General features: G+C 45.4%; 1 protein-coding gene across 1 annotated transcript; it reads left to right on the forward strand.

Moving 5' to 3' along the window:
• Positions 1 to 51,489: 51,489 nt before the first annotated feature.
• Positions 51,490 to 103,794, forward strand: KIF5B (kinesin family member 5B; the record flags this gene model as incomplete). Its single annotated transcript, XM_080717191.1, has 28 exons — positions 51,490 to 51,615; positions 62,245 to 62,332; positions 74,385 to 74,458; positions 75,447 to 75,551; positions 76,020 to 76,068; positions 78,631 to 78,686; positions 78,975 to 79,062; positions 79,232 to 79,356; positions 81,494 to 81,598; positions 82,276 to 82,421; positions 82,978 to 83,126; positions 83,937 to 84,130; positions 84,836 to 84,904; positions 86,855 to 87,061; positions 89,691 to 89,834; positions 91,999 to 92,187; positions 92,747 to 92,864; positions 93,210 to 93,271; positions 93,361 to 93,470; positions 95,340 to 95,441; positions 96,975 to 97,035; positions 97,137 to 97,208; positions 97,980 to 98,084; positions 99,379 to 99,595; positions 100,035 to 100,164; positions 101,998 to 102,056; positions 102,298 to 102,465; positions 103,562 to 103,794. The coding sequence occupies 28 exons, from the start codon at positions 51,490 to 51,492 to the stop codon at positions 103,792 to 103,794; spliced, it is 3,351 nt and encodes a 1,116-aa protein (XP_080573317.1).
• Positions 103,795 to 140,327: the final 36,533 nt, after the last annotated feature.

Here is a 140,327-nt window from a genome sequence, read left to right on the forward strand (position 1 = left end):
ATAGGACTGGGGGTGTAGCTCAAAGGTAGAATGCCCCTGGGTTCCATCCCCAGCCCCACAAAATAAATAAATAAATAAATAAAAGAAATCTTTTCTCTCTGCATCGCCCACTACAGTAGCTGCTCGCCACCAAGCATATATGACTATGGAACACTTGAAATGAGGCCTTCAGAAACTGGTGTTTTAGTTTTATTTAATTGAGGTGTTAATAAGCCGGACATGCTAAGGGGCTACCTAATTGGACAGCACAGCTCTGGGGGTCAACGTCAGGAGGTACTGGGGATGGAACCCAGGGGCATTCTACCTCCGAGCTACACCCCCGGCCCTTTTTTTTTTTTTTTTCCCTTATTTTGAAACAGGGTCTCACTAAATTGCAAAGGGCCTCACCAAGTAGCTGAGGCTGGCCATGAACCGAGACCCTCCTGTCTCAGCCTCCCGAATGCTGGGATGACAAGCGTGTGCCACGCCTGGCTGAGCATCAGGATTCAGATTCTTGTTAGATGCTGTTGGTCAGGTTTTCATCGCTCTGACCAAGATACCTGACAGGAACAACTTAGATGGCTCACAGAGCTGGGAAGTGGGATGGGGGGGAGAGGAGAGGAGAGGAGAGGAGAGGAGAGGAGAGGAGAGGAGAGGAGAGGAGAGGAGAGGAGAGGAGAGGAGAGGGATGGGGAGAAGGTAAATCCTTCCAGGGCACACCCCCAGTATCCTGCTTCCCCCAACTAGGTCCGACCTCCCAGGAGTTTCTCGGCCATCAAGGGATGAATCTACTTGTGAGGCCAGAGCCCTCGTGATCAATTCCTTCCCCAAGTCTGAACACGTGAGACTTAGCAGAGTCATAGTCAAAACTATGTTCAAGATGACCTATGTTTTTGATAACAATGAGGATTGAGAGGGGGGAAAAAAAGGTGTGTATAACTCAGACCATCTACACACCCAGAAAATACAGTCAATGTATGTGTGCTGATATCTGTAAATGTCAGTAAAATAACCTTCCTATTTGCAGATAAACTTTCTGGAAGAGCTGTCTGACTGAATTCCTTCTCTCACCTCTGGACTCGGGCTTAGAGCCACTGTTAATGGGCTGCATGTCAGTAAAGAAAAGATAAAAAGGAAGTGTTTAGTGAACATTAATTCTATAATGTCTAGGGATCATCATTTCTGCCTTTCAGGTGTTTACTTTGCCTTTGGGCTTGCCCTTGAGAGCCCTACAGTCATAGAAAAAGGCATTCTCAACTTAAAAAAACAGAAGTTGAATGAACTCAAATAAGATAAAAGGTCTTTATTATACTGCATTGAGAAATAGTAATATAAGAACTTGGAATGGTTACCACATAGCAGGTTTTCTCTGGTTGAAAATTATACCCACTTGAACCTAGGGGAATTCTACCTCTGAGCTATACTCCCAGCCCTTTTTATTTTTTTAATAGTATCTCACTAAGTCACCGGGGCTAGAACCTGCAGTCCTCCTGCCTCAGCCTCCCAAGTACTGGGATTATAAGCGTGGGCAGCCTCGCCCGGCTCAAGTCTTTAGCTTTCTGGCGAGATGTTCCACATAACCTCTGGTCTCCGCCAGTGCTTTCTTGAATGTGGGGGACATGTCAGGCATCCTGGCTGAATGGTGAGGAGCCTTCCACCCGTATCAGTGACAGATAACTCACACCAATCCAGAATGCAGAGCGGGACTCCAAAGGATCACTGGTGTTTTGAGAACTGCTAGGGAGAAGTCAGCCCGGTTTTCCACTACATCTCACTGAGAAATGTCAATGCTTTACTTTTTTTAACTGAGGACGGAACTCAGGGGTACTCTCCCACTGAGCCACACTCCCAGCCCCCCTCTTTTTAATATTTTGAAACAGGGTCTGAATAAATTGCTGCCGCTGGCCTTGAGCCTGTGTTGTTCCTTCCGTCTGAATCTTCCAAGTACTGGGATTACGGGAGTGGCCACCACGCTGCCCAATGCCCTATTTGCTTTTGACGTTAAAGGTAAGAGTGAATTTTAATCGTTTTCAAGTTACTGTACTCCTCTGTTGAGTGACTGCATTTTTTTTCAATGCCTCATTTTTAGCTCAGGAAGGTTTACAATCCTAGTAGACAACCACTTATACATAGTTACCAAGTAAAGGGCTACGAGGTTAGGTATGAGAACCCTGTACTGCAGTGAAGAATATTTAAATGAATTAACTCTGCAGTGAAGAATTCTAACTGAATCAATTCAATGGCCATCGGGGTTTTAATGCTTACTTTTTATTTCATAATAGTAGAAGGCACTTTTATATCACCATTGCTTTTATTAAGAGTACCACAGGAATAAGATATATTGAGAAACGATCCAATATACACCACCTGGGCCGTGCTCTAAGATGTGTGTGTTGAAAGGAACAATTTGATTTTCGTTCAAGGACAAAACTGAGTTTCCCACATAGAGAAGAGTAAGGAGGAGCTTTGGGGGAAAGGAAGGCTTCGGCCCGGCTGGTCATACACAGCACCCTTCAGACTTGCATCTATGCCTTGTAGCCCGGCACAGTGACGCACACCTACAACCCCCAGCTACTTGGGAGGCTGAGGCAGGAGGATCACAAGTTTGAGGCCTGTCGGAGCAACTTCGCAGGATGCTGTTCCAAATTTTTTTAAAAGTGGGGGGGTGGGCTGGGAGGCTGGGATGGAGCTCGGCGGTAGAGCTCTCCCGGTTTAAATCTCCGAAACTACAGGGGGGAAAGCAGTTTATCTTTGCACTGTGACTTCTATTTTTTTTTTTTTTTTTTTTTTTTTTGGTACTGGGGATGGATCTCAGGGGCATTCTGCCACCGAGCTACACCCCCAGCCCTATTTTTTTATTCTTTATTTTGAAATAGGGTCTCACTAAGTAGCTGAGGCTGACCGAGAACCTGCAATCCTCCTGTCTCAGCCTCCCAAGTACTGGGATTACAAGCGTGCGCCACCCCTGGGCGTGGTGGCGCACGCTTGTAATCTCCGCGCTTGGGAGGCAGAGACAGGAGGATCATGCAGGTTCGAAGCCAGTCGTGCGCGCTGGCTTAGGAGACCCTGTTTCCAAAAATAAAAAATAGGTCTGGGAGTGTAGCCCGGAGGTAGAAGGGCTTCCAGGAACCCCAGTACCACCAAAAAAACAAACAAGTGTGTGCCACCACGCCATGCTGTGAGTTTGATTCATAGTAAAACATATTCACAGGAGATTGTTTTTAAGGTTTAAGGAGAAAGCAGCAAATAAAAGCTGATAAATAGCCTTGGAGTGTTGGGAAACATAAAAACTGAGGAAGAGAAAAATAAGAGCATGAACTTGATAGAGAATGAAGTCTGACGGAATAAACAAGAGAAAAACATTATGATAATTTAAGAATTTGTAGAATTTCTCTGCTATAAATGAGTGGGCTCAAACTAAAAATGACAGATGTTAAAATATATAACAGCAAGCTGGGCATGATGGCACACGCTTGGAATCCCAGATTTGGGAGGCCGAGACAGGAGGATCCAGGTTCATGGACAACCTCAGCCTCTTAGTGAGGAGGCCCTTTGCGACTCAGTGAGACCCTGTTTCAAAAAAAGAAATAAAAATTAGGGCTGGGGGTATAGCTCAGAGGTAGAATGCCCCTGGGTTCCATCCCCAGTACCGCAAAATAAATTAAATAAATAAATAAATATAGTACAACAGCAAAAATATAAAGACATAAAAACACCAAACACACGGGCCCTTACATTCTTCGAATCCAAGGACCGAGGGACACCAATCAGGTTGTCCACACGGCAACACCGACTTGAAATGCGGAAAATTCACACAAACAATTGCTCTCTTTATTGACACCAAAGTCGAGATCGCTGCGTTTCCCAGGAGATCGGTGAATGGCCCTTTGTCTCGAGCGTCTGTCACACACAGCCTCTGTGGAGAACTTGTGGAGTGGGGGGAAGGAGTGTGCGCCACGCACAGCGCCTTTGGCGGCGGCCAGGACGGTCCCCTCCTACCTGAGGGCCAGAGAGCAGGCCTGCCTGCACGGGGGGCCCAGGCCACGGCCTGCCCGCCCCAGACGCGGCTGGGTGATAATTTCAGAGAGCTTTGTAAGTCTCTACCCAGCTGAATCTATTTAAGATGTGATCAGAGAGGAAAAGAAGAAATAAAAAGGCGACACCACGAATTAGGTTTAATCGTTGACTAAGGAAAGAAGACACTGATGCTACCGGATGGCTCCGGGTTCTTTTGGCGGGAATGATAGATCCCCAACTTAAACAGCTAAAGCAAACAGAGGCCATTCGTCAAGGAGACTGGTGTACGTTAAGGAGCCCAAGGCTTTGTGAACGAGTCTGGATCCCAGAAGGGATCCTCGGGGCCTCCAGCCCAATACAGGTATAACCAACATTTTTTTTTATAAACTGGGGATTGAACCAAGAGCAAGAGCGTTCTACCTCTGAACTACACCCCAGCCCTTTTTATTTATTTTGAAACAGGGTTTTCATTAAGTTGCGAAGGGGGGTTTGCTATATTGCTGAGGCCGGCCTCGAACCCGCAACCCTCCTATATCAGCCTCCCAAGTACTGGGATTACAGGCATGCACCACCACACCAGGCAGTGGAATCACTCTTGATTTCCCCCCAAATCCTTGGGCTAGGAGGAAGCGTTTTAAGTACTGACTCTCAATTCCCTACTACACTCCTGGGTGGCTACCCCTCCCTCTCCTCCTGGAATCCCTGGAAATTGCAAGGCAGAGTCCTCCAGAAACCTCTGTGCTCCTTCCTGTGCCCGTGAAAATCCTCTTGGCCTTTCAGGGAAACCTGCGGCACCTTGCCCAAGTCTTCTATCCTCAACGAGGCCCCTCTTCCTTTGTGTGCCGTACACTTGGTCTACGCCGCCAGGAATATTGATGTCTTAGACTCCTCCCCTCGGCGCTCCAACAGTGTGCTCCGGCACCTAGTAGGGGCTTAAAGCTCGCAAACCAAAGGGAACCAAGCCACTGGCCTGGCAGCCCCACCCCACTAAGAGGGGCCTCGCACAAATTATCTTAACATCAGCCAATCATTAGGCTAAATCAGCAGCAAGCTGGCTGTTGCCATGTGCAAATCCCTCCCTCTTGCTAGAAGCAGACTTAGCGTAATGACTCGGGCACTCGAAAAGAGGCGCGGAGCCCCACTCCTTTAATTTACGCTCAGCATCTAAGGCCAGGTTTTGTGCTTCAAAGTCCTGCACTGGCTCCCAGCCTGAGGACTTCAAGGAAACGGTCCCTCTTTGTTGACGAACTTCAAAGAATAGGAGGTAGGGGGAAATAAGCATCGTTTTGTTTGGTGTTTGCCAAAGGTCTCCCTCTGGAATTGGTTTTTCTGTGATGTCTGAGAGTTCCTGGTGAGAAGCAATAAACTAAAATAAGGCAACGCAGCGGTTCCGCTGGCCGTCCAGATCCCACCCCTTTCCCGTGGCTTTTGCACCAATCCAGACAGTGCCGTGTCCTGTTCTAGGCGCTCCCACCCCACACCTGTGGATTTCAAAGAAATCACAGATCGTCACTGTCTCCCCTGGTCAGACGGGGCACGGCTCCCTGCGGGGACGCCCGGGGGGTGCGCCCCCTTCCCCCTGAGCTGGGTCACTGGTGTTTCCTGCCGTGTCCCCACGCCCCAGCAGTGCAGGCAGTGGCCTTGGGACAGTCCGGCATTTTCAGGGGCCCCTGGCCTCTCCTCCTAGGAGGTGGTACCTCTGCACTGGGAGCAAAAGTCACCTCCTCGCTCCTGACAACCTTTGCCCAGGGTGTTCTGAAACGTCTCTGTGTTCCCAACTTCAGGTAAATTGCTTTTTGTCCCCAGAGCAGCGTTTTCAAAATTAAGGCACTGGTTGTTTTTGTTTTGTTTTGTTTTGTTTTGTTTTGTTTTGGGGGCACTGGGGATTGAACTCAGGGACAGTCTATCTCTAAGCTATCCCCAGCCCTTTTCATTTGGAAACAAGGTCTTGCTAAGTTGCTGAGGTTGGGCTCAAACCTGCAATCCTCCTATCTCAGCCTCCCGAGTACTGGGCTCACAGGTGTAACCCACTATGCCCGGCTTTGGTGGGTATTAAGTAAAAGCAAAGTATAAGTGGCATTGCAAAACAGGACCAGCTACGCATCTGTGTTGAATCCGGTGGAGTTCTGTTTTGGTTTTTTATTGTTTCAGTCTTATCTAATTGAATCACAATCCTTAGCTATTTAGTAAAGAACAAAAACAAGAGCCGCTTCCTGCTCCGCTTGGTAACAAATTCTGGGCTTCCACTCCTCCCTCGGTGCTGCGACCACGTCCAAGAGCTGAAAAAGTAGGTTTAAACAGAAAACACTAACAAAAGACTTAGCAAGATGCTAGTTTTATATTTTATTTATTTTGCAGTACTGGGGATGGAACTCAGGAGCATTCTACCTCTGGGTTATACCCCTAACCCTATTTTTATACTTTATTTTGAAACAGAGTCTCACTAAGTTACAGAGGGCCTCACTAAGTAGCTGAGGCTGGCCTCGAACCCAGATCCCGCTGTCTCCTCCCAAGTACTGGGATTACAAGCTTGAGCCACCGCTACAAGACTCTATTTTTAAAACCTGAAGTCTGAAAGCTCAACTTGAAAGCAATCCCATGTTTAAAGTTGCTTCACGAAGCTTGTCAGCTTTTCACTCCTTGTTTTGTTTGTTGAGGATGAACGTGAGCGCTGACGCCACAATTAGCTGGACTGTGTGTTCTCTTTCCCCTATCAGTGAGCAATTTTGTTTTCTCTATAGTTATAACTTATTTCTATACTGACGGCATTCCATGGAGACAGAACTGTACTTACCAACCAGAACTCAAGAGTATGCTAAACACCAGGCCATGGGGGCATGCACCTGTGACCCCTATACTTGGGAGGCTGAGGCAGGAGGATCGCAGGTTAGAGATCAGCCTCGGCAATTTGGTGAGGTCCCTCAACAACTTAGCGAGATCCTGTTTCAAAAAACAAAAAAATAAAATAGGGCTGAGGGTAGAGCTCAGAGGCAGAATGTCCCCAGGGTTCCATACCCAATCAAAAAGAAGGAGGAGGAGGAGGAGGAGAGGGGGGAGGAGGAGGAGGAGGAGGAGGAGGAGGAGGGAGGAGGAGGAGGAGGGAGTAGGAAGAGGAGGAGTAGGAGTAGGAGGAGGAGGAGGACGGAGGAGGAGGAGGAGGGAGGAGGAGGAGGAGGAGGGAGGAGGAGGAGGAGGAGGACGGAGGAGGAGGAGGAGGGAGGAGGAGGAGGAGGAGGAGGAGGAGGAGGACGGAGGAGGAGGAGGAGGGAGGAGGAAGAGGAGGAGGAAGAGGAGGGAGGAGGAGGAGGAGGGAGGAGGAGGAGGGAGGAGGAGGAGGAGGAGGGAGGAGGATGAGGAGGAGGGAGTAGGAGGAGGAGGGAGGAGGAGGAGGAGGGAGGAGGAGGAAGAGGGAGGAGGAGGATGAGGAGGAGGGAGGAGGAGGAGGAGGGAGGAGGAGGAGGAAGGAGAAAGAAAAAAGAAAAGTACTGAGAGGTGTGGCATCTTCTTATCTTCTTTCTGAGACCTGCCTACTGAACCGTAGCAGTGGTTATGTGGAAGACTTCAAGGTTATTAATACGGCTCGTTACTTTAATGATGTAAGAAAGGAGAACAATCTTTTCTATCAAAGTTACAGGATCACATGGAAACTGGCAGGCTTCCATTTTGTAACCACAGCACAAGTCTCCATTTTGTAACCTTTGTTTCTACGTAACACTCCGCATGTACTGGTTTCCTGTTTCTCCTTTTGTAAAAATCTGCCCAGTAAAAACTACCCTGGGGGATTGGATAGTGCGGTCTTCCTCCAGCCAATGGGAAGGCACGGTGGCCTTCGCGTTGGGGGATAAAAGGCTGAGCAGACTGCCCACCAGCCTGCCTGCCCCTCTGTGCATATCTACGGCATCCCAAGTCCTCTTGCAATGATGAGAAAGAAGACCACCAAGGGCGCAGTGAAGGCGAGACACAGGGCTTTCTAGTGAGTGGTCATTCCACAGTTTCATGTCAAAATTAGGTATTTCGAAGGGAATTATAGTTCATTCTTTCATTTGCTTGTTTGTTTTGGTGGTGGAGCTGCGGATGGAATCCAGGGCCTGGTACATGCTAAGACCATACTCTACCATTAAGTCTACCCTCGGCTCCAAGAAATTATAGTTTGTTTGATGGTTGGTACTGGGGCTTGAACCAAGGGGAATTCTGCCTCCCACCTACAACCCTAGCCCTTCCTTTTCATTTTTTTTATTTTGAAACAGGTTCTTGATAAGTTGCTGAGAATGGCCTTCAATTTACGGTCCTCCTGCCTCAGCCTCCCAAATACTGGGATTACAGTTGTGCGCCACCACATTTAGCTGAAATTATAGCTTAAAAGAGAAGCCAGGCCAGACACTGTAGTGCACGCTTGTAATCCCAGCATTTGGGAGGCTGAGACAGGAGGATTGCTGTTTGAGTCCAGCCTCAACTACTTAGTGAGCCCTTTGCAACTGAGTGAGACCCTGTTTCAAAATAAAGAATAAAAATTAGGGCTTGGAGGTAGAATGCCATTGGGTTCCATCCCCAGGACTGCAAAAGAGAGAGAGAGAGAGAGACAGACAGACAGACAGACAGACAGAGCCAGCCAGCCAGCCATGGTAATACACATATGTAATCCCAGTACTTGGGAGGCTGAGACAGGAGGGCCACAGGTTTGCAGCCAGCCTAAGCAGTAGAGCCAACTCCCAGCAACCTAGTGAGACCCTGCTTCTAAGCAAACAAAAAAAGGGGGGCTGGGGACATAGCTCAGAGGTAGAATGCCCCTGGGTTCCATTCCCAGTGCCCTCAAACACACACACACACACACACACACACACACACACACACACACACACGATCAGACAATGGACAGTGGGTCACCGATCTGGTCTATAAATGACAGATGGAGTCATTTGTCTGTCCTTGACCCAACAACATCCACTGTGAAATTCCTTAATATCCTTTTTTTTTCCACGGTACTAGGATTGAGACCAGGGGCATTCTATCTCTGAGCTGGACCCCCAACCCTATTTTATTTTTTAATTTGGAAACAGGGTCTCACTAAGTTGCTGAGATGGGATTCCAGGTGTGTACCACCGCCCTAGACTCTAAATATAAATAGCCCACTTAAGTGCTCTTTTTTTGGTGGTGGTACTGGGGTTCCTGGAAGCCCTTTTTACCTCTGGGCTACACTCCCAGACCTATTTTATACTTTTTTTATTTTTGAAAACAGGGTCCCTTAAAATAGCACGGCTGGCTTCGAACCTGCGTGATCCTCCTGTCTCCGCCTCCCAAGCGTGGGGATTACAAGCGTGCTCTCTTCTGCTGTGACCTTCCTAAAGCCCCTTCACCTTCAGCCAACCCTACACACATAAGCAGCTGTGATCTTCCCAGCACAACGCCTCTGTAAACTATGCCTCTTGATCTATCTTAAGTCCTTTTGTACAGTCTTGTATTCGATTTATCACTGAGACAGCATGTCTGAGTTAATAAACTTAAAAAGAGAATGTTGATTTTTTTTTTTTTTTTTTTTTGGTGGTGGTACTGGGGATGGAACCCGGGGGCATTCTACTTCTGAGCTACACCCCAGCCCTATATTTTATTCTTTATTTTGTACAGGGTCTTACTGAGTTGCAAATGGCCTCGCTAAGTAGCTGAGGCTGGCTATGAACCGCGATCCTCCTGTCTCAGCCTCCCACGTGCTGGGATTACAAGTGTGACCCCCACACCCAGAAATGTGGATTTTGGCACAGGACTTCAAAGGCCTCTCACCCCCATTGCGTCGGTCCTGTGGTGGAGGAATATGGCGGAGGAGACCTGTTTGCTTCGTGGAAGCTGGGAAAGAAAAGAGAGGGAGAAGGGAAGAGGCCAGAGTCCCAGCATCTCTTCAGGACATGCTCCAGTGACCTAGCCTGCTCCCATTGCGTCCCACCTCCCGATAGGGACCAAGGACTCTGGGGAGATTAAAGCTCTAAACCAGTCACAGATCCCAGGTAGACCGTCTGCCCTGTGAGGGCAGCCCGCGTCTTACTCTTCTGTTCTGCGCCATCCACGGTTGCTTCCAGTGTGGCGGGCACATCAAAAACGCAATGAAATACTCACCAAATGTAACCCATTTGTTTTTGTTTCTGTTTTTGGTGCTAGGGATTGAACCCAGAGGCAGTCTACTCCAAGCTACACCCGCAGCCTGATTTCATTTCGTATTTGCAAATAGGGTCTCACTAGGTTGCTGAGAGCCTTGCTAAATTGCCAAGGCTGGCTTTGAACCTGCCGTCCTCCTGTCTCAGCCTCCCAAGTACTGGGATTACAAGCGTGTGTCATCACGCCCGGCTAAAATATTTGAATGTCTCCCTAAAATTCCATTAAAGTCATAGCCGACTTCAGCAGTTACTGTTTCCTCTTTAGAATTATTGAGAAAAGGAGAAAGGTTTAGGAGAGACATGATAACACTCATGACATTTACCTTCCGTGTTTGTGTCCCAGTCACTCAACACACACACACAGACACACACACACAGACATACACATACACACACACACACACACACACACACACACACACACACACACGGATTCTACCCAAGGGCATTCTCCCGCTGAGCTACACTCCTAGTTCTATATTATTATTATTATTATTATTATTATTATTATTATTATCATCATTATTATTATTGTTAGAAATGGGGCCTTGCTACATTGCTGAGGGCCTCACTATGTTACACTCCTGGTCCTGTTTTATTTTATCTTATTTTATTTTTTGGTATTGGTGATAGAACCCGGGGGCATTCTACCATTGAGATACACCCCCAGCCCTTTTTTTAAATTTTATTTTGGTACTAGAGATGGAACCTAGGGGCATTCTATCTCTGAGCCAAACCCCAAGTCCTATTTTTTAGTCTTTTTTATTTGAAACAGGGCCTCACTGAGTAGCTGAGGCTGTTGGTGAACCATGATCCTCTTATCTCCACCTTCCAAATGTTGAGATTACTGGATTACTGTTTTATTTTTTAGTTTAAAATACAGTCTTGTTAAGTTCTGTGCCTGGCCATCAATCCATTTATTATAAGTACTTTCCCCTACATGGCTGGCTCTGCTGTGGAACCCCCACCGTGATGCCTCACTGGGCCTGCCCTGGGCCAATCAGAGCTTGTGACTTTGTGCTCATCTATTATTTATTTCAATTTTATTTTATACTTTTTATTATATAGTAAATATGTGCTCACTTAGGAAAAAGTTGGAAATGAAGATAAGTAAAATAATTCTCTATAAGCCTCTTTTCAAGGCAGTATAGGATGGCACATCCTTCTTGTCTATAAGTACCCTGAGTCTTGTTTGCTTGATTTCTGGAATGAGGGTGTCAGATAACTTCTGTAGAGAGAGACAAACACTCGCCCTGGCACACATCTTTGTCCTCTGTCACGTCAGTGTTCTCTTAGACTTGCACCAGTAACAGATAAGACCTTTGGATCCTGACTTCAGAGTTGAAGTGGATTTCACAAAGCTGACCTTCCCTCTCCAACCTGTCCGCCTTTTTTTTGTGGTATTCCTTTGTGTGTGTGTGTGTGTGTGTGTGTGTGTGTGTGTGTGTGTGTGTGTGGTATTAGGGATTGAAGTCAGGTGTGACGGGCCCCGCCCATCAGCCAGTAAGTCCGAGAGCTAAGATGGCGCTGAGCGGAAATCTTCCCCAGAGCACTTAGGTGGTAAACAGCTTTCAGGAAGTGACGACAAGAGCATGAGATACACGGGAACACCGCATGCCATAGGGCAACAGCCAATGGACTGGCTGTTGCCATGAGTTGTGCACGTGAACAGTCTGCTGATTGGCTGTTGGGCTCTATATAAGGGGAAGATTTCTGGGGGGGGGAGAGAAGAGAAGATTTACGGGAAGAAGATTTGCGGGAACTGTACAAGAACCTGGGGTAATAAAACTGCTTGAGGAAGATCGTGTAAGAGTCGTCACTGCGCGCGACAAGTGGTTGGCCCGTACGGGGACCTTCGCTTTGATCAGAACCTCGGCAGTCCAGGGCAGCCGGCTGGTAAGTACTCCTTGACTCCGGAAAGGGAGGAGGAGGCTCCGTTTACGGAGGGTTATTTTCCCCGATCAAAGGGGGCTCCATTAAGGAGGATATTTAGTAAATAAGGCTCGCGGATAAGCGAGGCTCGCGGAAAAGCGAGGAACAGCGCTGTATTTTCCCCGATCAAAGGGGGCTCCATTAAGGAGGATATTTTTTAGTGTAAGTAAGTTAGAGAATCGGGCTGGTCCTGATTCGACAAGATGGGAAATAGTCCATCTCACCCATTGCATAAAGCATTGAAAGCTTTGTTGAAAAGTAGAGGCCTAAAGCTTAGGGACAAGACAATACAAGATTTTCTCGAACAAATAGATAGGGTAGCGCCATGGTTTACAGTATCAGGGAATCTTTCTTTAGCAAGCTGGGATAAATTGGGAAGAGACGTAGAACGCGCCGAAGAACAAGGTATTGTCACAGGAGGGACTCGGCCGCTTTGTCGGCTGATTCGTGCCTGTTTGGAAGAAAGGCGCTTTAGAAAATTTGTGCAGGAGGGCCAGGCAGCTTTAGACGGTGTAAAAGAGGAACGTTCAACTTCCTCTAAAGTGGCCAGTGAGGAGGATTCAGAGTCAGAGGGGGAGGATGAATCTGAGGAGGAATTAGAGGCCATTTGTAAACAAGTGAAAGCTTTTGAACTGATTAAAGAGGAAATTTCGCCTCCTCCGTATAACCCTTCTGCGCCCAGAGCAGGAGAAGGTGTCTCTTTTAGTAGTCAGATGTGGAGAGATGCGGGAATTTTTTTAGCAAATCAAGCTTTCCCAGTTTTCCAGCTGCAGGAGGGGGGAAATCGTTATCATGAGCCTTTGGACTTTAAAATAGTTAAGCATCTCGCAGAGTCAGTTCGCACATATGGGTCGTCAGCTGCTTTCACTATAGCAATAATAGAGAGTTTACATCGCTATGCCATGACCCCAGGAGACTGGCAAAATTTGGTTAGGGCCACCTTAAATCCTGGCCAATATTTGGATTGGAAAGCTTATTATATAGAATATGCCACTGAACAAGCTGCACGTAATCGAGCAGCAGGAAATTCAGCCTGGGATATAGACATGCTGATGGGCCAAGGACGATTTGCTAATCAACAGCTTGGGTATCCACAACAGGTGTATGAACAAATCAACAGACTCGCTACCCAGGCCTGGAAGGTCCTCCCTAACAAAGGAGAGGTATCTGGTAACCTTACAAAGATTACTCAAGGATTGACTGAACCCTTTTCAGACTTCGTTGCCCGTCTAGTAGAGGCTGCGGGAAGAATTTTTGGGGATTCTGACGCGGCCATGCCGCTCATTAAACAATTGGTCTATGAGCAATGCACTAAAGAATGCAGACAGGCCATCACTCCTTACAAACATAAAGGCCTAGAGGTGTGGATGAAGGTGTGCAGGGAACTCGGAGGACCCTTAACCAATTCAGGACTTGCTGCAGCCATTATACAGGCCTCCGGACAACAAAGTAAGAATAGTACCAAAAATGGCAATTGTTTTTCCTGTGGAGCGACAGGACACTTAAAACGAGATTGTCCTAAGTGTAGGGCGTCCCAATCTTATCCTTCTCCTCCTGAGTATTGTCGTCGATGTAGAAAAGGAAGGCATCCTACTTTTGAGTGCCGTTCGGTTAAAGATATCGATGGCAACCCCTTGCCCTATACTGGAAAGCAATCATCAAATACTCAGACAAAAAACGGGAGGGCGGGCCCTCGTTCCCAGGGCCCACAAAAATATGGGAACCCTCAGGTGTATGGGGCCATGGAGACACAGCCACCTCAGTGGCCCAATTTACAGCCTCCGGAACAGTCCGGCGAGCCACTCCAGGTTCGGCAGGATTGGACCTCTGTGCCACCTCCAGGCTGGTATTAACGCCACAAATGGGGGTTCAAATTATTGAAACAGATTTTCAAGGTCCTCTGCCACCTAATTCTGTTGGCTTACTTTTTGGAAGGTCTTCCTCTACCATGAAAGGACTTGTAGTCCATCCGGGGGTTATAGATGAGGATTATACCGGTATTATTAAAGTGATGGTTTCAGCGCCCCGGGGTATCGTTGCCATTTCCCCTGGGGATAGAGTGGCACAGTTACTTTTGCTTCCCAGTCTACATGGTATGTTTCCTTCAGCAGAGGGACGACGCGGTATTGGTGGGTTCGGTTCTTCAGGAAATGAGTTAATATCTCTTGCCTTTGATATGGGAACTCGTCCCTTGATAACCTTGGACGTGGAAGGCAAGCAAATCCTAGGACTTTTAGATACTGGGGCAGATAAAAGTGTCATCGCCTGTAAAGATTGGTCATCTTCATGGCCCACTCAAAAGGCTACCGGAGAACTTAGAGGTTTGGGTTATGCTAAAACCCCTGACCTCAGTGCTAGGGCTTTACATTGGAAAGATCAGGAGGGACATAAGGGGCAGTTTGAACCCTATGTGCTGGAGCTGCCAATTTCCCTCTGGGGAAGAGATTTATTAGTGGACATGGGATATTCCTTACAAAATACATCTTATTTCCCCCAAGCCCATAATATTCTCCTTCGCCAGGGCTACCACCCTTCCTACGGGCTGGGAAAACACCTCCAGGGACGTAAAAGCCCAATTCCTACTAAAGAAAAGAGTGGTCGCGAGGAACTGGGTTTTGTGCAGTAGCCACTGAGGAGGCAATTCCCATTACCTGGAAGACGGGAGATCCAGTATGGGTTCCTCAGTGGCCTCTCTCCCGTGAAAAGCTTGAAGTAACAAGGAAATTAGTACAAGAGCAATTACAGTTAGGCCATATCCGGCCATCCACCTCTCCTTGGAATACCCCGATTTTTGTGATAAAGAAAAAATCTGGAAAATGGAGGTTATTACACGACCTCCGAGCCATAAATAGCCAAATGCAGATTATGGGGCCAGTCCAACGAGGGCTTCCACTCCTCTCTGCTATTCCGAAGGAGTGGCCACTTATCAGCATAGATATAAAAGATTGTTTTTTCTCCATCCCTTTAAATCCTGCGGATACTCCTCGTTTTGCTTTTACTGTTCCCTCTATTAATCAAGAGGAAATTGACAGTAGATATGAATGGGTGGTCCTCCCACAAGGAATGGCCAATAGCCCTACCCTCTGTCAATTATATGTAAATAGTGCTCTTGAGCCCGTAAAAACCAAATTTCCAGAAATTCGGTGTATTCATTACATGGATGACATTTTGTTAACCACAAAAAATCCCTCCATACTTGAGGAGGCTTATTGTCACCTTGTAAAGATTTTGGAAACTCATCAATTATTCATCGCCTCAGAAAAGGTACAAAGAGGAGAAAATATACACTTTCTTGGCAACATTGTTCTCCCCCATGCAGTCCTGCCTCAAAAATTAATCATCCGCACTGATCAATTAAAAACCCTCAATGATTTCCAAAAACTGTTGGGAGACATTAATTGGGTTCGACCCTTTTTACAAATTCCTAACCATGCCTTGAAACCTTTATATAATCTGCTCGTAGGCAATCCTCAATTAGATTCTCCTCGCGTCCTTACCGATGAGGCCCGCCATGCGTTACAATTAGTAGAACAAGCACTTACGAAAGCGTCTCTCCGTCGAGTGACCCCTGGACAGCCATTATGGGCTTGTATCCTGGCCACTGAAAAACAGCCTACTAGTGTTCTTTGGCAACAAGGACCCCTTCTTTGGATTCACCCCAAAGTCTCCCCTCAAAAGGTAGTTGAATATTATCCCACCAGTGTAGCAAGCCTTGCCCTTAAAGCCATTCAGCAGTGCATCCAACACTTTGGCAGAACGCCCGATAAGCTGGTGGTACCGTACACTGCTCTGCAAGTACAAACGCTGGTAGCCACTATTGATGATTGGGCTATACTTATGTGCTCTTTCAGTGGTGAAATAGACAATCATCTTCCCAAAGATCCATTGTTACATTTTGTTCTGGAACATCCTCTCATTTTCCCATTGGTCACTAAAAACAAACCTGTAGCTAATGCAATTAACATTTTTACTGATGGATCCAAAACTGGTGTGGGGGCCTACCTAATAGAGGGAAGCGATCCTGTTATCATCCAATATTCACATACCTCTCCACAACTGGTTGAATTAAATATTGTTTTAGAAATTTTTAAGAGAGTTTCTTCTCCTTTCAATTTATTATCAGATTCACAATATGTGGTTAATCTGGTTAGATCGCTTGAATGCGCGGGTCAACTCTCTTTACATACTCCTATTCATTCTATGGCTAGCCAAATCCAGATTTATATACATTTAAGAAAGACACCATTCTTTATCCAGCACGTTAGGGCACATACTGGATTACCTGGCCCTATTACATATGGAAATGATCTAGTAGATAAACTCACCAAGATACATATGATTTTTTCTCTTACTCAAATGCAACAGGCACAGGCATTTCACCGTCAATATCATGTAAATTCTAAAACATTACAACAGCGATTTAAAATCCCTCGACATCAGGCTCGGGAAATTGTAAAAACCTGTAATGCCTGTGCCCCTTTTTTACACCCCTCACATGTGGGCATTTGCCCACGAGGCTTGCTCCCTCTACATCTCTGGCAAATGGATGTAACTCACATATCTGAATTTGGAAAATTGAAATATATCCATGTTTCCATAGATACTGTCTCTGGAATTATTCATGCATCTGCTCATGCCGGGGAAAAGGCACATGACGTCGTCAATCATTGCCTTGAGGCCTGGGCAGCATGGAATATGCCTAAAGAAATAAAAACTGATAATGGCCCGGCTTATACTTCCCAAAAATTCACATCCTTTTGTTCACAGATGGGAATAACTCTAAAGCATGGCCTTCCGTACAACCCTCAGGGACAGGGTATTGTGGAACGCGCCCATCGTACTCTTAAAGAATGCTTGATAAAACAAAAAGAGGGAATTGGAACCAATATGAAACCGAAGCAGCGCCTATCCTTAGCCCTTTTTACTTTGAATTTTTTGCAATTAGATGTCAATGGCAAGACTGCTGCCGATCGTCATTTTGCCCCCTCGAGTATGAGCCAGGGTTTCGTGCGTTGGAAGGATGCCCTCACAGGGCAATGGAGGGGACCTGACCCAGTGCTCACATGGGCCAGAGGCTCTGTTTGTGTGTTTCCACAGAACGGCGCCGATCCTGTCTGGGTTCCAGAGCGGCTGACTCGTCTGGTGAAACAAAAGGATGATGAGCCATCGACTGATTCTTTTGGGGACCATGATACTGTGGAATTCCAAGGATAGGAAGTGATCCACAATGGGGGCTTTTGACTGCTTTTTCTTTTCTATTGCCTTTGAGTCATTCTGCTCAAGTTCTTCCCCGCTTAATCCTTTTACCTTTTCCCCTTAAAATTGGCACAGGAGCAAATTCTACTTTTGCAGGTTATAATTTTACTTATTAGAGCCTGACCATGGCCTTTCATTCTAACCTATTTGATCTGTGGCTTCTTTGTGGGATAAATGGCAGTTGCACGGATTTAGCTCCCCTTGTCATGATTAATGATAATGCGTTTATTGCCGCTAATCTTTCTTGCGAGCTTTCTGCATATCCTACAGATAACCGGTCATCGAAATTTGACAATTTGACAAGACGGTTGCGGTTGGAGATCATCAAAACCAATACTACTCAAGTTGACCCGGTGATGGCCCGCACCTTGATGTCCTGGATCCAACAAGCAGCTCGTCATTTAAAAGAGTGGGCTGGACTGGGTGCTCTTGGTCTTTGTCTGGTCTTACTGTGTATCTTATGTCTCTACTGTCTTAGAAAACTAATCCGTCAGCGCGCTACAGATCAAGTGCTCATAGCTCAGGCATTTGCAGCCATGGAGTTGGGACAATCCCCTCAAATATGGCTTGCGGCGATGGGAAAGTCTTAATGACAGGATGCCAGCTAGGACTGCACTCGGGACCCCGGGAGGGTGCATCCCGAGGAGGGCATGCTCAACTGCATACGGGTTGCCACTGATTCTTGTCCCGTCCCTGGCAAAAGGTGGTGGGCCTAGAAGCCCCTTCCAAACATACAGGGGTTGAGTCCTCTGTCCTCTCCTGTCTGAAAAAACAAAAAAGGGGGAACTGTGACGGGCCCCGCCCATCAGCCAGTAAGTCCGAGAGCTAAGATGGCGCTGAGCGGAAATCTTCCCCAGAGCACTTAGGTGGTAAACAGCTTTCAGGAAGTGACGACAAGAGCATGAGATACACGGGAACACCGCATGCCATAGGGCAACAGCCAATGGACTGGCTGTTGCCATGAGTTGTGCACGTGAACAGTCTGCTGATTGGCTGTTGGGCTCTATATAAGGGGAAGATTTCTGGGGGGGGGAGAGAAGAGAAGATTTACGGGAAGAAGATTTGCGGGAACTGTACAAGAACCTGGGGTAATAAAACTGCTTGAGGAAGATCGTGTAAGAGTCGTCACTGCGCGCGACAGTCAGGGTCTTTCTACCACTGAGCTATACCCCAGCCCTATTTTATTCTTTATTTTGAAACAGGGTCTCATCTCACTAAGTTGCAGAGTCTCACTAAGTAGCTAAGGCTCTTTGGAGAAAATCCAGACCTTTCTCACCTCTGCACCAAGGGCGTGTGCTGGAAAGCAATAGCTGAGTACAAGGGTCTTCATTAAGAGTTGTCATAACAAGCCGGGCGTGGTGGCGCACACTTGTAATCCCAGCATTCGGGGTTCGGGGTCGCAGCTGAGACCCGGGGATCACGGTTCGCGGACAGCCTCAGCTACTTAGTGAGGCCCTCCACAACTTAGTGAGACCCTGTTTCAAAGTAAAGAATAAAAAAAAGGCAGGGGGTGTAGCTCAGAGGTAGAATGCCCCTGGGTTCCATCTCCAGACCCAGAAAAAAAAAAGAGTTCTTATAACAGACATGGTAGTACACGTTTGTAATCTCAGTAATTGGGAGGCTGAGACAGAAGGATCACAGATTCAAAGCCTGCTTCAGCAACTCAGCAAGAACCTTTGCAACTTAGTGAGACCCTATTCCAAAGTAAAAAGGCCGGAATGTACCTCAGATGTAGCTTGCCCCTTAGGTCAATCCCCAATACCAAAAAAAAAAAAAAAAAAAAAAAAAAAAATGTTGTTAGCATCCAATGTGGGGTAAATCTGAGGCTTAGTTGGAGATATAAACCAGTGGCGTCAACCCAACAATGATAGAAAACCATTTTTATACCTAGCTGTGGTAGGCCAGGCTTCAGCAGGGCCACTGTGGGCATGGAAGAAGCAATATGGCAGGGGACAGAGTGGGGAGAAAGACTAGAATCCTTCTTCCCTGTCTCCTAGCATGGGAGCGTGTGTGTGTGTGTGTGTGTGTGTGTGTGTGTGTGTGTGTGTGTGTGTGTGGTGGAGGAGGTTTGGTACCTAATAAATCAGAGGATTGGACACTGGGAGGTGGAAGAGTCCTGAAGAGGATGGGTCTGTAGGTAAGGGGTTAAAGCAATCAGCTACCAAATGAGACAAGATTGTATTTGTGCTCCAATGTGGAAAAGCAAGTTATACCATGTGTGGTTGAGCCTGTGTAGGTATGTGTAATTTTTATTGAGGGCAGCACATTAATTGGTGTTAATTGCTTCAGTTCAGGAGACTTTGAAAGAGCAAAGGAAAGATTTTTCTTGGTGAAATGGTCTTTCTTCTCTCTCTCTCTCTCTCTCTCTCTCTCTCTCTCTCTCTCTCTTTCAGTACTAAGGATAGAACCTGGTAGTACTCACCCCACCCAACCATTTTTACATTTTATTTTGAAACAGTTTCTCACTAAATCGCAGAGGGCCTTGCTAAATTCTTAAGGCTATCTTCGAACCTGTGATCCTCTTGTCTCAGCCTCTCATGTAGTGGGATTACAGGTATACACCAGGGCCTGTCTCTGAAAGCATTCCTGACCCTCAAGAGAGAGATAGTTGACAAGTCAGGTCCCTCCCCCTTCTCGCAGAGGCGGAACCCTAGAGAAGGAGGAGGAGACTCTGCTAGGCAATATCGCAGGCGGCGTTCCCACACATAGTCCCACCCCCAAGACGTATGCCTTAAAAGAGAGTGACTTTCCCTCCAGCCTCGGAGGGGCTCGCAGGTCTCCGGGAGGTCCAGCCCCCATCCCCGAGAGGACCACGTTAAAACTTACTGTGCTCCTGGTCTCTCTCGTCTCTTTACCGTGCACACCTAACAATAGTGAAAAAAAAAAAAAACCACTTAATTTTGAAGACTTAGAAAATAAGTATTTTTCTAGCCAGACGTGGGGGCGCATACTTGTAATCCCAGTACTTGGGAGGCTGAGACAGGAGGATCGCAGGTTCCTAGCCAGCCTCAGCTACTTAGTGAGGCCCTCTGCAACTTAGCGAGGACTCTGTCTCCAAATAAAGAATACAAAAATAGGGTTGAGAGTGTAGCTCAGAGGTAGAATGAATACCCCTGGGTTCTGTCTCTAGTTCCGCCAAAAAAAAAAAAAAAAAAAAAAAGAATTTTTCTGACATTCTAAATGAGCATTTGTGTTTTAATTATATAACCAATGGCATAGGAGCTAAGTATGCAGGCACATGTCATATAAAGGAACTCTAATGCTGGTTATTTTTACCTCCCTCTATTATAAAATCAACCCAAGACCTCATCGGAGGTCAAGTTTTTGCAAAGATAACAACTGAGCTGGAGTTGGCAGGAACACATGTGGCAGAATTTTGAAATGCTTGTATTCGATGAGTCAGTGCTTCTGGAATGTTAGAGAAGAAGACGGGCAGCAGTCAGTCCAGGGGGGCCAAAGGCACGCTCTCGGCGAGCTGCCCCGGGTCTACTTTAGCAAGAGCACTTGTCTCCGAGTAAAAGATCCTCTCCCAATGGCCGCGGGCATCTGGACCACACAGGGCTGGGTGTTCTCAAAAGCATTCACTTTCAGCCAGACTCTCAAGAATCTTCAAAAGAAAAAGATAACTTTCCAAATTTAGAAAGGAGTAAGGAAAAGACCCACTGGGACTGTAGGTTATCACGATAACTATTATCACGATCAGTCATTAATGTCATCAAATGAACCCAATGGTTGTTTCATTAAACCCATGGGCTCTTATACCCAAGAAGCAGAAGATAGCATATGGTCCTGGGATCACGAGAGTGCGCAGTCACGCCCGGCTGCGTAGGGACTGATTTTGAAGTCAGTGAGAGACTTTGTCTTGCTTGGCGACTTCTTAGAAGGACTCACAAAGGTCAGGGGCAGGGTTAGACTCACGGCTCAGATTTCTTACAGCAAAAGGTGCAGAATACAAGCAGCAGGAAGCGGGTGCGTATCGACAGGACCCCAGAGGGCCACCGGGGTTCTGATGGGTTTCCCTCTGGAAGATGCAGCTACGTGTGCTATTTGTGGAATGTCTCTGCCAAGGAAGTGTGGTAGAGTCTTCCACTGCGAGGCCTTAGCGGAGGGTGGGTCTCATAGGTGCATGTTGCTGTGCTGGGGGCTGAAACAGGAGGATTGCCGGTTCGAGGCCAGCCTCAGCAACATGGGAGACCCTTCGCAACTTAGCAAGGTCCTGTTTCAAAAGAAAAGCCATGGCAACCCCAACTCAAGACCCCAGTAAGGAACCCAGGCCCACAGCATCTCGCTTGACACTTGGGCCAAGCCCCTGGCGCGCCGGCACAGCACAGACCATCGCTCCAAGTGCGTCTACTGAAATGGTCGGTCGCCGACACAAGAAGGCTTCGCAGGCCACATTTCTGTGTGTTGCCAAGGACCAAACATGGTTCCCTTGGAGACACATAAGGAGCAAATATGCAGACCTGCTGAGTTAACTCTTTCATGACCTGTATTCTAGAAAATACCTAGGGGAGCAAGTTCTCAAGACGGTCCCTTGTCTGCCTTACTGCTCTGTCTGTCACCCACAAAGTCTCCCTCAAGCAAGACTGCCCTCCTTCCTCCCCTACACTCGTTTCCCAGCCCCATCTGCCCTTCAAGCTTCAGCTTCAAGCTCGTTGGCTTATTACCCAGGGACCCTCGTGAACACGCCGGTAGCCGTCATTTGTGCCGTCAGGACTGGCGACATCGTTTGTAGGGACTGTAGTAAAATGAAAATAGTAGGCCCCATACTAAAAAAAAATTAAGAGAGCTGGGTGTGGTGATACATACCTGTAATCTTGGGACTTGGGAGGCTGAGGCAGGAGGATTGTGGGTTCAAGGCCAGCCTCAGCAACTTGGGACATCCTCTGCAACTTTGCAAGGTCCTGTTTCCAAATGGAAGGGCTGGGAGTACAGCACAGAGTTAGAATACCATTGGGTTCAATCCCTAATACAAAAAAGTGTATATATACATATGTGTGTGTATGTATGTATACATATACAAATATACATACTTACACATGACATATACATATATGTATACATATGAGGGATTTCAGACAGTGACAAGAAAACAATAGACCAGAAGCAAAACCCTTCCTAGCCCTAGACCTGGGACAGCCACGCAGGCTGCGACCCCTGAGGCCAACCCCTCTGTTATTATTTTGCCCCTCCCAAGAGATCAAATTATTGGTCAAAAGATGACGTGGTGGCCTAGAATTAGATGAAAGCAATGAGGTGCTTTTGAGAAGCTATCTGAAAGTGTATTACAGAAAGAGACCTAGAAGCTGCCTGTGCCCTACTGGCTTACCGTGGTGAGTTTTCTGCTGGTGTATATTGGGCTGCTATGGGACGGCAGAAAGCACACTTATCTTCAAGTTGATCACGCTCAGCCAGGCGCCGTGGCACACACCCGTAATCCCAGTAATTGGGAGGCTGAGACGGGAAGATTGCAGGTTGAGACCAGCCTCAGCAACTTAGCGAGGCTCTCGGCTGCTACTGAGACCCTGTCTCAAAATAAAGAATAAAAAGGGCTGTGGGTACACCGGGCGTGGTGGCGCACGCTTGTAATCCCTGCTCTTGGGAGGCTGAGACAGGAGGATCACACAGGTTCGAAGCCAGCCTCAGCTACTTAGTGAGACCCTGTTTCCAAATAAAATATAAAATGGATCTGGGAGTATATTCTGGAGGTAGAAAGCCTCTGGGTTCCACCCCCAGTACCACCAAAAAATAAAAAATAAAATAAAATAAAAGGGCTGTGGTTATAGCTTGGAGGTAGGATGCCTCTGGGTTCAATTACTAGTACAAAAAAAAAAGAAAGAAAGAGGGAGGGAGGAAGGAAGAGAGGAAAAGAAAGGAAGAGAGGGAGGGAGGGAGGGAGAAAAATAAAGGAAGGAAGGAAGGAAGGAAGGAAAGATCAGTCTTAGTTTCTCTCTCCCCTGACGGTCAAAGTGGACTTAGACAGCCACTCAACCTCTTGGACTCCCTTTCTTCCACAATAAAACAGAAATGGTACTGGTACCAAGTTTATGGGTAATTGTGAATGCTTAAAGCACTTTGTAAACTCACATCCTTTGCAAAGGCCATTAGCCTCTCTCTCGGGCGATATCTCCGTCTAGATAACAAACACTGCCCTATTATTTGCTTTCCCCTGGACAGTGCTGGAGACCGAGAGGCAGATGCTTTTCTCCTCCCACTTTCTCCCCAGATAGTAATGCTTCTGCTATGGGATTATAGCACTACATAATCTAATACTATGTTTCCCTAATCACCGGCTCTGGTGCAGCCACAGTTGACAGGACAGGGGACGCTCACCCATCTTGTTTAGATCGGGTAATGGACGGCTTGTCTTGCATACTTCATGTTTGGTTCCAATTAACTTTAATTTCACCGAGTGTTATTTTCAAAACTTGTACCTAAGTTGTGAGTCTGTCACACTATGTAATAACTGCAGTTGTCTGTCAACTGTCTACAGAATACGTTCCGATCATTTTCTTAACTAATGGTAAGTATAAAGGTCTTTATAACATATGTGCTAAGTCAATGAATTAGTGAATGAATAAATTAAAAAAGAGAGGGTGATAGTTTGGAGACATCAATGGATTAACTGAGGTGGGTGTGTTGGCACGTGCCTGTAATCCCAGTACTTGGGAAGCTGAGACAGGAGAATCCGCAGGTTCAAGGCCGGCCTCAGTAATTTAGCGAGACCCTGTTTCAGAATAAAAAATAAAAAGGCCCGTGGGTATAGCTCAGAGGTAGAATGTCCTTAGGTTCAATCTCCAGTACCACAAAAAATGATTAACTGCTACAACTGGTTTATGATCATTTCTTTACTGTCAGAAATAATAGTTCTTAGACCCAGATATGGTGGTTCATGACTGTAATTTAGGAGACTGAGACAGGAAAATCACAGGTTGAAGGTCAGCCTCAGTAACTTAGGGCCTCAGCAACTTAGTGTGATCCTGTTTCAAAAACAATAAATAGGGAGCACGCCAGCCCTCTGGAGAAACCGGGGCCTGGTCGCAAGGCCCTGGGCCCCAGGTGGGGGTCAGGTGGGGCACACTGGACCCCGGAAGAGCCGGGGCCCGGGTCACAGGACTCTGGGCCCCAGGCGGAGTCGTGCAGAGCACGCTGGACCCCCGGGGAAACCGGGCCGGGTCACAGTGCTACTGAGTGCCTGATCCCACAACCTCCTCAAACCACACATACTGTCTTCTCTTATTTAAAAAAAAAAAAAAGGAAAAGAAAAAGAAAAAAGAAAAATATCAGAAAGGGGTCAAGAAGGCCGAGGCGGATGCCAGGATACTGGAAATGCAGAAAAAACTTATCCAAATGAACTGGAACTTTTGGAAAAATTCCCCGCAAAGGAGGACTGTTTCTTCTTTACATTCTTAAGAATCTTGGACATCACCTGTAAGGAGAGAGTTTAGTGGAGACCTAGGAGGAAGGCAGTGTTGGAAGCGGTCTCCTCAATGGCGGTGGAGACTTGTATTCAGGAGAGGCAGAAATCTGATCCTACCAACCTTATTTTTTGGAGAAATTACACCAAATGTCGAATGCTAGCATCACGCATGCTTAGGAACACTGGACAACATTCAGAGTGGAAAAAGAGCTTGGGAAAGATTTGAAATGGTGGAGGCAATGGCAATGTCAGTGGCCAGTACTCAGGGGAGGCAGAGATCTGATGCATTACATGTGGAACTTTTGAAGTAATAACCCCAGAGGCAGAATGCTACCACCACTCACCCTCAAGAACGTGGGACAAATGGCTGGGCGAAGATGGTGCTCGGATTGGAGCCTGCTGAGGGGTGAGGCCGGCGACGGAGAAAGCAAAGCTGGGATTGGAGCCTGCTGTGAGGCAAGGCCGGTGCTGGAGCCTCCAAGGCCGGGATCAGAGCCTGCTGAGGGGTTAGGCCGGTGCCGGGGCCAGAGGCCACTACTGAGGCCTCTGAGGCCGGGATCAGAGCCTGCCGAGGAGTTAGGCCGGTGCTGGGGCCAGCAAGGCTGGGATTGGAGCCTGTCATGAGGCAAGGCTGATGTTGAGGCCTCCAAGGCCGGGATTGGAGCCTGCTGAGGGGTTAGGCCGATGCTGGGGCCAGTGGCCAGCATCGGAGCCTGCCGTGAGGCAAGGCCGCTACTGAGGCCTCCGAGGCCTGAATCAGAGCCTGCCTGAGGGGTTAGGCCAGTGCCCGGGCTAGCGAGGCCGGGATTGGAGCCTGCCATGAGGCAAGGCTGGTGCTTGGGCCTCTGAGGTCGTGATTGGAGCCTGCCGAGGGGTGAGGCCGGTGCCAGGGCCAGAGTCCGGCATCAGAGCCTACCATGAGGCAAGGCCATTACTGAGGCCTCTGAGGCCAGATCGGAGCCTGCCGATGGGTTAGGCCAGTTCCAAGGCCAGCGAGGCAGGGATCAGAGTCTGCTGAGAGGCAAGGCCAGTGCTAGGGCCCTCAAGGCCTGGATTGGAGCCTGTGAGGGGGTAAGGCTGGTGCTGGGGCCAGCAAGGCCGGGATCAGAGCCTACCCTGAGGCACGGCCACTACGTAGGCCTCAGAGGCCGGGATCGGAGCCTGCTGAGAGGGTAGGCCGGTGCTGGGGCCAGCGAGGCCAGGATCGGAGCCAGCCGAGGGGTTAGGCCAGTGCCGGGGCCAGCGAGTCTGGGAGCGGAGCCTACCATGAGGCAAGGCTGGTGCTGGGGCCTCTGAGGCCGGGATTGGAGCCTGCCGAGGGGTAGGCCAGTGCCGGGGTCAGCAAGGTCGGAATCGGAGCCTGCCATGAGGCAAGGCCGATGCTGGGGCCTCTGAGGCTATGATCGGAGCCTGCCAAGGGGTTAGGCCAGTGCCCGGGCCAGCGGCCGGCAACGGAGCCTGTCTAGAGGCAAGGCTGGTGCTGGGGCCTCCGAGGCAGGGATCAGAGCCTGCTGAAGGGTTAGGCCGGTGCTGGGGTCAGCAAGGTCAGAATTGGAACCTGCCATGAGACAAGGCCGGTGCTGGGGCCTCCGAGGCCGTGATCGAAGCCCGCCGAGGGGTTAGGCCTGTTCCTGGGCCAGCATCTGGCATCGGAGCCTTCCGTGAGGCAAGGCCACTACTGAGGCCTCCGAGGCCAAGATCGGAGCCTGTCTAGAGGCAAGGCCGGTGCTGGGGCCTCCAAGGACGGTATTGGAGCCTGCTGAGGGGTAGGCTGGTGACAGGGCCAGCAGCCGGCATCAGAGCCTGCCTTGAGGCAAGGCCGCTACTGAAGCCTCCGAGGCCGGGATCGGAGCCTGCCAAAGGGTTAGGCCGGTACCGGGGCCAGCGAGGCTGGGATCGGAACCTGCCCTGAGGCACAGCCAGTGTGGGGGCCTCCGAGGCCATGATAGGAGTCTGTCGAGGGGTTAGGCCGGTGCCAGGGTCAGCGAGGCTGGGACGGAGCCTGCCTTGAGGCTAAGCCGGTGCTGGGGCCACCGAGGCCGGGATCGGAGCCAGCCGAGGGCTTAGGCCGGTGGGGGGGCCAGCGAGGCCAGAATCGGTGCCTCCCATGAGGCAAGGCCGCTGCTTGAGCCAGCGGGGCCTGGATCAGTCCACCAGGTAGCTAGGCCACTACTGGGGCTGTCAAGAGTGGGATTGGGCCGGGCATGGTGGCGCACACTTGTAATCCCTGCTCTTGGGAGGCGGAGACAGGAGGATCGTGCTGGTTCGGAGCCAGCCTTGCTGGCTTAAGAGACCCTGTTTCCACATAAAAAGGTAAAAAAAATAGGTCTGGGAGTGTAGCCTGTGGGAGTGTATCCCGGAGGTAGATAGAAGGGCTCCCAGGAACCCGAGTACCACCACCCCAAAAAAAAAGAGTGGGATTGGTACTTGCAACTCAGCATGCACAGAGAAATATCGCAAAAAATAAAAACCAGATGCTTCCCCTAATCAGCAATAACTAGGAGGAAAGGGGCAACAGGAAGAGGTCGAGCTATAGAAAGGGCCCTATAGCGAAGCAATTAAGGTGACCAATCAGAGGGTATGGAATAGGGGAGGATGGAGCCTCTTTAAAACGCAGGAGGTACACAAACAAATGTATCAAAGTTAATCACCAAACAAGCATGGGATCCAGGGAGGGGGAGGGAATGGGATGGGGGCTGGATGAGGGCTAATTGGATGATGTGTGCTTGTATATCCTCTCAAGTCTTGTATTCCAATGTGATATATGATTACAATGCACCAATAAAAATAAATTAAAAAATAAAATAAAATACACTAAGTTGGAGAGTAAAATAAATAAAAATAAAAATAAAAAATAAAATAAGACTGGGAAGGCAGGGGTAGCCCAGAGGTAGGTAGAGCATCCCTGGGTTCAATTCCCCAGTATCAAAATAAATAGTAGCCAGGGGTGGTGGTGCATGCTTGTAATCCCAGTACTTGGGAGGCTGAGACAGAAAGATCACAGGTTCAAGAACAGAGGACAGTCTCAGCAAGCAGTGAGACCCTCAACAGTCTAGCGAGACCCTGTGTCCAAATGAAAATAAAATAGTGCTGGGGTGTATCTAAGAAATAGAATGCCCCTGGGTTCAATCCCCAGTGCTACAAATAACAAAAACAATGGCTGAGGGTATAGCTTGGATATAGAATGCCCTGGGTTCAATTTCTATGACTAAGAAGGAGAAAGAGAAAGAGGAGGAGGAGAAGGAGAAGAAGGAAAAGGAGGAGGAAGAAGAAGAAGAAGGAGGAAGAGGAGGAGAAGGAGAAGGTGAGAGAAGAAGGAAAAGGAGGAGGAGGAGGAAGGATAAGGAGGAGAAGAATAAGAATAAGAATAAGAATAAGAATAAGAATAAGAATAAGAAGAAGAAGAAGAAGAAGAAGGAGGAGGAGGAGGAGGAGGAGGAGGAGGAGGAGGGAGGAAGGAGGAGGACGAAGGGAAGAAGAGAGAAGAAAAAGAAAAGGAAAATGAGAAGGAGGAGGGAGAAGAAGGAGAAGGGGAAAGGGAAGAAGGAGAAGAGAGAAGAGGAAGAAAAGGAGAAGGAGAAGGAGAAGGAGGAGGAGGAGCTCTTTTGGTTGCTATAGGTACCCCAGATAGTTGCGCACTCATTCCAGTCGGTGGGGAGAGAGAGGGAGATCAAGCGCAGGCGTCTGCTGGGCTAATGGGGAAGAGAACAGAGGAGCCACTGAGCAGCCCACGTCCATCCTAATCCCTAGATGGGATAGTGCTGCAGTATGGGGTCATGAGCCTGTTTCAGTGTGGTTGAAGAACCATCGCGAGATCAGGCGGATCACCAGGAGAGCAGTGTGAGGTTCTGTGGTCCTTATACTTCCTGACTCTCCCCTTTACATCCCCCCCCCTGTTTCCTCTACTGTGTAACACACCCACACAGCCAGGACCACCGTCAGCCCATCCCGGACCACGCTCACATGGGCAGTCCCCCCTGCCACTGACTCCACTCCCATGGGGACCCGGGGAACTGGGCTGGCCCTCTGGCATCATTGCTTCTTCTGCTGGCTGGGCCAGCTTTCCAAGGTGACCTAGAGGAAGGAAACAAGCGTTCCTTCACACACTCCTGTTATATTCTGCACATAGTCAATATCTATTCCGGCCAAGGTGCATCAGAAAGATTCCAGAAACATGTGTTGGCAAGCCGTGTAGAGCTCGCTCTGGTCAACTCACAGAATTGAAGAGCTCACAAGTTCAGAATGTGATTTTGATTCCCCCAGATAAAGTCCCTTGGCCTGCGTGGTTGGAGACTACCCAAGAAATTCCAATAAAAGTGGATTGCCTGCTCTATAAATGGAAGCGTTCCATTTTTAATGTGATGAGAGAAACAAGCAAACAAGTCGGAACATGCAGCCTTTGGGGCGGCTAAGTACCCCAGATGATTAGGACATTCAATGAGAGTGGAGAGGGCTCTGTCTAACCTCTGGTGAATTCAGTTTCCTTGCGTGGGCCCCAGGGTCTCGACCCCGGGGTACAGTGCACCCCTGCTTGTGTGTTCAGAACGCTCCAGTTCTGTCCTGGTTTAATGTGTAGAATAACAAGCGTGTCGTTCTAGAGAAGCTGACATTTCTTGGCAGCGGTTGTAGTGCATGAACTGAAAAGACACAGCAACTTGCTGGAGGGTCTTCCGCGGGGAGATGGATCCGCAGCAAACTGCAAATGTGACTGTCCATAGAGTGAATTAGAAGGAGTTGGATCTATGAAAGGTCATGAGTTGATGGTGCCCAGCAAAGGAATATTAACATAAATTATATAAAAGAGAATGTAGTACAGAGAAAAGGGACCATAGAGGATAGGTTTTATTTGTATTGAGTTCAATAAAGAGAGATTGTATTTTTTCTTTCTTTCATTCAGTTTGTGTCCAAGCACTTGGGAGGCTGAGACAGGAGGGTCGCAAGTTCAAGGTCAGACTCAGCAAGTAGTGAGACTCCATCAACCTCGTGAGACTCTGTTTCCAAATAAAAGTAAAAATAAAAAATAGGGCTGGGGGTGTAGATCGGAGGTACCAAGTTTCAGTTACATTGGCAGTTCGTTGCCGCTCTGTCTCCCAGCAGAAGACCCTCAAGCAGGTCGCTCTGACCTTTCAGTTCTGCTTCTGGCATCCAGAAAGACATCCCTGCCCTGGGTGAGACGTGATGTTTCAAATCCAACATGAGTTTTCTTGCCCCAAGAGGTGTACCCGAGTCAGGTATCCCGGGAACTCTACTTTTGTGTGTCTCTTAGTGTTGCAGATTGAAACCCAAACCTCTTTCATCCCTGAGCATGTGTCCTGCTACCGAGCTAGATCCCTAGCCCCTTCTCCCTTTTACTATTAGTATTAAGAGTCAGAGGAGTAGTACCAGAGGGTGGACCCAGGAGCATTCTACCTCTTACCTGTACGTCTAACCCTTTTGAGGGGCATGGTGCTGGGGATTGAGCCCAGGGACGTTCTACTCTGAGCTACACCCTGAGTTCTATTTCATTTTTCATTTTGAAACAGGATCTCACTAAGTAGCTGAGGCTGGCCTCAAATCTGCGATCTTCCTGTTTCAACTTTCCAAGTACTGGGATTATAGACATGTGCATGAAAGGAAAGCATTAAAGATCGGAAGAGAGCCAGGCATTTGGCACATGCTTGTAATCTCAGTACTCGGGAGGCTGACACAGGAGGATCGCAGGTCCACAGCCAGCCTCAGCTACTAAGTGAGGCCCTCCGCAAAATAAAATATAATGACTCTACTATCTTGTACCCCATTAAGATGCATGACTATAATACACCAATAAAAATAATATAGAAAGAGAAAAAGGAAGAAAAAAAGAAAGAAAAACACAAAAAAAGAAAATAGAGCTGAGAATGTATCTCAGAAGTAGAATGCCCCTGGATTCAATCCCTTATACCACAAAAGAAAAAGAAAAAAAGATTGGCAGAGACAAGGAACAGTAACTGATATGCAAGACAAAGGGTGGAGGGCTGGGGTGTAGCTCAGAGGTAGACTGTCCCTGGGTTCAATCCTTAGTAATATAAAAACATAAAATAAAATAACAAAAATGGCTAAGAGTGTAGCTTGGAGGCAGGATGCCCCTGGGTTGAAGCCCTGGTACCAAATAAACATATGAATAAATAAAAGAAAAATAAAGGCTAATAAAGGTCAAATTTTATAAGTTGAAAATCATTTTTTAAAGCAGGGTACAAGGGATGGACTTAGAGACATTTGGTCTCTGAACTACACCCCCAGCCCCATCTTATTTTTATTTTTTTAATTGTATTTATTTTTGTAGTACTAGGGATTGAACCTAGGGGCATTCTACTTCTGAGTTACACTCCCAACCCTTTTTACTTTTTTACTTTTTATTTTATTATTATTATTATTATTATTATTATTATTATTGTTAGTGTGTGTGTGTGTGTGTGTGTGTGTGTGTGTGTGTGTGGTACTGGGGTTCCTGGAAGCCCTTCTACCTCCGGGCTACACTCCCAGACCTATTTTTATATTTTTTTTGTTTGGAAACAGGGTCTCTTAAGCCAGCGAGGCTGGCTTCGAACCTGCGCTATCCTCCTATCTCTGCCTCCCAAGTGCGGGGATTACAAGCGTGCCCACCATGCCTGGCTACTTTTTTTTAATTTTAAAACAGGGTATCACTAAGTTACTGAGAGTCTTATTACTACTGAGACTGGTCTTAAACCTGTGATCCTCCTGTCTCAACCTCCCAAGTACTGGGATTACAGGCATGTGCTATCATTGCCTGGCTTTAGTTTTTATTCTGAAGCAGTCTCGCTAAGTTGCCAAGGGCTTCTCTAAGTTGCTGAGGCTGGCCTCTAGCCCTCGCTCCTCCTGTCTTAGCCTTCCAGGTACTAGAATTGCAGGTGTGTGCCATCACACCAGGTGTGAAATCATTTTTGACAACAAGTCAAGTTAGATAACTACATTGCAATTAGCCTTAACAGCTGATTCTGCTTGTACTGACCATTAAATATATATGATTCTATTACATCTCTTACCCATAAAGCTCTGATACATTTTCTGAAAATTAAGTCCCATTGCCTCTATGGAGTTTTGACTTGAGCTGAGCCTTCTTTTTTATTTTTATTTATTTTTATTTATTTTTATTTTTTGGTACTAAAGACTAAACCCAGGGGCATTCTACCACCAACCTATACCCTCAGCCTTATTTTTTTATTATTTTATTTTGAAACAGGGCCTCACTAAATTGAGGATTGAAGGTTTGAGGCCAGCCTCAGCAATTTTAGTGAGACCCTGTTTCAAAATAAAAAATAATTTTAAAAGGACTGGAGAGAGCCGGGCATGGTGGCACATGCTTATAATTCCAATACTTGGGACCCTGTGATAGGAGGTTCACAGGTTCAAAGCCAGCCTTGGCAACTCAGCCAGGCTCTCAGTGTAGGGAGAGCTGTTTCCAAATAAATAAAATTGGGCTGGGGGTGTAGCTCAAAGGTAGAATGTCTGTGGGTTCAGTCCTCAGCACCAAAAAAAAAAAAAGCCTGGAGGGAGGTACAGCTCAGAGGTAGCCCATCTCTGGGTTCAATCCCCAGTACCTCCTCACCCAAGTGAGTAAAATAAAATAAAATTGGTTCTTCAGAGGGTCTAGGAGGCGCGGGCAGGACATATCAGAGGTTAACCAGGACCTGGAGATCTGTAAAACCGGCCAAGCCAAGAGATGGATCCTTGCTTCCCATGACTGGCGCCTGAGACCTGATGGCAGCATGGAACCTTAAGGATTCTGAGACCAAGGGCCTGAGGCCGGCGCCCCGCTCTCTCCCACGGTAGGATTCCAAGCCAAGACTTAGCGCGGGCGAAGGCGGTCAGCTGGGTGGATCGATCCTCTTTTTGCTGATGCCACACTTGGAGAAACTTCCAGCTTTGATGTTCAGCCCTTGAGGACGTCTGTGTTCCTCTTTATAGCTGTAATCCTCCTCCTCTGTTGTACCTTGCGATTTTGCCTCTCTTTTATTGCTAAATTCAACTCTGGGACAAGGAGGTTTGGGGACGCCTCCCTTTATTGACAAAGCCGCCGTTTGCTGAAAGCTGAAGGTACACAAAGTAAAACGGACGCCAGAGGCCCAGCCCTACCAGGCCTTGTCTTCTAGGTGGAGGCGCCCTCTACCCAGTGCCGGCCAGGCCTCCCGCTCCTGCGCCTCCACATCCAGCTTCTTTGGTCTTTTTTATTTTTTTTGGTAGTGAGGATGGAACCCAGGGACATTACACCTCCAAGCTACACCCCTAGTCCTATTTTTTATTCTTTTTTATTTTTTGAAACAGGGTCTCACTGAGTTGCGAAGGGTCTTGCCAAGTAGCTGAGGCTGTCCGCTTTAAAATATACTTTTGCAGGGCGTGGTGGCTTGTGATCCCAGCATTCGGGAGGCTGAGACAGGAGGATCTCAGGTTCAAGAACTCAGCTACTTAGTGAGACTCTCATCAATCTAGTGAGACCCTGTTTCAAAATAAAAATAGTAAAATAGAACTGGAGTGTACCTCAGAGGTAGAATGCCCATGGGTTCAATCCCAGTATCACAAAAATAAGTAAATAAATAAAACAGTGCATTAAGTAGTATTTATCTGATAACCATGTAAAAGGTTAGGGATAAATGTTGAAAAGATGGATCAGGAATCTGGGACTGGGGACAGAGGTGGAGTGAAAGATAAGACCATCAGGTAGGTAGTGTTTGGGGCTAAATTGCATACACTCACACTAATATGCTGAAGCCCTAACTTCCAGTACCCCAGAATGTGATTGGATTGGGAGATAAAGTCTTCACAGAGACAACCAAGTTAAATTAAAATGATTTATTTAGCGGGGCATGGTGGCGCACGCTTGTAATCCCAGCATTCAGGAAGCTGAGACTGGAGGATCAGCTACTTAGTGAGGCCCTCTGCAACTCAGTGAGACCTGGTTTCACAATAAAGAATAAAAAATAGGGCAGGGGCTGTAGCTCAGAGGTCGAATGCCCCTGGGTTCCATCCCCAGACCCGCAAAAAAAAAAAAAAAAAAAAAAAATTATCTAGATTAAAATGAGGCTTTAACCCAATCTGGCTGGTATCCCTACAACGGGAATTTTGAACGGCTGTATGCACAGAGGAGAGACTGCGGACAGGAGAGAAGCCTCAGGAGAGACCAACCCTGCCAACACCTTGGCTTGGGCTTGCAGACTCCAGAACCTTAAGGTCAGTCTTCCTTGTTTAAGCCACCAGGTCTGTGGTATTTTGTTACAGTAGCTCTTAGCAAAGAATAAAGGTTAGAAGGGCTATTGGAGGGCTTTGTAGACCACAGTTAAAAGTGAAAATGTATCTGAAAACAAAAAGGGTTGGAAGAAGCTTGGCGTGTTGGCCCATGCTTATAATCCCAGTACCTGGGAGGCTGAGACAGGAGGATCACAGGTTCAGAGCCAGCCTTAGCTACTTAGTGAGGTCCTCTGCAACTTAGTGAGACCCTGCTTCCAAATAAAGAACAATAAATGAGGCTCAGAGGTAGAATGCCCCTGGGTTCAATCCCCAGTACTGCAAGATAATAAATAAATAAATAAATAAATAAATAAATAAATAAGGTTGGAATAACTATCAAGGTCATCAAAAACAAGGGAAGGGAGAAATTTTCAGAGCTAAGAATAGTCTCACTGTAATGGATCCCGAATGGGATCCTGGAACAGAAAAAGGACATTGAGGAAAAATATAAAAATCTGAATAAAGTGTGGATGTTAGTTAATAATGATTCATTGATATAAACTTACTAACTGTGACAAACATATCATATTGATGCACGATATTAACAGTGTGGTAGAAAAGTTACTAAAATTGAAGGCTATGGATCTAGGCAACTGGCTGAAGAAAAGAACATAAGTCATGTCGGTTTTAAGTCACACAAGTCGGAGCTTGCGCAGGAAATCCTGCAGTCACTAACTGCCACATTTCAACTACTGTAAGCCTGCCTGCCTGTTGCCACTCTTTGTTCTATAAAATAAGGGCTCGTGTGGAGCTTGGGGCCAGAGTTTTTCAGGAGCTATCCTAACTTCACCCCATTGCTATAATCCACTTCCAATCTAATTTGCGTTGGGTCAATTATTCCAGAGAATTTTTGCAGCAACAGGGGAAACTGGGTATGGGGGTCTACCAAAAATCCTGGTATTAGTATTAAGGATAGGAAAAACCAAATATGGTAGCACAGGCCTGTAATCCCAGGACTTGGGTGGCTGAGACGAGAGGCTCTCAGGTTCAAGGCCAGCCTCAGCAACTTAGTGAGACCCTATTTCCAAATAAAAAGGCCTGAGATACAGCTCAGAGGTAGAATGCTCCTGGGTTCAATCTATAGTATTGCAAAAACAAAAACAAAAATAGAATAAAAAAAAAGATCTAAAAAAAAACTAAAGTGTTTTTCCTGCTGTTTCTCATTAGGCAACACCACCTCTGACACCAGATGTGTAAGAGATTTCTCACACGAGCAGCCCTGCGGCAGAGGCCAGCTGGTGTACTCTACTTCAATTCTAATCAGACACTCTCCATAAACAGTCTCTGACCCCACGAGACTGTCCTCAGTGCGGATGCTACCTGCAGGTAATAAGTGCTACCTACACTTCTGCCTAGCCTGCCGTAACTGGGGTTCTCAGGACCCCCTCTTCAGGTTCCGCTAATTTTCTGGAGCAGCTCACAGAACTCAGTAAAGCACTGATATTTAACCACTTATTATAGAGGATATTACAGGCCAGGCTGGTGGTGCACACCTGTAATCCTAGTACTTGGGAGGCTGCGACGGGAAGACCACAGGTTCGAGACTCGCCTCAGTAACTTAGCAAGACCCTTAGCAATGGAGCAAGGTCTTGTTTCAAAAAAAAAATAGGCTAGGGTGTAGCTCAGAGGTAGAAGGCCCCCAGGTTCAACCCCCAACCACAAATTAATTAATTAATTAAAAATAAAAGGAGTTCAGCTGAGCATGGTGGCACATGCTTGTAATCCCAGCATTCATGAGGCTGAGACTGGAGGATCCGTTTACGGACAGCCTCAGCTATTTAGTGAGGCCCTTTGCAACTTAGTGAGACCCTATTTCAAAATAAAAAAATAGGGCTGGGGGTATAGCTCAGTGGTAGAATGCCCCTGGGTTCAATCCCTAGTACTGCAAAAATTAACAAATAAATAAATATTTAACTTTTATGGAGGGCTTAGTGTGTGCCAGGTACTTTGATCTTAGTTTAAACAAGAGCATGAGGAATGCATGTATGCATTTGCAAGGGTAATTAATAACTTCCAAGGCAGGGAAGCCATGTTCATGAAGGTAACAGTATCCCAAAGGAATCCTAATCATCGGGGATATAACTTCCACAATGAAAACAAGTGTTTGAGATGCCATTCAGTACATGTCTTTCTGGGTCTCTTCATTATAATAGAGCATCTTTCTGGAATCCTTCTCTGCCAACAGGAAGCTGAGCCTGATGTTTTAAGGATCCCAGGATCCACAAATCGGAGGAGAGCCCCAGGTTTGAGAGGAATATAAGCTACATTTACCCAAGTGAGGCTTTGCAGCCCCAGATTTAATCATTTTTTTAAAATTCTCTCTCTCTCCCTCTCTCCCTCCCTCCCTCCCTTCCCCCTCCCCCCCTCTCTGGATTGAATTCAGAGCATTCAATCTCTGAACTACACCCCCAGCCCTATTTTTTTAAACAATTTTTTATTGAACATAAATAGTATACATTTAAACTATATTTGGTGCCCTCTCCCCCCGCCCCCATTTTCCCTTCCCCCCTCCCACCAATGGTTGTCCAGGTTAACCATGTCATATTCATAGTTTTACACATGTTCAGGTGTAGACCCTCATTAATCAAGATCAGCCTTCCTCCTCTCCTATCTTTCCATTCAAACTTTGCTGGTATTTCCCCTCCATTATCAGGAGTCCCACTGGTATCCTCTGTGTTCCCTAGTTTGGGCATATTAGAGGAAACATATGTACCTTCTCCTTCTGTGCTTGGCTGATCTCACTTAACATGATGCTCTCCAGGGCTTTCCATCTTCTTGCAAATGATATAATTTTGTTCTTCTTTATGGCTGAATAGAATTCCATTGTGTGTATTTCCCACAGTTTTGCTATCCATTCATCTGTTGGTGGTGATCTGGGTTGGTTCCATATTTTGGCTATTACAAATTGTGCTGCTGTGAACATAGGTATACATATGTTGCTGTATTTCTCTGAATTCAACCCCTTTGGAAAGATACCCAGGAGTGGTAGAGCTGGATGGTATGGTGGATTATTCCTAGCTTTCTTAGGAATCTCCACACAGATCTCCATAGTGGCTGAACTAGTTTGCACTCCCACCAACAGTGTAAAAGAGTTCCTCTTTCCCCACATCCTCGCCAGCATTTGTTGTTATTTGATTTCTTTATGCTTGCCACTCTGACTGGGGTTAGATGGAATCTCAGTGTAGTTTTGATTTGCATCTCCCTGATGGCCAGTGATGAAGAACATCTTTTCATGTATCTATTGGCCCTTTGTATCTCTTCTTTTGTGAAGTGTCTATTTAGTTCATTTGCCCATTTCTTGATTGGGTTGTTTGTTTTGCTAGTGCAGAGTCTTTTGAGCTCTTTGTATATTCTGGATATTAGCCCCCCATCAGAATGGTGGTTGGTAAAGATCTTTTCCCATTCTGTAGGCTTCCTCTTTAGGTTATTGATAGTTTCCTTTGATGAGAAGAAACTTTTTAGTTTTTAAATTTGAACTAGGTCTCACTGAATTGCTAAGGGACTGGCTAAATTGCTGAGACTGGTCTGGAACCTGCAGTCCTCCTGTCTCAGCCTCCCGTGTACTAGGATCACATAGGTGTGCACACCCGGTTCATTTTTCATATTCTTTTTTTTCTTTTTAGTTTATATGTAATGTGCTTTCTCTTTTCCAGGATTCCATGCATGATATCTTAGACTTTTTTCTTTTTTTCTGGTACTGGCGATGGAACCCAGAGGCGTTCTACCTCTGAGCATCTCCGCCAGCTCTATTTTTTTTTTTTTGTTGGTGGTGGTGGTACTGGGGGTGGAACTCAGGAACTTTTCTACCTCCAGGCTATACTCCCAGACATATTTTATACTTTATTTGGAAACAGGGTCTCACTAAGTTGCCGAGAGCCTCACTAAGTAGCTGAGGCTGGCTTCAAACCTGTGCGATCCCCCTGCCTCAGCCTCCCAAGCGCTGGGTTTACAAACATGCACCACCACGCCTGGCTCCTATTTTTTTTTTAATTCTTTATTTTGAAACAGGGTCTCACTGAGTTGCAAAGGGCCTCACTAAGTAGCTGAAGCTGGCTGCAAACAGTGATCCTCCTGTCTCAGCCTCCCGAGTACTGGAATTTCAAGCCTACGCCACCACACCTGGCTAATTTTCATATTCTTAATAGAAAATTAAATATCAAATTTTCTGAGATACATAATTGAAAAATCAGCTTTAGTAACAGTGAAGCCATAAACTTGCTATCAAATTATAATTATTTTAAACACTCAGTGTTGTATGTGTAAAGAAAAGTGTATTAAAACCTGAAGTGTGGTGGCGCATGCTTGTAATCCCAGTAACTTGAGAGGCTGAGACAGGGGTTCCAACACACATCGCAGGTTCCAAGTCAGCCTTGACAATTTAGTGAGGCCTTCCACAACTTAGTAAAACCCTGTTTTCAAAAAGGAAATAAAATCAGACTGGGGGTTTAGCTCAGGTAGAAATCCTCTGGGTTCAATCCCCAGTGTCAAAAACAAATAAACAAACCATGAAGATTGATTTGAAATGCACCAGAAAGGTAGACCCCTGGGTGGATAGGGTGATGGCCAGCTGGCTAAATACATGAGAAAAAAAGGACGGAGACATGCTGGTTGTTGAATCTAGGTGGTAGGTAGGGGATTATGATAAAATTAGCTTGACTTTGCTGTAAGTTTTAAAGTTTACAAGGTCAAAGAATGTACAAACAGAGCAATAGAATCCTAGTATTTCTCATCTTTGTGTGTATGTGTGTTTGTTATATGTGTGTGTGTTGTGTGTGTGTTTCTGTGTGTGTGTGTGTGTGTGGTACTGGGGATTGAATCCAGGGGTATTTTACCTCTGAGCTACACCCCCAGACCTGTTTTATTATTTTGAAACAGGGTCTCAGTAAGTCTCTGAGGGCTATGCTAAGAGTTTTCTCACCTTATTGAGTCTCTAAGCATACCCAAGAATAAGCCGGGCCTGCGTGGTGGTGCCGCCAGCCTCAGCTACTTAGTGAAGCCTCCGCAACTTAGTGAGACCCGGTTTCAAAATAAAAGAATAAAATAATAGGGCTGGGGGTAGAATGCCCTTGAGTTCAATCCATAGTACCAAATAAATAAATAAATAAATAAATAAATAAATAAATAAATGGCTATTTTAAGAAATAAGAGCCACAACTAGCCTCCCGGCCTGAACCCTCCGGCTGAGCTGAGGGCCGTGAGGACACCGGCTAGGTCTAGCTCCGTCCCCCTGTAGCTCCGGGGCCTGGTGCTTAGAGGCGGTCAATCCCTACCCTGACCGTAGGGCGTGGGAAGGAGGACTTCAGCCCTGGGAGATGCTTGTGGGCTGGAGATTCCTGTGACCTGTGCCGTTGGCAGGAGCTGGGGGGAAAGGCCAGGCCGCCAAGCCCTGAGTGCACCCCTTCCCTGTTCCCGTGGGCTGAACTAAAGCAGATGTCCCGCCGGCTGGATTGCAGGCAGGCAGACTCCAGGAGCGCTGGGGTCCCTGGGCCTTGGCCCCGTGCTGCAGAGCTGTCAGCTGTGGCCTTAGACTTAGAGGGGCAAAGTTCACAACTGTTTAGACTTCCCAAGGCTGTGACAAAGGAGATAGGGAAAGAGGATTTGGGGAGGGGGAAATTATGATGTAGAAATTAATGATTGATCCCGTTACAAATGTACTTCCATTTATTTCTATCATCTAACATATGTATTATAGACCAATATAAATAAGGTACATGCATACACATACATTTGTAGAGATACCAAAGAGCCGGGTAGGCATTTGCCTGAAATCCCAGTATTCAGAAGGCTGAGATAGGAGGATCATAGGTTTGAGGACAGCCTCGGCAATTTAGCGAGACCGTCAGCAACATAGCAACACCCGGTTTTAAGACAAAAAATTTTTGGAAGCTAGGTGTGGTGGCACATGCTTGTAATCCCAGTGCTTGGGAGGCTAAGACAGGAGGATCACAGGTTCAAGACCAGCCTCAGCAATTTAGTGAGGCCCTCCACAACTTAGTAAGAAAAGAATAAAATGGATCTGGGATATAGCTCAGAGGTAGAATGCCCCTGGATTCAGTTCCCAGTGCCACCAAAACAAAACAAAAATTTTAACTGGCCATGGTGGCACAATGCTTATAATCTCAGTACTTAGGAGGCGGAGACGGGAGGATTGCAGGTTCGCCAGCCTCAGCAACTTAGTGAGGCTCTCAGCAACTTAGTGAGACTTTGTTTTCAAATAAGAAATAAAATAGGGCTACGGGTGTAGACCAGAGGTAGAAGGCCCCTGGATTCCATCCCCAGTACCACAAAAAAGAAAAACAAACAAACAAAAATAAATAAAATTGGGTTGGGGTATAGTTTGGAGGTAGAATGCCCCTGGGTTCAGTTCCCAGTAGCCCCCCCCCCCCACACACACACATAATTCTAGAATAAACTTAGCCAGATCTTCTGCTCATTTTCTTTGGAGAGCAAGTTAGGTCAAATTTGGCAGGAGTTACTTTGGACTCCTTTCACATATTGATTTGAAGATTCGTCCTCGGAACACACAGTGTGCTTTGGTTCCGATAAATCCTGTGCTTATTCTCAGTATACCAGTGAGGAAATGGAAACTCTGCGTTTGAATTCTAGACACCACACTGGACAGCCCACTGTAGCTCCTCACAGCAATCAGTGTTTCTGATCCATTTTACCATAAATATTGGAGTTTACATTTTATTTATTTTATTTTATTTTTGTGGTACTGGTAATTGAGCCAGGGGCATTCTACCTCCTAGCTACACCCTAGCCCTATCTTTTTGCTTTTATTTTGAAAAGGGGTCTCACTAGTTTAATGAAAGTCTCACTACGTGCTGAGGCTGTCCTCAAATCTGGATTCTCCTGTGTCAGCCTCCCAGGTACCAGGATACACCAGCACTGGACTGAGTTTTAGCCGCAGTGTGCAGTTTCAGCTACCCTGGCTCCGCTGCCATCCAAAATGGTATATGGAAAATTCCAGTAATCAACAATTCGCACGTTTTTCATCGCAGGCCTTGGGGAGTCAAGGTGAAGTCTCGCGGGGCTCCACTCTGTCTCGCCCTGACTGTGACTCATGGCTGGTCCTCCCCGTGCTGTGTGTATGTCTAGGAAGAACCCGGCGTGTGTTGGGCTCAGCGCAGGAATCCGCTAGGAGTCCTGGAACGCATTCCCCTCAGGTAAGGGGATCGCGGTACAGCTTTGCCACAGGAAATAAGGTCATGGTGCCTAGGTATTAAAGGGACTTCCAGCCAGGAGTGAGGCTGCAGTGTCCCGATTAAGGGGGACACTCCTGCCGAAGGCTTAGCTGGAGGAGACGAGTTACAACAGGACCCCGACTGGGAGGAGAGAAACCCCGCCTTCTTTACTTAGAGAGTCTTCTGTTTTGATCCAGTCTATAATTAAGATGCGGATGATAAAATATCAGACTGTGCTTCTATATCACACTTCGGGGCCTCCACAACAAGAGACGACATCTTGTCTCCCCCCCCCCCCCCCGAAAGGCTCAGCTCTGGCCCCTAATCCCTGGCAGGGACAGCCATACACAGAACTGAAGGGGGTGGGCAGGTGGGCAGTGGCAACCAGTCAAGGTCCAAGGTTCCTAAATTTCTTGGACATTAAAAAACACTTTTACTTATTTATTTTCCTTTCTGTGGGACTGGGAACCTCCAGCCCTATTTTTTTTATTCTTTATTTTCAAACAGGATACTTGGGAGGCTGAGACACGAGGATCACAGGTTCACAGCCAGCCTCAGCTACTTAGTGAGGCCCTTTGCAACTTAGTGAGACCCTGTTTCAAAATAAAGAACAAAAGCCAGGTGTGGTGGTACATGCTGTAAACCCTGTGTTTGAGCGGCTGGGACTGAAGAATCACAGGTTCAAGGCCAGCCTCAGCAAGTAGTGAGAGTTGCATCAACCTAGCAAGACCCTGCTTCCAGAAGGAAATAAACTTGGGCTGAGAATGTAGCACAGTGGTAGAATGCCTCTGGGTTCAATCCCCAGTTCTGCAATCAATCAATCAATCAATCAATCAATCAATAAACAGGGCTGGGGGCATAGCACTGAGGTAAAATGTCCCTGGGTTCAATACCACAAAAAAAATGAAAGAAAAAAAGGCCATCCAGAGAACAAAACTATGCATGCATACACACCCCTATATCCACACCCAAACACAAACACACACTAGGGTAGTGGGCCTTAGGATTAGCTCATCCAAGAAAATTTATTCTCTCAATATCTACTTTTTTTTTTTTTCCCCCGATACTGGAGCTTGAACCCAGGAGCATTCTACCTCCGAGCTACACCTCCAGCCCTATTTTTTATTGTTTATTTTGAAACAGGGTCTCACTGAGTTGCAAAGGGCCTCACTAAGTAACTGAGGCTGTCCTTGAACTGCAGTCCTCCTGTCTCAACCTCCCGAATGCTGGGATTACAAGCGTGTGCCACCACCTCCAGCTCGACAAAGATTTTAAGTGGCTTTGGAAGAAAAATATAGACCACACACTAAAAGGACTAGGGCTCAACAGGAATCTGATGTCTTGACAGGAGCTAAAAGACAATGGAGAAATAGCTTCAAACCATCAAAGGTGGCCATAGGCTTCTGGTAGATATCTGCGGTGTATTAGGAGTAAACAGCTGGGGGAAAATTGAGGCAATTTTTTTCCAGAACTCTCCACTGACTTTTTTTTTTAATTGGGGCATTATATTCATACATCATATTGAGGTTAAAAAACTTGTGTGTACATACATGTATACATCACTGATTTAACCCCTACCCAATTCCCACCCCATTCCCTCCCTGTCCCTCCTTCCCTTGCTTGGCTTAGTGGTTGACTTCGATATGTTTAAGTACATTGTGTGTTTTAGAGATTTCCCTTCTTCCTTCCTCCCATCCCCTCCTTTAGGTTGTCTTGTTTGCTGCTCTATAGGATTTCCTTTTTCATCTAGAGTTCCTCCTATGACCCATTTCTCCTTAGCTCTCACATATTAGGGAAAGCATCTGATTTCTTATTTTTTGTGACTGACTAATCTCACTTAGAAGTGATGCAATTTTTAACTCAAGAAAAAAAGTTGTCCCAAGATGGGCAGTGTAATCATAATGCACCATACAGCTAAGCTGGGAATAACAACTACTTAGAATGTCTCACTATGATGTGTAGCTATCAGGCACCAATAAAAGGATCAAAATAATAATTACTTCGCCAGGCAGGCATGGTGGCGCACGCTTGTCATCCAGCATTCGGGAGGCTGAGGCAGGAGGATCGCAGGTTCACGGCCAGCCTCAGCTACTTAGTGAAGCCCTTTGCAACTCAGTGAGGCCCTGTTTCAAAATAAAGAATAAAAAATAGGGCTTGGGGTGTACCTTAGAGGTAGAATGCCCCTGGGTTCCATCCCCAGTACCACACACACAAATAATAATAATAATTACTTGGAGTGCAAACAGCATATATTAATTTTATTAATGATGCTGATGGAAGTACACAGGAAAGATGAGAAGAAATTGAGTGTGTCGGCCCAAAGGGGGAGCAGCATGAAAGAGCTATAGCTTTATTTAATCATAATAAATAATTAATCAAGAAAAACAGTGAAAGATTATTTATAAACAGAGATAAAAACCAGGAGAAACTGCTATGACATGTAAAGCGGCTGCCCCGGAGCACTGGAACGGGAGAGGTGGGGAACAAGGACTTTTCATTGTTGCAGTGGAATTTTACTTTTTAAGCTGTGATCATTTGTTAACTTTCATGAATTTTTTTTTTTTTTTTTTTTTTTTTTTGGTGGTACTGGGGTTCCTGGAAGCCCTTCTGCCTCCGGGCTACACTCCCAGACCTTTTTTTTTTTTTAATTATTTGGAAACAGGGTCTCTTAAGCCAGCGAGGCTGACTACGAACCTGCGTGATCCTCCTGTCTCCGCCTCCCAAGCGCGGGGATTACAAGCGTGCGCCACCACGCCCAGCTTCATGAATGTTTTAAAAAATGTTCTAGAGTCAGGCGTGGTGGCGCACACTTGTAATCCCCGCGCTTGGGAGGCTGAAACCGGAGGATCACGTAGGCTTGAAGCCAGCCTCAGCTACTTAGTGAGGCTCTCAGCAACTTAGTGAAAACCTGTTTCTAAACAAAATATTTTAAAAAATAGGTCTGGGAGTATAGCCCGGAGGTAGAAAGCTCCTAGGTTCCATCCCTGGTACCACCAAAAAGAAAGAAAAAAGAAAAAAATAGATTGTAAAACCTATGTTCTAGCTGGGCATGGTGGCACACACCTGTAATCCCAGTAGCTGGGAGGCTGAGACTGGAGGATCACAGGTTTGACGTCAGCCTCAGCAACTTTGCAAGACCCTGTTTCCAAATAAAAAAAATAAAAAGGGCTCTGGGAGTAGCTCAGAGGTACAATGCCCCTGAGTTTCGTCCCAGTATAAAAACAAAAACAAATAACAAAACAAAAAAAACTTCAAAACTATGTTCTAAAGAATTTAATTATGACATTCAATAGTGTAAGGGTAAGCCGGGCGTGGTGGAACACGCTTGTCATCCCAGAATTCAGGAGGATGAGACAAGAGGATCGAGGTTCGTGAATAGCCTCAGCTACTCAGTGAGACCCGGTTTCAAAATAATTAGCCAGGCATAGCGTGCTGGCACATCCCCGTGCTTGGGAGGCAGAGACAGGAGGATCGCGCAGGTTCGAAGCCAGCCTCGCTGGCTTAAGAGACCCTGTTTCCAAATAAAATATAAAAAAGGTCTGGGAGTATAGCCCGGAGGTAGAAAGCCTCTGGGTTCCACCCCCAGTACCACCAAAAAAAAAAAAGTTTATAGAAAAAAATTAATAAATTAAATAAAATAAAGAATTAAAAGTAGGGTTGGGGGTATAAATTGGAGTTAGAATGCCCCTGGATTCCATCCCTAGCACTGCAAAATAAATTAAGTAAGTAAATAAATAAATAAATAAATAGTGTAGGAGTTTTCTGAGAAATAATTTCAGGCTGAAAAAAAACAGTTGCAGGCCAAGCGTGGTGGTGCACACTTGTAATCCCAGCATTCGGGAGGCAGAGACGGGAGGATCACAGTTGGTGAACAGCCTCAGCTACTTAGCGAGGCCCTTCGCAACTCAATGAAACCCTATTTAAAAAAATAAAAAGACTAAAAAGTAGGACCAGGGGTGTTGCTTGGAGGTAGAATAGCCCTGGGTTCCATCTCCAGCACCACACACACACACACACACACACACACACAAAAGCACTTGCAGAAGATGGGATTAGCATAAAGAGGGATCGATTTGGATGGATAGATTTGCATGGCTTTGAAATGAGCAAATCATAAAGTGGAGAGTGAGCTGGAGTGGGAAGCCTGCTGAAGGAGGGGGAGCCAGGCAGTCATCGAAGGTCACTGGACACCACCGAGCCGATCCCACGTGTTTGCAGCAGAGAAAAGGGAGCTATGGGTCCTGAGCAATAAAGTAATGTAATAAAAGCCGTGTTTTAGGAAAGTTAACTTGAACACTGCATGCAAAGCGTGGATGTGGGAGGAATTGCTTAGTCTTCTACACTGTATCCCTGATACCTATCCCAGTACCTGGGCTGGTGTAGGAATTCCGTTCATTTTTGTGGAATGAGTTAGTGGGAAGGAGGCCACTGTTGTAATTGAGGCAGGAAGTTGTGAAGCTTTGGGGTGGTTAGGGGATGTGGAAATGGAAAGGAACAGATGTGTCTTATACACCTTTGAAAAGAGATGCTAGCCCAGTGTGGTAGTGCACACTTGTAATTCTAGTACTTGGTAGGCTGAGACAGGAGGATCCCAGGTTCGCGGCCAGCCTCAGCATCCTGGTAGGTAGGGAAGGCTGGGATTGGCTGGGACAAACGCCTGGAGGGCCTCCATGTGACTTTTCCAACCTGGCGCTCTCAGGGTAGTTGGTCTTAGAGGTCAGTCAGAGCTTCCAGAAAGAGTATTCCGGGAGAGAGGCGGTGCAGAGGTGTGAATCCAGAGAGGCAGGTTCATTGGAGGACCACCAGGGGAGGAGGACCTAGGGTTTCTCACATAGCATCTTCTCCTTCCTGGTTCTGTGGAGCAGCCAGCCTCTCGGTGCCCTCTTGCCCGGGAGAATTACATGTGGAAGGTCAGAGAACAGAAGGCCCTCACAGGACGCCCACTTCCCCCATTCTGGCTTGTGTTTTCGTAAAGTCTGAGGTTTCAGAATCTGTAGGCAGGAAGAAGGAAGGGCAGGGGTTGGAAGGCGACAGGGTGGGCCATCCCTTGTCCAGCGGAGGCTCGCAGACCTTCTCTCAAGCCCTTCCATAAGCCTCCCTTCCTGCCCCATCTCGAAGTCTCCTGAGCCACCTCTGGAACCTCTGTTACCGCCAAGTGGAATATGGAGATCACTGCTCCAGAGTAATGGCTCCTCAGACCTTCTGAGCTGGGGGACAGAGGGAAAGCATGGGTTGGGAGGAGAGGAACTCCAGATAATCACTACCATGTTTCTCTTTTGCAAGTACAGTGGATTGGGGAAACAGTAGAGTGGTTGTGACTTCTTAGCCTGGAAGAAAATTGATGCCAGTCATCCAGATGAGAGAGCTGAGTGGTTGAATGAATTATTGGCAGTGAGCGGAAGGATAATAATCGATCCCATTTCTGGAATGCTAACTCTGAAGTTACGAGAAAGCAAACATAGCATGATAACATGCCCAGGAGCAGCTGGAGGAAGGAATGTTGCACAGATTAAAAGCGGAAGATAAGAGAGTCCAGCCACCCTTGAAGAACAGAGGTCAGAGTTCATAGAGCTAAGGGCTGAAGATGCAGCCTTCCTAACATCCTGCTGTGGAGACTGAAGCCTGGTGGCCTGAGTCCCATCCAGCCTACCAGGCATTTATTAAATTATTAGCTACCTGTGGTGGTGCACACCTGCAATCCCAGTACTTGGGAGCCTGAGATAGGAGGATAGCAGGTTTGAAGCCAACCTCAGCCACTTAGAAAGACCATGTTTCAAATACAAAGTAAGCGGACATGGGGGTACATGCTTGTGAGCCCAGTACTTGGGGAGCTGAGATAAGAGGATCACAGATTCGAGGACAGCCTCGACAATGTAGGGAGACAATGTAGGGAGATTCTCAGCAGCCAAGTTAGATTCTCAGCAAGCTAGGGAGACCCCTTTTCAAACTAAAAATGAAATAGGGCTGGGGGTATGGCTTACAGGTAGAATGCCCCTGGATTCAATTCTCAGTACAAAAATAAACAAGTCAGGCGTGGTGGCACATGCTTGTAATCCCAGTACTTGGGAGGTTGAGACAGGAAGATTGCAGGTTCAAAGCCAACCTCAGCTACTTAGTGAGGCACTCTGCAACCTAATGAGACCCTGTATCAAAGTAAAGAATAAAAAATAGGGCTCGGCAACGAGGCCAGGATAGGAGCTTGCCTTAAGGCAAGGCCTGTGCTTGGGGCCTCCGAGGCCAGGATGGAGCCTGCCATGAGGCAAGGCCAGTACTGGAGCCAGTGAGGCCAGGATTAGAGTCTGCTGGGTGGCCAGGCTGTTGCCGGGGCCTTCAAGAGTGGGATCAGAACTTGCAATGCGACATACACAGAGAAATATCACAGAAAACGAACAAACAAAAAAAAGCAGATGCTTTCTCTAATATGCAAAAACTAGGAAGAAATGGGTAATAGGAGGAAATCTGATTGAAGAAGGGGCCCTATGGAGGAGCAGTTAAGGTGACCAATCAGAGAGGATGGGATGGGGAAGATGGGATCTCTTTACAACACATGATGTATGTAAACAAATATATCAAAGTCAATCACTAAATCAAGTGTGGGATCGAGGGAGGGAGTGGGATGGGGATTGGATAAGGGCCAATTGGATGATGTGTGCTTGGAAATCCTCACAAGTCTTGTATTCTATTGTGATGTTTGACTACAGTGCACCAATAAAAATATATTAAAAAAATAACACCATTAAAAAATAGGGCTCGGGGTGTAACTTGGAGGTAGAATGTCCCTGGGTTCAACCTGGTATTGCCAAAAAAAACTAATAAAATTAATTAATTAATAAATTTTTTAAAATCTCCTGGGCTCAACCCCCAGTACCCAAACAAACACCCAGTTACCTCCATACAAGCCAAAGTTGGGCTCAGCTCACTCTGAACTCTCCTTTTTTTTGTAATAGCACATGACCGACTGACTCCTGTACTCAGCACTTTCCCTGGGTCTGTCTCTATTTATATTTGACAGAGGACAAATAGTCAACAGATGCTAGTGAAGTGTTAGGTCTTGTTGTTTAAAGACTGGGGAGACGAGACAGATTTGTTTCCTGTTTTCCCTTCATTGCTGATTAGATGAATATTGGGAGAATCCAGGTATTGGCGTTGAAGGAATTCAGGACACAAGTGAAAATTTAGTTTTCAGGAGGAGAGGGCTGTGACGGTGCCATCATCTTTTCGTGTTTGGTGAGCTGCTCCATCATTTTCTGGCATAAATTCGCCCTCATTGCTGCATGTCGGTCAAACTGAATCTACAGAGCTGTGGATTCCTTTCTGGAGGTGTTAGGATGCATAGGTGAACCCAGGGGTCACTGGAGGTTTCCCAGTTCAAGCATTCATTTTACAGCCAAAAGCTGGGAGCCCGTACTTGGGAGGATGAGACAAGAGGATCGTGGTTTTCAGACCAGCCTCAGCAACTCAATGAGATTCCCAATAACATAGAGACCCTTTTACCAAACAAAAAAACAACATTAAGGGGGGCTTGGGTATGACTTGGAATTAGAATGCCTGGGTTCATTCCTTAGTGCCACAAAACAAAAAAATTGGGGACCAGATAAAGGGTTTCTAATTGACATTGCAGTTCTCTTTCCTAGCACCCCAGATCCAGTTCCCATTAAGAACTTTTATGGTGTCCATCTTCTAAAAATAGATTTTGTTTCCTAGGTGCTGGAGACTGAACTCGGGCCTTGAAAATTCTAGTTAAGTCAAGTGTTGTACCACTGAGCTATACTTTCAGCCCCTGGAGTCGTTTTTTAGACATGAAATCCACAAACTTATTTAGGTCTTTTTTTTCCTTTTTTTTGTGGTACTTAAGATTGAACCCAGGGGCATATTACCTCTGAGCTACATCCCCAGCCCAATTTTATTCTTTATTTATTTTATTTAATTTATTCATTTTTGGTGGTATTGGGGATGGAACCCAGGGGCCTTCTACCTCCGGACTACACTACCAGACTTATATTTTTTATTTGGAAACAGGGTCTCTTAAGCCAGTGGAGGCTGGCTTTGAAACTGCACGATCGTCCTGTCTCAGCTTCCCAAGCACGGGGATTACAAGCGTGCCCCACCACACCCAGTTTATCCTTTATTTTGAAACAGGGTCTCACTAAGCTGCAGAGGGCCTCACTAAGTAGTTGAGGCTGGCCATGAACCTAGAAACTGTCTCAGCCTCCCAAGTACTGGAATTACAAGCATGCACCACCACGCCTGGCTATTTAGGTCTATTTAAAAATAATTTTATTGAGTCAGGCGTGGTCGCACATGCTTTTAATCCCAGTACTTAGACAGGAGGATTGCAGATTCACAGCCAGCCTTGGCATATTAGTGTGGCCCTCTGCAACTTTGTGAGACCCTGTTTCAAAATGAAAAGAACAAATAGCTCAGAGGTAGAATGCCCCTGGGTTCCATCCCCAGTACCACACACACAATAATAATTTTATTGGTGCATTGTAATTCTACATCATAGTAAGATTCGAGGCTATACATTCATGTATCCACACATCACTTGGCAGGTTCCCCTCAGAATCCCAGCCTGCTTCTTTTCTCTCTGCACACGCTAGTGAGATTGGTACCGATCCCCTCATATATGAACATTAGTTACTGATTCATCCTCCAGTTCTCCGAGTCGGGTGCACGCTTGTGATTCCAGCATTTGAAAGACTGAGACGGGAGGTTCTGGGTTCTCGGGCAGCCTCGGCCACTGCTTAGCAAGGCCCTTGCAACTCAGTGAGACCCTGTTTCAAAATAAAGAATAAAAAATTGGGCTGGGGGTGTAGCTCGGAGGTAGAATGCCCCTGGGTTCCATCCCCGGTACTGAAAAATAAATAAATAATAAATAAATAGGGTTGGGGGCGTAGCTCGGAGATCGAATGCCCCGGGTTCTATCCCTAGTATCTCAAAAATAAATATTGCACCTCTCTTCCCACTCCCGTCCCCATCTCCTTCCACTACTCAGAAAGTCAGTCTCTCTCTCTCTCTCTCTCTCTCTCTCTCTCTCTCTCTCTCTCTCTCTCTCATTTATCTGAAGTCTTTTTTGTTTCCTAGCTCCTCTCTAACTTCTACATATAAAACTATAGGACCCTTGACTTCCTGAGGCAGGCTGATCGCAGCATAATATTCACTAGAACCCATCCATTTTCCTGCAAACGGCATCATTTTGTTCTTTATGGCCAAATAAAACGCTATCTAGGCCTATTCGGTGCGCTCCTGCTGCAGGCCAGTCATTCTGATCCAGACGCGTTCCCTAAGTTTTCTGCCCGGGAGCAGCAGCTCGGTTCTGCGTGGCCGCAGCAGTGCCGGCTTGGGAGGCGGTGGCAGCCCTGGGCAGCTGAGGGGAAGCCGGCGGGCCGGGGTGAGGAGAGGCTCTCCGCCTCGGCCCTGCAGTTCCACGCTCCTCCGCAGAACTTTCCTTTGGCCTCCTCGCTGGTCTCCGCCACCCAAAGGCGGCGCCCGCGCCACGCCCCACCCTTCATTCAAATCTCTCTTTTTGGCAGCGCGTTCTGAAAAACTGGGCCGGGACTCATCTCCCCGCCCCTCCCAGGCCAAAATGACAGCAAACGCTTCCTTATAGGGACCTGGTATCGCATTTGAACGTTAAAGAGTTGGGAAACTCTCTCTCCCCCGAAGGAAAGTGAGCTGGCGAGTCCGGGGACTCCGCGGCGGCCCCGCCGATCCGCGTCCCGAGGCACTTCAGCGCCGGAACCTCGAAGACGCGGAGCCCGCGCCCCGCCCGGAGCGGCGGCGGTGCCGGGGCGCGGCGCGCGCGCTGATTGGTCGGCGGGCCCGGGGGGCGGGGCGCGCCTGCGCAGTGCTCGCTCCGCGCCGCCCAGTCGCCGGTCTGCGGCCTCGGAGGGATCAGGCGGCTGCCGGCGCTGTGGCCGGCGAGCGGGCGGCCCTCGGGGCGACAGGCGGGGCGGCCGGTGCTCTCGGGAAGGCAGGGAGGAAGGCGCGCTTTGCAGGCCCCGGTGTCCCCGACCCGGAGCCTGCCGGCCGGCGAGCCCAAATCAAAAGAGCCGCCGCCGCTGCCCCGCCGCCACCGCGGCTGCCATGATGGATCGGAAGTGAGCCTCGGGCCAGGGCCAGGGCGCCGCGTTCGAGGCCCCGCTCGGGCGCCCCTGCCGGGGGAGCGCGGCGCGTGTCGGCGGACGGCGGACTCTCGCGGCCCTCGCCGCCCCAGGCCCTCAGCTCCGGCCGCTGCCTCCCAGACCCCGCGGCGGGGAGTGGCTCCCGGCCTCCGGCCCGGGCTGCGGGAAAGATGGCGGACCCGGCCGAGTGCAACATCAAAGTGATGTGCCGCTTCAGGCCTCTGAACGAGTCGGAGGTGAACCGCGGCGACAAGTACGTCGCCAAGTTTCAGGGAGAGGACACGGTCATGATCGCGGTGAGTGACCCCGGCCCCACCCACCACCCCACTTCTTCGGGCCGGCAGGGCGGGGACGTGGCGGGGTGCAGAACCCGAGGGAGCAGCGGCGTCCTCAGCCCTTCTCGGCTGGTTTTGCAGGCTCAGAGAACACAGGGAGGGAGGCTGCCCCGAGAACCCGGGGGCGTCGTCGCTCGGTCGCCCCATCCCGGCCTCGGCCTGGACACTCCCCACCTGGGGTGCTGGAGCCGTCCCGGGAGCAAGTTGAGGGCATATTTGCCTGTGTTGATGTGTGTATGCGGTTACTGTTGCTGGTGCTGTTAATGTTTTGGACTCCTCCCAAGTTTACCATTCATTAAGTATAAAGATTAATTCAGTTCAGCCAGAACAGTAAGCTTTGAGAACAGCTCTTCTGCACCACGAGAGAACTTAGTTTTGTAGAAACACTTATCTAGGTGTTGAACTATATTGTTTCCCTCAGGAAAGAGGAAACGCTAACAGACTACAAATATACCTGAACCTCAAGTGTCCACTCGCCCGCCTTTGAAAGATGACTGACATCAGCCGGGCGTGGTGGCGGCACACTCTTGTGATCCCAGCATTTGGGAGGCTGTGACAGGAGGATCGCAGGTTCACGGCTCTTTGCAACTCAGTGAGACCCTGCTTCAAAATAAATAAAAAATAGGGCTTGTAGATTGGAGGTAAAAACGCCCCTGGGTTCCAACCCTAGTACAAAAAAAAAAAAAAAAAGATTACTGACTTCATATTTTAACAGTTACAAATAGCAAATAGGGGACTGTGAAAAGAAATAACATTCTTCAAAATCAGAGTGATAGCTTTAGTTTAATTTTATGATAGAAACAGAATCAGACTGGGTCAGATAAGCGTCAGAAAGATCCAGAATCTCACATTTACTGGGTTTTATGGAGTAACAGCCTAGGAAAAAGTGTTAACACTGTAAATGCTAATAAAAACACTGAAAATACTAATAAAAACAAGCTTACTAAAAAGGTAAAAATTGATCATTATTAGGTTCCTACATACATACTTACGGTCTGCCTTGAAGAAAATTTATTTTGGTAATCCCAGGAATAGTGAACTTAGTTTGTTGTGTAAAGCATAACTGTAGAGTTGCCTGGAAATTATTAGGAAGTGAGAAAGTGAGGATTTTTGGAGATCTGAATCTAGCATTGAAAAGCTTCTGAAAATAGTGTTTTTGATTCAGAGAGATTAAGAATGAATGGTAAACCCAGGGTGGTGGCGTGGGTTTGTAATCCCAGTAGTTGGGTTTGCTGAGACAGGAGGATTGCAGGTTTGTGGCCAACCTCAGCTACTTAGTAAGGCCCTCTGCTACTTTGTGAGACCTTGTTTCAAAATAAAGAATAAAAAATAAAGCTGGGAATGTAGTCAGAGGTAGAATGCCTGTGGATTCCATCCCAGTAAGGAAGGGGGAGGATGTAAGATACTTCATACAGAAAGTGAACAGGGGCTAAATTAAATTTACCTTTCATGGTAATGCCGTGTGGCAGAACTTTTTGTCTGCCTTGTTATCAGGGCATACATCTAATATGTAAATTTTTCTCTAATTCTGTATTTTGTATTGTTTAGGTTATTTAATTTGGAAATAGGGTAGAGACTTCAGAGGAGGTGGGGCATCCATGACTGAAAGCCATGATGGTGAAAAGACAGAACTAATGTTCTTAAGGATTTTTTTAGAGGGCTTCCAGAGGTCAGGTATAGAAAATGAATGTGTTAGTTCCACATCCTCTTCGTAGGCTTTTGGCAGGAGAAATCATGAGGTCATTGACAGCTGCGAAGTACTGTGGTGTGAAGACGGTCAGGCCGGCTCCTTGTTAACAAATCCTCAAGGACTCTTGCTGTAAATGACATCATGGCAAGGCGGAGAAGTACGCTCCGCGAGCCTCTTCCTCTAGCACTCGCCTGGAATTGTGGACGCCTGCGACTCCTGGATTAGTTGTCCCACTCGAGGCTACCAGTTTTCTTAAGAGTTTTTGTGATTACTCAGCTTCAGCAGGGCATTATACAACAAAGTGATTTTTTTTTTCTACTTGTATTAAGATTGTCTTCTCCAGGTTTTTGTGCCATTAAGCAGATCTATAAATATCACTAAAATTTTTGTTGGAATGCTGAGATGTGGGATTCATAAAACTTATTAAGGTTAAGTTAGAAAATAAACTTTTAGACAGGAGGATCACGTATGTTTGAAGCCAGCCTCAGCAACTTAGTGAGATGTTGTTTCCAAATAAAATATAAAATAGGTCTGGGAGTTATAGTCCAGAGGTAGAAAGCCCCGGGTTCCATCCCCAGTACGCCCCCCCCCCCAAACAAACAAAAAAAAGAAACTTCTGGTTTGGCCCAAATATGACATGAAATATGAGGAAAAAAGCCAGGTATGGTGGCACACGCTTGTAATCCCAGCACTTGGGAGGCTGAGACAGGAGGATCCCAGGTTTGTGGCCAGCCTCAACTACTTAGTGAGACTCTCTACAACCTAGTGGGACCCTTTTTCAAAATTAAAGAAAAAATAGGGCTAGGGGTATAGCTCAGAGGTAGAATGCCCCTGGTTCTACCCCAAGTACTGCAAAAAAATACATATACATATACATATACATATATATGTAATATATGAGGAAAAGACCAAAGGACAATTACAGGAAATGTACATTTGTTCTAGGTTGTTTCCTTTGGGAGAAGTTACTAATAAGTTTTGTTTCAAAATTTCTTTGGTAATGCAAATAAATTTAAGCGATAATATTAGAAACAAACAGGTGATTAATTTCTGAATTCTTAATATACAGTTTGTTGAACTTTAACTCCCTGAGCCTTTTCATCTGGTCTTTTAAAGAGTTACAAGGAGCCTGTCATGATGGCACCTGCCTGTAATCCCAGGATTTGGGTTGAGACAGAGGGTCACAGGTTTGGGGCTGACCTCAGCAGTTTAGTGAGACTCTTAGCAGCTTAGAGCTTCTTTTTGTTGGCACTGGGGGTGGAGCCCAGGGGCGCTCTACCTCTGAGTTGCACCCCCAGGCCTGTTCTTTATTCTTTATTTTGAAACAGGTCTCACTGACTTGCAAAAGGTACTCTCATTGAGTAGCTGAAGCTGTCCTCGAACTGCGATCCTCCTGTCTCAGCCTCCCAAATGCTGGGATTACAAGCCTGTACCACCACGCCCAGCTTAGAGCTTATTTTAAGATTAAAAAGTAAGAAGGGCTGGTGTAGAATGTCCCTAGCTTCAAGCCACAGTACTACTACTACTAATAATAATAATAACAACAGCAATGAAAAATAAAATTTAACTGAGTTACATAGCCTTAAAAAGTGTGAGGGTCATGTTTGATTCATTACTCTAAGGAACTATTTGCATATGACAGGTACGGTAATTATACAGAGGTCTTGTATTTTGGTTCAATTTTTTTTTTTTTTTTTTTTTTTGTGGTACTGGGCTTCCTGGAAACCCGTATACCTCCGGGCTACACTCCCAGACCTATTTTATATTTTTTATTTGGACACAGGGTCTCTTAAGCCAGCGAGGCTGGCTTCGAACCTGCGCGATCCTCCTGTCTCCGCCTCCCAAGCGCGGGGATTACAAGCGTGCGCCACCACGCCCGGCTTGGTTCAATTCTTTAAGTGAATCATTGTCTTAAAAGGTTGTTTGGGAATTCATAAGGGAAGTTAGAAGAAGCAAATTTAGAAAATCTCTAGAAAATCATCTCTTGGTTTGTTTCTTTCATTTTGGTGATCCTAATTCAAAATAAGTAATTTAGGAGAGACACAGTGTAGCGTTTAAAACTAAACTATGTTACTTTTGTGGTATTGAGGATTGAACCCCAGGGCATTCTACCTCTGAGCTGTACCCCCTATTGTTTTGTTTGTTTGTTTGTTTGTTTGTTTTGGTGGTACTGGGGTTCCTGGAAACCCTTCTTCCTCTGGGCTACACTCCCAGACCTATTTTATACTTTTTATTTGGAAACAGGGTCTCCTAAGCCAGCGCGGCTGGCTCCGAACCTGCGCCATCCTCCTGTCTCCGCCTCCCATGCTCAGGGATTACCCACCACGCCCGGCTGCAGTTTTTATTTTGAAACAGGGTTTCACTACGCTGCAGAGGGCCTTGCTAAATTGCTTAGAGTGGCCGAAAACCTGTGGTCTTCCTGCGTCAGCCTCCAAGTATTGGGATTACAGGAGAAGGTCACCATGCCCAGTTTAAAACTAAATTGTTTTAAACATAGTTTAAGAATATTTTGTGCACAGTCCTTTCTTTCTTTCTTTCTTTCTTTCTTTCTTTCTTTCTTTCTTTCTTTCTTTCTTTCTTTCTTTCTTTCTTTCTTTCTTTGTGGGATTGAGCCCAGGGGCATTTTACCTCTGAGTTATACCTCAGCCCTATCTTATATTTATTTTAAAACAGAGTCTTGCTGCTTGCTGAGGCTGTCCTCAAACCTGTGATCCTCCTGTCTCAGCCTCCCAGGTATTGGGATTACAAGTTGTGCCACCATGCTCAGCTGCAGCCTTCTATTTAAATCAAAATTTAAAGTGGGTATTTTAGTTTGTGATGCTACTGAATTATTAGCATAATTAGTGCTCGTGGAGAAATAGTTTTTAGGGATTCTTGTTTTCTAAGTTCAGTTTTTAATACTACTTTGTCCAAATATTTTCCTGTTGGTCATGTGAGCATCTCCCATGGCAGGCAGACCATTTGGTCTCATTGTGTTTCTCAGCGGAACTGGGGGTGGACCCAGGGCACTCTACCTCTGAGCTGCACCGCCAGCCCTATGTTTCTTTTTCTTTCTTTTTCTTTTTCTTTTTCTTTTCTTTTCTTTTCTTTTTTTTGTTGTTGTTGGTACTGGGGGTGGAACCCAGGGGCATTCTACCTCCAAGCTACATCCCCAGCCCTATTTTTTAGTCTTTATTTTGAAACAGGGTCTCACTGAGTTGCAAAGGGCATCACTAAGTAATAGCTGAGGCTGGGCGCGAACCAGGATCCTGTTTCCACCTCCCAAATGCTGGGATTGCAAGGGTGCACCACCACGCCCGGCTGTATTTTTTCATTCTTTATATTGACACAGGGTTCACAGGGTTGCACAGGGCCTCAATGAGTAGCTGAGGTTGGCTTTGAACCTGTGATTCTCTTATCTCAACCTCCCAAGTACTGGGATTACAAGCATGTGCCACCATGCCTGGCTTGTGCAGGTTTTTTTGTTTGTTTTTGTTTGTTTGTTTGTTTGTTTGTGGTGGTATTGGGGGGTGGAACCCAGGGGCTTTCTGCCCCCAGGCTGCACTCCAGACCTATTTCATACTTTATTTGGAAGCAGGGTCTCACTAAGTTGCTGAGAGCCTCACTCAGTAGCTCAGGCTGGCTTCGAACCTGTGCGATCCCTCCTATTAGCCTTCCAAGCATGGGGATTACAAGTGTGCACCACCATGCCCGGCTTGTGCAGTTTTTAACATATATGTGATTTAAATGCTTGGTGAAGTGATATAAATGTCACATTGAATGAAATATTTTAAAATATTTTTTCTTTTGTACCAGGGGTTTAACCCATTTATTTTTGTGGTACTGGGGATGGAGCCCAGAGACATTCTACCTTAGCATGACACTCTAAGCCCAGTTTTATTTCTTATTTGGAAACAAGGTCTCCCTAGGTTGATGTGAGTCTCAGTACTTGCTGAGGCTGTCCTTTGACTTGCTGTCCTCCTGTCTCAGCCTCTCAAGTACTGGGATTACAGGTGTAGCTACCACACTGGCTGGCTGATTTGCTTTAAGTTAGAGAATTTGTTATCCACAAAACAGGAGGGCAAGAGAAACTGCTTACTGCATTCACATGAGCTCAATTAGAATGCAAAATTTACTTCTACACTTAATTATGCATAGCTGGCCATGAGGCATAGACTTGTAATCAGTACTTGGGAGGCTGAGACAGGAGGATTGAAGGTTTGTTTGTGGCCAGCCTCAGCTACTTAGTGAGGCCCTCTGCAACTTAGTGAGACCCTGTTTCAAAATAAATAATAGGGCTGGGGGTGCACGGTGGAAGTAGAAATGCCCCCCCTGGGTTCAGTAGCTAGTACTGCAAAAAAAAAAAAAAAAAAAAAAAAAACTTTGCTAATAGTTCTTTATAATGGTATACTATACAAACTGCTAGAACCAAAAAAAAGCTAGTTAATGGAAATTAGAAAAAAATTAAGCTGAAATTTAAGATCAGTGTTTTATTTTGCCCTGGTTTTCCTTTTCAAGTCAGTGTTGACTTGGTGTTGGAATGGTCTGGATTACCGTGAGTGAAACTTGAAAGAAAAGAGGGGGCCGCCCTCCTGCGCCTCACAACTATGGCTACCTGAGGGTCTAGTCTGATGCAGTCCCGTGCGATCCGGGCAGTCCCCACAGAAGTCCAGACAGACGCGTCTGGCCTTCAGAACCGGATCCTGTTTCATCTGACCTGCGCAGCCTCCAGCCGGCTCTCCTCCCCTGAGCCTGAGATGGTGGTTACAGTTCAGATAAGCCTGCACTGTCAGGGTGCGTGCATCCTGTGACTTAAGTTTATAAAATTGAGTGATTTACTAAAGGCCACATGGTATAGGTTTCAAGTCCAAGAACCAGGGCTTAAAAATACAGCTGTTCTGATATTTAATTTCTGCTTAATCTGAATGAAAGGTTGAAATGTGCCTTAAATATAGACCATTAGAAGTAATTTGTTAAGCTGGGCACTGCGGTGCGTTCCCATAATCCTAAAGTATGGGATGGTGAGACAGGAGGATCGCAAGTTGAAGGCCAGCCTGGGCAATTTAGTGACACTCCTATCTCAAGAGTAAGTAAGTAAATTAGCTAAAAGGTCCAGGAGTGTAGTTCAGTGGTAGAGTGCCCTGAGTTTAATCCCCAGTACCACACAAAAAATAATCATTTTTGTGCTCTGAGCCTTGGTTTTCATCCTAGGAAGCCAGGGTCAGATAGGAACAACTTTATGACTAGCTCGTTAATCAGATCGTTTGCCTTATTAAAATTATAACTTCATTTTGCAAACAAATAAGGCTGTCAAATTAATGCTAAACATTTAAATTTTATTATTATTATGATGATGATACTGGGGATTGAACCCAGGACCATTCTACGCCTGAGCTCTGTCCTCAGCCCTGTTTTGTTTGTTTGTTTGTTTAGTGGTACTGAGGGTGGAATCCACGGGCATTCTACCTCTGAACTATACCCCAGTTCTATTTTTTAGCCTATTTTATACTGTATTTGGAAACAGGGTCTCACTAAATTGCTGAGAACCTCAGTAAGTACCTGAGGCTGGCTTCGAACCTGTGCAGTCCTCCTGTCTCAGCCTCCCAAGCATTGGGATTACGGGTTTGTGCCACCACGCCCAGCCCTAGCCTTTATATTTTTTGAAACAGGGTCTCACTGAGTTCAAAAGGCCTTGCTAAGTAGCTGAGTCTGTCCATGAACCACGATATTGGGATTACAAGTGTGTGCCACCACGCCCCGCCCTGCCCCCTATTTTTTATTCTTTATTTTGAAACAGGGTCTCACTGAGTTGCAAAGGGCCTCACTAAGTAGCTGAGGCTGTCAGCAAAACAGGAGTGTCTGTTTCCCAAATGCTGGGATTACAAGTGTGCGCCACCACTTTAAAACAGTGTTGCTAAGTAGTTGAGGGCCTCACTAAGTTGCTGAAGTTGACCTCAAACCTGGGATCCCCCTATCTCAGCCTCCCAACTACTGGAATTACAGGCCTGTGCTGCCACGCCCAGTTGATGTGTTACCTTTTAATTATTGCCATTTATATTATCTTAGTAAGGTTGTACTGGTGGTTTTACATATTGCCATGAGGCAACTCTAGAGTAAACAGCTGCATAAAGTTGTTTTGAGGCATAGTTTAGGAGCATTACTTTAATTAATTAATTTATTTATTTTTTGCAGAACTAGGGATGGAACCCAGGGACATTCTACCTCTGAGCTACACCCCCAGCCCAATTTTTTAATCTTTATTTTGAAACAGGGTCTCACTGAGTTGCAAAGGGCCTCACTAAGTAGCTGTGGCTGTCTGCAAACCGAAATCTCCTGTCTCAGCCTCCCACATTATTTTTTACTGATGTAAAACTGAAGTTGGGCATGGTGATGCACACCTGTAATCCCAGTACTTGGGAGCCTGGGACAGGAGAATTGCCGGCTTGTGGACAGCCTCAGCAACTTAGTGAGACCCTGTTTCAAAATTAAAAGAAAAAGAAAAAAGAAAGAAATAGGGCTGGGGATGTAGTTCAGAGGGGATGTAGAATGCCCCGGGTTCAATCTCTAGTACTGACCTCACCCAATTTTTTTCCAGATCTGACAAAGTCTAGTGGTGTTATTTGTTCTTTCTGTTCTTTAGGTTTTTATTTTAATAAGTTTTATAATTTGTCTTATTTTGGAGGAACACTTTTATCTTTACACTTCAACCTGTTTTTCATTGATTGTTTCTCCTGAGCAAAATTAGAATTAGTCATTGTGTCATTTTTGGTTTCACATAGATTTTTACATACCTGTTATTAAATGATACTTGAGCTAGTTGCAGTCTCTACCAGATTGAGGCTGTCTCCATTCAATTTAATTGACATTACTTGGGGGCTGAGTGCATACATACTTGTGATCCCCGTACTCAGTTGAGACAGGGGAGGCAGGTTTGAGGCCAGTCTAGAAACTTAGCTCCTGCGTCAAAATCAAAAGCTGGGGTGTGGGTCAGTGGTCAGTCAGTCCTCAGTCCCCCTAAATAACTTGGTCACCTGTATTAGGTCCTAGTACATAGCTCCTAAGCTTACCTAGAGTAAGCTTACTCTTCACACTGTTGGATAAATGAAGAGGAAAAATTACCTTCTTTACATAGAAAAGCTGTTAGCATTGTTTATTTCTGAGTGGTCAATGTTAGTTTTATTGTGCTTGTATTTGTTTTTAGAATTATTCATGAATATGTCTTGTATAACCAGTAAAAAGTATTTTGTCTTTTTTAAAAAAATTAAGTGTCAGTGTTTCAGTGGCATCTTAGCAAAAGGATAATTTCGAGCTTGCCATAGCTAAAAAAGTTGGTGGCATATTTTAAATTGATGCCAAAGCAAGGTCATCTTAATAATATATCCATCGGGAATGCTTTTAGCTGCAGAGGGAAATAAACAATAGCTGCTTAAATAAATAGAGGTGATTTTGTCATGTGATAAAAAGCCTAGAAAGAGGCACCTAGGAGCCTGGCTTGGCTCTGTCATCCAGGCTGTTGACTTCTCATCCTTTACTTGTGTTTGCAAGATGGAGTCCTCGGCTCCATGCACTCTTTCCCAGGAGGAAGGAGAAAGAGTTGTTTCCATGGAAGTGATTCCTTTTATCAGGAGAACAGCACCCTTCTCAGAGACCACCCAGCACATGGTCACTTCCTGCTATGGTGGCCTGGGTCACTAGTTGCAGGAAGCCTGGACTAGCAGGCCTTCCGCTGGCTGTGGGAGGCGGCAAGGAGGAGAGAGTGGGGAATGAATGGGAGTGTGTTTTCTGCAGCCACGGCTGTATTGTATGTTAGGGCCCAGCTTCCTTCCCTTTAGATGAGAACTAGAGCGCAGGCAGACATGTGGAGATACCCAAGCCTTTCGTCTCCACACATTCACTCCCCCTCCACTGCTCTCACCATCATTTTTTTTTTTTTTTTTTTTTTTTTTTGGTGCTTGGGATTGAACCCAGAGGCTTTCTACCTCCAAGTTACACCCCCACCATGATTTTATTTCTTTATGTGAAAACAGGGTCTCACTAGGTTTCTGAGAGCTTGTTAGGTTGCCAAGGCTGGCTTTGAACCTGCGGTCCTCCTGTCTCACCCTCCCAAGTACTAGGATTACAGGTGTGCAGCACCATGCCTGGCTTCATTGATTCTTAAACATCCCCTTTCCATGCGTGTTTTCTTGTCATCTTTCTGCTTCCCCCACACTCGGTTCTCTGGCCACTTTGTGGTCTAACGACTGCCCCACTGTTACGTGAGCCCCCTAAAGCAGAGAGAATCTGTCTTGGTAATCATTTAAGCGTGGCATCTCACATTCCATAGGGATGTGTTAAATAGAAGAGTAATTGAAAGGCTATTGTAGTAAGCTGAGAGCTGCATGGGCAGTGGGAAGAAGGAAGCCTGAATTTTAGTGTAATTCTGCCACTAGCAAAGTCAGTGTAAGAGTGCTTGAATTTTAATCTAATTTTGTCATTCACAACTTTTGTGCCTTTCATAGTTCTAGTTTCCTTATCTGCTAAATGGTATTAGTACTGGAAATAGTCTTAATACTTGCCAGAGTGGCAGAGCCTGTAAAATGGTACGTGCTAGGTGTGCTTCTTTTTTTTTTTTTTCAATACTGGGGGTGGATTTTTTTTTTTTTTTTCAATACTGGGGTTGGAACCCAGGGGCATTCTACCTCTGAGATATACTCCCAGTCCTGCTTTTTATTCTTTATTTTGAAACAGGGTCTCACTAAGTGGCTGAGGACCTCACTAAGCAGTTGAGCTGTCCGTGAACCTACGATCCTCCTGTCGGCCTCCCAAGTACTGGGATTACAGGCATGCGCCACCCTGCCTGGCTTAGGTGTGCTATTTGGAAAGTCAAATATATGAGGTCATCTTTAAGGGTGCTCATCTTTACATCTGTGGTTGTTTTCCAGTCCAAGCCTTATGCATTCGATCGGGTGTTCCAGTCAAGCACGTCTCAAGAGCAAGTGTACAACGACTGTGCAAAGAAGATTGTTAAAGGTGAGTGTGTGGCTTGCACTCTCAGCTTCTGTCCTAGCAGCAAGTGAAATTTGGTTGTGATCTTTCCCACTTACTCAACGTTTGCTTTTCATTAGAATGCCCCTTCTAAGTTGATTTCAGAAGAAAGTATTCCAATAATAAAATGAAGCCAGGTATGGGGATGCATGCCTAATAATCCCAGTACTTGGGAAGCTGAGACAGGAGGATCGCAGGTTCAAGACCAGCCTTTGCAACTTAGGGAGACTTTCAGCAAACTAGTGAGAGCCTGTTCCAAAAAGTAAAAAGGAGCCAGGCATGGTGGCATGCTTGTAATCCCAGTACTCAGGCTGAGACAGGAGGATTGCACCTATTTAGTGAAGCCCTCCGCAACTTATTTAGACCCTGTTTTAAAATAAAGAATAAAGAGTAGGGCTGGGGATAGAGCTCAGAGGTAGAATGCCCCTTGGCTCCATCCCCAGTACCACAGAATCAAAATGAAGAATGAAATGACTAACTGCAGCTACTAAGTTACTGTTTCTATCACATGTTCCCAGAAGAGATTCCAAGGTAGCCCTTCTAGAAATAGGTCAGCATGGGAATGAAAACGCATGGCTAGACACATTTCTAGAAAGAGTAGAAAATGGCAGTTCATCTTGTTTCTGTCCCATTGTTCCTCCTTTCCAGCATACTTGTTGGCAGTCAGTAGAGTTTCTGGCTAGAAGCAGGCCTATTGATAGGAAGGAAAGTGGAGACATTCTTTGGTATTGGTTCCGCACACTGTGATAGGAGCCTCACTGAGGAAGGGCGGAGCATCTGGGGAGGCAGGACCGGACACAGCAGCCAGGCAGCGAGCCAGGCAGCTGCCAGTGAAGGCGGCTCCACCTGGGGCTCTGCCAGCAGGCACAAGGGGGGAAGGGGGAGTGCCGGGCCAGGAGCAGCTGGCAGGGGAGCGAATGTGGGGGCTCAGGCTGCGGGCAGCTGGGCATGTGGTGAGGCTGGCGGCTCATCTTGCTATGGAGGGCCAGCGTGGTTGGAGTGGGCATGAGAAGGACTAGAAGGTGGTTTGGGATTTTTGGTGAGTATTTAAAGTTGAGATTGTGGAGGAAGTGCAGTTAGTAGTGAAAAGGTTGGGATCTCAGCATGGATTTCACAAGATCACAGAGAGCATCAGGTTAGGGATCTGGGGGGCCAGGGTGCTGTCCCGATCTTCTTTCCAGCTGATCTTCTCTCCAGCTGCTGAGCCGGACTGGGGAGGGTGGAATCCCCATCACTGAGGGCGTGACTGGCAGCAAGGGGAGGGGTAGGTCAGCCACCGCAGAAGCATCAAACCCGCTTCCACACATATCTGGCCTACAATATAAGTGTGGCACCCTTTGACTGTGACATACCTTTGTGTCTAGTACAGCTAAAGATTACACTACCTTTTTTGTGTGTGTACTGGGAATGGAACCCAGGGGCATTATATACCTCTGAGCTACACCCCCAGCCCTATTTCTCAATCTTTTTTTTTTGAAACAGGGTGTTACTGAGTTGTGAAATTCCTCCTTAAGTAGCTGAGGCTGTCCTTGAACCCTGATCCTCCAATCTCCACCTCCCAATGCTGGGATTACAAGCATGCACCACTGCACAAGCCGGCTTACACTAGCTTTGTAACTAGCTTTTTTCTGAGCCTGTGAGGTGTGATGCCCTATGTTCTTCAGGTACCACCATAATTAAATAAATGATTGATGGATGGATGGACTCCTGTGCAATTTGTTTAATTAGCTAATTTATTTATTTGTGTGTGGGACGGGGGATTGAGCCCTGGAGCCTCTGAGCTACACCCCCAGCCCTTTCTGCAGTACTGGGGATAGAACCCAGGGTTGTTCTACCTCTGAGCTACACCCCCAGCCCTATTTTTTATTCTTTATTTTGAAACAGGGTGTCACTAAGTTGCCAAGGGCCTCACTAAGTAGCTGGGGCTGTCCATGAACCTTGCTCCTCCTGTCTCAGCCTCCCAAATGCAGAGATTAAAAGTGTGCACCATGCCCGGCTTCCCAGCCCTGTTTTGTTTTTATTTGGAAACAGAATCTGTGCTGATGAGAGTCTCACTGCTTGCTGAGGCTTGCCTCAAACCTGTGGTCCACATGTCTCAGCCTCCCAAGTACTGGGATGACAGTTGTCACCACCACGCCCGCTCTCATAGGCAACTTAAATGTACAGATTCTTTTCCACCGCATTGCAGCCATGTTTAACGCCCTTGCTTACTTGGCACTGGAGCGCAGGCCTTTCAATTACAGGTTCTGTTTCGTTCCTTTTAACTCATATTTTAGTTTTCTTTTCACAGTTGTCTTACTGGGAACCTACTAAGTTCACTGTGAGCATATTTTTTAAGTCTATAATGGTATCAAGGACATTAAAGTTTGAAAAGTATTATTCTAAATCATTTATAAAATGCTTAATGAATCATGGTTCTTAGCCCATTCTTAATAAAAACTGAATCGGCAGCCAGGTGTGGTAGCACACATTACTAATCCCAGTACTTGGGAAGCTGAGTCAGGAGGATTGCAGGTTCTCAGTCAGACAGCCTTAGCTATTTAGTGAGGCCCTCTGCAGCTTAGACCTTCCTGTTTCAAAATAAAGAATAAAAAATAAGATGTGCTGGGGGTATAGCTCAGAGGTAGAATGCCCTTGGGCTCCATCCCCAGTACCACACACAAAAAAAACAACAAAACACTGAATAGGCATGGTGGCACATACCTAGTATCTGGGAGGTTGAGACGGACTTGAGGCCAGCCTCAGTAACTTAGATCCTGTTTCAAAATAAAAATTAAAATACGTCTGGGGGCATAACTTAGAGGTAGAATGCCCCTGGGTAATACACACACACACCTCTGAATAATGTTGATTATCACTTAGATCATACTGGGTATTCATCCAGCTTGAGGGTCTCTTACTTATAAAACAGTTGTCTAGTTTTTTGTTAACATTCCACCAGAATATGATTAAAAAAACTTGGATCTTTATGAATTATAGTACATGACTGGTATTTCCCTGAAATGCCAGTTGAATGGCCCTAGTCAAATAGAAAATGAAGTTAGTTCAACCGTTTGTGTGTGTGTATGTGCGCGCGCGCGCATGTGTGTGTGTGTGTGTTAAGGAAATTTTGGTATATTTGTCTGTAGTTGGCATAATTCCCATTTCTCTCTTTTGAAAGTGAATGTAATAATTACAAGTTATTCATATACTGTTACCTTTCTTCTCATGGACTTTTGGGGGGGGGTGCTAGGGTTTGAACCAGGGACATTCTACCTCTGAGCTGCACTCCCGGCCCTATTTTTATTTTGAAACAGAGTCTTGCTGGGGTGCTGAGAGTCTGACTACTTGTTGAGGCAGTCCTCAAATCCGAATCCTCCTGTCACAGCTTCCCAAATACTGATTTACAGACATGTGCCACCACGCCCAGCTTTCTCTGACTTTGAAAACGTATCCACCTGGCTTGGGAGAGTCTTATCCCTGGAATGTAATTCTCTTTGTAACTGGGAAACTTGCACTCACTTAAAACTTTTTTCTGTCAACCTCTCCTCATAAGACCTTGCCGTTTACCTTGTGTTCTCTCTTGACAGTGTTTATTCTGTTCTAAGGATTATGTTTGTTGAAGATAGCAATAAAATAGGAATATACCTGTTCTTCTTATACTGGGGATTGAACCAGTGGTGTTTACCTCCAACCTACCTACACCTCCTGCCCCTTTTATATTTTTTTGAGGTACTGGGAATTGAACCCAGAGGCAGTCTGCCTCCAAGCTACCTCCCAGCCCTATATTATTTTTATTTGGAAACAAGTTCTTGGTTGATGAGAGTCCCACTACTTGCTGAGGCTACCCTCAAACCTGTGATCCTCCTGTCTCAGCCTACAGGTACTGGGCGTGCCTGGCTAGGGATGCCCTTGTGTCGATATTGTTGTGGGAGATGTTGGGGGGGGAGGGAGTGTGTGTGGAAAAGTAACCCCACCACCACCACCACACAGACAGACAAACAGAAGAACCATGGATTCTTGTCCTAAGCTAAGAATAAGTATTCATCGCTTGGACAGCTGCTGAAGATTTAAAGAAGTTTATTAAAAAGATAGAAATATAGAGATAGTTACAGCCCTGTGCCGCAGAGGGGCACAGGGGGGCAATTCGAATGAAAATGCCAAAGAACTCCAGTTTACTAAGTTTTTATCCTGTCTAAGTCCAGCAGGTCCCTCTGATTTTTGGAGATCATGTTACCCCTTATCTCCAACCCTGGCTCTGCTTCTGTTATCTCTCCAGCCGAATTTATGGCCTAAAGGGGGAGACATCTCTGTCTCCAAACACAGGCCCAGATTTATGGCCTGAGGGGGAGGCACCTCTGTCTCCAGACACAGGCTTTTACCTTTCGTCTTCTCCCCCAAAATGTGTTAAATTGTTCTTAGGAATGCAAGGACATGTTAGCTAACCCTGGCTTTCTTAGTAAAGAAGATATATTTCAAGATTGGACATTTTTCCCAGTATTGACACATTAATACATTTTAAACCCTCTTCCCAATACCAGTACAGATATCAGTTAGCATTTTAGCATCTCTCCCAAGCCATGTGATTATATTTATTTACTGCTCTCTTTCCCAAAAAATATGTTTTAAAAAGCTGTATTTAGGGCATTAGCTTATTTTGTTTTCCTTTTTTAAAATTTGCTCTTTCTCATATTATTCTAGTGATTTTTATCTTTTTTACACACTTAGTTATCGAGACTTTTAACAATGAGCTCTTACACACCATTCTCAGAGCTCTAAAATCTTTTTCCTGATGTCTATGGTGCATGTGCCTATCTCGCTCTTCTTTTTATTAGTTTGCAGTTCTAAGGTGGCATAATTTGTTTCCTGAACCTTGCCTGCTTTTCTCAGAATGTCAGCCCCTCTCTCACCAGTCCTTCCCACGGTACTGTTAACGGTTGCAGGTGGGCTCGGGTAAACTGTTCCCTCCCTTTGCTTTGCTATTAAGAGCATGGACTTTGGACTTGGGCAGACTTCGCTGGAGTCTGGGTTTTGTCACTTTCTGGCTTTGAGACTTTTGATAAGCTACTGTGGGGAGGGTGGTTTGGGGGGTTGAACCCAAGGGCATTCTGCCTCTGAGATACACTAGCCCTATTTTATTTTATTTTACTTTATTTTGTTTGTTTGTTGTGGTACTAGGGATTGAACCCTAAGACATTCTATCTCTGAGCTATACTTCAGCCCTATTTTATTTTTATTTTTTATTTTGAAACAGGGTCTCATTAAGTTGCAGAGGGCCTCATGAGGTTGCTGTGGCTGGCCTTGAACCTCCTGTCTCAGCCTCCCACGTACTGGGATTACAAGCATGTGCCACCATGCCTGGCCCATTTTTTATTTTGAAATAGTACCTCACAAATTTTCTGCTCACTGGCCTTTACCTGCGATCCTGCTGTCTTAGGCTCTCAAGCACTGGGGTCATAGGTGTGCACCACTCTGCCTGGCTTCAGAGTCTTTCCACTCTACAAATTTACACAGTGTTAGGTTTCTGACACCATCCCTCTCCTTTTATACGCCAGCGCTGTCATGACCCTTCTTGCCCAGTTGCTCTTCGCTTCTTGGAGGAGCCTGTGGAGTAGCTAGTAGCACTGGTCCTGGACGAGGCGCGGGGTCACAGGGCTCCCAGTGATCGTGGTTTAGGGGGAGGGTATGGAGGTAGGCGGTCAGTGCCTCCAGAAGTAGGACAGGGACTCGGTCAAATGCGTGGCATCTGGGACCATCACTGGTAAAGAGATTGGGTAGAAGGCTGTGGCCAGAAACTGTTGGCGTGCAGCTCAGCACGGTGACAGTCCAGCCGCATTTCTTCTGAGATGATTCAGAGGCGGGCCCCCCCCCGGAATGTCGTGACTCCACCCGACGCAGGGACGGGAGCTGTGCAGGTGCCTGGGCTCCCAGGTTCCCCCCGGTGTGCAGCCTGACACTCTGTGAAAGAATGCTCTTCTAACCTGGACGCAGGCACGGGAGCTGTGCAGGTGCCTGGGCTCCCAGGTTCCCTCCCGGTGTGCAGCCTGACACTCTGTGGATGCTCTTCTAACCTTTCTGGTTTTGTAGATTCGTCAGAGAATTGTTCCTTTTGAACAATTTTTTACATACTTGTATTCTTTTGTCTTTGTGGTACTAGCAATTGAACCCAGGGGCATCCTACCTCTGAGCTACAGCTTCAGCCTTTTTTATTTTTTATACAAAAATAGAAGCTGGGTATGGTGGCACACGCTTATAATCCCAACACTTGGGAGGCTGAGACAGGAGGATCGTGGGTTCAGGCCCAGCCTCATCTACTACTTAGTGAGGTCCTTTGCAACTCAGTGAGAACCTGTGTCAGAATTAAAATAATAAATAAAAATAGGGCTGGGGGTGTAACTCAAAGGTAGAACACCCCTGGGTTCCATTTCCAGTACTGCAGAAAAAAATAAAAAGTTAGTTTGTTTGTTTGTTTATTTATTTATTTATTGGTGGTACTGGGGTTTCTGGAAACCCTTCTACCTCTGGGCTACACTCCCAGACCTATTTTATAATTTTTTATTTGGAAACAGGGTTTCGCTTCGAACCTGCGCGATCCTTCTGTCTCCGCCTCCCAAGCATGAGGAGTGCGTCACCACACCTGCCCGGCTCTAAAAAGTCTATTTAAAGAGAGGGAGGCTTTAGAAAGATGCTGTGTGTTTGTGATGGTAATAGTCACTCAACAATGACTTGAATTCCTTCTGAATGCTAGGCACTGTGCTGCTCCTGGCCTCGAGGAACTTGTCCAGGGAGAAATAGATCACTCATTAGTTCCGAGTATAGTGGTTCAATGCTGGTACCTTAAGAACATGTAGGATGAGACTTTGCATTTGCTTATTTGGCTTTGGCTAGATGAGGAAGTAAAGCCTGTAGACTTGAGGATGCACAAGGCAGGAAGCATGCCTGTGCCTTCAGGCAGTGGCCCCTGCACTCCAGGCACGCCCACCGAGGAGCGCAAGGTGCGGACTGGTTGGGCCATATGGAATTGTTAGCGTTCACCATCTCACCAACCCAAAGAGTAGGGCGAGGCGCCACTCACGACTGAGCTGGAGAAGTAACAAGGGCAGCTCAAAAGGTGCCTCGCTTTGTTCACCCTCAACCTCAGCTACTTAGTGAGGCCTTCTACAGCTTAGTGAGACCCTGTTTCAAAATAAAAAATTGGGCTGGGGGTGTAGCTCAGAGGTAGAATGCCCCTGGGTTCCATCCCTAGTACAGCCAAAAAAAAAAAAAAAAAAAAGCCTCATTTTATCTCATTACAGATTTTGCTCTGGGATTTTCAAAAGATACAAATTTAAGATAATTGCTTTTTATTATATGTAAATTTTAGCTTTGAGGAAAAATGTAAAATTTAAGTGGAAGTATACTGAAGTGTACTGATGCCTGTAATTTACTTTGGAATACATTTTTTTAAAGAGCCAGGTTTGTTGACCCACTCTAATCCCAGTATTTGGGAGGCTGAGAAAGGAGAATTATAGATGTGAGGCCAGCTTCATCAACTTTGAGAGACCTTGTTTCCAGATGAAGTGTATCTCAGAGGTAGAATTGCGCGTTTCAACCCCTAGCACCACAAAATAATGCTAAGATAGAGGAAGCCTGGTGTAGTGGTACATGCCTGTAATCCCAGTATCTGGGTTTAGACAGGATTGGAGTTTGAGATCAGCCTCAGCAATTTAGTGAGACATTGTTGTCAAAATACAAAGGTGGGAGCTAGCTGGGCGTAGTGGCCCATGCTTATAATCCCAGCATTTGGGAAGCTGAGACAGGATCACGGTTCACAGACCGCCTGAGCTACTTAGTGAGGCCCTCTGCAACTCAGACCCTGTTTCAAAATAAAGAATAAAAAACACAATAGGTCTGGGGGTGAAGCTCGGAGGTAGAATGCCCCTAGGTTAATAACTCAGAAAAAGAGAGATGGATAAATACATGATTAATACAGATAGTTCAGTTATAAACAGTGGTGGGATCTTGGTGGTTATGGAAATGTTCATTGTAAAATGTATTCAACTTTTCTGCACATTTTAATTTTTTTGTAATGTTTGGAGTAAAATCACTATGGGAAGCAAAGTCAGGAATACATTGGGAATTAGAAAAAAGTGTTTCCAGTTAGCTCTCATATCCAATAGTTCCACATTCATGTATTCCACCAACTTCAGATAAAAAATATTCAACACAAGCAGAGCCGGGATCATAGTGGTTAGTCAGTAAATATTTAGTGGTGAGTAGTCTACAGTCTCTAGTCAGTGAAGCTGTGCTTGAACTCTCAAATCTGCACATGCTTGCATTCATTGTCTTAGAAGTCCTGGAATACTGTATAGTTTCATGTACATATACATACTGAGTAACACATATGTACTTCATTCCTGTCATGGTCTTACTATGAAAGCGCCTTTTAGCTAGGTGTGATGGTGCACCTGTATCCCTATACTTGGGAGGCTGAGAAGAGGGACTTAGATTCTTGACTAGTCAGCATCTTAGTGAAATTCTCAACAACCTAGGGAGACATTGTTTCAAAACAGACAAAAAATTTTAAAAGGTCTAGGGGTGTTGCTAGGAGGTGGAATGCCCCTCCGTACAATTCTAGTACCACACACACACACACACAAAAAAAATCAGTACCTTTTAATGATGTAATGAAAAAAATTTATGGTTAGCTTTTATGTGATTAAACTGTCTTACCTAGGGAGTGTGGCGTTGACGTACAGTGGTTATACATGTGGTTGGAACGGGGGAAGTGGGCTTTTCCCAGAATATTTCTTCAGAATTGCTGACAAAGGTGTTGAATCCAATCCGTGGTAAATGTGATCAGGAAATGATTTTGCTTTCCTTCTTAACATCTTCTCAGGGATTCAACCTATGAGCTCCAAATTTTCACTTCTATTAATGTTTCAACAGAATCGACACAGATACATTAAAATAGGTTAGAAATCAGAATCTGGAACTTACATACCCTTTACTATTATTAAGAGTGAAAATACAGATTGTCTTATAATGGGAAGTTGAGACAATATAGTATAAGCCAACCTACAAATAGGACATTAGTTAATTTGATATCTTTTCATACACAATGTATAAAGAAGTGTTTTTAAGCCAGGCATGATGACACAAGTTTGTAATCCCAGAACTTGGGAGGCTGAGACAGGAGGATTGCAGATTTGCAGACAGTCTCAGCGACTTAGTGAGACTCTGTTCCAAAATAAAGAGTAAAATAGGACTGGAGTGTAGCTCAGTGGTAGAATGCCCCTGGGTTCAACTCCCAGTACCAAAATAAAAAAGAAGTGGGTTTCATGCCCTGTTCAATTAATTTTGGTGTGAAGGAACTGCAGACAAAGGGCCGCGTCATATTTTGATGACATAGTGGGTTTGCGCAACGTGGCCTGCTTTGACATGGCTCCTGTCCTTGCCATCTGGAAAGTGGCTCTGCGTGTCCACCGTGAGGCCGTCCTGGACCGTAGGAGGTGCGGGAGTATTACTACACTTCCGCCCTCCCCGCGGCTTCTCAGAGCATCATTTAGGTATGCTGCGCAGGTGTGTCTCTTGAAGTCCAACAGATTGACGAGGTCTTTGTTCACGAGTTTATGAATAGCCCATGCATCGGCGACTCATGCATCAGTTTCTCTAGTGAGCAGAGACAACGCCCTTTGCTTTCCCACTGTGTTGGGATCCCTGCAGCCCGCGCTGGAGGGAGGCATGCCCACTGCTGCCTCCTCCAGGGGCTGGCACCGTTACCATGCTTCACTTCTACAGTGACTTGTGTCTCCTAAACATTTTATAATGAGAATACATTATTACGAAAATAAGTGTGAAACACCGAAGTTCAGAAACACGGGTCGTACCTACCTTGTCGACGAATAGCCACAAGCAGCAGCGCTCGGTTTTGCCAGGTGGCATGACGGCTGTCCTGTTGTCCATTTACCAGGCTAATGTTTCAAACCTTCATCATCGGCAGGATAGAATAGTCCTTGAAATAAAATGACAGCCCATTCAAGAAAATACTTTCAGGAGTGCGCTTATATTACATATCAGTAATATTTGGTCCAGTTGAACATTAGCAAAGGTAAAACTTTTATAGTAGTTTACACTATTTTCAAATGCTCTACTCAGTCACCTATTACTTTTCTCAAAAGAAAAAGGGTGTTTATTTCAAAGTTACCTTAAGTATGTTGCTTGATTTAAGTTCTATATTTAGGTCGATGGGACATGTCTGTAGGAAATCTGTTATCTAGTTAGATGTACCAAATGTTGGGATTTTTTTTTGTGTGTGTGCGTTACCTGGGGGTTAAACCCAGGGGCATTCTACCACTGAGCTATACCCCCAGTCCTGTTTTATTTTTCATTTTGAAATGTTCTCACTAACTTGTGCAGGGCCTCATTATGTTGTTGAAGCTGTCCTCAAAACCGTGCTCCTCCTTTCTCAGCCTCCCAAGGACTGGGATTAGACATGTGCGTACCATGCCCAGCCCTCTTTTAAATATTAACAGTAAGGATTGGCTTTTGTGCTGCTGCACTTTCCCGTTACTGTCTGTCGCTTCCAGCAGAGGCTTTTCTTTGGCTTCCTCCAAAAGAGAAGATACTTCCTGATGCCTTTCTTGTCACCAAAAACAAAAATACAAAATTCCTGGAAACCAGAAATCAAAAGGTCACCTTTTTGTTCATTAACATACCTCCTTTCATCCCCCTTTGACCTAAGAGAGGAATGGACGTACACGTTAATGGCAGATCTTGTATATGCCAAGAGCTAGAAAAAGATATTTTTTGTAATTTCCTAAATATTCCTCTGTGTGTGTGTGGGGGGGGGGTACTAGGGTGTGTGTGTGTGTGTGTGTGTGTGTGTGTGTGTGTGTGTGTGTTACTAGGGATGGAATCCAGGGGCATTCTATCTCTGAGCTACACCCCGAACCTTATTTTTTTATTTTTTATTTTGAAACAGGGTCTCAGTAAGTCGCAGAAGGCCTCACTAAGTAGCTGAGGCTGTCCACAAACTGCGATCCTCCTGTCTCAGCCTCCCGAATGCTGGGATTACGAGTATGCGCCACCGCGCTCAGCTCCTAAGAACATTCTGGTAGTTGAATAGTCGATTTTGATGTAGCTCTGAGTATGTTGTGCTTTGTGGTTGGGATACAGAGGAAAGTATGGATTTATAACTATCAATCTTGTTTCTAAAAACAAGTTTATATCAGTCAGGTGTGGTGGTGCACAACTGTAATCCCAGGACCTGGGAGGTTAAGACAGGAGGATTGCAGGTTTGAGGCCAGCCTCTGAAATGGGACCCTCCTATTTCAAAATAAAAAGGGTTGAGCATATAGGGCAAAGGTACAACTGCCCTGGATTCAATGTTCAGCGCTCCCTATGCACACGCACACACTGATTCACGTCTTTATGTAAATAGGCAGAAGATATTTTTCTTTTAGGTCACAAAGATTTTAAATACAAATGTAACAACCTTTGAGATGTGCATTGAAGATTGGCTATAAACAAAGAAATTAACTTTTGTTGATTAATTGGCCACAGAAAGTCATCTAGGCCCATTTTTTTTTCTTCAGCGTCTTTATAAATTGTGTGTGTGTGTGTTACTGTGGATGGAACCCAGGGACATTCTACCTCTGGGTTACACCTCCAGACCTATTTTATTTTACTTTTTATTTGGGAACAGTGTCACGAAGTTGCTGAGAGCCTCTGTAGGATACAGAGGCTGGCTTTGAACTTTCAGTCTTCCTGTCTCCGCCTTCCAATTACTGGGATTGTAAGAATGCACCATGCCTGGCTTTTATAAATCCTTTTTGTGATAAACTTTGACTTGGGATGGATTCTTTCACATTAATGTAAAGAAAATCTAAATCTTTTTTATCATTCTTCCCACGAGCAATATATGCAGAATTGAATATGTATAAATTAGGAACAGGTGTGTTCTGAGAGAATTTTTTTAAAGTGATATAAATGTGACATTTTCCTAGAACAATCGTAAGTAATTAGCTGTGAATCTTAAAAATGTTACCGAAGTATAAAATTTCTCATTTTCTCCTAGATGTACTTGAGGGCTACAATGGAACAATATTTGCATACGGACAAACATCCTCCGGGAAGACACACACAATGGAGGTATGAGGTTGCCGAGGAGACGGGGTCAGGTGCTTGTGGGGCTGTTTGGGCTTGAATCTCTTTGTTCTTCGTTGCTCTTCCTCGTAGAAACAACATACAAGTGCCATCGTTGTTGGGATTTGATTAGTTCCTGAGTTTGACTAGTAAGGACTAATCTTTCGGAGATTATATATAGTTTTGTTGTATTAGTCAGTGTAACTACAAAATAATGAACATTTTGGAATTCAGCAGGAAGCCCTATTACATGGAAAAGTTTGGATTTGTATGTGTTGACTATATTCAGAGAGGTTTCTTTTCAGCCACTCCTTGGACCCTCTCAAAATTTCTGTTGTACTTCCCTGATAAGAATGTCTCCACAATTATCATTGTGCCTATTAATAATAGATGTGGCCTCTTCTAACTTTGCTTTCAGAAAACAGCCTGTGAACCTCTGCTACTGATAGGGGGCAGTGCCTTAGCTAGGCGTGGTGGTGCACGCTTAAATCCTAGTATTTGGGAGGCTGAGGCAGGAGGATCACAGGCTCCCGGCCAGCCTCAGCTACTTAGGCCCTCTGCGATTTAGTGAAACCCTATTTCAAAATAAAGAATAAAAAATAGAGCTGGGTGTGTAACTCAAAGGTAGAATGACCCTGGGTCCAATCCCTAATACTGCAGAAATGGATGGATGGATGGATGGATGGATGGATGGATGGATGGATGGATGGAAGAGTATAAATGCTCTTTTTCCTGAGGTAATAGCGAATAAGGATATTCCTAGCATCGACATGATTTTGATATGAAGCAGAAGGAACAACGTGGAGGTAAATGGAAAGAAACTAAGCAAGATCTTCCCAAAAATGCTCATCTCCTGATGAACTTAGATCTCATGACAAGGGGCTGAGATGGTCGGTATGCAGCGTTGTGTGTGATGTGTGATAGATGGAATATTTTCCCTTTTAATTCATATTTTACGGTTTGTTTTAAGAAGTCTGGTTTGTTTTCTGTGTAGGGTAAACTTCATGATCCAGAAGGCATGGGAATTATTCCAAGAATAGTGCAAGATATTTTTAATTATATTTACTCTATGGATGAAAATTTGGAATTTCATATTAAGGTAAATTTTGGGGAGAAAATTGTATTTTACACCTAAAATTGTTCTCAAAATACATTAAATATTAGCTTCTTGAAGGAATTTAAGAAGTTATTTTTATGGACAAATGTAGTTGATGATCATTGAAGTAATGACCTTGGCCCTTATTTGTCTCCTAAAGGGCTCTAAGTAAGTTGGCTAACTCTCCTTATCTTCACCTTTCTTCTGTATATGAGTTGGTTTTACTAGAGAATTCAAAGTTTCTTACTACTCTACTGAGTCTAACTTATTTTAGGTGACAGTATGTAATGGATATTGCTTTTAATGTGTTAAGCAATACACAATTTGTTTCTCTGTTAGAATGTAGATTATGGCTGATTTATCTCTAACTGTTCTGCTAGTCTAGATAGTGCCAGGTACTTAGACATCATTAAATATTTAACAAGTAAGTGAATAAACTGGTTTTAATGGTTTGATCTTTTTTTCCTTTAGGTTTCATATTTTGAAATATATTTGGATAAGATAAGGGACCTATTAGATGGTAAGTCAAAATCTTGTTCTGTGGTCAGTTTGATTTATTTATTTATATATTTATTTATTTTGGGGGTACTGGGGTAGAACCCAGGGGCTTTTCAATCTCCAGGCTATACTCCCAGAACTTTTTTATACTTTATTTGGAAACAGTCTGACTAAGAAGCTGAGTCTGGCTTCGAACCTGTGCGATCCTCCTGTCTCAGCCTCCCAAGTGCTGGAATTACAAGCATGTGCCACCACGCCCGGCTCCTTTTTTTTTTTTTTTTTTTTTTTTTTTAAGATTTAAAGAAGTTTATTAAAAAGATAGAAATATAGAAGACAGTTAAAGCCCCATGCCATTCAGAAGTGGCGGGGGTGGGGGGTTGAATGAATTCACTTGCCCGGCCCTTTGACCAGTTTTAAATGGCACCTGTTTGCAGGGAATGGTGGCTTGAGCTTGTAATCCCAGTATTTGAGAAGCTAGATAGGAGGATCCAACTTCATGGCCCCCCTCAACAATTTAGTGAGGCCCTCTACAACTTAGTGAGATTATGTTTTAAAATAAAAAATAAAATAGGGGGCCGGGCGTGGTGGCACACGCTTGTAATCCCCGCTCTTGGGAGGCAGAGACAGGAGGATCGTGCAGGTTCGAAGCCAGCCACGCACGCTGGCTTAGGAGACCCTGTTTCCAAATAAAGTGTAAAAAATAGGTCTGGGAGTGTAGCCCGGAGGTAGAAGGGCTTCCAGGAACCCCAGTACCACCAAAAAAGATAAAAATAAATAAATAAATAAATAAATAAATGAATAAATAAATAAATAAATAAATAATAGGGCTGCGAATATAGTCAGAGGTCAAATGTTCCTGGGTTTAGTCCTCACAAGCACAGACACACAGAAAAATGCACCTATTAGTTTTTATTGTTTAGTACTAGGAATTGAACCCAAGAACATTCTGCCTCTAAGACACATCCTAAGATATATATATGTATATTTGTTGTTGTTGTTGTTGCTTGTTTTGTTTAAAACAGGGTCTTACTGCCGGGCGTGGTGGCGCATGCTTATAATCCCAGCATTCGGGAGGCTGAGATCAGAGGATCGCAGTTTGCAGACGGCCTCAGCTACTTAGTGAGGCCCTCCGCAACTTAGTGAGACCCTGTTTCAAAAATAAAGAATAAAAAATAGGTCAGAGGTTGTAGCTCGGAGGTCAGATGCCCCTGGGTTCCATCCCCAGGCCCACAAAAAAAAAAAAAAACAGGGTCTTAGCAGGTGTGGTGGCACATGCTTATAATCTCAGCATTTGGAAGACTGAGATGGGAGGATCTGGATTTGCTGACAGCCTCAGCTACTTAGTGAGGCATTTTGCAACTCACTAACACCGTTTCAAATTAAAGAATAAAAACAAGGGCTGGAAGTATAGCTCGGAGGTAGAATGTCCCTGGGTTCCATCTCCAGTACCGCAAGAAAACCAAAAAAATAAAATAAAACACAGTCTTGCTAAGGTGCTGAGGCTAGTCTTGAATTGGCAATCTTCTTATCTCAGCCTCACAAGTATTTGGGTTACAGGTGTGCACCTCTGTGCCCTGCTTTTTTTAGTAGTAGATGTGAGATCATTTCTTAGTAACTTATATATGAAAATTAAGTTATAAGAAATGGACAGGGTCAGTGAGACCCTGTTTCAAAATAAAGAATTAAAATATAGGGCTGGGGGTGTAGTGTAGTTTGGAGGTAGAATGCCCCTGGGTTCCAACCCTAGTACCACAAAAAAAAATGGACATTAAAAGTTTTTCTTCTTAAGGTTTTAGTTGAATACCTTTTTTTTTTTTTTTTTTTTTTTTTTTTTGGTACTGGGATTCCTGGAAACCCTTCTACCTCTGGGCTACACTCCCAGACCCATTTTTATTTGGAAACAGGGTCTCTTAAGCCAGCATGGCTGGCTTCGAACCCGCGTGATCCTACTGTCTCCGCCTCCCAAGCGCGGGGATTACAAGCATGCGCCACCACGCCCAGCCCTAGTTGAATACCTTTTTGAAGTATAAAATGACTTAAGCTCAACATGACAGTGCACACCTACTGTAATCCCAGTACTTGGGAGTACTAACAGGATTCACAATTGACAGGAGAACTGTGAATTGGAAGCCAGCCTCAGCAATTTAGCAAGACTGCGTTTCCAAACAAAAAATAAAATAGGGCTGGAGGTGTAGCTTGGAGGTAGAATATCCCTGGATTCCATCCCTAGCACCACAAAAAGAGGGCGGCAGGAGGGCGGGCTAGTGCGTTAGAAGGGAGTTCGCTTTCATCTCCTAGGAGCTGCCACTTCGCTTTGAATCCTTATGCAAACAATTGAACTGCCCAGGCTTAGTGTTCCTGCTTATAAAATGTGAGTGGTAAAGTTGGAGTGGATCTAAAATGCTGGATTGCTACATTTGCTTCTTTTTAAATCTACTGTTTCTGCAAAGTCTTGCTTTAATAGCAGTTTTTTTATATTTTTAAAGTTTGTCTTCTTAGGCTACTTGATAAAGCCAGTCAACTATATTAATAGTATTACAGTTTAGGATAATGTTGCTAATATTATTATTTTTTTATGTTTCAGTTTCAAAGACCAACCTTTCTGTTCATGAAGACAAAAATCGAGTTCCCTATGTGAAGGTACTTACAAAATATTAGAGAATGGTTATTTAGAAAAACTCAGCTGGTCGCGATGGCACACACTTAATAATCCCAGTGCTTGTGAGGCTAAGGCAGGACGATCACAGGTTCAAGGACAGCCTCAGCAAGTAGTGAGGCTTACCAACTAGTGAGCCCCTGTTTCAAAATAAAAATAACAAATAGGACTGGGGGTATAGCTCAGGGGTAGAATGCCCCTGGGTTCAATCCCCAGTACCAGAAAAGCCCTGTAATCGATTTTACGAATACTTATGTGCATTTATTTCACAGGGATGCACAGAGCGTTTTGTATGTAGTCCAGATGAAGTTATGGATACCATAGATGAAGGAAAATCCAATAGACACGTAGCAGTTACAAGTAAGTAGATAACTTAGTAACACTGGTTAGGCTGTAAGTCAGGCTTCTGTCCTTAAGGGTAAGAGAGTAACTGGCTGTCCTTATCCAATTGGTTAATTGTAAGACTTTTCTTATTAAAATAATGGCTTAGGAAATTTACTTATGTATAGTTTGTGTAATTTCATTGCAGATATGAATGAACATAGCTCCAGGAGTCACAGTATATTTCTCATTAATGTAAAGCAAGAAAACACACAAACAGAGCAGAAGCTGAGTGGGAAGCTTTATCTGGTTGACTTAGCTGGCAGCGAGAAGGTAAAGTCTTTCTTTATGTGCTCTGGCAGGTAGAGAAGTTACTTTTGCTTTACCTTGAGTTTGGCCATAAGTGGTATTCATTGTTGCATCTTCACAACCTGTAAAATTAGGTTTGGTAAACAGAAGTATAACTGACAGCAGTGCTCTATGACTGTGAAGTTGAATCCTGTGTTCCACCTTCATTTGGCCCCCTGTGGCTCAACCGGCGGTGCTACTTTTGACTTAAGATGTACGTTCTCATTGAAAACTTGTTCAGCATATGTCAAAAAATGTATTAAGGGCTGGGCATAGTGGCCTACGCTTGTAATCCCAGTCCTTGGGAGGCTGAGACAAGAGGATCGTGGTTCGTGGACAGCCTCCGCTACTTAGTGAGGTCCTCTGCAACTCGTGAGACCCTGTTACAAAATAAAGAATAAAATATAAGGCTGAGGGTGTAGCTCAGAGGTAGAATGTCCCTGGGTTCAATCCCCAGTACCACACACAAAAAAATTTATTAAGTATTCCTACTCATTTTTTCTATCTCTTTCATTTGTATTGCTGAGTAAAAGTGGTAACTATGCCTTCATGCTTTCTGATTTGGTCACACGCTAGTCCTCTGTTAGCCACAGAGGATTGCTCTCAACACACAGCACACGGTGAATACCAAAATACTTCGTTTCCTTATATAAAATGGCATGGTGTTTGTATGTAGCATACACACAGCCTTCCATGTACTTTTAAGTCATTTCTAAATTACTTTTAATACCTAATACAGTGTAAATGCTATATAAATAGGTGTTATATTTAACTATTTAGGGAATAATGACCAGAAAACTTAGATACATGTTTTATACAAATGGGTTTTTCCCCCCAAATATTTTCCATTCTCAGCTGGTTGAGTCCATGGATACAAAGAGTCCAATTAAGTATACGTAGATTCTTTTCTTTCCTTTGAGTGTTTATTTCATTATTATAGTTTTATAATCTAGTTTATCTTAAAGTCAGAATAAATTTGAATGTTTTTATATGGACCTCTGTTACCATTCTTTCTGCCCTACTAACTTTTTCTTTTGACATAGACTGATACATCTATTACCTTTTCAAAAGTCTTATACATGTCTTTCAAAGGCTACCTCTAATCTTGCAAATTCTGAGAAACTGTTTCTGTAGGTGACTATTATTTTAACCTATTTGTAACATAGGTTTCTAGCATTTTGCCTTGTTTTAAAAGAAGCAAATTTGACACCGGGCGTGGTGGCGTATGCTTGTAATCCCTGTGCTTGGGAGGCTGAGACAGGAAGACCACAGGTTCGAGGCCAGCCTTAGCTACTTAGTGAGGCTCTCAGCAACTTAGTGAGACCCTATTTCCAAATAAAATATAAAATAGGTCTGGGAGGATAGCCCGGAGGTAGAAAGTCCCTGGTTCCACCCCCAGTACCACCAAGAGAAGAAGAAGGAGAAGGAGAAGGAGGGGGGAGAGGGAGGGGGAGGAAATTTGCTTGTGTATCTAAACTCAGTCTCTATCATAGGTTTCTGGACATTTTACCTTTGTTTGTTTGTTTGTTTGTTTGTTTGTTTATTGGTAGTACTGGGGGTGGAACCCAAGGGTGTTTCTGCCTCCAGGCTATACTTCCAGACTTATTTTATACTTTATTTGGAAACAGGGTCTCACTAAGTTGCTGAGTCTCACAAAGTAGCTGAGGCTGGCTTCGAACCTGTGAGACTCTCCTCTGTCTCAGCCTCCCAAGCACTGGGATTACAAGCATGTGACACCACGCCCGGCTTACCTTGTTTTAAAACAAGCAAATTTGCTTGTACATCTAAACTTAGTCTACTTTCCTTAAACAGTTAAAACATAAACATTATACTTTAGCACATTCTAGCAGATTCACTAGCAAAGGGAACTAGCAGGTTAATGAACTACAAACCTCATGTATCCTAACCACATCCGTATGCAGTTGCTACTTGACCAAGTTCCTAGAAGGGCAGCACTCAAGGACTGGTAGCACCGTGAGCAAATGCTTGGCAAACAGCCTCATGAAGCTTTTCATGGTCTTCTCTTTTCTACCAGATCGTTGATAATCTGTGCATGTTTCAGAAAATACAAAGAAAGCCATCTTTAGCTTGTGATTTTGTTCCATTCTTTTGGGATATCTAGGTCAGTAAAACTGGAGCAGAAGGTGCAGTGCTGGACGAGGCTAAGAACATCAACAAGTCACTTTCTGCGCTTGGGAATGTCATTTCTGCTCTGGCCGAGGGTAGTGTAAGTAGACATGTCTTTTGTTTCCCTGTCATTTTATGGGGTTACTTACATAGAGAAGTATTTGTATTCATGAGTGAGAAGATGATTCATTGTGTTTGACTCAGTATGCATAAAGTAGTCTTTTAAGAATTTAAAAAAATTTTTTTATTGGTGTATTGTAGCCATAAATCTTAATGGAATACAAGATGGTAGAGGCATACATCCACATCTTTTAAGAATTTATAGAATTGAAGTTGTGTTTGGTGGTGCACGCCCGTAATCCCAGTACTTTGGAGGCTGAGAAAGGAGGATTTTAGGATCAAGACCTGCCTCAGCAACTTTGCTTAGCTCACAGGTAGAATGTCCCTGGGTACAATACCCAGTACCAAAAAGAAAAGAATTTATAATATTAAGCCTAGTACACCCACGTTCGATCCCAGTATTTGGGAAGCCGAGACTAGAAGATTACAAGTTCAAGGCCATCCTGGGCAACTTAGCAAGACCCTGTCTCAAACTCAATGGCAGAGCACTCCTGGGTTTCAGTCCCCAGAACTGCCCAGAAAAAAAAAAAGATTTATAGTGTTGATATGTATATACTGGTTCCCATCTTGACATCAAGCAGTTAAAGTCATTGAAATAACTGACATTTTATTATATAGAATCTCATCCATCTTTTATGTTTTTATTTCTCTGTGTAGACATATGTTCCATATCGAGATAGTAAAATGACAAGAATTCTTCAAGATTCATTAGGGGGCAACTGTAGAACCACGATTGTAATTTGCTGCTCACCATCGTCATACAATGAATCGGAAACAAAGTCCACACTCCTGTTTGGCCAGAGGTTTGTCATTAAGAAATATCAAGCCTAAATAGAAACATCTTTTGTTTCTTAAATTTATTAATGTCTGATAGGTACAGTTCAAATCAGGGCATATTAATAGCTTATTAACTACTTTAGAGACAGATAATACAAGCTAGATCTGTTTTAGGGTGCTTAGGTTTATTAAGTTTTTATATAAATTAAAGTCAGTATTAACTTTAGTCAAATTGATGTGAGAAACTTTTTACCATTATTGAAAATAAGCATTTGCAGCAGGATAAAGTACACGCACGACAGGCGCGCCCTTCTGCTCAGCCTGTTGATACACTTGATCCGTTCAGATAGTGTATGTGTGGCAGCCGTCTGGGGAAGTCCGTAATGGTAACCTTGACCGTTAGTGGTGATTTACTTTTTTAATTTAGCCTTGAAAATCAATTCAGAAAATATAAATCTTTAGTGGGCTTCTTTTGTTTGTTTTGTTTTACTATATATACATGGTTTTAAATATGACTGAAATTTAGGTGAATTATGAAGAACAACTCTACATGATAGCTTTATTTTCTGTCTTTTTTTTTAGGGCCAAAACAATTAAGAACACAGTTTGTGTTAATGTAGAACTAACTGCAGAACAGTGGAAAAAGAAGTATGAAAAAGAGAAGGAGAAGAACAAGACGCTGCGGAACACCATCCAATGGCTGGAGAACGAGCTCAGCCGCTGGCGCAGCGGTAGGAGGCGGGCCGCGGCCTCAGCGAGGGGCGGGCGCCACCGTAGATGGAGAGCGTTTAGGGACCAGAGGAAGGCGGAGGCCTCGTAGGTTAAGTGTGATTTCACCTGAAGTGAATGTAAGACACAGATGACAGGTAGAAAGTCACAGCATACTGAGATCAAAGGCGATTCTTATGTGTGAATTTCAGTTTAGTAGACAGGAAAGTTGATAAGAGCTGCTAAAATTAAATTAAATTAAAGATAGTTGGGCGTGGTGGCACATGCTTGCCATCCCAGTACTTGGGAGGCGTAGGCAGGAGAACCCTGGGCCATTGCCAGCCTTAGCAACTTTTAGTGAGGTCATCTGCAACTTAGGCCCTGTTTCAAAATAAAGGAATAAAACAGGGCTTGGAGTGGGTTCCATCCCCAGTACCACAGAAAATAAAATAAAATTGAATAAGAAAGAGGGAGAAAGCAGGGCCTGGTGTTGCCCACTTGTAATCCCAGGACTTGGGAGGCTGAGACAGGAGGATTCGGGTTTGTGCCGGCCTCAGCTACTCCATGAGACCCTGTTTCAAACTATCAGGCTGGTGTGTAGCTCGAGGTAGAATGGCCCTGGGTGCAGTCCTCTGTGCCACCAAAAAGAAACAAAGATTGAAACAATTTTAAAATCAGCCAGAAATCCTGGAGTCAAAAAAAATACAGTGAAGGAAACAAAGAAATGCGGTAGGAGCAAGAGCCGTAACCGCAGCCCTGGGCAGAGAGGAAAGACCCGGGCAGCGAGAGCAGTTTACACACGGATTCTAGTCACATTCTGTGGTCTTATGTAGGGGAGACGGTGCCTGTTGATGAACAGTTTGACAAAGAGAAGGCCAACCTGGAGGCGTTTGCAGTGGACAAGGACATCACCATCACCAACGACAAGCCGGCAGCCACCATCGGAGTCGCTGGGAGCTTCACTGACGCCGAGAGGAGGAAGTGCGAGGAGGAAATCGCCAAGCTGTACAAACAGCTGGACGACAAGGTCGGTGTTCGCTTGAGCTCTGCTTCGTCTCAGAACATTGATGTGCTTGTTGATTTCAGATTTAATAATAGAGGAGTCCTTATGGTCCGTCTGTGCATTCCCTGATTTGGGTTAACCTTTAAAATTTTATTACGAAAATAGAAAGTGTCAGTTTGCATTCCACGTGAAGGCTGCTGGAGAGGATATGTCCTTGCCCCTGCCCAGCCAGAACTTCTAGGGGCCTGTGGCTCTCAGTGAAGTGAATGTTAGGATCAGGAGTCTGAGAATCCTCACAAAAGACAAAGGGGAGCAGAATCGAGTAGAGCAGACCTGCTGGCTTTGCTGAAATCAGTACCATCAGCAGTGTGGAAAAAGGCAGATCAGGAACGGAAGGGAAAGGCCAAGTTGGTATTTTTGTGTATTTATGCAGGCATAGCATGTTTGAAGTGGCTAAATAACCATTATTTTCAATAAAAGCTTTAAACATTTTTAGCATTTAAAGTACTTAATAGCTTTCATAAACATAAGCTGTTTTTCTTATCCTATAGTCTGTTATTGTTGACAACTGAAAAATTCCTTCTGTTTCAAAATTTTAAGACATTAAGCTATGTTGAGTTTGGAGAGGACTTAGAAATATTTTGGGTGGAGTATATTTTAAAATTTGTATTAGGAACCAAAACCAGGTTATGAGGTACTTTGTTGCTGGATATATTTTTTATACTCTAGGATGAAGAAATTAACCAGCAGAGCCAACTGGTAGAGAAACTGAAGACACAAATGTTAGATCAGGAAGAGGTGAGTTGGATAAATACCTTTCATGTTTCCAAGAAACTTTATAGTTTGTCATTATCATTTAAATATAAAAGATAAAGGAATCTACTGAGTTAAATGTACTGAAGGTCATCTTTCTTTGTTGCTGGAGATTGAACGCAGAGGCAGTCTTCCTCTGAGCTATACCCTCAGCCCTCCCCACCCTTCCTTTTCTTTTCTTCTTCTTTTCTTTTTTCCTTTTGGAAGGGTTTTTAAGTTGTTGAGGCTGGCCTCAAACCTGTGGTTCTCCTGTTCAACTCTCCTCAGTACTGGGATTAGAGGCGTACACCACCGTGCCCAGCAGTATCGAATTTTTTTAGTTTGAGTTTCTTCTAACCTAGAAGAGAAATGAGATCTTTTAAAAAATGCTGTTGTTGTTTTTTAACATCTACTAGATTCTTTTTTTCTTCTACTTTACTGGCTTGAAAGTACATTGTTATTCTTGTTCTCCCTCAGTGCAAAATATTTATACATGGATATGAGAGAAAAAAATAAAACAGGATTTTTTTTATGTTCAATCTAAATCTAAAGGGTATAATTTTGAGCACAGCTCTTTTTTGTGGGAATTGAGTACGTCACCTGAATAGCTTTTACTCCTTCGTTCTCTCTCAGCATCCAGTCTTCATTTCTGCCATCTTTACTTTCATCTTAGTTCCTTTACATTTCTTTTATCTCCTGTCACCTAATTTGGATTCTTATTTTTTTTACTCAGCACAGCACGGGGTAATTGAAAAAGTTGATTTTTGAGTTCTTGGAGGAGGAGTGGGTGAGAAATAAATGCAGTGTAGCTCAACAGATAGCCACCATCAGTGAAGGAGCACTGGTCAGCTCATCTTTATAGTTATTTCTTTACTTATTTATTAAAGAGATAGTCACTGTCAGTGAAAGAGCACTAGTCAGTTCATTTTTATGGTTATTTCTCATTTATTTATTTTTGTGCTGCTGGAATAGAACCCAGGGGCATCTACCTTTGAGTGACATCCCCAGTCCTACTTTTTATTCTTTATTTTGAAACAGGGTCTCAGTAAGTTGCAGAGAACCTCACTAAGTAGCCGAGCTAGCCATGAACCTATGATCCTTCTGTCTCAGCCTCCCAAGTACTGGGATTTACAAGTGTGCGCCACCACGCCCGGCTTTTATAGTTATTTCAATAATACTTTTCTCAAAGGGCAGTGTTGATGTTTTAGATAATTTTTTGCTGCTCTGTGTTTTACATTATAGGACATTTCGCTTCCCTGACCCCTATTCCTAAATGTCTTAATTCCCATTGTAAACACCCCCACAGGACAGGGTGTAGCTCAGTCCGAGGGTGCTTGCCTGGCACTGTAAACAACAAAACACCTGAACATCTCCAAATGTTTTCACTAAAAGAGCCACTGACTAGATGGTCATAGTGTCCTCCCGACGAGCCTTGTCTGTCTTCCAGTTAAAATTTTATTTATGTCAGTGCCGGGTTTCACTGTCCTAGCACAGATGTTGCCCCGTATTGCCCAGAGTGATTCTTTTGAACATCTAATTTCTTGTTTTTGTGTTCTTGAGTCTCGAATACCTTTTTCTTGGATTATATTAATTAGCAATGACTACAGTCTACCTCTCCTTAACCAAATTCCCTGTGAATTCTCTAGAAATATACTGCTAACCACTTTATCTGCCCTGTTCCTCTCTGTGGCCCTATCTTTCCATCTACTTTCTATGTGGCTGTCTCCTCTTTTGCTAGAGTCCTCAAAAGTATAGTGGTTACTTTACTACTTCCCTGGCGCTTGCGCAGAGAAGGGACCTGGCAAATCTGTTGAATGTTCGAGTAAAGTCTGGACGCTTACCAGCATCCACAGTTCGTGAACTTCCCCTTGTGCCCCGCAAGTGATGAGGCGAGTAGATGTGTTTTATCAACCTGCGTGCTTACAGCGAGAGTTGGTGTTTTTTTCCTTCACGTAGCTCCTGGCATCCACCAGAAGGGATCAAGACAACATGCAGGCCGAGCTGAATCGCCTTCAAGCAGAAAACGATGCCTCTAAAGAAGAAGTAAAAGAAGTTTTACAGGCCTTGGAGGAGCTCGCTGTCAATTATGACCAGAAGTCTCAGGAAGTTGAAGACAAAACGAAAGAATATGAATTGCTTAGTGATGAACTGAATCAAAAATCGGTAGGATATCGTGTGTTTTTTCTTTCTTAGTACTTTAGTACAAGTAATCTTCATTGCAAAATTATTTAAGTAATTATTTATATATTAGTCTAAGATTGATAGCATCAATTCTCAAGGGACTACTATATCAATATCAAATTCCTCTATATATAAAGTCTTAGAAGTAGAGGAAGAGGATTATCACTTTGTCACTTTGGCTTTTAATGGTCTGTTAATATGTAACTTAAGTATTGTTTTTTTGGTTTTTTTGTTTTGTTTTGTTTTTTTGTTTTTTTTTTCTTCTTGTGGTACTGAGGGTAAAACCCAGGGGCTTTTCTTTCTCCGGGCTCTACTACCAGACCTTTTTTTTTTTTTTAATATACTTTATTTGGAAACAGGGTCTCACTAAGTCGCTGAGAGCCTCACTAAGTAGCCTAGGCTGGCTTTGAACCTGCGCAATCCTCCTGTCCCAGCCTCCCAAGCACTGGGATTACAAGCGTGGGCCTCCACACCCGGCTGTGTATTCATGTTAAAGGGGAGAATTTTTTTCTTGGTACTAAGGATTGAACCCAGGGGCATTCTACTGCTAAGCCACACCCCAGTGCCTTTGTTGTTGTTGGTTTTTTTTTTTTTTTTTTTTTCTTTTTTTTTTTTTGAAAGAGGGTCTTGCTAAGTTGCTGAGCTGGCCTGGAACCTGCGATCCTCCTTACAGCCTCCTAAGTACTAGGATTATTGATGCGCACCATTGCACCCAGCACCTTCGTATAATTTGTTTCATCTCTTAAATTTCTACTGCCCTTCCTGGCACAGTTACATAGAATATTCCTTGTGGTTCTTTAATAGATTGAAATTTGTACTTGTTGTTGCAATAAACAGGTAGTTTCAGTCAGGGGCTGCCGACCTGAAGCAGGTGCCAGACACAGTACATAGCTGTGATCGTATCGTTGTTATCGTCGGTGACCTGCCTTCTGGCATTTTGGTGTTGTTAATGCTAGCTTTGTATTTAGAAGTCAGCACCTAGAGTCGCCCTCAGAATCAGTACCCCCTGTTTACCTTGTCCTGTTTGTGAAGCTGAAATCAGCACTACTTTGATAATAAGAGTTAGAAACCCTGTGCAGAATTATTGCTCAATAGATAGAAAAAAAACGCCTGACAACTTAAACTTTTATGGTCAGCCAGGAGCAGCAGCGTATACCTATAACCCCAGTACTTGGGAGGCTGAGAGAGAAGGGTCGCAGATTCCAGGACAGCCTTGGGAACTTAGCAAAGCCCTGTTTCAAACCAAAACTTAAGGACTGGAAGTGTAGCTTGGAGGTAGTTATGGCAGAAGAATTATGAGACTTTTAGTAGAAAACTAGAACCAGATTAAACTGGGTGAACATGTGCTTTATCGACATTCAGAAATTTAAGGAAGTTGACACTCATCAGAAGAAACAACTTGAAATGATAGCATCATTACTAAAATATACTAATTAAAAATCTGTTTTATTTCAAATGCTTTTATCTGAACTGTGATAGAATAGATTTCAGGTGGGCCAGATTGGGTTGTACTTTTCAATATTTGGTGATTTTGTAGCTGGTAAGCCAACTTTTAAACTTATAATTATAGTAATTCAGATAGCAGTATAATTTACACTAGCTCCTAGATAATTGTTTATATCATAGTACCAAAAGTAGTAATAAAGGGATGTCGCTCAGTGGTAGAATGCTTGCCTAGCCATGGACAAGACCTTGGGTTCCATCCTCAGCACTGAAAAATAAAAGAGACTATTTTCACTGATAACCATATAGAGTATAAATGAAGAAAACAGTGATTATGTAGAAAACTATTAGTTTCAATTTTTTTGGGGGGTGATACTAGCAATTGAGCCCAAGGACATTCTCCCTCTAAGCTACAACCCCAGCCCTAGTTTTTGTTTTGTTTTGTTTCTTTTTTTGTTTGTTTGGTTTTTGTTTTTGGGGGGGTTTTGTTTTGTTTTGTTTTCAGTAATGGGGATGGAACCTAGGAGCATTCTACCTCCGAGCTACCTGAGTTACAAAGGCCCTCACTAAGTAGCTGAGGTTGTCTGAGAACTGTGATCCTCCGATCTCAGCCTCCCAAATGCTGGGATTACAAGTGTACACGATCACACTTGGCTTTTATTTTGAAACAGGGTCTCACTAGTTGATGAGCCTCACTTCTTGCTGAGGTTGTCCTCCAGCCTGTGATCTTCCTGTTTCTTGGCCTCCCAATACTGAGATGGCAGGCATGCACCACCATGCCTGGCTTCCTGATCGTTCCAATCTAACATTAATTTACTCAGACTTAATTTTCAAAAATAACCTAGTAATAAGTGATAGTCATATCTAATTTTGAAGTTTTCTATCTCTAGCCAGAGAACATTGTCCAGTCTCAAGATTTAGTAAATTAGTATAAACTACTAGCTCTTACTGAGGTATTTATAATAAGGCTACTTTCCATAGTCTATGAAATCTAAAATATACTTAAGCTTGTGATGGGAGCTGGCTCATAATTTCATCAATAGTTCAAGAACATGAAAGCATGAAAGATGGTTTTGTATGAGTTAGGTAAAGACTTGAAATAGCCGTGAATGTTTGAAATACATTTTCACTTAGTATTAACTCTGCCTCTTGTTTTCGGTTCTGTTAGGCAACTTTAGCGAGTATAGATGCTGAGCTTCAGAAACTCAAGGAAATGACCAACCACCAGAAGAAGCGAGCAGCTGAGATGATGGCATCGTTACTGAAAGACCTTGCAGAGATAGGGATTGCCGTGGGGAATAACGACGTCAAGGTGACGACGGCAGCTAAGTGCTGCGTGTACCTCTCTGCGTCTCACACTGCATTACTTTTTACACCTGCTGTCCCATCCGCAACAGCCACTGTGTCAGATGGTATTAACTCCCCTGTAAATAGATGGGGAAGGAGGGAGCGAATAAGGGGCACTCGGATAGGGTGTTCAGTAAGTGGCCCTGTGTATCAGTGGATTCAGTGTGAGCGACGTGAAGCTTAGCTCAAGGAAGGAACTCCTAAATAATTGACTGGGATGAGTACTGCTTAGTTAAGATTTTAAAATTTAGTATGAAACATTGCACACAAATAGTTTAATATAGTAGTATGGAGGATATTATCTTTTTTTATTTTTTTATTTTTTGTACTAGAGGTTGAACCCAAAGGCATTCTAACTCCCAGGTTATATCCCAACCCTTTTTAATTTTTACTTTGAAACAGGATCTCTCTTAAGTTTCAGAAGCTGGCCTTGAACCTGTGATCCTCCTTCCTCGGCCTCCCAAGTACTTGGAATTGCAGTTGTGCACCAGTAGGCCCATCTCAGTTGTTGATTTTGCTATATTATATGACTTTTTTTTTTTTTTTCTGAAATAATCCTTTTCCCCCCGTTTTTGTTTTATCATTTTACATGGGGGTGGGGAGATAATAAATTGAACCCTGTAGCCAGTTGAGAGTTGCTGAGTCTCGCTAAGCTGCTGAGGCTGGTCTTGAACGTGTGGTCGTTCTGTCTCAGCCTCCCAAGTACCAGGATTACAGGCTGCGCCACTTGGCCTGCTCAGTAAGTCTCTGCGGCGCATCAGTGTTTGAGGCAGGCCTGTGGAGGCCGCCACACTCCATGTTGGGCGCAGGCATTGCCTTGTGTCTCCTTTTGTTGCTAGTGAAAGCAACACTTGTTATTCATTGTAGACAAATAGAAGATGGCGGGCTTTTGTACTTAGCTTTGTATCCTGCGACCTTGCTTTTGCGGCTTAGTTTCAAAAGATTTTCTTGACATTCACATCAGCAGGAAAAAAGACAGTGTTGTTCCTTTATTCCCGAGTGCTACTCTTACTTGTGACGCAGAATATTAGTGTAAGAACCAGGAATACACAGTAAGCACGGCTTTTCCTTGTTGAGCTTAAAGCCATCCTTCCTTAGCACCTGAGATCCTCTGAATTTGAAAAGTTTAAACTGAACTTGCACACAATTAACAGTTTTACTGAAGAGGTCCGACGAAGAGGAAGCTCCGCGATTAAAAGGGCAGAATCATCCATCAGTTTGTTTAGGTTTATATTCTTTTTTATCCTTATATGCATGCATTAACATCTTAAGGTTTTTTTTTCTTCTTCTTCTTTTTGGTGGTACTGGGGTTCCTGGAAGCCCTTCTTCCTCCGGGCTCCACTCCCAGACCTATTTTTACATTTTTATTTGGAAGCGGGGTCTCCTAAGCCAGCACGCGCTGGCTTCGACCCTGCACGATCCTCCTGTCTCTGCCTCCCAAGCGCGGGGATTATAAGTGTGCGCCACCACGCCCGGCTACATCTTAAGTTTTAAAGTAGGGAAGGGAAAAAGTAAACTACACTTTATTAAAACGGTAACAAGCCAGGTGTGGTGGTGCACACTTGTAATCTTACTGCTTCGGAGGCTGAGACAGGAGGATCACAGGTTCAAGGACCGTCTCAGCAATTACTGAAACTTTCATCAACCTACAAGACTCTGTTTCCAAATAAAAAATAAAATAGGGCAGGGGGTATAGCTCAGAGGTAAACTGCCTCTGGGTTCAATCCCCAGTGCCACAACACACACACACACACACACACACACACACACACACACACACGTAACAAGAAAAAATAAGTTCCATACTTCTTGTCAATATTGAGTACTTTTTTTTTTGGCGGTACTGGAGATGGAACCCAGGGGCATTCTACCTTCTGCTACACCCCCAGCCCTATTTTTATTCTTTACTTTGAAACAGGGTCTCTGAGTAGCAAAGAACCTAAGTAGCTGAGGCTGTCCGCGAACCGTGATCCTCCTTTCTTAGCCTCCCAAATGCTGGGATTACAAGCCTGTGCCACCACGCCCGGCTAATATTGAGTACTATAACATACATTTTATTTTGTTACAAGATTTTAGAGTCTGCTAGGGAAATGCATGCTGACCCCTTTTGACTTGCTTTTATTTCACAGCAGCCCGAGGGGACGGGCATGATAGACGAAGAGTTCACCGTTGCGAGGTTGTACATCAGCAAAATGAAGTCGGAAGTGAAAACCATGGTGAAGCGCTGCAAGCAGCTGGAAGGCACGCAGACCGAGAGCAGCCGGAAGATGGAGGAGAACGAGAAGGAGCTCGCGGCCTGTCAGCTCCGCATCTCTCAGGTGTGTGGCAAGAGGAAATGGCAAAGTCTGCAGGAAAATGCCCTTCCGTGTGTTTATCAGTTAGAAATGAAAAGCATCGTTTAGTCAGGCTATTTACCTAGTCTTCCTTCGACATAATAACTTGAATGATTAACTAGATTATATGTGCCAACGTGTATATGTTAAGTATAGTTGAAGATGTGCCTACAGTGACCAATGAGACTAAAAACCTTTCAAGGTGGGCAGAAATCCCCACCAATTTCTCGGCGTTGTTGGGGCCATTCACCAAGATTGTTCAGGAAGAGAGAGGTAGTATTAGGTGGAGATAACTAAGAATACTCTAGCATTGCCGCCTTGCGCCTTACTTTACAAGTGGCATGAGCTTGGACGGCCCTTGAATTACCGTTTAATTGATTCAGTACTGTAACATTTGAAATCTGGCCTCTGAGCATTTTAGGATGAAATACTTTGAGATTTACTGTGTATTTATATACATCAATAAAAGTTAATTCCTTTCAAATATTTATAACAACAAAATGCTTGTGACTTTTTTCCCACTTCATACTATTTTTATCCAAAGCATGAAGCCAAAATCAAGTCATTGACTGAATACCTTCAGAATGTGGAGCAAAAGAAAAGGCAGCTGGAGGAGTCTGTGGATTCCCTCAGTGAAGAGCTAGTCCAGCTCCGAGCGCAAGGTACCAGCTTCTAATGACTTACGTCTAAATTAATTCCTGCCTTCCTTACAGTTGTATACTTTTACTAACCTGGAAACAGTAGAAATATGGAATGGTAAACAAATAACGCATTTTAATATGGATTTGAAATATTTTTTAATTGTGTTAGAGTAGGTAAATGCCCAATCTAGGGATTTCCCACAGAGTTAAGAGCGCATGTGTGAATGTCAACACAGGGGTCTTAAAAGCCACCTGGGTTCCTCCTGGAGTGTGAGCGGAGGGCAGGGCGGGCTCGGCAGCTGTCCAAGCCTCGCCGTGGTGTGCCAGGGACCTTGAGGCTAACCTCACTCTTCCCTTCCTCCCCAGAGAAAGTCCATGAGATGGAAAAGGAGCACCTAAATAAGGTGCAGACTGCAGACGAAGTCAAGGCAAGTGTGACGGTCCGTGCTTCAGCCGGCTTTGTCTCGTCTTTATTAATTTTGAGCAGTCTAACCGTAACCCCCTCCCCCATTTTTAGCAAGCTGTTGAACAACAGATCCAGAGCCACCGAGAAACTCACCAGAAACAAATCAGCAGTTTGAGAGATGAAGTCGAGTCAAAGGAAAAGCTTATAACTGATCTTCAAGAGTAAGCATTATACTTTTCCTTTATGTTAGATGTTAAAACAATGCAGGAATTTTAACTAGATAAGAGGAGATAATAAGTTAGAATAGATATTATATACTTGATCGTTATATTTGTGTATGTGTGTCAGAGGATGGTACTGGGGATGAAACCTGGGGTGTTCTGCCTCTGAGCTACACCCCAGCTCTTACTCATTTTGAAAAAGCGTCTCACTAAAGCCAGGCATGGTGGGCACGCTTGTAATCCCAGTAACTTGGGAGGCTGAGACAGGAGGATCATGCAGGTTCAGAGCCAGCCTCAGCTCCTTAGGCTCTCAGTAACTTAGACCCTATTTCCAAACAAAATATAAAATAGGACTGGAGGTGTAGCCCAGAGATAGAAAGCCCCTGGCTTCCAGCCCTAGTACCACCAAAAAAAAAAAATCTTACTAAGTTGCTGGAGCCTCACTAAATTGGCCTCGAACCTGTAATCCCCCCTGTCTTACTGTCTTAGTCTTCTAAATACTAGGATTACAAGTGTATGCCACCATGCTCAGCCATAAGACCTATAATTTCCAATGAAATTTATAGTTTTCAATGAGATTTATTACTTGGAAAATGAAGAACTTTCACATTTATGAGTAAAACTCTTCTAAAGTTACAGGTCAGATTTTGAAAATTTACTTCCTTTGGTCTAAATATTCAATAATAAGAAGAAAAATCTCCAGCCTAAATATACTATTGCAAATGAATACTTTCCACATCACTTGAGAAATGCTTTATTGAATTGTGTTCTTAAAGTGCTTTGTAAGCCAGGCATGGTGGCACACACTTGTAAGCCCAGCATTTGGGAGGCTGAGACAGGAAGAATCACAGATTCACAGTCAGCCTTGGCCACTTGGTGAGGCCTTCTGCAGCTTGTTGAGACCCTGTTCAAAGGAAAGAAAAGACCTGGGCGTGGTGGTGCATGCTTGTAATCCCAGCGATTGGGAGGCTGAGGCAGGAGGATCGCTGTTCTGTTCGCAGACAGCCTTAGCTACTTAGTGAGGCCCTTTGCAACTCAATGAGACCCTGTTTCAAAATAAAGAATAAAAATTAGGGCTGAGGGTGTAAATTGGAGGTAGAATGCTTTTGGGTTCCATCCCCGCTAGTGCAAAAAAAAAAAGAAGAAGAAAAAAATAGACCTGGGAGCATAGCTCAGAGATAGAATGTCCCTGCATTCCAGCCCCAGTATTGCATAAATAAACTAAAAAATAGAGCTGGGGGTGTGCTTTGTGGGCCAGCCATGGTTTCATACTTCTGTATTCCTACTTGGGAGGTTGAGACAGGAAAATCTCAGGCTCAAAGCCAGCCTCAGCAACTTAGCAAGACCTTATTTCCAAATAAGAAATTCAAAGGGCTGAGGGTGCAGCTTAGAGGTGGAACACCCCTGGGTTCAATTTCTAGCACAACACACTCACACACACATGCAAAAAAAGTGCTTTGTTAGCCGTGCATGGTGGCACAAACGTGTAATCCAGTACTTAAAAAGACCTTGTTTCAAAATAAAAAGTTAATAAAGCAGAGGATGTACTTGGAGGTAGGATTTCTCTGGGTTCAATTGCCAGTTCTACAAAAAAACAAAAGGAAAAGGGCCTGGCTCCTTCTAGCCACATATTTTATCTTTTGACTTGAAATCATTATTTTATTCTGGTCCTGGAATCGTTAATTCCTTTCCATTAGGCTGGTCCTTTCCCTTTCTGTCTCCATGGGGACAGGATACTAAAGGATGCTTGAGTGTTTGGAAGATGCAGTTAGAAAATTTAATAAGAGTGTAATAAACATTGATGACATTGATGATAACCTTCAAAAAAAAAACTAAAATTGAGATTATGTTAATGGTTTTCCTTTTCAGCCAAAACCAGAAAATGATGTTAGAGCAGGAACGTCTAAGAGTGGAACATGAGAAGTTGAAAGCCACAGATCAAGAGAAGAGCAGGAAACTGCATGAGCTCACGTGAGTGATGGTTTAAAGTTTAAACAAAAACTGTACTAGAGGATCGCAGGTGTTACCCTTGAATCAGTCTTCTGAGTTGGTTTGATTTATTTCTAAAAGCTTTCAATAGCCAGGCGTGGTGGTGCATGCTTGTAATCCCAGTACTTGGGAACAGAGACAGGAGAATCACAAGTTCACAGCCAGCCTCAGCTACTTAGTAAGGCCCTCTGCAACTTAGTGAGACTATGTTTCAAAATAAAGAATAAAATAAGCCAGTTGTAGTGGCGCAGGCTTGTAATCCCAGCATTCAGGAGGCTGAGACCGGAGGATCGCGGTTCGCGGACAGCCTCAGCTACTTAGGAGGCCCTCTGCAACTCAGTGAGACCCGGTTTCAAAATAAAGAATAAAAAATAGGGCAGGGGTTGTAGCTTGGAGGTTGAATGCCCCTGGGTTCCATCCCCAAATCAGGAAAAAAAAAAAAAGAAAGAAAGAAAAAAATAGGGCTAGGAGTGTGGCTCAGAGGTAGAATGCCCCTGGGTTCAACACCCAGTACCATAAAATATATATGTAATAATTTTTTAAATTAAATTATGCTGGGTGTGGTGGCAGACGCTTGTAATCCCAGTACTTCGGTGGCTGAGACAGGAGGATCGCAGTTCACGGCCAGCCTCAGCTACTTAGTGAGACCCTTTGAAACTTAGACCCTGTTTCAAAAAAAAAAAAAGAATAAAAAAATAAAAAATAGGGCTGGGAAGCCGGGTGTGGTGACGCATGCTTGTAATCCCGGCATTTGGGACACTGACATAGGAAGATCTGGATTCGTGGCCAGCTTCAGCTACTTAGTGAAGCCCTTTGCAACTCAGTGAGACCCTGTTTCAAAATAAAGAATTAAAAAAAGTAGGGCTGGGGGTATAGCTTGGAGATAGAATGCCCCTGAGTTCCATTCCCGGTACCAGGAAAGAAAAATACAATGTGGATAAAGTTAAATACAAGCATCATTTGTTTGGATTTAAAAATTAATCTTTCAGCCGGGCATGGTGGCGTACGCTTGTAATCCCAGCATTTGGGAGGCTGAGACCAGAGGATCGCGGTTCGCAGACAGCCTCAGCTACTTAGTGAGGCCCTCTGCAACCCAGTGAGACCATAGGGCTGGGGGTGTAGCTTGGAGGTCAGATGCCCCTGGGTTCCATCCCCACATCCCCAGACCCTCAAAAAAAAAAAAAATTAATCTTTCAAGCCAGGTGTTGTTGGGCATACCTATATTCCCAGTGCCTGGAACGTTGATACAGGAGGATTGAAGGTTCAAGGCCAGCCTCAGCAGATCCTGATTAAAAAAATTTTTTTTTAAGGTCTGAGGGTGTAGCTCAAATATAGAATGCTTCTGTGTTCAATCCCTGGGACCAAAAAAAAGGAGAAGAAGAAATTGGTTGATCTTTTCAGACTATATATATATATATATATATATATATATATATATATATATTTGATTAGACTCTTGTGCTAAACTAGTTTATGGAAAAAGTTGGAAAAAAACACATATTCTTCTGTTTTTAGGGTTATGCAAGATAGACGAGAACAAGCAAGACAAGACTTGAAGGGTTTGGAAGAAACTGTGGTAAGAAAATTATGGAAATATGTAGGACTGGGGCGTATTTTGTGGGTTGTATTCCATCCGATTATCCTGGATTCCAAGCATGTCCCCGTTCTTAATCCAAGGCCAAAGAACTCCAGACGCTGCACAACCTGCGGAAGCTCTTCGTTCAAGACCTGGCCACCAGGGTCAAAAAGGTACCAGCAGGGCGGCCGGCCGGGCGGCAGTGCAGCGGGCTCTGCGCTCTCGGCGGGAGCATGTCACGGGGTTGTGTCATTGTTTCTGTCCTTGAGTTTAGATTTTGTTTGTTTTAAACTCATTCAAGCCCTGCATGGTGGTGTGTCCTATAATCCCAGACTTGGGAGGCTGACACAGGAGGATTGCAGGTTAGGGACAGTCTCAGCAATATAGCAAGATTCCTTTATGAAATAAAAACATAGAGCCGGGCATGGTGGCACACGCTTGTAATCTCCGCGCTTGGGAGGCAGAGACAGGAGGATCGCGCAGGTTCGAAGCCAGCCGCGCACGCTGGCTTAGACCCTGTTTCCAAATAAAAACATAAAATAGGTCTGGGAGTGTAGCACGGAGGTTGAAGGGCTTCCAGGAACCCCAGTACCACAAAAAAAAAAAAAAAACATAGAGAGGGCTGGGGGTGTGGGGTGTGTAGTTCAGAGGCAGAACGCCCCTGGGTTCAATCCCTAGTGTGCACACACACACCTTTGCCAGACGTGGTGGCATGTGCCTGTAATTCCAGTACTTGGGAGGTGAAGACAGTAGGATCTTAGGTTCAAAGACAGCCTCAACAGGTAGTGACGCTTATCAACCTAGTGAGAGCCTATTTCAACATAAAAATTAAAAAAAAAAATAAGGCTAGAGCCATAGCTCAGAGGTGGAGCACCCCCCGGGCTCAGTCCCCAGCACCAAAACCAGACCATCCTCTGTGGTGTTCACCCGTCCTCTGTTCTCAGAGTGCTGAGGTCGATTCTGATGACACTGGAGGCAGCGCCGCTCAAAAGCAGAAGATCTCCTTCCTTGAAAATAACCTCGAACAGCTTACGAAAGTGCACAAACAGGTAATGAGCAGTATGTTTGTGGAAGCTACAGCATTGCAAGGATCAGAAGCAGAGGAGTAGAAAGCCTTTCAGTCTTCCAGAGTCCTGAAGAATTCTTACACCCTAAACTATTCCATTATTATCTTAAGCAGTTAGGAAGAAACCAGTAGCAACTTTTAAAGGACTGTCTTTCTTAACAATTCTGTTATCAAACAAGGCCAGTGAAGACTTGTATTCTTTTTTTCCTCTGTGAAATTTGTTTTCTTAGTCATATAATTCAAATCTTTGTAGTTAAAATACAATTTTTCTTTCCTTTTTTGATCTTTTTACATTTAATGTTCCACTGTGTGAAGTAGATAAAGAGGCGGTTCATATATTTTTAGAAGTAATGCTTACTGTAGTTTTTTTCTCCTTGTTTTCTTGTGGCTTGAGAAATCATTTAAATCCCCATTAAAAAGTTTAGCGCACAGTGTTTTTACTTGGGCCTAAGCCTGGTACTTGCATCGGGGCCAGGTTGTTAACTTCTCTGGTCTTCAGCACTCACCAGGGCTTGGGATGCTGGTGCTCGCTTGTGCCCTCAGTACGCCTGCAGAGGCAGCCACGGCACTGAGGGGTGTCTTCCTGCAGAAAGCAGTTTGTACTGGCTCTCACTGTGTTCTTACCCTCTTTCCTAGTGGGAGGAAAGAACAAGCGAACATCCCCCAGGATTAAACACAAGTCTGTCTTTGTGAGCAATATGTGTGCATATTATGTATGAATGTTAGGTGATTTTGCACATTACTGCCTACATTAAATTAGCTAAATGGGCCGGCATGGTGGCGCATGCTTGTAATCCCAGCATTTGGGAGGCTGAGACAGGAGGATCACGGTTTACGGACAGCTTAGTGAGGCCCTTTGCAACTCAGTGAGATCCTGTTTCAAAATTAGCTCAGAGGTAGAATGCCCCTGGGTTCCATCCGTAGTACCAGAAAAAAAAAAAAAATAGCTAAATGGAAAACCTTAATGGAAAGGAGAAAGCTGGGCCTGGTGGCACACACTTGTAATCCCAGCACTTGGGAGGCTGAGACAGGGGGATCACACAGGTTCAAAGCCAGCCTCAGCAACTTGGTGAGACTCTGTTTCCAAATAAAAAGTATAAAATAGGTCTGGGAGTATAGCCTGGAGGTAGAAAGTCCTTGGGTTCCAAACCCCCCCCCCCATACCATCAAAAAAAAGAGAGAGTGTTTTACTTTTTACAGAGCAGCTTTGGAGTGCTCATGTTTTCTCAAACCATCTTGTTAAAACTGGAATCTGTGTTTTCTTTGTGTGCCATTAGTTGGTACGGGACAATGCAGATCTCCGCTGCGAACTTCCCAAGTTAGAGAAGCGACTTAGAGCCACAGCCGAGAGAGTGAAAGCTTTGGAGTCAGCCCTGAAGGAAGCCAAAGAAAACGCCTCTCGTGACCGCAAGCGCTACCAGCAAGAGGTGGATCGCATCAAGGAGGCTGTCAGGTCCAAGAACATGGCCAGGAGGGGGCACTCTGCGCAGATTGGTGAGTGCTTAGGGTGCTTGGTGTGCTCAGAACATCCGCGTTTTACCACGCTCGCTCAGGGTAGTGTTTGTCACCAAAGAGTGGCACTGTTAGGAAGGTCGAGAGACAGATAACCACAGGAGTACAAGTAGAACAGGTAGGTAAATAGCCAGATCTGCAAGCCGAAGAACGGCCGGGGTAGGGAACCTGTGTGCACGAAAGAGTGACAAGGAAATAAGTCATCAGCATGATTGCAGGTTTGCTGTAATTCCTGATGCAGGAGTCAGGTTTTTAAGAGACTAAAAATTATATAGGTTCTAGAGAGAAGGATGTAACCAAAGAGAAGTAAAAGGCACAGAACAGTAAACACCTGGCGTTTTGTCATAAAGCGATCTAGACAGTCACTGCCGTGAAGGCGCTCAGCTTTAAAGTTCTAAACTGGTCTTTGTTTTCATCCTAGCAAAACCCATTCGTCCCGGGCAGCATCCAGCGTCTTCTCCGACTCACCCGAGCGCGCTCCGTGGAGGAGGTGCGTTTGTGCAGAACAGCCAGCCTGTGGCAGTGCGCGGCGGCGGCGGCGGCAAGCAAGCGTGAGGCTCACCAGCCGCAGGTCTGCAGCTTCCCTGCTTTGGAGGCGTAGCTGTGCGTGGAACTGCTGAGCTACTGGTTGTTAAACAGCTTCTTGGGTTCTTTTTAAACGTGTAATTATGAGCTAGGCGTGGTGGCTCACGCTTGTAATCCCAGACAGGAGGATCGCAGGTTCTGATTTCTTCTCTTTTTCCATAGTTCAGATCATACATAGATTTGTATTACTGTTTTAATACCTTTTTATGCCACTAGAAAAAGTTCTTCATATTCTCTCTATGCACATACCTTGATTTATAACTGTTTCCTTTTCCTGGAAATTTAGTGAAATATATTAATTTCTTCCAAATTAGAACATCTTTTTCCTACAACATGCTTGATTGGTTAGTAGCTGCCTAGTATTTCATCATTCGGTAGGAAGTCCAGGTTAATGCTTCAGAAGTCCCAGGATGTGTAGATCCTGGAAGTTTAAAATACTAGGTAGTTATGAGGCGGCTAATTGTGTGTGACAAAGCACTAAGGCCAGTTCACTTTAATCTGCTTGTTTGTTTATTCGGACGTTTTGCATCGAGCTTTCTATTGAGCAGAGCTAAGGGATGCTCTGGGATGTTTCCATTCCCAGCGATCACATGTAACGCTTCGTCCACACAGTTTAGGAGCGATGTTATAGAAAGGGCATGGACTTGGCGGCTCCTTCAAAGTTTGAATCAGACTTAATTGACGCTTTTGACCTTGAGCCAAGTAATTTTTTAAGTTAATTTCTATATTGTTTTGAGTCCTTTTAAATTTTTTTAACAATAGCTGGGCATGGTGGCACATGCTTGCAATCCCAGCATTTGGGAGGCTGAGACCGGAGGATCACGGTTCGTGGACAGCCTCAGCTTAAGTAGCTCTTAAGAGGCCCTCTGCAACTCAGTGAGACCCGGTTTCAAAATGAAGAGTAAAAAAAAATTGGGTAGGGGGTGTGGCTTGAAGGTCAAATGCCTCTGGGTTCCATCCCCAGACCCACACACACAAAAAAATTCTTTTTAACATTAAGCTGGGCATGGTGTCACACTTGGAATCCCGGCATTCGGGGAGGCTGAGACCGGAGGATCGTGGTTCGTGGACAGCCTCAGCTACTTAGTGAGGCCCTCCACAACTCAGACCCTGTTTCAAAGTAAAGAATTAAAAAAATAAAATGGGTTGGGGGTGTAGCTCAGTGGTAGAATGCCTCTGGGTTCCATCCCCAGTACCGCAAAAAAAAAAAAAAAAAAAACTTTAACATTTATTTATTTAATTATGGATTTATGAGCCAGGTGTGGTGGCGCACACTTGTAATCCCAGCGTTTGGGAGGCTGAGACAGGAGGATCGCACAGGTTCAAAGCCAGCCTGAGCTACTTAGTGAGGCTCTCAGCAACTTAGACCCTGTTTCCAAAAAAGTATAAAATAGGTTTAGAAGTATAACCCTGAGGTAGAAATCCCCTGAATTCCACCCCCAGTACCACAAAAAATAAATAAGTTCTGGATTCATGATTTAATATAAAACAGCATTTTTTCTTTGTAGCCACCAGAACATCACACCTAATCACTGTAATGTGTTTAATGCTGTGCCAGTCCATGTTCAGTTTTGTTTTTGTTTGTTTGCATTGCTGGGAATGGAACCCAGGGCATCTTGCACCATCGAGTCCCTTTTACTCTATAACAAGCCTCCCCTTTGACGCTGACTTCCCGAGAGACAGCACTCACTGCCGCAGCAGCGCTCCCTCCACGTGAGTCACCTGGCTCCCATCCCGTGTGCTGAAGTGCAGGCAGAAGCCGTGGTCAGACTCAGTGTGAACCTTTGACTGGACGTCAGAGATAATACTATCAAGTACACAGCTGGGCTCCGTGGAGACAGCAGCATAGTGCAGGGAGGTAACCACGAACACCGAGCTCTGAAGACTTGAAAACCATGTGTGATGGTTTACAGGTTGGTTCATTGCTGGACCAGACGGTGGTGGAGATGTAGCGCAGAGGTAGAATACCCCTGGGTTCAGTTCCTGGTGCCACCAAAAAAGTTGTTTTTTTATTTCTCAAATGTTAAGAAAACCATTTTAAAGCACTGTTTTTATTTTGGGGAAAGATGACAGTGTATGAATATTACTAACACCTTTAGCTCCTGGCTGCGTTGAGCGAGCCGAGTCTGCTGGATGGCAAGTAGGCAGCACTGCCGAGGGCGGCGCGGGTGGCAGCTCTGGACTCTGCTATCAAATGCACTTTGTCGTCCCTCCCCCGCCTCTGCTCCCCCCTTTACAGCTGGTGCCTCTGTGGCGACTGGCTGCTAGTGAGCCATCCTTGTAAGAAGGCTTCCAGCCCTCAGGATGGTGTTACACGCCAGTAATCCTAGTACTTGGGAGGCTGAGACCAAACGAGTGCAGGTTCAAAACCACCCTCAGCAGTCTAGCAAGGACCTGTTTCAAAATAAAAAATAAAGCTGAGACAGGAAGATAGCAGGTTTGCAGCCATCCGCAGCCACCTGGGAGGCCCTCCACACTCAGTGTGATCCTGTTTCAAATAAGGAAGAAAATAGAGCTGAGTACATAGCTTGGAGGTAGAATGCCTTTAGATTCCATCCCCAGTACCACAAAAAAATAAAATAAAAAATAAGCCAAGTACTAGCTTACACATGGGAGGCTGAGACAGGAGGATCACAGGTTGGAGGGCAGCCTCAGGAAATAGTGAGACTCATCAGCCTAGTAAGATCCTATGCAGATGAGAAATAAAATCAGGCTGGCATTGTAGCTCAGAGGTAGAATATCTCTGGGTTCAATCCCCAGTACCACAAATTAAAAAATAAAGCTGGGCATGGTGGCACGTGCCTGCAATCCCAGTACTTGAGAGACAGATGGGAGAATCACGCGTTCGAGACCAGCCTGAGAAACTGAGTGAGACTTTCAACAACCAAGCAAGACGCTGTTTCAAAACGAAGAATTTTTATTTTTACTTGTTTGTTTGTTTTGTGGTACTGGGGGTGGAACCCAGTGGCATTCTACCTCTGAGTGACTCCCCCGGCTCTAATATTTTTATTCTTTATTTTTAAAACAGGGTCTCGCCGAGTTGCAAGGGGCCTCACTAAGTAGCTAAGGCTGGGCGCGAACGGTCCTCCGGTCTCCGCCTCTTGAATGCTGGGGTGACAAGCGTGCGCCGCCATGCCCGGCCTAAAAGGAAGAATTTTGAAAGGGGACTGGGGATGTGCTTTAGAGGTCGAATTCCCCTGGGTTCAATCCCCAGCACCAAAAAAAAGGAAAGTGGCCAAAACTACCGGCTGAAATGTTTATAAACTGTTGGCATATTTTCATTTCATTCCTCATAATTATGTCAAACGTGAATTTTGTAAAACTAAGGTTTTCCCCTCTGCTTTCCCCTTTTCAGGCACTGAGAGGAGCTGAAGTACGCAGAGGACACAGCACCGAGCAGCCGCGAGGCTCCGGGCTCCCTCGGGGAGCAGGTTAGAAGTGGCAAACTACCCATTACACCTGCCCGCAGCCCTCCCACCCACGCGGGTGAGCTCTGCCGCTTCCCGCAGCCAGCCTGCGACGCTGGCGTCTTGGGAGGGAGTGACAGCTTACCGCTGTGGCCCTATTTATTACACACTTTGTCTTTCATGTCTTAAACTTAGTCTTCACTGTGCCAAGCTGACTATCCTTTCTATAGGACTGTGCTTTTTGTTTTGCTCTTTGTGTGTATATTTAGTTTTTAACCTCAGTTTAAATCACCTACTTGCTACTGTTTCTTATTTTTCTTTTCCCATTAAAATGTCTTTTTTTTTTTTAAAGGAAAATGGAACATTTAGATTAAATGTCTTAAATTTTACCACTTACAACACTACATGCCCACAAATGTATCAGGTCAGTGCTGTGTTTTGGAATCCCTTGCGGTGAGATCAGGGTTACAGGTTTGTGCGGTCTCCGCCGCTGGCGCCCGGCACGGACTGGGCAATTGAGCGCCAGGACCGCGCCAGGACCGCTGCTGAGCTGTGGCGGGGTTGGCGGAAACGTTTTGCATGTCTATCGCAAGCAATCTGCATTTGAGAGAGAGCTGGAAAAGGAATTGTATTTCTCTTCCTAATTCTGTGCTTCACGTAGCCTGGGGGAATGAAAATACCCGCTTCATTCTGATGAGCTTGCTAGCTAATCTAAGAATTGGACAAATACCTATTTGTCATCTACTATAGCGAACTGAATTCAGATACTGTAGAAGTAAACAGATTCACTGCTCCATACTCTTGGCTGGTCTAAATTTATAGCCCATAGAAAAACTGAAGAATCAAGACACACATAGTAAAGTGAAAAATATGTAAGAAAATTTTGGTCAGAAATCTCTGAGGTATTTTTAACCTGCTACACTAAGTCATACACTATAATTAATTTCTCAGTCTAGAGATCGCAGATCATTTGCAAGGCGCTGACACTCAAATACACTCTATTGTTGGCCATGGCCCATCGTCTTGTAATTAGTACCAGGCGTGTAACTATTTTCGCCACTTCTTCCTCAGATGATTAAACTAAGTCAATAGCTTATTTTAGAAAATTATAAAATCAATAGGGAAAGATATTTCGCTGTTTGCTTCTTCGGTGGGGAGGGGACGATGGCGACTACATTAGCAGAATTTGCCAAGAGTGTGCGTTGATGTCGCTCAGGCTAGAGAAACTTGGGAAGTTCTGTGTGGATCTGGCTGGCAGAATTAACTTTTTGAAAAAGTTTTATACACAGATATTTGTATTATTAAATTTGGAGCTATAGTCGAAGACTGAGATCATAATTGGCTTATTTTTCTATTTCTTAACTATTGTAATTTCCACTTTTATAATAATTTTGATTTCAAAGATAAATTCATTTATTTATTTTTTTAACAGTCAAAAATCCTTGCTGTTATAGTCTGCAGCCTTTAAGATAATTATGTTGCTTTTAGGGTTGATCGAAAGAAACACTCCAAAATTTGAGATGAAATTTTGGCGCAGTGAGATGCAGGTGATACAGTGCACACAGGAAGTGCTGCAGCCCTGATGGCGGCGGCTTCCTAAACAGAGATGTCAGGCTGCATTCGTGTAGATATCATATTTCATTTTCAAATGAAGACTTCTTTGGAAATATTGGTAAAAGACACGATTTTTTTCTCTTTTGTCTGAATATGGTAGTTTCATTCTCGTAAGATGTATCATGGGTATTGGTGCTGTGTAACAAGCAATGAATTGTAACTAGCGTGTGGCTCAGAATACACAAAGTTAGGTTTTTTAAATATCTTAATGGTTCTTTTCTATTTATAATTTCAAACTTTCATAAAGTATACCAGGAATTTCATAAATTTGTTTTCATTGAACTGCTCCTTTGCTCTGGTAGGTCATCACACAGCATTTATTTACTCTTAGAATGGAGATGTCTGATCATCCAGAACCCTGACATGGCAATTACAGTCTTGTTTTGCTTTGACTGGACACATTAACGTTCCTCTGAATGGTGTTGATTAATGGTTCAGAAGAGACACTCAATGAAATAAAAGTAATATTTATTCATGGTGATCAATTAAATTATTTGCCTAACTTAAGAAAGCTACTGTGCATAACTCAATTTGTGTGTAACTCTCAATTTGACATGAGGTGACAGAAGAGAGTCGAGTCTACCTGTGGAATATGTTGGTTATTTTCAATGCTTGAAGATAAATTCAAAGATAATTGGTTTGGGAAGACGCCATATAATTTTAAGTTAACCTGCATGCTGTAAATGTGTTTTATGTTTAAATAAAGAGGAAAATTTTTTGAAATGTACTGGCTTTAATGAAACTTATTTTAAGTATTAAGTTGATTTTTCTTGATTGAATGACCCTCTGACCTGACAGAACAGTGACTAATCGGTCATTGTATTTATTCTTTTGCTTTTTTTTTTTTTCCCCCCTCCCTGGTACTGGGGATGGGACCCAGGGCCATTATACAGCTATACCCCCAGCCCTATTTTTTATTCTTTATTTTGAAACAGGGTCTCACTTAGTTTCAAAGAGCCTAACTGAGTAGCTGTGAACCTTGATCCTCCTGTCTCAGCCCCCCAAATGCGGAGATTACAAGCGTGCACCACCAGCCTGGCTTTTAGGCTTTCACACACACACACACACGTATGCTGGGGATTAAACCCAACCTCATTCTACTGTGAGCTACACCCCCAGCCCTATTTTATATTTTATTTTGAAACACAAACACAGCAGGGAGCCAAGCATGGTGGCACAGCCTGTCATCCTAGTACTGGGAGCCTGACATTTGAGGATCACTGGTTCAAGGAAAGACTCAGCAACCCAGTGACACCCTGTTTTAAAACAAGATAATAATTTAAAAAGGGGAGTTGAGGATATACCTTAGAGGTAGAACACTTCTGGGTTCAATCCCCAGTAACACACACAACACACACACACACACACACACACACACACACACACACACACACAATGCCACAGCAGGTATTAAAAATGTTAAGAGCCAGAAATGAACTGAATATTTTGGTATCTGTTTTTCAAATTACTATGGAAATTCCTTTTTTCTTTTTCTTTTTTTTTTTTAAATAAAGAATCAAAATAGGATTGAGGGTATAGCTCAGAGGTAAAATGCCCCTGGGTTCAAACCCGAGTACCAAAAAAAGAAAAGAAGCAGAGCCGGTCATGGAGGCGCATGCTTGTGATCCCAGCATTCAGGAGGCTGAGACAGAAGGATCGCGGTTCGCGGACAGCCTCAGCTACTTAGGCCCTCTGCAACTAAGTGAGACCCTGTTTCAAAATAAAGAATACAAAATAGGGCTGGGGTTGTAGCTCAGAGGTAGAATGCCCCAGATACTCCATCCCCGGTACAGAAAAAAAATTAAAAAGTGAGAGAGAGGACTTCGAAACTTTATCTGTTGGACTCCAAGCCAGAAGCCCCGGCTGCTCCTGCTCACAGTCCCCTTAGGCTGCAGTGCAGTGGTGGGAGCCTTAGCTTGAATCCGTACCCTGGAGCCGGGTGTGGTGCTGCACACCCCGAACCCCAGTACTTGGGAGGCAGAGACAGGAGGATCGAGGTTCATGGCCACCCTTGGGAACTTCACAAGGCTCTCAGCAATTTGGTGAAAAACCTCGTTTCCAAGCCGGGCGTGGTGGTGCACGCTTGTAATCCCAGCATTCGGGAGGCTGAGACTGGAGGCTCACACCCTCAGCTACTTAGTAAGGCCCTGTTGCAAAATAAAGAATAAAAACGCAGAGGGTATAGCTTGGAGGTCAAATGCCCCTGGGTTCAATCCCCAGACCCGCAAACAAAGCTTGTTTCCAGATTCAAAAGCGGGTTGGGCATGTAGCTTGGAGGTAGACTATGTTCAGTCCCCAGCAACACACACACACACACACACACACACACACACACACATGCCCTGCCCATGCTTGATCCTGATTGTACCATGAACCCCATGTCATGGCAGGTCTGACATCACACAGCTCTGAGGGCAGTGCACGGTCACTTTGGGTTCTGAGGACAGGTGCGCCATCTCTGCCAGGTCCAACAGCACACCAGGACTATTTGTTTTCTTCTTGGTACTGGAGATTGAATGCAGGGGAATTCTTCCTCCAAGCTCTACCCCAGCCCTATTTTATTTTTTGAACTGGTCTCCCTAAGTTGCTCAGGGCCTCACTAAATTTCCTTCCTTTCTTTCTCTCTTCTTTCTTTCTCTCTTTTATTTCTTTCTTGTGGTACTAGGGATAAAACCGAGGGACATTCTACCTCTGAGCTACACCCCCAGCTCTTTTAATTTTTAAATTTTCATTTTGTTTTATTTTATTTTTGCAGAACTAGGATGTAACCCAGGGATACTCTTACCTCCAAGCTACACCCTCAACCCTTTTTATTTTATTTATTTTTATTTATTTTTTGCGACACTGGGGATGAAACCCAGGGACATTCTACCTTCAAGCTACACACCCAGCCCTATTTTTTTATTTTATTTTATTTCTTTGAAACAGGGTCTCACTGAGTTGCAAAGGCCCTCACTCAGTAGCCGAGACTGCGAACCTCGATCCTCCTCAGCCTCGCAGATGAATGTCGGGATCACAATCATCTCTGATGTCTGCGTGCTGGTCCTCGTGCCTTTGCAGCAACACCCTATTCCTGGGCCGGGTCCCACAAAATTGGCAGCAGCGACGTCCCTGTCGTGGGGGCGAAGCAATGGTGCCAGCCATGCATCACCAGGACCAGCAGCCATGGGCCTCGCGCTTCACAGCAGGACAACGTCTTTTATTTTGGAGAGGAAACTTAGCCATAAAGTACCCCAGGACTAGACACTTAGACATTTTCTTGAGTTGGGCTCCTGAGCTCTACAAGGTTTTTCCCCACTGCCTGGAACCCGACCCCTTCTGCTCCCGGCTGCCTATACTGAGCATCCTTCCCGTGTCCGACAGAGCCCGCAAAGTGACGCATGCGTGCTGTTGCCTGCCACGTGGGACTGAGCCGCTTCTTTCTGGACCCCTGATCATCTGAGAAAGGAGTACTGCTTGCTATTTGGGCCGATGGAGGTGGGAAGCAGTCCCAGAAGCTGCTGTCGTGGCGGGCCCGCACCCCCAGGCCCAGGATCCTGCGGAGGGTCAGGCCCCTGACTGTGTCGATGCAGAGGCAGAGATGGCCACCAGATGGCGCCATGGAGCACATTTTAAGGCGCACACTTCGGCATTACCTGTCAATTATGACCTGGCCGGCACCGTCTGCCCCATGATGACGGGGCTTTAAGTATCAGTGTCAAATTAGACTCTGTAGCCGGGCGTGGTGCCACACTCCTGTAATTCCAGTACTCGGGAGGCTGAGGCAGGAGGATTACAGGTTCACAGCCAGCCTCAACTACGCAGTGAGACCCCGTTTCAAAACAAAGAATAAAAAATAGGGGTGTAGCTAGGAGGTAGAATGCCTTGGGTTGAATCTTCAGTACCACCAAAAAAAAAAAAAAAAAAGTTCTCATTGGCAAGATAACCATTCACGGTGACTTTATGTGTGCACTAAAAGCCTCAGAATTTCCCTGTGTGTGTGTGTGGGGGGGGGGTACTGGGGGTCGAACCCAGAGGCTTTCTACCTCCGGGCTATACTCCCAGACCTATTTTTTTTGGGGGGGGGTATATACTTTATTTGGAAACAGGGTCTCACTAAGTTTCTGAGAGCCTCACAAAGTAGCTGGGGCTGTCCTCGAACCACAAATCTCCTGTCTCAGCCTCCCAAGTGCAGGGATTACAAGAGTGCGCCACCACGCCCGGTGAGAATTTCACATTTTAAAATGGGTAGATCCGGGCATGGTGGTCCATGCTTGTAATCCCAACATTTGGGGGGCTGAGACAGGAGATTTGTGGTTCAAGGACAGCCCCAGATACTTAGTGAGGCTCTTTGCAACTCAGGGAGACCCTGTTTCAAAATAAAGAATAAAATTATAGCTGGGCATGGTGGCACATACTTGTAATTCCATACTTGGAAGGGTGGGACAGGAGGATCATGCAGGTTCGAAGCCAGCCTCAGCTACTTAGACCCTGTTTCCAAACAAAAATATAAAAATAGGTCTGGGATTGTAGCTCAGTAGAAGGCCCCTGGGTTCCATCCCCATTGCCAATAGATAGATAGAGATAGAGATATGGCTGGGGTGTAGCTCAAAGGTAGAATGCCCCTGTGTTCCATCCCCAGTACCGCAATAAATAAATAAAATGGGTGGATCCAGGCATGGTGGCACACAATTGTCAGTACTTTGGATGCTAAAACAGGAGAATCACAGATTCATGGCCACCTTCAGCAACTTAGGAAAGCTCTCCACAACTTAAACTCTTTCAAAAAAATAAAAGGGCTGAGGGTGTTGACCAGAGGTAGAATGCCCCTGGGTTCCATCCCCAGTACCACCAAAGTAAGTATAATAAAGTAGGAAATGGTGCCAGGTGCCATGGCGATTTGGTGGGGCCAAGTTTCAAAATAAAAAGTTAAAAAGGGCCTGGGTATGGCTCAGTAGTAGAGCACCCTGGGTTCAAGCCCCAGTACATACATATATACATGCACAAAATGGGTAAATGGTAAATTTTCTGTTATGTGACTTGTCTCAATTCAAAAAAAATTTTTTTTTGAAGTTGTTTTGGTTTGGTTTCCTTTTGGTTCTGGGGATAGAACTCAGGGGCATTCTTTCTCTGAACCACATCCCTAACCCTATTTTTACTTTATTTTGAAACATGGTCTCACTAAATCACTGAGGCTGAGCTCAAACCCGCAACCCGCCTGTCTCAGCCTCTCAAGTACTGGGATTACAGGTGTGCACCACCATACCTGGCTTTAAAGTGGGTTATTTTTTTTTAATTCATTTTTGTTAAAAACATTGTATATATTTACAAAGATATGTTTTAAGTATATTTACATTGTGGAATGGCTAATTGAATTAATTACCATGCATTACTTCATATACTTATTTTTTGTGGTAGGAATAAATAAAATCTACTTTTAGCAGTAAAAAAAAAAAAAAAAAAGATTACCATTCCTGGCTCTGGGAGTCTGAGCAAGGTTACACCATCTGCAGTAACACCTACCCTTAAAAAAGAGTCCTAGTGCACTGCAGGGCCTGCTAGAGATGGGCCCTGGCCACAGAACCCTGGGTCCAAAAAGCAGCTGGAGCCATTTTTATTTTGAAACGGTCTGGCTAAGTTGACAGTTTTTAAAGAATTATCACTAGCGGCCTTGGTGGTACCCATCTGTAATCCCAGTACTTGGGAGGCTAAAACAGGAGGATCACAGGTTCAAGACCAGACTCTGCAACGTGGTGACACTCTCAGCAACCTATTGAGACTCTGTTTTGAAACAAAAAATAAAAAGACTGGGGATATAGCTTGGAGGTAGAATGCTGCTGGGATCAATCCCTAGTAACACACACACACACACACACACACACACACACACACACACACACTCACAGGAATTACTACTAATATTCTCAGGTTTTGAAACAGTACAATTTTTTTTTCATTAAAAGACAGCTGGGGGCTGGGCGTGGTGGTGCACGCTTGTAATCCCAGCATTTGGGAGGCTGAGACAGGAGTATTGTGGTTCATGGCCAGCCTCAGCTACTTAGTGAGGCCCTTTGCAATCAGTGAGACCCTGTTTCAAAAACCAAACAGACTATAAAATAAAGCTGGGGGTGTAGCTCAGAGGTAGAATGCCCCTGGGTCCTATCCCCAGGACTGAGATAGATAGATAGATATAGATATATAGATATAGATATACACACACACACATATATATACATATATATGTGTGTGTGTGTGTATATATATATATATATATATATATATATATATATATATATATATATTAGCTCAGGGATGGAAGGGCAATGTCTTTTTTTCATGATCTATGCCAAAATATCTTAATGCTCTTAAATTCATATTGCCAGAAAAATGTTATACTAAAAACATTATGCTAAACTTTCAAATGTTTCCTATATAGGTAGAAGTAGAATCTATGATAGCTATCTAAAATATTTAAGAAATTAACTGATTTTTCACCCACTTAAGAGCTGTTTGAAATGAAACATAAAGTTGCGTGGCCACATTTAGGCAGTCCAGACCGAGGGCCTATTGTTTCTCGAGGGAGACAAGTCTGCAGCCACAGAAAACGCCCACGTTAGCAGCTCGCATCTATTCTTTTCCCTCTGAATAAAAAGTTAGGCGCACAGCTCTTGTATACAATAACTGGAATTGTGCACCGGCCCCTCCACACGGCTCTGAAAACGAACTTTTGTTTTTGGCAGAAGTAGGCGAGTCAGAATGAACAAAGGCTGCATTTTCAGGCTGAGAACAATCACCTGGAAGAGGCAAATGGAATTTTCTTGTGCGCACAGGGCCCGGCCTGGGGCCTGCGGGGAGGCCGAGCCGGGTCTGCCTGTCTCTGCTCCGCAGGAGGCCAAGTGTTGGCAAGTGCACCTGTCCGGGGTCCGGGGACACACAGCACGGACGAGAACCTCTTTTGGTGTCCTGTGAACCGGCATTGGAAAAGAGGTCACCGTCTTCCTGCGCCCGCTACCGAGACAAGGAGCTCGTTCAGAGGTCTGGGGCTCCCTCGGGGACCAAGCCCACAGAGGTCTGCAGCTGGAGCCGGGACAGGAGGCCCGATGGACGGAAAGATGCAGGAAGGGAGGCTGAGGCCCAGAGGCCTGAACCCAGCCGAGGGCGGCATCACAGGCCCGACCCACCCGCCGCCCGCACCGAGCACCCCGCAGCCAGCCAAGGGCACTGCCCCCCAGGCGGCAGCTCAGCCTGCCCCAGGATCCTCCACCCGTCCTCCCTGGCTGCGTGTGGGGCTGAGGAGCCTCGCACCACCGCTCCCCTTCCTCTTGCACAAGAGCACGTTCTTTGACGTGTTTTCACGGAATTTTTTTTTTTTTTTTTCTGTACTGGGATGGAACCCAGGGGCATTCTACCTCCAAGCTACACCCCCAGCCCTATTTTATTCTTTATTTTGAAACAGGGTCTCACTAAGTAGCTGAGGTTGGCCACAAATCTGCGATCCTCCTGTCTCAGCCTCCCGAGTACTGGGGTTACAAGCATGTGCCACCATGCCGGGCTTGAACTATCTATACATTGATAAATCCAAAATATGCTTCTCTACCTAGTGTCACCCAGACACTAGGCCCTGCACCCCGAGCCGCTGAGCCCGTGTCTAAGCAACGGCCCCCTGCGGCACACCAGCCCCCCTCCTGCCACGATGACTCAATTTTGAAAACAGCCTTTTGTGTGGCACTTTGTGAAAGGCTTTTTGAATATCTAAATGGACGCCATTCATGAGCTTTTGTCTGCGTGCATGTGCCTCAGAAGGGCTTGGGTGGACAGGGAGGCCCCTTTCCTCCTGTGGAAACATGGCTTCCTTTACTACTGTTATTACTATTATTTACTTGTTTATTATATATTGTGGTACTGGGATGGAACCCAGGGGCATTCTACCTCCAGAGCTACCCCCCCATCCCCATTTTTTATTCTTTATTTTGAAACAGGGTCTCACTGAGTTGCAAAGGGCCTCACTAAGTAGTAGTAGCTCAGGCTGGCCGTCTCCGCCTCCCAAATTCTGGGATTACAAGTGTGCGCCACCACACCTGGCTTACTAGTAGTAGTAGTAGTAGTAATAGTAGTTGTTGTTGTTCTGGGGAATTATTTTTTTATTTTTATTTTTTGTGGTACTGGGGATGGAACCCAGAGGCTATACTCCCAGACCTATTTTATACTTTATTTGGAAACAGGGTCTCACTAAATTGCTGAGAGCCTCACTAAGTAGCTGAGGCTGGCTTCGAACCTGTGCGATCCTCCTGTCTCAGCCTCCCAAGAGCGGGGATGACAAGTGTGTGCCACCACGCCTGGCTTTCATTCTGGGGATTTAGTACAGGGGTGTCTACCTCTGAGGTACACCCCAGTTCTTATTTATTTATTTATTTATTTATTTATCTATTTCTTTAGTGGTACAAGGGGTAGAACTTAGGGGCCTCTTCCATCTGGGCTACACCTCAACCTTATTTTCTTTTTTATTTGAAAAGATTGAAGCCGGGCGTCGTGGCGCACACTTGTAATCCCAGCATTTGTGAGGCTGAGACCAGAGGATCCCAGTTCGCGGACAGCCTCAGCTACTTAGTAAGGCCCTCTGCAACTCAGTGAGACCCTGTTTCAAAATAAAAAATAAAAAATAGGGCATGAGGTGTAGCTCGAGGTTGAATGCCCCCTGGGTTCCATCCCCAGACCCACAAAAGAAAAGAAAAAAACAACACTGAGAGCCAGGTGTATTGGTGTACATTTGTAATCCCAGCATTTGGGAGGCAGAGACAGGAGGATCCAGATTCATTCGACGGCAGCATCAGCTACTACTTAATGAGGCCGTTTGCAACTCAGTGAGACCCTGTTTCAAAATAAAGAATAAAAAGTCAGGCCGGGGGTGTAGCTCGGAGGTAGAATGCCCCTGGGTTCCATCCCAGTACCGCAAAAACAAAACAAAACAAAGCATTGGGCCTCGCTAAGTTGCAGAGGAGGGCCGCACTACTCGAGCCTGTGATCCTCCTGTCTCAGCCTCCAAGTACTGGGATTACAGGTGTGCACCACCACGCCCAGCTATTCACTTATTTTGTAGTGGAGTTTGAACTCAGGGGTATTCTACTTCTGAGCTACACTTCCAGCCCTATATTTAATTTTGAAACAGGGTTTCACTAAATTCTGAGGCTGTTCCCAAACCTGAGATCCTCCTGTCTCAGCCTCCCCAGTACCAGGATAACGGGTACGCGCCCCCACACTGGGCTCCGTACATTCTCTTTAAGCTCCTTTCTTGACTCGCCCAATCATATTGGCACAAAGTTATCTTTTGTAGGGCTTGGGACACAAGCTCTCCCCTATGGATTGGTTTTGGCTCGGTCCTTAATCCTGTCAGGTATAATCAAACAATGTTGTGTTAAGATGGCCAAAATCACACAACCCTGAAAGAGACTAATCTAGCTGGGTATGGTGGTACACACCTGTGATCCCAGTGTTTGGGAGGCTAAGACAGGTGAATCACAGGATCAAGGCCAGCCTTGGGGCACAGGTTCAAGGACAGCCTTGGCAATGTAGCAAGAGTCTCAGTAACTTAGTGAGGCCTTGTTTCAAAATGAAAAGAAAAAGCCGGGCATGGTGGCGCACGCTTGTAATCCCCGCGCTTGGGAGGCTGAGACAGGAGGATCGCACAGGTTCGAAGCCAGCCTCAGCTACTTAGTGAGGCTCTCAGCAACTTAGTGAGACCCTGATTCCAAAGAAAATATAAAATATGTCTGGGAGTATAGCCCAGAGGTTCCACCCCCAGTACCACAAAAAAAAAAAAAAAAAAAAAAAAAGCCCACGCTTGTCATCCCAGCACTTGGGAGGCTGAGACAGGAGAGTCATGGTTTGCGAACAACCTCAGCTATTTAGTGAGGCCCTTTGCAGCTCAATGTTTCAAAATAAATGCCCCTGTTTCAAAATAAAGAATAAAAAATAGGGTTGAGGGTGTAGCTCAGAGGTAGAATGCCCTTGGGTTCCATCCCCAGTAGCACAAAGAAAAAAAAGAAATAAAAGATATAAAGGGTTGAAGGACGTAGCTAAGAGGTCGAATAGCCCTGCATAGATAGCTCAGCGGTAGAATAACCTTGCATAATAATCCCTGAATAACCCCAGTGAGAGAGAGAGAGAGGCTAATAGCTGTGGTTACATCAGCACACTGAGGTCAGAAAGAGAAATGCGGACTCTGCTGTGGTAAATATGGGCAGAGAAACGGAAGGGAGTGTCGAGGTGTGGGAAGCCGCGGCTGCTGATGGGGGCAGAAGGTCCCTTTTGTCAATTCTTCCTGTCTTGGCTTTTCTTTCTTTCCTTTTTTTTTTTCTTTTATGGTGCTGGAGATGGAGCCCAGGGACATTCTACCTCTCCTACACCTCAGCCCAATTTTCAGTTTTTTATTCTTTTTTTTTTTTTTTTTTTTTTTTGGTACTGGGGTTCCTGGAAACCCTTCTACCTCCGGGCTACACCTCAGACCCATTTTTATATTTTATTTGGAAACAGGGTCTCTCAAGCCAGCGAGGCTGGCTTCAAACCTGCGCGATCCTCCTGTCTCCGCCTCCCAAGCGCAGGGATTACAAGCGTGCGCCACCACGCCCGGCTTATTCTTTATTTTGAAACAGGGTCTCCCTGAGTTGCAGAGGGCCTCACTAAGCAGCTGAGGCTGGCCTCAAACTCAGATCCTCCTGCCTCAGCCTCCCAGGTACAGGGATTACAAGTGTGCACCACGCCAGGCTCTGCCTTCGCTTTTCTAACAGTGCCCTCGCCCTGCCTGGAGGACACTCCATCTGGGTCGCTGCCCTGGCTTCTCTGGCTTCTCTAACGCGGAGTTGGCCGGTCCCACCCAGGGCTTTATTTCTCCCTGTATGTGTTCTCCACGGTCAACTTCATACACTTCTAGAACTTCCTCGCCGTCCCCTGAGCTGCAGGAAGCCCGCCGCCTGCTGCTTCTGCACCCACAGACGCTCCGGGTTGAGCGGGGCCTTCACACGTCTATGAGCTAGAGCTTTGGCCCGCTGCCCTGTAACCCCAGGACTTGGGAGGCTGAGACTGGAGGATCGCGGGCTCACAGCCAGCCTCAGGAACAGAGCCGGACTTTCAGCAGCCTAGTGAGAACCTGTTTCAAAACAAAAAAATAGATGCTTGTAATCCCTGCGCTTGGGAGGCTGAGACAGGAGGATCGCACAGCTTCAAAGCCAGCCTCGGCCACTCAGTGAGGCTCTCAGCAACTTAGTGAGACCCTGTTTCAAAATAAAATAGAAAATAGGTCTGGGAGTGTAGCCTGGAGGTAGAAAGCCCCTGGGTTCCACCCCAGCACCACCAATAAATAAATAAATAAATAAATAAATAAATAAATAAATAGGGCTGGGGGTGTAGGTCAGAGGTAGAAAGCCCCTAGATTCAATCCCCAGCACCACACACACACACACACACACACACACACACACACACACACACTGTAAAAACATTTTCATTTAATGTGACAAAATCCCGCATTTCATGTGTTATGTTTTAAATGTTGCTGGGGGCTCTTTTTCTTATTCAACTAAAGCTTGTTGAACAAAAACACTAAAACTAGTAGGCAGCTTGACGCAGCTTCAACAAGTCTTTATTATACAAGCAGAAGGCAATAGAGAAGGAAAACACAGCGTGCTGGTGCGCCCGCTGGAGGAGCCTGAAAACAGAGCTCCGAGCCCTTCTCGGGAGTCCAGCCCTTAGGTAGATGTGTTGTCTTCCCAGCGGTAAGCAATGGGCCAGTAGCTTACCCCTAGGCAGGCGGTGCCGGCTCTGGCGGGCGCTGGCTAAGCGCAGGGTGGAGGATCTACAGGGTGGAGGATCTACAGGGTGGAGGATCTACAGGGTGGAGGATCTACAGGGTGGAGGCTCTCCCGGCCTCCGCCTCCATGGCACTGGGCGGTGTCGCTGCTCATCAGCTATGGGGCTTGGAAGCAGCGCTCAGAGTTCACCTTTCCTACACCAGGCCAGGTCACAGAGGAGAGGAGAGGAGGTGAACAGAGCACTGGTGGCCTCGGAGAGGTTGAGGGCTGAAGCTTTGTCTCTAAGGCTTTTACCATAGGTCAACATTAGAACGAAGGGCAGAGAGAGAGGAACTGTAACCGCTGCGCCCTCCCGCCCGCGCAGCACCCAGGCCCTGACCACGTTTGCATCTTGGAGATTCATACCAAAGCAGTTTTCCAGTTCCGGCACGACATGGACTCAGGAGCAGCGCAAGCACGCAGCTTTGCTCAGAAACCTGGAGCTGTGACCTGGGGAACAGGATCGCAGGCTCCGTGATTCCGCCTGTCAGTCTGTGTGGCCGGAAACTGGAGGTGCACCTGTGCCCGCTTCAGCCCCCTAGGCAAGGGGCTTGGGATTCCTTCTCCCTCTGTCCTAAATTCAAAATTCTCCCATCTTTCTTTCTCTTTATTTTTTTTCTTTCTCTTTCCCCTCCCTTCCTCCCTTCCTTCCTTTCTTATTTATTTTTGATGGCACTAGGGATAGAACCCAGGGCCTTCCTACGTCCAGGCTACACTCCTAGACCTATTTTTTTTTTTTAATTTTTGGAAGCAGGGTCTCACTAAGTCGCTGAGAGCCCAAGTTGCCGAGGCAGGCTGCAAGCCTACAAGCTTCCTGCCTCAGCCTCCTAGGTACTGGGATTACAAGTGTGCACCACTATGCCCTGGGTATTGTTTTTTTTAATTTCTAAAATTGTTATTTTTATTTCTCTTATTTCTCTATTTAACATACTCAAGCTTTCCTTTAGGTTTTTAAACAGATGGAATATAGTTATAATGATTTATAAGAATATTATAACATATAATGACTTAATATTACTTACGGTAACTTGTATTGTCTTTGTCTAATTCTAATTTAGACATTCTATCTTTGCCTAACGTGTACATCATTTTGGGGTTGTTTCTTTTGTGTGTGTGGGGTACTGGGGATTGAACCCAGGAGCATTATACCTTCAAGCTATACCCCCAGCCCTACTTTTTATTCTTTATTTTTGAAACAGCCTCTCACTAAGTTGTGGAGGGCCTCACAAAATAGCTGAGGCTGGCCGCAAACCTTCAGTCCTTTCTCAGCCTCCCTGGGACTACAAGTGCATACCACCACACCTGGATCTGGGTTGTTTCTATTGATTGATTTTTCTTTCCTTTCCTATTTCTTTTTATTTTTGTCCTGGGGATTGCACCCAGTGGCATTCTACTGAGCTCTACCTCCAGCCCTATATTATTTTTTATTTTGAAACAGAGCCTTGCTAAGTTACGGCAGCTGGCCTTAAACCTGCAATCCTGTCTCAGCCTCCCAAGTACTAGACTTACAGGTGTAGGCCGTGGTGCCTGGCAGGTATTCTTATTTTTACTGTAGTCTCCTGGGTCTGCACCCCAGTAGTTTTTTATTGGATGCCAGACATTGCGAATGTCACTTTCTCAGGTGTTAAATATTTTTCTATTCCTACAGATATTTTCTTGAGCTTTATTTTGGGAGCAATTACATCACTTGGAAACTGATCTTTTCAAAGCTTTTTAAAAGCTTTGTTAGGCAGGACAGGTACAGCTTTTATTCTAGAGCTGATTTTTCACCGGCAATGCACTTCTGAGTACTTTCCCTGATGCCCTGTGGGACTGGAAATCGAACCAGGGGCATTCTACCTCTGAGCTGCACCCTCAGCCCTTTTTATTTTGAGACAGGATCTCACTAGGTTGCTGAGTCTCACTAAGTTGCTAAGGCTAGCTTTGAACCTGCGCTCCTCCTGTCTCTGCCTCCCAAGTACAGGCCTGCGCCGCCACTCTGGCTTTTTTTCTTTTTTTTTCTTTTTCTTTCTTTCTTTCTTTCTTTCTTTCTTTCTTTCTTTCTTTCTTTCTTGGTAGTGGAGCTTAAGCCCAGGGGCATTCTACCTAGGTTGCCGAGAGCCTCCTATGTTCCTGAGGGTCTGGCTATATTGCTGAGGCCGGCCTCAAACCTGTGATCCTCCAGCTTTAGCCTTCCGAGTACTAGGATTACAGACCTGCACCACCCCTCCTGGCGGCAGTACTCAGTACTCCTTAGTCAAGGATTACTCCCTCTGCGAGGATTCTATGGTTATTTCTCCAGCCTTGAATAGTTTTCCCGCACTTGTGAATTGACCGGTACTTAGTAAAAGACTCAGGGGCCTTTGTGAAGGTCCTGGCCACTCCCTGAGTGGATGCTCCCTTTCTCTTCTCTGCCATGTGGACGCTTGGTGCTATGGCTGGCCCGGACGCCCAGGTCCTCAAGGGTGCCTCAATGGGGCATGGAAGCCATCCGGACAGGAAGAGGGTAATCCCAGGGCTCCCCTCGCTGCTTCCCCGTCTCAGAAAGGCAGAGTCTGAAACCCATCGTCTTATCTACGTTGTCTCTGTTTCACTTGTTAGAAATGGGAGATCACAACCAGCCCCTGGCCCACCATCTTGGCCAGCAGCAAAATCCCGTTCAGTCTTTTACAACCATGTGTAATTTTTTTTTTTTCTTAGTGCTGGAAATTGAACTCAAGGCCTAGGGGCATTCTACCTTTGAGCTACATCCCCAGCCCTAATTTTTATTCTTTTTAAATTTGTTTATTTATTGTGGTATTGGGGTGGAGCCAAAGGCCTTTTCTACCTCCAGGCTGTACTCCCAGACCTTTTTATACTTTATTTAGCTGTGCGATCCTCCTGTCTCAGCCTCCCAAGCGCTGGGATTACAAGTGTGTGCCACCACGCCCAACTTTATTCTTTATTTGGAAACAGGGTCTCACTAAGTTGCTGAGAGCCTCACTAAGTAGCTGAGGCTGGCTTCGAACCTGTGCGATCCTCCTGTCTCAGCCTCCCAAGCACTGGGATTACGAGCGAGTGCCACGCCCATTACAACCTTGTATTTATTATTCATTTCTCCTAGCAAGGGTGCCAAATTAATCTAACTGAGCCTTTAGGCTGAGCAAGCCCTCACCCACAAGGTTCTGTTACTGCAAGGCGTTTGCAGCCTGTCTTCCGAAGGCTTCCAGATTGGGGCACGTTTATGCATTTTGCTTAGTTACTTAGGTCGAGGATGAAACCTTTTCAGTGCGTCACAGACTTTGAAAAGGGGCTTGTGTATTTACAGTCATGCGGAGTAGAAGTCAACTATAAACTGCCAAGAAAACAACCGCACCACTTGCTTCTCCTGCACCGAATCCCTTCCCTCGCTCAAAGTCGCCGCAGTGTCTGGCGGGGCATTGAATCGCGTGCAAGCTCACCCGCCTGCGCGGAGAAACAGTGTCGAACTTTTAATCTAAATATTCCAGCAAGCCGCGCGTGGTGGCGCACGCTTGTAAACCCAGCATTCGGGAGGCTGAAACAGGAGGATTGAGGTTCTGGACAGCCTCAGCTACTTAGGCCCTTTGCAACTCAATGAGTCCCTGTTTCAAGATAAAGAATAAAAAATAGGGCTGGGGGTGTATGTAGCTCAGAGGTAGAATGTCTGTGGGTTCAACTCCGAGTAAAACACACACACACACACACACACACACACACACACACACACACACACACTTATAGTGGTGCACACCTGTATTCTCAGTACTTGGGGAGGCTGAGACAGGAGGCTCCCAGGTTCCTGGCCACCCTCAGCAACTTAGAGAGACCTTCAGCTGCTTAGTTAGACCCTGTTTCAAACCAAAAAAGAAAAAAAAAAAGAAAACAGAGCTGGGTGTGGTGGTACATGCTTATAATACTAGTACTTGGGAGGCTGACACAGAAGGATCACAGGTTCAAGGACAGCCTCAGCAACTTAGACCCTGTTTCTAAATAAAAAATAGGTCTAGAGGTATAGCCTAGAGGTAGTGAAAGGTTGAACTGGGGTGTTCAGGCTTGGGGAGACCGTGAAGGAGGCAAAGCATCGACCGAGGCAACAAAAATCTGCTTTAATCTGAAAGAACTCGGCACCTTCGGGGTTCAGGGTGAAGTCAGCAGGTCAGGGGAAGGGACCGAACAGCCATCTGCTTGGAGAGTCCCACCTCCTGCCCCCCCCAGATCACATGGGGGAGGAGAGGGACCTGACTTACCACGTAGAAGGCCCCTGGGTTCTATCTTCAGTAACCGTGAGAGGAAGGGAGAGAGAGAACAAGAAAGAAATTAGAAAGAAAGAAAGAAAGAAAGAAAGAAAGAAAGAAAGAAAGAAAGAGAGAAAGAAAGAAAGGCAAGAGCATAATTCAGTGGCAGAGACATACTTAACATGCGCAGGCCCTGGGTTTAACCCCCAGGCAACACAAAAATTGATATAAATAGCTAAACAGGACACATAAACTAGAAAAAAAGAACCCCAAACATATGCGTGTGCATGTGTATGCGTCAGGAGCAGCTGGCTAATAAATATCACCTCCAATCTTAGCGCTCAGAACGTCACCCTAACCTGGCTGCCTGCTTCTCCATACGGCACCTGCGGTTTTTATAAACTGGAGTCTGCTTCTCCCGGCTCACGTTTCCCACGTCAACTGATGTCTTTTCTAACTCCCCAAAGCGGCAAAATGTAAGTGAAACCTTGCACACACATTCCTTTGACTCTCATTCCCTCTCTCTGGGGTGTATCTGCATTTTAATAAGGAATTCTTGAAGACATAATGTCTAACCCGAAGGACTCACTGTCAAGCGCTGGGATCCCACTCTTGAGGTGGATAAATATTTTGAGAGCTTTGGGTTGCCCACGCGCCTCACTCACGCACAGTGAGCGCTGCCGTGGTGTGAATCACGGTACATGATCATACGGAAGCCCTGTTTTTTATTCTTTATTTTGAAACCGGGTCTCACTGAGTTGCAAAGGGCCTCACTAAGTAGCTGAGGCTGGCCTCGAACCTGCGGTCCTCCTGTCTCAGCCTGCCAAGTCCTGGGATCAGAGGGGTGTGTCACCACGCCCGGCTCATTCTTGCTTTTTAACCTTTAGGAGTTTGTGCTCAGTGAGCCGGGCGTGTTCTGCTCTGCTCTGGTGATGACTAAGTTGTATGATCTCAGGAAAGTTGTCTGCTCAGAACCTCCGTCTCGTTGCCTGCTGTGTGGAGACGCCGGTATCTACCTCCAGACGCACTGTTCGACTTCAAAGAGCTCCCAGAAGCTGGGCGTGGTGGCACACGCTCAGAATCCCAGTACTTGAGAGGCTGAGGCAGGAGGGTCGCAGGTTCATGGCCAGCCTCGGCAACTTAGTGAGGTCATCTGCAACTTAGTGAGACCCTGTTTCAAAATAAAAAATTAAGCCGGGCATGGTGGCACATGTTTGTAATCCCAGCATTCGGGAAGATCGCGGTTCACAGCCAGCCTCAGCTACTTAGTGAAGTGAGGTCCTTTGCAACTCAGTGAAAACCCGTTTCAAAGTAAAGAATACAAAAATAGGGCTGGGGGTGTATCCCAGAGGTAGAATGCCCCTGGGTTCCATCCCTAGTACCATAAAAAGATTTAAAAAATTAAAAATTAAAAATAGGGCTGGGATGTAGCTCAGAGGTAGAATGATCCTGGGTTTAATCCCCAATACCACAAATAAATAAATAAATAAATAAATAAATAAATAAATAAATAAATAAAATAATAATAAAAATAACTGGGCATGGTGGTACATTGTTGTAATCCCAGTACTTGGGAGGCTGAGACAGGAGGATCTCAGTTTCCTGGCCAGCCTCAGCAACTTAGGGAGGCCTTCTGCAACTTAGTGAGACCCTGTTTCAAAATAAAGAATGAAAAAATAAGGCTGGAAGTGTAGCTTAGAGGTAGAATGCCCCTGGGTTCAATCTCCTGTATGAAGAAGAAGAAGAAGGAAAAGAGAAGAAGAGGAAGAAGAGGAGGAGGAGGAGGAGGAGGAGACGATAAAGAAGAAGAAATAGAGTCTCCTTAAGTTGCTGAGGCTGGCCTCAAACCTGTGATCCTCCTATCTCAGTCTCCCAACTGTTGGGATTCCAGGGGCACACCACTGCACTCGGCTAACTTGGTTCTTTTGGACCCCATTCTCCCCACTTGGAGCGTACTGAGCTTTGCTGGGTTTCTTTCTCCATGAGCAACGGCCCACTTGCTAAGTAGTAAGCCGGGACGAGGGCGTGGCCTCTCATTTGTTTTCCTGTTCCTAGGGAACACCGTCGGAGCTTCCGGGAGTTGACACTGGCTTGCACACCTGCTGATGGGAGGTAAGTCCAGTTCCTGCCAATCCTCCGCCTCCTGCCCTTTGGTCTTTGCCCTGAAGCCTTTCCTCGTCTCTGCCATCTGGTAGTAAGGCGAGGGGTCTATAATTAGAGCAATGCACTTGGTCAGCTACATTATATGCCAGTGATATTTTGTTGTTGTTTTAGTGATGAGATTGAAAACAGGACCCTGTTCCTGCTAAGAACACGCAATCCTGTAGTCACAGTCTCAGCCCAGTGATATTCTGTATTATGTGCAAAGAATTCCACCCCTCTTAAACATTGTTTAAAGACCATTTACTTCAGTTGTTTTCTTCATATATATGTATATATTATTATTATTAGTGGTAGTAATAGTTGTACTAGAATTTGAACCCAGGGGCATTCTACTTCTCAGCTATACCTCCAGCCCAACTTTATCTTTTTTGTTTGTTTGTTTTGGTGGTACTGGGGTTCCTGGAAACCCTTCTACCTCTGGGCTACACTCCCAGACCTATTTTATATTTTTATTTGGAAACAGGGTCTCTTAAGACAGAGCAGCTGGCTTCGAACCTGCGCGATCCTCCTGTCTCTGCCTCGCAAGCGCGGGGATTACAAGTATGCGCCACCACGCCCGGCATTTATTTATTTATTTATTTATTTATTTATATTTTATTTTTTGGTAGAGGGAATGAAACCCAAGGACATTCTACCTCTGAGCTACAGCCGCAGCCCTTTTTATTTTAAAACCGGGTTTCTCTAGGTTGCCAAGAATCTTGCTAAATTTCTGAGACTGTCCTTGAACTTGTGAGCCTTCTGTCACAGCCTCCCAAATACTGCAATACCGAACACGGTAATGCTGCGGTTAGAGGCAGGCACCACCATGTCCAGTTCAGGCTCTTTATATTTTTCAGCCAATTGAAATAAGTTCCTAAGCCAGGTGGGGTGGTCCATGCTTGTAGCCCCAGTCCTTGGGAGGCTGGCAGAGGATTTCAGCAACACAGACCCTCAGCAACCTAGTGAGATTGTGTTTCAGAACAACAAAAATAACACCTAAATATTCATCTTGCATCCCCCAAGAAGAGGAAACTCTCCTACACAGCCACAACACTATTATTACACCTGTTTGTAAGCTACTCGGTTTATGGTTTTATTTTTGTGTGTGGTAATAGGGCTTGAACCCAGGGGCATTCTTCCTCTGAGTAACACCCTCAGCCCTACTTTATGCTTATTTTGAAACAGGATCTTGGTAGTTTGATGAGTCTCACTATTTTCTGAAGCTTTCTTGAGGCTGGAACTCTCCTGTGTCAGCCTCCCAAATACTCGATTACAAGTATGTGCTCCCATGTCGGGCTATGGTCCTTTTTTTTTTTTTTTTAATTGCGGTATTGGGGATGGAACCCAGGGGCATTCTACCCCCAAGCTACACCCCCAACCCTACTTTTTTTCTTTATTTTGAAACAGGGTCTCACTGAGTTGCAAAGGGCCTCACTAAGTAGTAGGTGAGGCTGTCCTCGAACTGCGATCCTCCTGTATCAGCCTCCCAAGTGCCGGGATTTTAAGTGTGCGCCACCACGCCCGGCTCGCTGTGGTACTTCTTTTCTTTTGTTCTGCAGTACTGTGGAGTGAAGCCAAGGGAGTACCACAGCAGAGCGACACCCTCCGATCTCCTTTTTCTGGAGACCGGTCCCACTGAGCTGTCTAGGCTAGCCTCCAACTTCCGTTCTCCCGCAGCCCCTGACGGAGCTGGGGTCCCAGGCGTGCACCACCGCGCCTGGCTGCCGTATTTTGTTACTGCAGCCCGGGCAGGCTACAAGTCTCTCTCCCCCTTTTTTTCTTTCCTTTTATGATGTTGACAGTTTTGAGGAGCTCAGCCTGCTCTCTTGTTTATTTTAGATTTTAAAGAATAATTATTGTACTAGTAAATTTCTGACAGCTTGGGAAAGAGAAACTCATCATTATTTGGGACTCAGATTCATCCTGTCACTTTGGAGACTATGTTACCGTTTGTGTTTGAGTAAATCCCATCTTCAGAGATAATGTACTCAACAGCTCGTGTGCTATGGCGAACTTAGAAGTAGGAAATAGCTAAGACTGTGTTTTCTTCTCAAATAAGGGAGAAGCAGTTGAGACATCTGAGCCCTATTTTTGTTTTGTTCTTTCTTTATTTTAGGATCACGAGGTTACTTAAAAACGTGGCCCGGCTGGGCACATTGGCACACACCTGTAATCCCAGTACGTGGGAAGGTTTTATTCTTCTTTTCTTTGTGTGTGTGTGTGTGTGTGTGTGTGTGTGTGTGTGTGTTGTGTATTACAAGGACTTGAATTGAACCCAGGGGCATTCTACCTCTGAGCCATACCCCTAACCCTATTTTATTTTTTATTTTGAAACAGGATTTTACTAAGTTTCAGATGGCATTACTAAGTTGCTGAGGCTGTGCGAACCTACAATCCTCCTGTCTCAGCCTCCTAAGTACTGGGATCCCAAGTGTGCACCACCATGCCCGGCCCATTTTATTATTTATTTATTTATTTATTTATTTATTTATTATTGAGGTACTGGGGATTGAACCCAGGAGCCTTCTACCTCTAAACTATACCCTCAGGCCATTTTTTTTATTCTTTATTTTGAAACAGGGACTCACCAAGTAGCTGAGGCTGGCCGGGATCCTGCGATCCTCCTATCTGAGTCTCCCAAGTACTGGGTGCACCGCCATGCCTGGCTGAATGTAGGAGATTGAGACAGGAGGATCACAGGTTCAGGGTCAGCCTCAGGAAGTTAGTGAGACCATCAGCAATCTAGTGAGACCTTGTTTTATTTATTTATTTATTTATTTGGTGGTACTGGGGTTCCTGGAAGCCCTTCTACCTCCGGGCTACACTCTCAGACCTATTTTTATATTTTTATTTGGAAACAGGGTCTCTTAAGCCAGCGCGCACCTGAGCGATCCTCCTGTCTCCGCCTCCTAAACCCGGGGATTACAAACTTGCACCACCACGCCCGGCTTGAGAGACCTTAGAGGTAGAATGCCCCTGAGTTCAATTCCTAGTACAAAAAAAAAAAAAAAAAGTAGCCCAGCTGGAGATGGTGGAACACACCTGTAATCCCAATACTTGGGAGGATAAGACAGGGGAATCAAAGATTTGAGGCCAACCTCAGCAATTTAGTGAGATCTTCAACAATTTAGTGAGAATCTGTTTCAAGATTTAAAAATATTAGCCGGGAATGGTGGTATACCTTGCAATCCCACTACTTGGGAATCCTCCTACAGGAGGATTGCAGGTTCCCAGCCAGCCTCAGCTACTTAGCAAGGCCCTGTTTCCAAATAGAGAATAAAATATAAGGCTGGGCGTGTAGCTCGGAGGTAGAATGCCCCTGGGTTCAACCCAGTATCAGAAAAAAAAATTAAAAATAAAAATAAATAAAATCAAAATACTAAACCAAAATTAGAGGTAGAATGTCCCTGAGTTCAGTAAAGGAAGGGAGGGAGGGAGGGAGGGAGGGAGGGAGGGAGGGAGGGAGGGAGGGAGGGAGGGAAGATGGAAAACGTGGCTCAGCTTTTACATGAGCGCCACTCTGGGGTCATTATAGGAACCCAATTCTGTCACCTGTTCACAGCTGGGCCTATTATACATGTCCCTGAGTGAAACAGGATAACGCCTCAGACAGGAGGACCCCAGATCAAAGCCCGGCTGGGCAACTAACTGATAAAATAAGCAGGCGTGGTGACACATGCCTGTGATCTCAGTGTTTGGGAGGAAAAAACAGGAGAATTGCAGGTTTGAGGCCAGCCTCAGCAACTTAATGAGAATCTGTTTCCAAATAAAAATAGATTTCATTTGGGTGTGAAGCTCAGAGCTAACCTCCAGTAGCAGAATAAAGTAAAATGAATTAAAAAATAAAAGAAACCCAGGTGTGGTGGGCATGCCTGTCATCCCAGCATTTGGGAGGCTGAGACCAGAGGATCGCAGTTCGCGGACAGCCTCAGCTACTTAGTGAGGCCCTTCCCAACTCAGTGAGACCCTGTTTCAAAAATAAAAAGACTCGCGGGGCGTGGTGGCGCACGCTTGTTATCCCCGCGCTTGGGAGGTGGAGACAGGAGGGTCGCGCAGATTAGAAACCAGCTGCGCTGGCTTAAGAGGCCCTGTTTCCGAATAAAAATATAAAAAATAGGTCTGGGAGTGTAGCCCGGAGGTAGAAAGGCTTCCAGGAACCCCAGTACCACCAAATGAAATAAAATTAAATTAATTAATTTTAAAAAATTAAAAAACTAGGGCTGGAGGTGTAGCTCGGAGGTACAATGCCCTTGGGTTCCATCCCTAGTACCGCAAAAACAAATAAATAAATACAAATAAATAAATAAAAATAATTAAATAAAAAAATAGGGCTGAAGGTGTAGCTGGGAGGTAGAATGCCCCTGGGTTCCATCCCCAGTACCGGAAAAAAAAAAGTGATAGAAGAGGCCGGGCGTGGTGGGCACGCTTGTAATCCCCGTGCTTGTAATCCCCGTGCTTGGGAGGCGGAGACAGGAGGATCGCGCTGGTTCGGAGCCAGCCTCGCTGGCTTAAGAGACCCTGTTTCCAAATAAAAAATATAAAATATGTCTGGAAGTGTAGCCCGGAGATTAGAAGGGCTTCCAGGAACCCCAGTACCGCCAAAAAAAAAAAAAAAAAAAAAAGTGATAGAAGATGCTTGTTCCCTTAGAACCCCCAAGCATGCAGGAGAGGAATAGTTGCATTTCCCGCAGGAAAGCCAGCCGGCTTCAGGCCGGGCACAACTCCCTCTGGCAGTCGGCCCTGTTTTTCCAGCAGGTGGCATCCCGGATGACTAGAGTGCTCGGCGCAGGATTGCCAACCTGACCCCGGTGCCACAGGCCTCTGCTCTCAGACTCACTGTGCAGAAGTTAAGAGCCGACTGCGCTGCACCGTTTGCTGCTCTGGGGTCTTGTTTTCCAAATTCCATATTACAGAACAGCTGAGGCGCTGGAGGAGCCTTGATATTCAAGTAGAATGAATCAGATCCAGTTCCAATTGAGGAGTCGGTGTTCCCAGCGCAATTAGCAAATTCAGAGTGTTGGAGGACGGAGGAGGAGGAGGAGGGCTGGGACCTGCGGGGCACGCAGGCCATCTTTCTTTCCTCCCCCACCACTCGGTGCAGGGGCCGCACAGTCTGCACACTTCTCCTTCAAAATCCGAGTATGAGCTGGGCGTGTGGCGCACGCTTGAAATCCCAGCACTTGGGAGGCTGAGACAGGAGGATCACAGGTTGGTGGCCGGCCTCAGCTCCTTAGTGCCCTCAGCAATTTACTTTAGTTTCAAAATAAACAATAAAAAGGCTGGGGGTGTAGTTTGGAGGTAGAATGGCCCTGCGTTCAATCCCCAGTACTGGGAAAAAAAAAAAAAATCAAGTATGAGCCAAGCGTGGCGGCTATATCTGTGATCTCGGGTTTTGGGAGGCTAAAACAGGAAGATCTCAAGGTAGAAGCCAACTTCAGTAACTTAGCAAGATGCTGTTTCAAAATAAAAAATTAAAGGGGCAGGACATAGCGGGGCATGCCTGTCACCCCAGTACTTGGGAGGCTGAGCCAGGAGGACAGGTTCAAGGCCAGCCTCAGCAACTTAGCAAGATCTTTCAAAACAAAAAACAAAACCAAAAAATTTAAAAAGGGTTGGGAATGTAGCTCAGAGGTAGAATGCCTCTAGGTTCAACCCCCAGTACCAAAAGAAAGTGTTGTGGGGGGTGGTAGAGAGAATCACCTTTGGTTTTGGTAAGGAGATTCATTATCTATGGATGGAACCTAGAGGCATTTGACCTCTGAGCTACACCCCTTGCCCCATTTTTTATTCTTTATTTTGAAACAGGGTCTCACTAAGTTGTGGAGGGCCTCACTAAGTAGTTGATGGCGAACTGCGATCCTCCTGTCTCAGCCTCCCGAACGCTGGGATTGCGGGCGTGCCCACCGCGCCCGGCTGGCTTCTTTGTTTTGAAAAACCTTTTTCATTTTTATGGTTGTGCCATGGTTTCCATCACTGACTGCTCACACTGCTTGATGACATATGGATTTTCCTATGTGATAGGAAACGCTTTCTAAAATAACTTTAATTGCTTCACAATGTGTTGTTGGTGGGATGAGTGATACTTTAATGTACTATCAAACATTGACTTATAGGAAACTTAGTTCCTTCTTTTGCTAGATTATAATAGTACTGTGATGAACTCTTCCGTATTTAGACTTTCTTACAATGAATTCCCAAGTGTGAAATCACTGAGCCAAAAAGCATAAATGCAATGTAACTGGGAATGGTGACATGTGCCTGTAATCCCAATACCTGGGAGGCGGAGACCAGAGGATCGGAGGTTCAAGACCAGCCTCAGCGACTTGGTGAGGCCTTTCGCATCTTAGTGAGACCCAGTTTCAAAATAAAAAGGGCTGGCATGTACTTTGCATGTTGAATGACCCTGGGTTCCATCTTGGGCACCACAATTAAAAAAAATAAAAAGCAAAAATGTTTCAGCTTTAATTTTGCTTTGTATCACTCTTTTTAGGGTGGTGGTAAGGATTGAACCCAGGGGCAGTCTATCTCTGAGCTATACCCCCAGCCCTATATTTTATTTATTTATGCACCACCACGCCCAGCTTGTATCACTCTTGATTTTTTGTTTTGTTTTGTATTTTTTTTTTTTTTTTTGGTACTAGGAATGGAATCCAGGGGCATTCTAACTCTGAGCTACACCCCCAGCCCTATTTTTTATTCTTTATTTTGAAACAGGGACTCAGTGAGTTGCAGAGGGTTTCACTAAGTAGCTGGCGGTTGTCCCCTAACTGCGATCCTCCTTCTCTCAGCCTCCCAAGTACTGGGATTACAAGTGTGTGCTACCATGCCCGGCTTTGATTTTGTTTTTAAGAGGACTGAATCAGTTGGGGCTGCCCTGAAGAAGAAAGCAGCTTTCACACCGAAGCCACACAGAGCGCGGTCATAAAAACAAGCAACGAAGCCGGGCACAGTGGCACACGCTTGCAATCCCAGCACTTGGGAGGCTGAGACTGGAGGATCGCAGTTTGAGGACAGCCTCAGCTACTTAGTGAGGCCCTCTGCAAATCAGTGAGACCCTGTTTCAAGATAAAAAGTAAAAAGTAGGGCTAGGGGTGTAGATTGGAGGTAGACTGCCCTGGGTTCCATCCCCAGTACTGCAAACAAAACAAAACAAAACCAAGCAACCAAACACATTCAAGTCTTCTCATTTGGGCGTGAATTTGCAGAGCAGTCATGAACAGTGAGATGGTGCCTCTCCCGCTGCTTTTTTAAGCAACTGCATTTCCTCTTTAGTGAATTGTTCACTGTGCCCCGTCTGTCCATCCATCTCTTGGGGTCTTTGTCCCTGTTTACACAGAGAACCAACAGCAGCTCCCAGAGACAGGCGCTCCGTGTGGACATCATGCAATTCTTCCCCTATCAAAGGATTTGAGACTCCGTATTCACAGGGCCCGGCAGGGGGAACTGAAGGAAAATCGCACGCAACTGTGGTAACATGGCTCTGTTCCTTTACCTAACTCAAAACTCATTTCAACACCGCACACTGAGCCGGGCATGGTGGCGCACGCTTGTAATCCCAGTACCTGGGAGGCTGAGACAGGAGGACCGCACGTTCATGTCCAGCCTCAAGTACTTAGTGAGGCCCTCTGCAACTCAGTGAGACCCTGTTTCCAGATAACAAATAAAAAATAGTGCTGGGCGCGTAGCTCAGAGGTAGAATGCCCCTGGGATCAGTCCCTAGCAGTACAACAAAACAAAGCAAAAACCTTCTCTACCTGGAAGAAATAGGAATCAAAGACCAGGCTTTCAGCACACCAGGCCTCCCTCTGGAGTTGCTGGTGTCGCGCTATCTCCATATCAGCCAACAGGTTGCATACGCAGAACAAAGGTCACAGAAATGGAGCAGAACCAGCCTGGCAGAGAGTGGACGGCGTTTCGATACCTTGATTCACAGGAGAAGAAGTAAGGTTGTCAGCCACCCAGAGACAGGCCTGGAGCCCTTGTGATTTAAGGGAAGCCCATCACAGCCAGGCGTGGTGGTGCACGCTTGTCATCCCAGCGCGTGGGAGGCTGAGACAGGGGGATTGCAGGTTCGCGGCTAGCCTCGGCTGCTTAGTGAGGCCCTCTGCAAATTACGGAGAACTTGTTTCAAAATTAAGAATAAAATATAGGGCTGAGGGTGTACTTGGAGGTAGAATACCTCTGGGTTCAGTGGGGCGTGGTGGCACATGCTTGTAATCCCTGCACTTGGGAGGCTGAGACAGGAGGATCACACAAGTTCAAACCCAGCCTCAGCTACTTACTGAGGCTCTCAGTAACTTAGTGAGACCCTGTTTCCAAATAAAGTATAAAATAGGCCTGGGAGTATAGCCCAGAGGTAGAAAACCCTGGGTTCCACCCCCAGTACCACACACACACACACACACACACACACACACACACACACACAATGCCTCTTGTTTCAACCTCAATAATGCAAAAAACAAAATAATAATAATAATAGTAATAAATTGTTAAGGTGAGAAATGGTAAGAAAGTTCTACATGGCAAGAACTCTCTGGGTGCTTTTTCAAAGTAGCCAGATTATTTGCCTTTTTTTTTTTTTTTTGGTGGTACAGAGGCTTTCTACCTCCGGGCTACACTCCCAGACCTTTTTTATATTTTATTTGGAAACAGGGTCTCACTAAGTTGCTGAGAGCCTCACTAAGTAGCTGAGGCTGGCTTCGAACCTGTGTGATCCTCCTGTCTCAGCCTCCCAAGCGCGGGGATTACAAGCGTGCGCCACCATGCCCGGCTTGCCTATTTTTATTACTCTGTTAAAATAGTTTTTTTGAATTTATCGCACCCTGGATACTGAACAGATGTTTCAGAATGGAAAGAAAAAGCTCACTTTGATTTCACAGACCTTACCAAATAGGCAAAGCACAGGGGTCTGGCCGCATCACTGGCTTTGCATTTGGTAGTCCTGACCAGTCCAGATGCTGTGATCACGGACAGAAAAGTGAACTCGAAAAGTATCTCATCTTAGTCATTAATTGCTATCTCGTCTCTCAGTCGGGAAGTGGTAGGAAGAACTGTTCTGAGTTTCACGGACCTTTCACCACGACCAGGAAAATTAAGGAAATACTGTGAGTTGTCTAGAAGATAAAAAAGAAGAGAAATACGGGCTCCACGCAGGGCACGAGGTCAGTGCTTATCTCCAAAACAATAGCCAGCCCTGCTGGATCCTGAAGGCAGCGGGCACTTTGCTCTGGAGACTCCCGGGTCAGGAGTGGTGCTGGGGATGGAACCCAGGGCATTCTACCTCCGAGCTACACCCCCGCCTGATTATTCCTTTCCTTTCCTTTCCTTCCTTCCTTCCTTCCTTCCTTCCTTCCTTCCTTTCTTTCTTTCTTTCTTTCTTTCTTTCTTTCTTTCTTCTTTCTTTTTCTATACTGGAAATGGAACCCAGGTGCATTTTACCTCTGAGCTACACCCCCAGCCTGATTTTTTTCTTCTTTCTTTCTTTCTTTCTTTCTTTCTTTCTTTCTTTCTTTCTTTCTTCTTTCTTTCTTTCTCTCTGTACTAGGAATAGAACCCAGGGGTATTCTACCTCCAAGCTACACTCCTGGCCTGATTTTTTTTTTAAATTTATTTTTTGCGGTACTGGGGATGGAACCCAGGGGCATTCTACCTCTGAGCGACACCCCTATCTCTATTTTTTATTCTTTATTTTGAAACAGGGTCTCTCTGAATTGCAAAGGGCCCCACTAAGTAGCTGAGGCTGGCCACGAACCATGATCCTCCTGTTTCAGCCTCCCAAATGCTGGGATTACAAGTGTGTGCCACCACGCCTGGCTCTGGCCTGATTTTTTATTCTTTATTTTGAAACAGGTCTCACTAAGTTGTGGAGGGTCTCAGTAAATAGTTGAGGCTGGCTGCAAATGTGTGATCTTCTTATCTCAGCCTCCCAAGTACTGGGATTATAAGTGTGCACCACCACACCCGGCTATTTATTTATTTATTTATTTATTTATTTTTGTGTGTGGTACTGGGAATTGAAGCCAGGGACATTCTACCTCTGAGCTACAGCCCAAATCAATTTAATTTCTTAGTGAAAAATAGGGTCTCACTAGGTTGAAGACAGTGTCACTAAATTGCTGAGGCTGGCCTTGAACCTATGATCCTTCAGTCTCAGCTTCCCAAGTACTAGGATTACCAGTGTGCACCACCACGCCAGGCAGTTTGTGTGTGTGTGTGTGGGGGGGGGTACTGAGGATGGAATCAAGGGGCATTCTACCTCTGAGTGATACCCCTAGCCCTATTTTTTTATTCTTTATTTTATTTTTTAATTTTTTTGTGGTACTGGGGATGGAACCCAGGAGCCTTTCTACCTCCAGAGTATACTCCCAGACCTATTTTATACTTTATTTGGAAGCAGGGTCTCACTAAGTTACTAAGAGCCTCACTAAATAGCTGAGGCTATTTAGTTTGAGCCACAATCCTCCTGTCTCAAATGCTGGGATTACAAGCGTGCCCCACGATGCCCAGTTTAAACCAGGCTTTTTTTTTTTTTTTTTTTTTTTAATGTGTGTCTGGGGATGGAACCCAGGGGCATTTGACATCCAAGCTACACCCTCTGCCCTGTTTTTTATTCTTTATTTTGAAACAGGGTCTCACCAAGTTGCGGAGGGCCTCACTAAGTAGCTGAAGCTGTCTGCGAACCGTGATCCTCTGGTCTCAGCCTCCCAAGCGCGGGGATCACAAGCGTGCGCCACTACACCGGCTACACCAGGCAATTTTAAACAAATAGTTTTTAATATTGAAGTAGGACTGGGCATGGCGGCAAAAGCCTGTCATCCCGGTACTTGAGAAGCTGAGACAGGAGGATTACAGGTTTGAGGAGAGCTTCAGCAACTTGGCAAGAATGTCAGCACTTTAGTGAGAGCCTGTTTTAAAATAGAAATAAACCAGCCGGGCGTGGTGGCGCACGCTTGTCATCCCCGCACTTGGGAGGCGGAGACAGGAGGATCGCGCAGGTTCGAAGCCAGCCGCGTGCGCTGGCTTAGGAGACCCTGTTTCTAAATAAAAAAAAAAATTTAAAAATAGGTCTGGGAGTGTAGCCCGGAGGTAGAAGGGCTTCCAGGAACCCCAGTACCACCAAAAAAAAAAAAAAAAAAAAAAGAAAAGAAAAGAAATAAGCCAGACATGGTGGCGCACACTTGTAATCCCAACATTCAGGAGGCTAACACCGGAGGATCGCGGTTCACAGACAGCCTCAGCTACTTAGTGAGGCTCTCCATAACTTAGTGAGACCCTGTTTCAAAATGAAGAATAAAAAATAGGGCAGGGGTGTAGCTCTGAGGTCAAAGGCCCCTGGGTTCCATCCCCAGACCCGCAAAAAAAAAAAAAAAAAGAAATAAAATAGGGCCGAGGGTACAGCTTGGAGGTGGAGTGCCCTTGAGTTCAGTATACAGATACATACGGAACATGGTATTTCAGGAAGCAAATCTGAATATCGTAAGTATCTGCCATTAGTCAGATCTGTGCTAAGGGGTTGGGTTTGTGTCTGGCGTTTGTACACGAGCCACGGAGGAAGCTGCCTGTGGTCAGAAGCTGGGCGTGGTGACGCACCCTTGTAATCCCAGCATTTGGGAGGCTGAGACAGGAGGATGGCGGTTCGCAGACAGCCTCAGCTACTTAGGCCCTCTGCAAGTCAGTGAGATTATGTTTCAAAATAAAGAATAAAAAATATATGGCTGCGGGTGCAGCTCACAGGTGGGATGCCGCAGAGTTCCATCCCCAGTACTGCAAAAAAAAAAAAAAAAAAAAGCTACCCTGTCCAGTCCTCCCTCCCTCCCTCCCTTCCAGTGACCAGAGGCATCCCTGAGAGCACAGAGCAGCAGGAAGGAGAGGTATTCAGCAAACCTCTAGTTTTATTTCCCCAAGCTCCCTTTTGAAGCTGGGTGTGGTGGCCTGTAATCCCAGGATTTGGGAGGCTGAGGCAGGAGGGTCACAGGCTTGAGGCCAGCCTCAGCAACTTTGTGAGACCTTGTTTCAAAACAAAAAGTAAAAACCGGGCTGGGGGTGTAGCTCAGGAGCAGAATGCCCCTGGGATCAATCTCCAGTAACACCCACACACCCACACACTCCCTTTGGGAAGTTTACACTTTTAGGTGGATTTGCTTAAAGCCTCAATTACTGAGTAACAGGCTGAGTCATGAGAATAAACAGGGAAGAAGAATTCAGCCACTCGAGGATTAGCAATATGCCTTTGCCGTGAGTGTGTGCGTGTGTGTGTGTGTGTGTGTGCATGTGTGTGTGTGAGAGAGAGAGTGTGTGTGTGTGAGAGAGAGAGTGTGTGTGTGTGTGTGTGAGAGAGGGGGGGGGAGGAGGGAGGGAGGGAGGGATATCCCGGGGAATGATTTACCACTGGATTGCATCTCCAGCCCTGTTTAGTTTTTATTTTGAGACAGGGTTTTACTAAGTTGTCTTTTCAAGCCGGGCAGGGCTGCTCTCCTTCAGGTTTCCGGGCTCATAAAGGTACAGGGGCTCTCACAGCTGCCGAAGCCCCCAAGGAAGGACTCCTTAGGTGAGTACGAACTGGGTCACCCCTGTGCTGAGTCAGCTGACTGTCCACCTGGCTTTATGGGTAAATTTTTTTTTTTTTTTTTTTTTTTGCAGTACTGGGGATGGGACCCAGGGGCATTCTATCTCCGAGCTATACCCACAGCCCTATTTTTTATCCTTTATTTTTGAAACCAGGTCTCACTGAGTTGCAAAGGGACTTATTAAGTACCTGAGGCTGTCCACTAACCGCAATCCTCTGGTCTCAGACTCCCAAATCCTGGGATTACAAGTATGCGCCACCACGCCCAGCCAGAGTAAAAATTTTGGAGCCAGGTGTGGTGGTATACAATAGTCATCCCAGTACCTGGGAGGTTGAGACAGGAAGACTGCAGATTTGCAGCCAGCCTCAACTACTTAGTGAGGCCCTCTGCAACTTAGTGAGACCTAATTTCAAAATAAAGAATAAAAAATAGAGCTGGGGGTGTAGCTTGGAGGCAGAATGTTCCTGGGCTCAATCCCTAGTACTACAATAAATAAATAAATAAATAAATAAATAAATAAATAAATTGTAATTGGTGCTCTAGACCCAGAAATAACTTAAGTTGACCCAAAACTTTTCTGGTCCAAAATAGGGCTCTTTTGGAATTCTAAAACTTGTTTATTGGCACAAACAATTACAACAAGTTGATCAAAAAAGGACCAGCCTGGGGTGGCGGGCACATCTGTAATCCCAGGGTTTGGGAGGCTGAGACAGGAGGATCACAGCCTTGAGGCCAGCCTCAGCAATTTAGCAAGACCCTCCCCCCTTTTTTTGTGGTACTGAGGATGGAACCCAGGGGCATTCTGCCTCTGAGTTACACCCCCAGCCCTATTTTTGAAACAGGGTCTAAGGCTATCTGCGAACCTGTGATCGTCCTGTCTCAGCCTCCACAAGTATGCATCACCATTCCTGGCTCAAGACCCTTTATCTCTCCCTCCTTCTTTTTCTTACTTTCTTTTCTTCTTTCTTTCTCTCTTCTTGAGATCCCGTTTCTCTTTCTCTCTCTTCTTTCTTTTATTTTCTCTTCCGGGGCTGGGGCTCAAACATGGGACCTTGTGCATGCCAGGCAAGCTGCCTACCACTCAACTACAGCCCCAACTTTTCCCAGAGGCCTCCAGTTGGAAGAGCTGGAAGGACCCCATCACAGAGCCCCCAGTGAGCAGGTGCCAGGAAGGAAGGGATGCCCAGTAGACGCTGTGGAGGTCCTGGGCAAGGCAGGGGGCACAGCGGGCGCAGGAGGTGCAGGGGTGCAAGCCCTGACCTTTCCACCTGTCCATCTCCCAGCCAAACGCCACTGAGCAAGACAGGGGCTGTGCGTTTCCTGGAAACCAGCCGCCAGGGCACAGAGTGGGCGACACCGGGAGAGAAGAGGTCTGTAGAGCTGGGGTGATCTGGGGACGGTGGTAGGGCAGATGGAGAATTGAACTAGACAGAATTTGGGACCAAGTAAAAGTTTTGTGCATGAACCTGACACATCTGAGTAGCAACACTCTCCTCTCTCTCTCCCTCTCCCTCTCCCTCTCCCTCTCCCTCTCCCTCTCCCTCTCCCTCTCCCTCTTTCTCTCTCTCTCATTGCAGTATTGGGGATTGAACCCAGGGTCACTCTACCTCTGAGTTAACACCCTTGGTCCAATCTCTTATTCTTTCTTTCTTTCTTTACTTTTTTATTTTTTGTGGTACTGGGGATGGAACTCAGGGACATTCTACCTCCAAGCTACACCCTCTGCCTTATTTTTTATTCTTTATTTTGAAACAGGTTCACACTGAGTTGCAGAGGGCCTCACTAAGTAGCTGAGTCTCTCTGTGAACTGCAATCCTCTGGTCTCAGCCTTCCAAATGCTGGGATTGCAAGCATGTGCCACCATGCCGGGCTATATTATTTTTTTATTTTGAAACACAGTTTCACTAAGTTGCAGAGGGCCTCAGTAAGTAGCTGAAACTGGCCATGACCCACAATCCTCCAGTCTCAGCCTCCCAAGTACTGGGATTACAAGTGTAAGCCACTTGTAATGAAACCATGGCCAGTTTCTCTTTCTTAGAGTAGGAATTGAACCCAGTGTAATGTTGAAATTGAGTTGGGGGTCATGGAGGAGGCAAACATCAGCCAAGTCGCTAAAGGCCTCTTTAATTAAAACTGGCAAAGCCGGGCGTGGTGGTGCACACTTGTAATCCCAGCATTTGGGAGGCTGAGACCAGAGGATCGTGGCTCACGGACAGCCTCAGCTACTTAGTGAGGCCCTCCGCAACTCAGTGAGACTCTGTTTCAAAATAAAGAATAGAAAATTGGGTAGGGGGTGTAGTTTGGAGGTCGAATGCCTCTGGGTTCTATCCTCAGACCCCCCCCCCCACACACACACCAAAAAAAAAAAAAAAAAAACTGGCACCTTTGGGCGAGGTCTGCCAACCGTGGGGGAAGGGACTGATGACCGAGCAGCAGAGTCACACAGTCAGCAGAGTCACACAGCAGAGAAGAAGTAAGAGTATTTATGTAGCTGGGTCTTGGGGTGGGACTACCAGCCAGTCTTCTCGTGACATCTGTAGTCTCGCGGCACCTGGAGTCTCGTGACATCACTTCTGGCTTCCGGGGTTCTGCCTTCTGTCCCTGCTGCAGTGCCCCATGGGGAAGGGAGGGTCCCCACCTATCATCCCGGTTTTTTGGTGATATTGGGTGATGAGTGAGTTCCTAATGACTTACTGGTGTCAGGTGGCGTCGTAGGGGGGCCCTTGGCCAGGAGAGGTCGGGTCCTTTGGAAGTGGACAGGTGGAAGTTGATTGAAGGTTACCCTGGACATCTCAGTAATGCACATTTGAATGAACCTTAGCAGACGAGGGCTTGTGATTGGTCCAATGTCTTATGGAGGGGAGGCAAATAGGTCACTTGTACGGTGAATTTCTCGACATAAACAAGTGGGCCTGCTGAAATAAAAGCATTAAAGAAAATGATGCTGAGCTGGGCATGGTGGCGCACGCTTGTAATCCCCGCGCTTGGGAGGCGGAGACAGGAGGATCGCGCAGGTTCGAAGCCAGTCTCGCTGGCTTAAGAGACCCTGTTTTCAAATAAAAAACATATATAAAAAAATAGGTCTGGGAGTGTAGCCTGGAGGTAGAAGGGTTTCTAGGAACCCAAGTACCACACACACAAAAAAAGAAAGAAAGAATGATGCTGAGAAATATGGAGCTTAGTGGCCCCAGCACTGTACAGGAGAATTTGCCATGAGGCTGTTGTAACGGAGCCTTTTTAGCCACGTAAGGTGATGCCAGTTGGGGTCCCCCAGCAGTTTGGCTGCAGTAGGTGTGATGAGGATCCCTGTAAAAGGCCCAGTCCACCGTGGTTGGAGATGTTTTGGTTGAAGTGACTTGAGGAGGACTTGGTCCCTTTGCTTAAGGGCCTCGGCTGCCGGGTGTGGAGCCGCTTCTTCAGTCCCAGGTTGGGGAAGATATTGGTCAGCATGTTCCCTAAGGAGGTGCCTGAGAAAAGACATAGGAAGCCAAAGGGGGGGGGGTCTGAAGGGAGAGCATGGTTAAGCACAAAAGGGTGACCATACAGCAATTCAAAGGGGCTCATGAAGGTGGGGCTTCAAGGGGTGGCCCTTACATGGGCCAGAGCCAGTGGTAGTTCAGGCCATGACACCTGCAGCTCCAGGGAGAGTTTTGTTAGATGGTTTTTAAGAATACCGTTCATTTTTTTCTACCTTTCTTGATGATTGCGGTCAATATGGGATGTGGCGCTTCCAAGAAATGCCAGTGGCCTGTGCCACCTGTTGAGTAACTTTAGAAATAAAAGCTGGTCCATTATCAGACTGTAAGGAGTTAGGGAGTCCAAACCGAGGGATGATGTCCAAGCATAGGACATTGGCCACCATGCTGGCCGTCTCATCCGTTGAGGGAAAAGTCTCTACCCAACCTGTCGGTGCTGACCATGGTAAGAAGATATTTTAGTTTTTGTGAGAAGGTATATGGGCGAAATCAATTTGCCAGTCCTGTCCTGGCAAGTGCCCTCTCATTTGGTGGGTAGGAAAGGAGGGGCGAAAGCCTCCTTGGGGAGACACAGCAGCACAAGTAGAACGGGAGGCACTGACTTTGCTAGTCAGTTGTTGCAGGAGAGGAGAATAAAACAAGGGGCTTACGAAATGTTTAAGCACTGTAGGCCCCAAGTATAGGGAATTATGTATTAGGTTAATGACTGCTTCGGGCTGAGTTTCAGACAGGGCAATTTTGTTCTGTAAAAGGGGGCCTGTACTGTGTGGGCAGGAGGGCTTACTATCAATCCCCTGTACCGAGGTTGAAAAAGGAAAAGCAGGTCCCGAAAAGGATGGAAGGACCAAGTAGACAATCAAAACAGAAATTGGCTTACTAGCTACC

This window comes from Muscardinus avellanarius, assembly GCF_963383645.1.
Source record: "Muscardinus avellanarius genome assembly, chromosome: 20".
In the NCBI taxonomy this organism is placed as follows: Eukaryota; Metazoa; Chordata; class Mammalia; order Rodentia; family Gliridae; genus Muscardinus; species Muscardinus avellanarius.